This window comes from Columba livia, chromosome Z (assembly GCF_036013475.1).
Source record: "Columba livia isolate bColLiv1 breed racing homer chromosome Z, bColLiv1.pat.W.v2, whole genome shotgun sequence".
NCBI classification, from domain to species: Eukaryota; Metazoa; Chordata; class Aves; order Columbiformes; family Columbidae; genus Columba; species Columba livia.
This window is the reverse complement of record NC_088642.1, coordinates 58989383-59093008: the sequence shown is the minus strand read 5'-3', so window position 1 is coordinate 59093008 and position 103626 is coordinate 58989383. Positions and strand designations below refer to the sequence as shown.

At 40.6% G+C, this 103626-nt stretch overlaps 1 protein-coding gene across 1 annotated transcript; it reads left to right on the top strand.

Annotated features, from left to right (window-relative positions):
• The first annotated feature begins 8922 nt into the window (after positions 1 to 8922).
• TRPM6 (transient receptor potential cation channel subfamily M member 6) lies at positions 8923 to 100636 on the top strand. The gene is made up of 39 exons (XM_065046003.1): positions 8923 to 10791; positions 27338 to 27417; positions 28223 to 28261; positions 35353 to 35536; positions 35904 to 36117; positions 36962 to 37086; positions 37871 to 38042; positions 39369 to 39543; positions 40880 to 41003; positions 43279 to 43351; positions 43471 to 43571; positions 48946 to 49080; positions 49588 to 49641; positions 51771 to 51911; positions 53666 to 53800; positions 54813 to 55093; positions 56135 to 56363; positions 56966 to 57121; positions 58013 to 58147; positions 59171 to 59299; positions 61302 to 61553; positions 62515 to 62689; positions 64320 to 64434; positions 66134 to 66333; positions 68652 to 68784; positions 70500 to 71644; positions 72352 to 72464; positions 73388 to 73514; positions 74444 to 74541; positions 76910 to 76968; positions 78362 to 78387; positions 82864 to 82914; positions 85380 to 85445; positions 87761 to 88047; positions 88309 to 88391; positions 88910 to 89115; positions 91033 to 91084; positions 96385 to 96491; positions 97411 to 100636. Exons 1-39 carry the CDS (start codon positions 10609 to 10611, stop codon positions 97527 to 97529), a joined length of 6279 nt encoding a protein of 2092 aa, XP_064902075.1. The 5' UTR covers positions 8923 to 10608; the 3' UTR covers positions 97530 to 100636.
• The last annotated feature ends 2990 nt before the right edge of the window (positions 100637 to 103626 follow it).

The following is a 103626-nucleotide window of genomic DNA, read 5'->3' as shown; positions in this document are numbered from 1 at the left end:
GGTTGGCAATGGCAAAGTTGAGTGCCTCTGGGTAAGGATTAAGGGACAGACAGAGCGGATGTCGTTGTGAGTGTCTACTATAGGCCACACAGCCAGAATGATGACACTGATGAGTTATTCTTTAATGAACTAAGCGAAGCATCCAAGTCATCTGCCCTTGTCCTTATGGGGGACTTCAACTTGCTAGATGTCAACTGGGAATATCATACAGCTGACACAAACAGGTCTAAGAAGATTCCTAAAGCATCTGGATGACAACTTCTTGGTGCAGGTATTGAGGGAACTGACCAGGAAAGGTGTCTTCCTAGATTTGATTCTCACTAACAGAGAGAGTCTTGTGGGTGAAGTGGTGACAGGTGGCTCCCTTGGCCACAGCAAATGCAAAGCAGTCAGGTTCAAAATCTTTGCTAATGGGAGGAAAACTGCCAGCAAGGCCTTAACACTAGATATGAGGAGTGCAAACTTCAGGCTGCTTCAAGAAATACTCAGTAAGGTTCCCTGAGAGAAGCTTTTGAAGGCATTGGGATCCATCAGTGTTCATCCCTTTTTAACTGCCACCTACTAAAAGCACTGGATCAGGCAATTCCAAAATGCCAAAAATCTAGCAGGCAAGGTGTCACGGAGGCAACCCATAGGTTAATTTAAGGGACAACAAGGTCCAAAACAACTTTTATTAAACGGGTGAGAAACAGGGTTTTAGCACTCCAAAAGTGACTTAAATAAAGGTTCGGATATCAGTTGAGGAAAATTATTGAGGCAGCAACTAATACAACAGGCGGTCCACAGTGTGCATGCACGTGGCTTCACCCAAAACAATGCCGGAGCCGTCCCTGGGTCCCGGAGAAATACACACTTGCCTAAACACGGTGCAGGATTATTTTTAAAGAGATACACGCACTCGTAGTGAATACGGGAAGTGTACACTCGCGATTGTGCGAGGGTAAATTTATAATACACCCGCAATCCTGCGAGAGTTAATTTACTTACACGTGCAAGTGTGCACGGAATCCTACACGTGCTTATGCGGAAGCACGGGAGGAAAATACACTCGCGATTGTGCGAGGGGCTCTCGGCGGCTACTCGCGACTGTGCGAGGAAATAATTTATACACGTGCTCGTATTGGGCACGGAAAGTTATGCGTGCAAGTGTGCACGGAAGGAAAATACACTTCCGATTGTGCGAGGAAATAAAGTACTCGTGCAAATGTGCATGGAAAGTTACACGTGCATATGTGCACGGGAGGAAAATACACCCGCGATTGTGCGAGGATTAATTTTACACGCGCTCATATGGAGCACGGAAAGTTATACGTGCATATGTGCACGAAAAGTATAAATACACTCGCAATCCTGTGAGAAGTTTTACTTACACATGTGGCGGCAAGGCAAGCGGAGTCCCCATCCCGGGGAGGGGGCTCTCGGTGGCAGCATCTTGCTCGTGCTCCGAGAGACCCGCACAAAATGGGCGGAGTCTTGACAAGAATCCCATTTTTATCTGATCAGATCTGACTGTAGGCACTCTAGAAGCTTCTCTGCACCCCCACACTGAGTGTGGGTGCCCCTGAAGCCTTCAAACATCCCCCACACTGGGTGCGGCTCAGTGTGCCTTGGCACTCCCTTCTCCTAATGGCCCAGGAGCCAGGGTGCTCTGGGGCCAAACAAAAGAAGCTGTTAGCCTCAAGTAGCAGAGAGAGAGGGAGATGTGCCATACTGAAGGAGGGAGGGGGGTTTGCATTCTGCCACACAAGGCAAAAAGCCAGCTTGGTTGAGCAGGGATCTTCGTATTGAACTATGGCGAAAAAAAATTTATATGATCAGTGGAAGCAAGGTCAGGCAACATGGGGGAACTACAGGGATGCTGCTCACCACTGTATGGAGGAAATCTGTGCTGCCAAAGTATAATTAGAATTGAAGCTGGCTAGTACTGTGAAAGACAATTAAAAAGGCTTTTAAAAATATATTAATGGCAAAAGGCAAACTAGAAGTAACATTGGCCCATTATTTGATGAGCATGGTCACCTTATTAACAGGGACATAGACAAAGCTGAGGTGTTTAATGCTTTCTTCACCTCAGTCTTCAACACTGATGATGGACTTGGGGGCCCCCGTAATCCTGGGTTAGAAAAACATGGCTGCAAGAATGATAAACTCCCAATCAGTCTGGAACTGTACAGGTTTTGCTACTCCAGCTAGATCCCTACAAGTTGATGCAGCCTGATGGAATTCATCCAAGGGTACTTAAAGAACTGTCTGTGATTTTTCAACACTCTTGGGAATCTGGAGAGGTCCCAGATGACTGGAAGCTGGCAAACGTCCTAATCTATAATAAGGGCAACAGGGCTGACCCTGGCAACTACAGGCCTGTCAGCCTCACTTCTGTGCCTGGCAAAACCATAGAGAAGATTGTCCTGAGAGTTATTGAGAAACATCTGAAAGACAACACAGTCATTGGTCCCAGCCAGCACAGGTTCATGAGGGGAAAGTCTTGCCTGACCAACTGAATTTCTTTCTGTGACAAGGTTACCCACATATTTGGCCAAGGGAAGTCTGTTGATGTGATCTTTTTGGATTTCAGTAAAGCCTTTCATACTGTCTCTCACAGTATCCTCCTGGACAAAATGTCCAGCACACAGCTGGATAAACGCATGATGCAGTGAGTGAGCAATTGGCTGATGGACCGGGCTCAAAGGGTTCTAGTAAATGGGGTAATGCCGGGCTGGCAACCAGTCACTAGCAGGGTTCCATGGGGATCCATCATAGGGCCAGCACTCTTCAGTGTCTTCATAAATGGGTTAGACACAGGACTTGAGAGAATACTAAATAAATTCACCGATGACACTAAATAGGGAGGAACTGTTGAAATTTTCGAAGGCAGAGAGGCCCTGCAGAGGGATCTGGGCAAACTGGAGAACTGGGCAATCACCCATGAAGTTCAACAAGGGCAAGTGCTGGATTTTACACCTGGGACACTGCAACCCTGGCTGTACGTACAGACTGGGGGATGAGATGTTGGAAAGCAACTCTGTGGAGAGGGATCTGGGGGTTCTGGTTGACGGCAAGTTGAACATGAGCCAACAGTGTGTCCTGGCAGCCAAGAGGGCCACCTGTGTCCGGGGTGCACCAAGCCCAGCATTGCCAGCCGGGTGAGGAAGGTGATTGTCCTGCTCTGCTCTGCACTGGTGCGGCCTCACCTGGAGCACTGTGTGCAGTTCTGGGCAACACAGGATGAAAAGGATATAAAGCTACTGGAGAGTGTCCAGAAGAGGGCTATGAAGTTGTTGAAGAGTTTGGAGGGGAAGCTGTATGAGGGGTGGCGAAAGTCACTTGGTTTGTTCAGTCTGGAGGAGACTGAGAGGAGACCTCATGGTGGCTACAGCTTCCTCACAAGGGGAAAAGGAGGGGCAGGTGCCAAATTCTTCCCTCTAGTGACCCCAAGGGAATGGCAGCAAGATGTGGCAGGAGAGGTTTAGGTTGGACATTAGGAAAAGGTTCTTCCCCCAGAGGGTGCTGGAGCACTAGAACAGGCTCCCCAGGGAGATGTCACAGCCCCAAGCCTGACAGTGTTCAAGAAGAGACTGGACAACACCCTCAGACACAGGGTGTGAACTGTGGGGTTGTCATATGCAGGGACAGGAGTTGGACTCAATGATTCTTGTGGGTCCCTTCCAACTCAGGACATTCCACTATTCTCTGATCCTGTGAGTGACAGAGCAAACTGGAGAGAGGCAGTGTTCCGCAAGACTATTCTATAAAACCCATAAGGCTTTTTATTCTCAGAAGCAGGGATTGTGTTAATGTTCGAGAAAGGTCCATCAGAAACTTAGAACATACTTATGGTGTTACTGTTTAATTACACATATCATCTGAGGAGTCATCTAATACTGAAATAAGAACAGCAACTGAAGTGGTTGTCCTTCAATCCTGTATCTTCCTCATGCTTTTATCCATGATTATTACCTTATAAAAATAGATTGTGCTTCTCTGTCATTGTGACAGGTTTCTTCTCAAGAGATAGAGAGTACTACATCTTAAAGCTGCAGAACACATTCCTACACTGAGTCCTCTTAGGCCTTCTCCACTCATTTTCCCACCTCTATTAAGAAAATTGAGTAACAGAGACCAATGATGCCATCTGAAATGTTACTTCTCAATTCTGGACAGTGATGTCCTGCTGTAGGAAGCAATACACTGGTTTCCATGGGACTATGACTATAAACACAGAAACTATTTGTGATTGTAATGAGACTGAACTCTACTGTCACATTTTGGGTCTGCACTGACTTCAAAGGTATTTACAGAATGCATTTCAGAACAATTGATGGTTAGATATTTGTGACTCTGACCATCAAGCTGACAAAACCTACACTACTATATTCCTGAGTACTTTCAGACTCTAATAAAAACTTTTTTTAAAGCCATTTTTTCTCATAGAATAAGTCCTGCAGACAGTCTTCTTGACTTTAATTCCTCATGCAAATACAATGTCTGAACTATCTTGAAGGATTTTGAGCCATGTTCAGGTATTGGTAACCACTTGTTGCAACCACTGAATGATATAACTAAAAACACACCATAAGAACAAGTGGCATCCTGGCTGTGTATAATTCAGTCTCCAAGTATGTCCTCATTCTTGCCTCCTGTGAACCATGTGAACCAGAAGCTGATGGACATTTATATGACTGTCTGGGTTCTGTCATCCCTAACTTTAATTCAAAAAAACCCAGTTTATTTGTGATGAGGGAGGTAATGTTCTCCTTCTTGGAAAAGCATTTGTTGACAGATCAGTGTCTAATATCAATGTGTAATTAGCAGAAGAAGGGAAGATTCACCCCATTCAGACCGGGAATAATCACTACATAGTTGCATACCATGAGATAAGCAATAAAATGTGACTTAAGCTCACTTCAGAAGGTTGCCTCTACAAACTCTAAGTTGAAGGGAAAGATTGAGGCAGAAGGTTCTGTTCTAGTCCAGAGTCTGCATGGTAAAAAAAAGACTGAAGTTGTACTCTATAAAGAAAAATAATCTGCTACAGTGTCTTTCCACAGCATGCTAAAGCAGTAGCTGAAACAGTCAACACCTGATGTGTGTGTGTACGTGTTCAGTGTATCTGCTGCTGGCCTTTGGTGTTGGACTAACTCAAGAGAATTCTTCATTTATGTTGGAAATTAAATAAGCGTAGTGGCAGGCTGATTTGCTGCTGATGATATCGACAGAGAGAAATCTAGAAGCAGTCTTTACCAGTTTTATTCAATGCTCCTCTCTTTACTGCTTCATCAGTTCTTGAAGATCTGCTTGGGCACCAAGGCAAAGGTAAAGTTTGATCATAGTCTTATGAAACTCAGTCTCTTCAGCATGTTTGGAGATGATGAAACAAAGAAACTGGGAGTTCAATATAAAACAGATGAGCTCATAAGATGTAGATTAGTTTTGACTTTTTCATTTTAAAATCTCAACATTCCTTTAGTAGATACTGCCTGATTAAACACAGTTGATGGAAAAAACATAGAATCATAGATCATAGAATCATTTTATTTGGGAGAGACCCTCAAGATCGTCGGGTCCAACCATAAGCTAACACTAGCACTAAACCATGACCCTAAGAACCTCAGCTATACATCTTTTAAACACCTCCAGGGATGGTGACTCAATCACTTCCCTGGGAAGCTTCTTCCAGTGTTTGGCCACCATTAGGAAACTTTTCGTAATATCTAACCTGAACCTTTCCTGGTGCAACATGAGGCCATTTCCCCGTGTCCTATCACTTGCTACTGGGAAAAGAGACCAACACCCTCCATGCTACAACCTCCTTTCAGGTAGTTGTAGACAGTAATAAGGTCTCCCCTCAGCCTCCTTTTTTAGAGTCTATACAGCCCCAGTTCCCTCAGCTGCTCCTCACAGGACTTGTGCTCCAGACACCTCATCAGCTTCTTTGCCCTTCTCTGAACTCGCTCCAGCACCTCAGTGTCTTTCTAGTCATGAGGGGCCCAAAATTGAAGACAGGATTCGAGGTGGGGCCTCACCAGCACTGTGCAGTGGCACAATCACTTTTCTAGTCCTGCTGGCCACACTATTCCTGATACAAGCCGGGATGCTGTTGGCCTTTTTGGCCACCTGGGCACACTACTGGCTCATGTTCAGTCAAATGTCAGCTAACACACCCAGGTCCTTTTCGTCCAGGCGCTTTCCAGCCACTCTTCCCCGAGCCTGGGGTTGTTGTGACCCAAGTGCAGGACTCAGCACTTGGCCTTGCTGAACCTCACACGATGGGCCTCAGCCCAACGATCGAGCCGGCCCAGATTCCTCTGTATGGCCTTCCTACCCTGCAGCAGATCAACACTCCCACCTAACTTGGTGTCATCTGCAAACTTACTGAGTGTGCACTCAATCCCCTTATCCAGATCATTGATAAAGAGATTAAACAGATCTGGCCCCAATACTGAGCCCTGGGGAACACCGCTTGTGACCGGCCACCAAATGGATTTGAATCTATTTGCCACAATGCTTTCAATCTGGCCATTCAGCCAGTTTTTCACCCAGCAAAGAGTACATCCATGCAAGCCATGACCTACCAGTTTCTCCAGGAGAATGCTGTGGGATATGGTGTCAACGGCTTTAAGAAGTCTAGGTAGATAAAATCCACAGCCTTTCCCTCATCCACTAAGTGGGTCACCTTGTCATAGAAAGAGATTAAGTTGGTCAAGCAGGACCTGCCTTTCATAAACCCATGTTGACTGGGCCTGATCACGTATGGTTTTCTTGTATGTGTCATGTGATGTTACTCGAGGTGATCTGTTCCATCACCCTTCCCCAGCACCAAGGTCAGACTGACAGGCCTGTAATTCTCTGGATCCTCCTTCTGGTTCTTCTTGTTAGATGGGTGTCATATTTGTCAGCTTTCTGTCATCTGGGACCTCCCCAGTTAGCCAGGATGGCTGATAAATAACGGAAAGTGGCCTTGTGATGACCTCCACCAGCTTCCTCCGTACACTTGGATGGAGCCCATCTGGCCCCACAGACTTGTATGTGCCTAAGTGGTGTAGCAGGTCACTAACCATTTGTCCTTGGAGTACTGGGGCTTCATTCTGCCCCCCATTCCTGTCTTCCGGCTTTAGGGGCTGGCTACCTGAAACACAACTGTTCTGGGTATTGAAGTCTGAGGCAAAGAAGGCATTTAGTACCTCAGCCTTTCCCTCATCTTCTGTCACTATGTTTCCCCCCCACATCCATCAGGGGATGGAGATTCTTCTTAGCCCTCCTTTTGTTGCTCATGTATTTATGGAAACATTTCCTGTTGCCTTTTACACCGGTAGCCAGGCTTATCTCTAGTTGGGCTTTGGCCCTTCTAATTTTCTCCCTGCAAAGCTCGCAAAATCCTTGTAGTCCTTCTGAGTAGCCTGACCCTTCTTCCAAAGGTTATAAATTCTCCTTTCATCCCCAAGTTCCAGTCACAGCTCTCTATTCAGCCAGGCAGATCCTCCTCCCCACTGGCTCATCTTCCGGCACACAGGGACAGCCTGCTCCTGCACCTCTAAGATTTCCTTATTGAAGAGCGACCAGCCTTCCTGGACTCGTTTGTCTTCAGGACTGTCTCCCAAGGGACCCTGCCAATCAGCCTTCTAAACAGATCCAAGTCTGCCCTTCAGAAGTCCAAGGTAGCAGTTCTGCTGACCACCCTCTTTACTTCTCCAACAATAGAAAACTCAATCATTTCATGATCACTACGCCCAAAGCAGAGTACAACTGACAAATTACCCATGAGTCCTTCTGTATTCACAAACAATGAACTCATGGAGTGTGTGGAAGGCAATTTCCTGACACAGCTGTTTTCATGGGGGTGCAGATTGGCTTATCCTCTGCAGCACCTCCAACTTAGTTGTACCACCTTCCCCAATATTATATTGTTCGGTTCCACTTGCAGAGCCTCATACGTTTTTTGCAAGGGACCCTGGGAAGGTGAGGTAGTCACAGCAGAGACCCTCCTCCTTCTGCGCTGGGCAGGAATGTGCCGCCATTGCAACCTGTCCCGAGTCACTATGTTCTACCATGCAGAGAGAGAGTAAGCAGTCCTCTGTACCGTGAGCCCTGTCTACCTGCTGGGTCTGCCCAGGGGAAGCTAGGGTGTGACTCTGGTAGTCTATCTTCCTCTCGTACTCCCTGATACTCCTCAGCCTTCTCAGGTTCTGCCTGAGCTCCGTCACTAAGTGGAGGAGTTCCTCCACTTGGGCACACCTCCCACAGCTGTGCTTGCTGCTGCCATCCAGTATTGGTGTAAGAGCAGGGCACACCCTGCAGCCTGACACCTGGGTGGCAGTGTCCTCCTACCAGATCTCAGTCCAGACAGCTGCATCACTTGTGCTGGGGGCTGGCCTAACAGATGCCATGGCTTTCTGCTGGGTGGATACCATACCCCCTGGTGGAGCTGGCAGAGTTTCCCCGCCCTTTCTGCACGTCCTTCCATGCGAACTGCATCGTCCTGCTCTATTTGCTTGCTCTGGACAGCAGGTATGATCTACCAGAACATAGTGAACAGAGTGGGTATCTGGATGCTTGTGCGTACAGGCACCCCATGGCAACAACAGAAACAAAGCCATTCCTGTGTTGGTTAAAGTTTCTGTTAAGCGTATTATCCTCCTTTAAGATTGCTTTTGGTAGGAGATTTTTGGACTTTGAAAACAATGGGAGTTTATGCATTAATTAATGCAGTCATACTTTGACATGTCTGCATTTCATTTACTTAGGACTTGAAAACCAGGAGGTGTGAACCCTTGTTCCCAATGGGCATCCAAGAACTGAGCTGGCCACACTGCTCCTGAAGTGACGGTTAGACACTGGGAATGTAAGACTTACGAAAAAAGAAGAAGAAAGTATGGACAAGCAAGATAGCACTGATCGTAAGGTAAGTCTGCAGAAACAGGACTGATATTCTGCAGTAGGACTGCAGGAGAGAACAGCTCATCAGTTTTGATTTCTAGACCCAACAGGATAAAAAGGACATGATAGTTATGTGGACTTTGAACTACTAAAATATCTGTTATAAAACACATTACACGTGTTTTCCTATCAGTGAAGCGCTGGGGAACTGGGTGCAAGAATTTGCAAAATGAGAACTCGTTTGTACAGCTTTGCAGAACAGACTTTTAGGTCTTTGTATTAGATTACAAATGCTGAGTCTTGATTTCAGGGAAGAATGAGAATTTCTCATGTCTGACAGAAGATGCACAACTTAGAAATAAATGGCGGAAATTCAGAATTAAGAAAATGCTTGCAGTTGGAGGGATATATACACCTACCTAAGTCCCAGTCAAAGTGCTGGGATTTCCTACAGGGTTCAGGTTCATATGAAGAGTGGGCCTGGTAACAGTGACTGATATGTCTTACTAAAAGAACACTTCTTTATTTCATTTCTAGACAATGCTGAAAAAAGCAAATTGTGCTGACAATTTCTATGCTGAGGCAGGATGACTCGTGTGAGACAAATCAATCGAAAATAATTTAATGTCTTAAAAGGTGTAGCTAGGGAAAGAATGAACAGGCTGTTCATCACCTGCTAAAATTTCTAGCTGTGCATTCTGTTATTGGAAGCCATAATGCTTTTTCAAGGCGTACTATGTAAGAAAGACATTTGTCTAAAGACAAAACAGAAGCAGAGTAAGAAGCAGAAAACTTACGTCTGGCAGGGAACTGAAACAGTTTTCTCATCCTCTTTGTCTTTCAAATAATAGTTTATATAAAACCACTGCAAAATATAACAGCGAATGTTTCAAAAGGCTCTGAGGCAGACCTCAAGGGTGAGTAGGCTTTTCTGCTCTGGTTGTCAGGGTGCTGCTGAGCCTGGCTGCTTGACCTGACAGTGGGAACATCTTCTCTCTGGTGCTCTTGCAGGCTCCCTGTGCTGAGCCAGCGTGGTCTGAAGGCAGGCCTCTCCTGTAGGAGAGGAGGACGTGGTAGAGCTGGGAACCACAGAGGAACATGAGACTTGTCTGGGCAGGAAAATCAGAAATGGAGAGATCACAAAATGGAAGAAACATCTAGAAAGAGTAAGTGGGTGGGAAATACAGATAAAATCCAGAGAAAGGTGGACATTTGAGTCACAGTCAATACAATGGCACAGCTGAAATGAACAAAATGAATGAAAAATTAGGTAAAAAGAGGGTAAGAGGGCAGGCAGAGTAACTAAAGAACTGAAGTGCTTTAGAGGAACAGCTGAGATGCACACAAACTCGAGCCAAAAACCGTATGCTGAGCTTGGGATACTTTCGACCCGGTTTCTCGACGTGATGAAGAACTTGGCAGGATGGTGAAGCAAAGCGCCGCTGGGGCCGGGGGGAAGCGTGTCCGCGGGGGCTGCGGAGCCGGCACCCGGCCCGCCTGTCGGGCCGCCGGGGGAGCGGCAGCGCAGGCAGCGCCGGCGCTTGGCTGTCCCGCAGTGGAGAACCTCGCCTGCGGCAGCATGTACCCTCCGATAGCGGGGAAAAAAAAACAAACCAAGCAAACAAGCAGCCGAGAAGCCGGGGGTAAAGGACGGCGCCCCGCCACTGCCGCGCCCGGCGGACGCAACGCCCGCCCTCCGCTGCCGCGGGACAAGGATCGCCGCCGCCGCCGGGCATGGCGGCGTGGCGGGACCTGCTCTTCTCGCAGCTGGACTCGGTCTGCCGCGGCGGCCGGGACTGGCGGGGTTGCAGCTGGCGGCACCCGCCCCGCGATCGCTGCGCGGCGGCGGAGGACCGGTGGCCGTGGGCTTCCCCGCAGAGACCCCGTCGGGGCGGCCGCGAACCAGGCGCCCCGCAGGTGAGGGCGGTACAGGCGGGGACGGGGCGCGGAGGGTGGCCTGGCCGGGGTCTCGCCGACCTCCGCCCAGGGACGGGCTGCGATACCCCCGCGGAGGGCGGCTGCAGCAGGAGCGGGAGAAGTTGTTAAGGCTGATCCCCTTGGTCCTCATCGGGATCAAAGTCCCCTCGGCCTGAGGGAGAAGCAGCGGGTGATGGGGTCACCAGCTCACTGGCGCTCGGCATGGAGAGATGCTCTTCTTTCTGCAGTGGTATACACTGCACTCACTGTGTCACGAGTGGAATTTGAGCCCATCAGTAAATGGCATCAGACTTCATCTGAAAGTCCAGGCAACCTGGGGAGTCACCAGATCTGTTGGACTGATGGTAATGAGGAAAGTTCAGGCTACATGGGGCTGTTTTGCCAGTGATTTAATGCCCCGTTTTCCATGCTGATCACCACCCTGTGCTTCTGCAGGTGTGGACTCGAGTGATTTTGTACACACACCTGCTTGTATTCTAGCCGCAATGAAAGGCTTCCAGCAAAAAGAATTGCCCACGCTTCGAGCAGGATATCGCATGGTGATTTTGTGGTGGTGCCATTTGAATGCCGTGAGGTTTACAATGGTTAGATGTAACATATAAGAAAAGTGCCTCTGGCTCCAGTAAATTTTCACTTCTTTTTACCATGATGCTGACTGAAGCCTTTCTTAAAAAAAAAATAAAAAAATTAAAGATTAAATGTATGTGATTGAGACACTGGGATTTTAAGAACATATCTTTGCTACTATATATAAATCGTGAGACTGGATGCTATTTCACACAGATCATGCTGTAGCAACATATGTAATGTATCCATTTCTGATATGTTTACTGATATAAGAAGCACGTTTACAGTGGAATAATCTTTGTATTTCTGTTTATGAATATAATTTTCAGAATATGCAGTATGTGCTTGTACCCTAAGAAAAAACGAGCTAGTGTCTGAAGTCTGCAACACCTGAAGTTAAACCACAAACTCCTCTCCTTGGTACCAAAATGGACTGCTCAGGTCTTAGAGATTTAATGTATTTTGGACCTCCCAGGGGAATTGCAGTGTTACCTATAAGAATAAGCTCATACTGGTGTGAGACTATAATGAGTTTGAGGAAACAACTTTTTTTTGTTGTTTTTTTTTTGTTTTTTTAAGGAACATGTACTCTGAAGTTGTGAAATCAGTTTATAGACTTTTTTTTTTGCTATATTTAAACTAGTAGCAGGCTTATATTGTAGTATTAAAACACATGATAAGCAGCAAATAGGTTATGTTTGAACCTAAGTTTCCTTAATTGTTTTGTGGCTTGATAATGGACAAATGCCAAAGCTTTCTTGGCTGTCACAAGGTAGGAGGCACAGAAATTACTAAGTAGTCAATGTGCTGAAGTATTTTGTCCCTGAAGTAAGGAGTATCAGGTTAGAAAACATAAGATTCGTACAGAACCATACCAGAGAAAGACATTTCTCTGCCACATTCGCCTTTTTATTTATTTTTTTTTAAAGTTTGTTTATGTTACAGGAACAAGGAGCACAATATTTGTTGCCTCTTCTTCCTCCCCACCTCCTGACATTTGTGACCACCTAAGTGGAAGGCAAAAAGTCATGTAGTACTTTAAAAGAGCAGAAGGTAGATGAGTTTATAATTTCTACAGCTTGTAAAGGAAAATGAGGTCTTAGTAGATGTCTGTCTGTCCATGCATGCAGGCAATTGTGCAGTGCTCACAGTACTCAGCTCTGGGCTGCAGGTAGTGTTTTCAAAAACATCTAAACAATTTATGGGCCTAGGTCCCAGTTTCCAAAAATGTTGTTGGAACATAAGAGTGTAGGTCCCTCTGGGACCAGCGAAGCTTTGCATACGTCATGGCCGCTTTGTTTACACGGAATCTCAGGCTCCGGGCAGCTGCATCATGTCACTCCTCTGTCATTCCAGGGAGTTTGTGTTCACATAACCACAGTCACAGGTACCCAGAGATAATAGAACATGGGTTTTAATGGTTGTGGGGCCAGAGTTGTCCTCGATTTATGGTATTGTCTTTAAAGTGGGGTTGTGGTGCAGGACAGCATGGCGGGGAAGGCTGCAGCAGTAAGAACAGGACAATCCCTTTATGTTGTTAATCAGCACAACTGATGACTGATGTTACAAACAGGATGGCACAGACCAGGCTGGACTGCTGTGTCCCATCTATCGTGTCCATCAGTGTGGATCTAATCTGGTTACATTTGCTGAAGCTGAACGAAACTTTCCCAGGGGGACAATCTATGTGAACTATGTGCAATACTCTTCCTACTTTGTTTCCTAAATACATCACTCTGTCATCATGATTTTTCATGACTCAGTCAATCTTCAATTTGTTTTTCACTCGGTAGTGCCATGTCAACTGAAGAGGTGGGTCCCCCCGTGTGTCTCCCAACAAGCCAATCTATAGGCTTTTGGGTGCTACCTGGGGAGGTGGTAGGTCCAAGCTGAGTAATCCAGTTTTTGGAGAATTGCACTAATGAGTCTGAGACTCCTCAGGCTGTTCAAAGCACAATGGGAAGCTGAAGTGCCATGATTTAGCAAGTTTTTATCTTCCCTTGGTGTTGTTTTGCTCTGTCAACTATTGTGTAAAGCTTCCCGGATTCTTGTAATATGTAAACATATTGTAATACATAAACATATTTCTGTGTAACATGCATATTAGGTGAATCATTGCGATCCACTTTGTATGCTTTGATTTACTAGTTCCTTTACTTTATGTTCTCACCTCTAACATTTTACCTCAGTTTGGAGAGCTGGTCACACCTTCTGCCAGTCCTGAAAGAAAAGTAGCGCATTTAGGGAGCCATAGCTCTAGGTAAAATGCTTAAACCTCAAGAAAGGCAGGATTTATTAGGCACTTGTCTTCATTCTTTTCTTGGGTCTGGTGTTGCTTTGTGTCTCTGACATAATGCAGTTGCTGGTACCTGCTGTTCTGAGTTGTCCAGTTTTCTCTATCCATTGTATGGGAGCAGAAGGAACCATCTAAAAACTGTTTCTGGGGTTTCTTGCTGTTTTCACTAGGACAGAAGCTGTGTACTCTCATGCTGCATGCTGATAACTGAAAAACAGAAAAGGGGGTTTTTAAAATTCATTGATGATGTGACATCTTGTTGTCACTGCTTCCAAATCAAATGTTCTTGGGCTGCTAATGAAATGGGTGTTTCTGTTTTTTCCTAACTACTAAGTCTCAGGGATGAGAATTGAATTTAGCCCTTTTCAGTGTTGCCAGTAATGATGAAACTGCACAGGATCTGTGAAGGAGCAGACACTCAGCTGCCAGCCTTCGGTGGTTTCAGGTGTAATGGTCTGGAACTTGGTAAACAAGGCCATGGCTGTGCCTTGGTGCCAGGCCCTCAGGGTCAAAAAATAACACGTTTTCATTAGAAAAGTGGTTTCCTAGCTGCCATGTAGTGCTAGGGATTACTCGGAGGTGATGGTGGACTCGGTCACATCCATAAAGGGCTGGTAACCTGTTGTGACTTCAGTGTTGGGTCAGGTTGCATTGCTGAGGTCTGATTGTGGATATAATTTTTTTTTACCAGCCTGTCTGGGGTGGGACAATCCCAGGTTTGATCACAGTCCTACTGCTATGAACTGCTGCACTTGTTCACATTACATTGGTGCAATTTAAGCCCCACAGAGGGGTAGAGGAGCTTCTACTGGTACATCCCACAAGCTTACGAAATACTTTCGTCCCTCCACCTGCTGACTCACTAGCATCTTGAAAGGGCTGGGTGGTGGTGGCAGGTGACCTCAGCCCTTGCTGTGAGCTCGCCCTGTCCCTGCCCCTGGCAGTGCCCTCCTTGCCCCTGCTCTGGCTCTTGCCTCACCCCTCAGGCCAGCGTTGGAACACGGATGGAGCCAGGCAGCTTGGTGAGCAGGGCACAGTCCCGGGAGGCTGTGAGCCAGGGGAGAGATGTCTGCAGCAGGATGGAGCAGAGACATTTTGGGTTGCAGGGCAGTGTGCCTTGGAGCGCAGCCTGGTGTGGTGGGCACCAGGAGTCACAGCCCTCCTCGGTGCCAGGAGGGCAATGGTGGTGGCTGCCAGGTTGTCCTGCACAGCCCAACATAAACAGCCCTCGCAGCTGCTCCTCGCTGCCTGGCCCTGGGGAAACACACATTTTGGGGGTCCTTTTGGCATCTGTTGCAACCTCCAGTGCAACAAACCAGGTAATAAGGCTGGCATTGCAAAATGCATCTTGGCATGTGAGGCCAAAGGTGCGTAAAGACCCTGTTCAGGGTATGTTCAGGTGGCCGTGGTAGCAAAGGGGCATGAGGACACTTCCATCTCTGCGGTTCCTGATGACTGCTACCTGGCTGTGGCTGGATCTTCCTCCAGCTGGGTCAAGTCAGCTGTTTCTGGGTCTGCAGCATTCAGTGAGTTAGCAATATGACTTACATTTAAAAGCAAGACAGGAAAGCTTTTTTGCAAGGTGGTGGGTGGGCAGGGCTGAGGAGACTGATGAGCCACGGCGGTGTAGGAAATGCAGAGCTAGGAGTGTGCCTTCAGCCTCCTCAGAAATTGTCCAAACCTGCTCCGTCTCTTGGGAAAATGGGATCTTGTGACAGTCTTGTTGTATGCAGCTGTCAGGCCCATGAAGATTTCATTGCTATGTGAGACAAGTGATGGAGCAAGAAGGGCAATGCTGTCAGGAGTGAGAACGGACAGTCATGTGGCTGAAAAGGTGAGCTGTGTGGCTTGCTCACATCCTTTCAGTTTCATAGTATTACAGTTTAATACAGATTGCTATCAAGCTGTGACTTACTGGAACCTTCATGCTTACTCCAGCTGAATTTCGCAAACTGAGTTTGCTTTCCACTTTACATACTTCAGATACTCTTCAGAGTCACCTCTTTAGTCAATATTAAAACCTGTTAATATTAATCCCTGTGCTGTGAAAGTGTAAAACAAACAAAAGAAAGCTCTGAAAATTACCAGCAATTATTTTTATTCTCTTCCTCCTGGTTTAAACCAGGAAGAACTTTGTGCTGTATAATCTTGAATTCTTCACTGGAGGAATGCATTTGTAACAGCAGTGGGTGGTTGACCTCTGTGATTGCTCAGTGCCAGGTAGGTGAGACCCAGCTTTAAAAATAGCAAGTTTATTAGCTCTTTGCTAACACTAGATGTCGAACAAAGAAGCAGCGCTGGCTTCCACTGATCTCAAAGTAGGAATCTGAGCAAAGCCTGAAGCATCATATTGACCCTCTGAATAACACACCTGAAGCATCATTTTCTGCCTAAATTTTCACTGCTTTAAAATGATTGGCAACAAGATTATTTAAAAGGGACACATAACTTGCCTTGATTTTATGGAATTTTCTGATTACATTGCGTTAGTTAATAAAAGAAGACCAAATACTTAATATTCTTTGGCATATGAATGGTACTACTGACTTCCAAAATATTGTCAGTCAGGTAGGCAGGGGTGTTCATTCAGAAAACCCTGCAACTTTTGTCTCTGAAAGAGACACAGTAAAATAAAGCCGTTCCTATATCTAAGGATTTATAATGATTTGCAAGTACAGTTTGGATTAATTTGCCATTTCTCACCCTATTACTGGTGCCAGCTCTTGTTTGCCACAAGTTTTGTGTGTATTTTATAATCTATTCCGCAGTTTGGACTGTTTTCCTTGAGGTAAAATCTTGAGAAGAATCATTCTGTATCTTTATGTATGACTAGCTTGTTCAATAATCCACATTTTATGCTGGTCATTGAATTTACTTTGTAAGAGGAGATGATATGCAGTATTATATTGTATTTTATTAGTAATGCTGGCAATGTAAGATGTCAGCTTTTAGCTTAAAGCACAGATTCTTTCGTTGCCTGTATGGGCCACAGTTATGAAACTGCCAGATCCAAACTTTGTCAACAATTGCTATGCTTCTGGAGCAGTGGGTTTTGGAGTGGCCTGTTGAAGGTGGAAGGCCGAACAATGTTTCATGTCACAGAGACTTTTTGTCATTTCCAGTTGGAGAATGGACCAGGAAACCTGTTTTTAAGTAACTTGAAGATGTCTAATGCCAATGTAGGATTTTTAGCAATGTTTTGAGGGCCTGTTTTCAAGGATAGGGCTGAGGAAAATTGTGATTGGAGATTTCTTGCATTTAGCTCATCTGCAAAAGCCTGGGCTGTTGGCAGAAATGTTAAGGTGAGGGCCTGTGTGGCCTCCCCTCTCTAGTCCAGTGTCATGGGCTGTGCAGCGGGACAAGGAGGGTCTCCTTGGACCCTCCACTTGCAAACCAGGGGTCCCCCCATGAGCACCTGCACCCTGAGCTGGGCATGCCCTTGGGGCAGTGCTGTTTGGTGTCTTTTTCCAAAGTGTTACATGTTCAGGGATAGCAGAAAGGCTTAGTTGATTAGTTAATAAACTTAGAAAATAAATTTTAATGTATTAATTAAAGGCCTAGTATTTCAGACTGAGCTGTTTTCTGTCAGCTGGCTTAGGTTTGTGCTCCAGCGGTCAAGCTGGGGCTGCTTTGACAAGAGAAGAATTTTGTATTCAGTCTTTCCTGTGTTTTACTGCCATGACCCCACCTCTATTTGCATTCAGAAATATTCTTCCAATTGAGTTGTGTGGCCTGCTGTGAGATCAGAAGCAACATGTTGGAAAGCCCATTAAAGGTGAAGGGTTTTTCTTTTACTGGCTAAGTTTGTGATCAAAATATTAGAAACATTTTTATGAGCCTTCAATGTAAGGCCCTGATCCAGAAAAGCACTTAGGCATACATACTTAGCTGTTAAGTGCACTTGATTACATGTGAGAGAAAATGCCATAGCACACTGTTGGTTGAAAACTGAATTTATATCTTTCTGAGAAGCTGATACGCTCCATTTGTACTACGGAAAATAATCTAAAATCTCCTCAGTATGACTAAAGATTTTTAACAATTTCCATTATCCCTCTCTGACTTGGGTCTGCATTTACTTTGCAAGCATAGGTGACTTTGCTTCTGTTAGTGCAGGCAGTGTATCTGTGAAGATCTGAAAATGTGTTTACAGTGGATATGTTTCAATTAATTACTAGGAAACAATCGCAGCAATTCTGCTGTGATCTGAAATGGTATGCTATCTTAAAAAGGGCAAAATAGCAAAACTTTCCACTGCTATGGAATGTGCAGTCTGCCTGCAAAGGCAGTTTGGAAGTAACTGGTAGTTGTCTTATTAGTGGACACAGTGAGCAACAGTGGAAGCATTCAAATGAAATTACTTGCACAATACTTTGCAAGTCTTTTTGAAATGTAGTGATGAAATTTTTCTTGCCAATCAAGTTACTTATAATGCAGTATTCCCACAGATGTAGAGAGTCCAGAACACTTGGGCAAAGGAGCGGGTAAGAAAGAGTGGAAAAGCAAAAGATGCTAGTTACTATCAGATACGGTGATGTACTGTAGTGATGGAGGCGAGGGGAACTGCAGCATGTCTGTGTTACAAAACCAGGCTGTTGTTCTCTAATAATAGGTTCTCTAATAGGTTAGCCTGAACACAAGGAAATTCTACAAGACCTCAAAGTTTGTTGAAAACCTTACATTGGGTTCATATTTTATTGCACATGACCCTGGAGTTTTACAATGCACTTCCACCCTACATGGATCTGCAGTGGTATTCTTTATTACAATCAGTTGTTATATTACTTCATACCAAAAGCATGCATGTGATGGATGCTGAGCCAGAAAGTTCTTGCCCTGAAAAGTTTATGCAAGACAGCCTGCTAAGTTGGAAATCTCTTTAATGCTGGCAGTAATTTACCAGTTGCTGTGGGATGCAGAAATACTGCTGAAGTCCTGGTTTTACTTAAGAACTATTATGCATAAAATAGTGAGACCTGCAAGTCCACCTTGGCTTTTATAGCTCAGGATATGTTTCCAGGGGTAAGGGTTCAAGAGATACCCATGTGCTTATAGGCTGAGCTCTTGTGAAATAGTCTTGAGTGTTAGCTTACAAGAACTCTGGCTGCAATTCAGGTATTTAATGTTCTTGCAAGTGATTTGCTCTATGTGTAGTTAATTTTTAAAAGCGCTTAAGATATTTTAGGACACTGCTGAACACAGAGGCTGGATGCTTGCAGTGACTGTAATAATTGTGTATTTGAATAAGGGTTGGTCACGCTCTGCACTACGCTTACTTCTCACAGGTATGCTTCCACCAGAAAATGGTGTCTACCACCTTTCCGGGCACTGAAAATCAGTTTTGGATCTTTTGGGTGTTTCTAGTTCTGGCCATCAGCAAGTCCTGAGGCAATTCTACTAGTCTCATGGTGATCTCTTGCTCTGATCTAATAATTTTGAGGGTAACAAATAATTTTTTAACTGGAGAGTTATTTGATGCTTTTTTTTTTTTTTTTTTGGCTAAGATTCTGCTAAACCTGCTCAGCAAGGCAATAGTATTGGCTATACTAGTTCATGTCTTCAGGAAAACCCATATTCTTGAGAAGTGACGTAGAAAAGTGGTTGGTTGGTGGATTTACCACACACACACTGTGTGCAGAGCTGAGGTATGGTGCTTGGCTGCACTTTTCAGCTCTTGAAGTAGTGCTCTGGCTAAGACACAAGATAGAAATTGTTGCTCTCTGTTAGCAGTGCAAATTTGTTGCAGTTTCGGTAAGCGACTTATAACTTGATTGTTCTGGCTAGTTTCCAGCACAACTGTACTTTGCCTAAATGAACTAACCTGTTACTTGAAACAGGCTAGTCATTATACGATTTCTCATTATATGCCCCTGCCTGGATCTACAGTGTGTCATTGAGGGTAACTGCTGCTGTTTCATCCAATAAATGGTTCTATTTCAATAATGGATAAGATTATTCTGACACAGAAATATGTGCCTTTTCATTTTGTTTTGTTGGCAATTGTCTGGAGCAGCGTGCTGTTTCATTTACAAAATGTGTATATCCATGCCTTTCACCCCAAAGGGGACCTAACTACAGCTAACGACACTAAAAATTTGTTGTTTAGTATTGGCGGTGTAACCTAGTTTTCCTGAGGTTGGTACTCAATCAATGAACAGTGCTTATTGTCTAGTCTTGAAGGGGCTGAATGTTTCCTGCAGATCTTGGTTTAGTAAAGCTAATTCCGGAGCTCGACAAATGCACATTAGCCCCTACTTATCAGTGTTTAATTGGTGCAGTGCATCTAAAGGCTTTGACTCTGGCAAGTCCTTTACGAGGGGATGGGGCGGTCCCTGCGGCAGAAGAAAGCAGCGGCAAAAACTGAAGCATTCACCCGTTTGCGCTTGATGAGTGATGAAATCGGGGCAGGTGATCCCAGGGCTGTGTCTCCTGGTCCTCTGAGACTGGCACTGTATCCCTGCTTGGTGGTCCCAGCAGGAAAGGTGCGCGGTCCCTCGCCTTGCTGATGGAACCCCTGGGTTTCGGAAGGCAGATTACCTCTGTGCGAGGCTGAGGTTTTAAGTTTTGTCTGCTCTCACTCCCCATAAGTAAGAGTGGTGCAGGTGTTTCTCTGGATTTTATGCTCTGATCTCTTTCTTTAATTCTGGAAACCTTATTTTTTGAATGCTACATATGTTTAACCAATTTGACCTGACAGTGTCCCTTTAATACCATATTATGCAAGAATCTCAGACTTTAAAGATATTGGAGAAGCGATTAAAAGCAATTTCTAAAAACTACTCATGTGCCTTAATTTTCAGAGCCAGACTATTGCCACTCCATTGACTAAATCAGTCTAGAAATCTCCAAAGCCTCTTCTGTGGCAGGGAAGTATAAGCAGCAATCTTAATCCTCAGACTGGCAAGAAATGAGAAGGCAGAACTCCCAAACAAAGGTCTCAGGACTTTCTGGAAAGGAAACTGGAAGGAGAATAGCAATATAAACTTGGCTTCAGTTCTTCTACATATCAGAACAGAAGCTTGCCAGTCAGAAGGAATATGTGGGTGTATTGCTGTCTACTACAGGGTTTGGTGGTAGAAAGGATATTGGTTGATGCTCTCTGAGGTATATGTACCTCACTGTAGTGATGGAAGAAATTTTAATTTGTTGTTGATATTTAAGTAAATGATGACAGTTTTGAAATATTAGCCAGAGTTTCATGAAGGGAAATATATGTGTTACAGAGATATTTTACAAAGCTAGGAACAAAGAGAAAAAAAACAGCAGTACAGACGTTTCCTCTTTTCATTTTTACTTGCTCAGCCCTGAACTCATGGATGAGTGTAAAAAGCATAAAGGTTTAAAACACTTTTCCTGATTACATAATTAGTTTAGAAACCTAGGTAAAGCCTGAGGTTAACAAATTAATGTTATTGTTATGGTGTAAATGTTACATACCAAGTGAAGATTTCACCCTATACAAAATTAAGAATAATGGTAACTGTGTTGCATCTTGCAGTGTTTCACTTTTGAAATCTGTGCTTCATGAGATGAAATACAGTCATTTAGTCTTGTATTTTATTTTTTCCTATGGTTGATTGGAATCTTAATATATATATTTTGAAGTATTACCATCAGTACAGGAACTTAATCAAAGAAAAAAATGGTGGACTTTGCAAATAGTGTTTTTTGCTATATTCACATGTTTATCATTTGAGATGAAAATAAATGTTGAAATTCCAGGCTTCATCAGGATCATATCACAGAATCACAAAATGTTAGGGATTGGAAGGGACCTCAAAAGATCATCTAGTTCAATTCCCCTGCCGGAGCAGGAACACCTAGATGAGGTTACACAGGAATGTGTCCAGGTGGGTTTTGAATGTTTCCAGAATAGGAGACTCTATACCCACCCTGGGCAGCCTGTTCCAGTGTTGTGTCACCCTCACTGAGAAGAAGTTTCTTCTCATATTTAAGTGAAACCTCTTGTGTTCCAGTTTGAACCCATTACCCCTTGCCATACCATTGGTTGTCACTGGGAAGAGCCTGGCTCCATCCATGTGGCACTCACCCTTTATATATTTATAAACATTAATGAGGTCACCCCTCAGTCTCCTCTTCTCCAAGCTAAAGAGCCCCAGCTCCCTCAGCCTTTCCTCATAAGGGAGATGCTCCACTCCCTTAATCATCCTCATTGCTCTGCACTGGACTCTCTCCAGCAGTTCCCTGTCCTTCTTGAACTGAGGGGTCCAGAACTGGACACAATATTCCAGACGCGGTCTCACCAGGGCAGAGCAGAGGGGAAGGAGAACCTCTCTTGGCCTGCTAACCACCGCTCTTCTAATACACCCCAGGATGCCATTGGTCTTCCTGGCCACAAGGGCACAGTTCTAGCTCATGGTCATCCTGCTGTCCACCCAGACCCTCACGTCCCTTTCCCCTACACTGCTCTCTAATAGGTCATGCGCCAATTTATACTGGAACCTGGGGTTGTTGCTGCCCAGATGCAAGACTCTGCACTTGCCCTTGTATTTAATTAAATTTTTCCCCGCCCAACTCTCCAGCCTGTCCAGGTCCCACTGGATGGCAGCACAGCCTTCTGGTGTGTCAGCCACTCCTCCCAGCTTGGTGTCATCAGCAAACTTGCTGACAGTGCACTCTATTCCCTCATCCAAATCATTGATGAATATATTGAATAATACCGGCCCTGGTACCGACCCCTGAGGCACTCCACTAGATACAGGCCTCCAACTAGACTCCGCCCCATTGACCACAACTCTCTGGCTTCTTTCCTTCAGCCAGTTCACAGTCCACCTCAGTACCCGATCGTCCGGATCGCACTCCCTCAGTTTAGCTGTAAGGATGCTGTGGGAGACTGTGTCTCCCACAGACTTTACTGAAGTCAAGGTAGACCACATCCACTGCTCTGCCATAATCTCTCCACCTCATTATGTCCTCATAAAAGGCTATGAGGAAGGTCAAGCATGACTTCCCCTTGGTGAAGGCATGTTGACTGCCCCTAATGACCTTGATATATCACTAATATCCTTGATATGCCTTGAGATGACATCAAGGATAAGTTGTTCCATCACTTTCCCAGGGATGGAGGTGAGGCTTACTGGTCTATAGTTACCCAGGTCCTCCTTCTTGCCCTTTTTGAAGACTGGAGGGACGTTTGCTTTCCTCCAGCCCTCAGGCACCTCTTCCGTTTCCCAAGACTTGCCAAAGATGATGGAGAGTGGTCCAGCAATGACCTCAGCCAGCTCCCTCTGCACCCACAGGTGCATCCCATCCAGACCCATGGATTTATGGATGTCCAGATTGCCTAATTGCTCCCTAACCCAGTCCTCATCAACCAAGGCAAACTCCTTCATTGTCATGACTTCCTCTGGGGCCTCAGGGGTACAGGGTTCCTAGAACAGCCTCCAGCAGAGTAGACAGAGACAAAGAAGGCATTCAGTAACTCTGCCTTCTCTGTATCTTCTGTCACCAGGGGACCCACCTCGTTCATCGGTGGGCCTACATTGCCTCTGTTGATAGTTTTATCTGCCATGTATTTGAAGAAGTCCTTGACCCCTCTCGACAGGTTTAATTCTAAGGAGGCCTTAGCTTTCCTAGTTGCTTCCCTGCATCCTCTGGCAACAGCCTTATAATCTTCCCAAGTGGCCGGTCCCTCCTTCCATGGTCTATAAACTCTCTTCTTTCACTTGAACTTGCCCAGCAGTTCCCTGTTTAACCACGCAGGCCTCCTGGCTCCCTTCCTTGACTTCCTGCGTGTCAGGATGCTTTGATCTTGAGCTTGGTAGAAGCAGTCCCTGAACACTAAGCAAATATCTTGGGCCCCTTTACCTTCAAGCAGCCTTGCCCATGGGATTTCCCCTAGCAATTGCTTGAAAAGGCCAAAGTTCACCCTGCTGAAGTCCTGAGTTGCAATTCTGCTCAGTATTTTGTTCCTGACACACAAGATCCTGAACTCCACCATCTCATGGTCGCTGCAACCAAGGCAGCCCTCAACCTTTACTGCTTCAACCAGACCTTTCTTGTTAGTGAGGATGTGGTCCAGCAGCGCTCCTCTCCTAGTCAGCTCCTCCACCATTTGCATCAGAAAGTCATCATCAGTGCACTGGAGGAATCTCCTGGACTGTGGCTGGCTGGCTGAATGGTCCTTCCAGCAAACATCAGAGAAGTTAGAATCCTCCACAACAGCCAGGGCCTGTGACTGTGAGGCCACTCTCGGCTGCCTTTAGAACGCTTCATCAACTTCCTCAACCTGATCCGGTGGCCTGTAATAGACACCCACAATAGTATCACCCTTGCCAGCCTGCCCCTTAATTCTCACCCACAGACTCTTAACTTACTTCTCATCTGCCACTGGACAGTACTCAATACATTGTAGCTGCTCTCTCACATAGAGAGCAACTCCACCACCACGTCTGGCTGGCCTGTCTTTCCTGAGAAGGACATAGCCATCCAAGACCACATTCCAGTCATGTGAGCTGTCCCACCATGTCTCTGTAATTGCCACCAGATCATAAACACCTGACCGAACACAGGTTTCTAATTCCTCCTGCTTATTCCCCATGCTGCGCACATTGGTGTACAGACATTTCAGAGAGCAAGCTTAGCACAGATAATATGCTATTTAAGTGCTGCTTTTTAAATGTGGAAATTACAGGAAACAAGGAGGTAAAAGAGCGTGGCATAGGCAAAACTCCTGCAAACTCTTTCTGTAAATAAAGGAAAGAGTAATGTGGGAATATCTGTATGGGAAGGTATTATGTTTCTTTACATGGAGGAGTGAAAACTCCCAGTATTGTCTCAATTGCATTTTGAAATGTTTCCAGTCCTCTTTACTGAGAATCCCAAAGTGGAGTTAACTGAGATGAGTCTTGTGCCAGGGGAGTCTGTGTGCCACTGGGTGAGGTGCATCATTGGTGCTTCAAGATTCAAAGGTCAAATAAGTCTCATAGTGAGCTTGTTCATCTGAAGTAGATGGTAACTTCGTCAATGTTCTCTATAGAGACACAGTTAGATTCATGTGATGTGATACGAAGCTGTAGGTGTTTTTTTTTTCCATTGGCTTCGTTGGACCTTGAGCCAGACCCACTGTTACTTGAGTGGTGTGATAGCTGTGATGTGTGTTGGTTGCTGCCCTTACTGCCTCAGTTGCAGAAAAACACAGTTTCTTTTGGACCGAATTGAAAAAGGACACACAAAACATCCAGAATTTTAAGTGTTGATATTTTTGTATTAATGCCCAACTGCTTTCCAAAATCTAAAGGAAGAGAATTTTTTTAAAACAAGGCATGATTTGTAGGAGACAGCTTAGAAGTTCAAAAAAGTAATAGTAGAGAGGAAGCCTTTTCATCTCCCATATTAGATGGTGTAGCTTCAACTCACAGTGTATTGCCATTGCTGGGGACTGTAAGTTAAGTTTTGGATTGAACTAACCACACCAAACAGCTGTTGTCTACCAGATGACCTCTCCCCCCTTTATAATTATTAATTTGTGTTTTATCTTGTATCGTGTACTTATGAAGAGGAACACTGAGTTTTGGAGATAAAAAACTTGTCTGAAACCCCTTTTCAAGTGCATTCACATACAGATTAGCTGAGTGCCAGTGCCTTGCTCAGCTGGCAGGATGTTTTGCTGTTGGTGCCCAGGCTGATGAAGTGCTTCCCTGTTACACTGGGCTGTATATCTCTAACGCTGGCCTTCACCTCTGGAAAGATATCCAGATAATGCTTGCATTCCAGAATATGTTGTGCTGGAGGTAAAGTAGCTTGAGGGAAACTACTGGAGACTGTGCGATGCCAACAACTTGCTCAAAATTACTTTGAACTACTAGTGCTCTTACAAAATTAAAGTGACAGCAGTTGGATGTTGTTCTTTCACAAGGCTGAGCATGTCGCTTCAACAAATGCTATAAGGCTTGTCAAGGTCTTCGACATTCTGTCACACCCTTTCCTGTTAATGAAAAGTTTAGTAAAGTTCATTCCTATCCAAAGCAAGCCATAACATAAAAAGATTTTTTGTTCCCTAGTTTTGATTGAAAGCCAATTACCAGAAATAGTAATGGGTTTCAGAAAAATCAGAGTCCCAGGGCATTGTAATATTAGAAACATTTCCCTGTTTTGATTGGTAGCTCAAACAACTGGAATAAAGTGGTTTAGGAAGCACGAAACAATCCTGATTCCTAACAAAAATACTACTGAAAGGTTTCTGAGAGCAGCGTGTACCTGCCCTCAGGTACGGAAATTTGTTCACTGTTTCCAAGGTTTTTTCTCTGGATTTAATTTTTGCACTTTGTATTCAGTAGGTCTAAGATAATTAATTTTCTTGCATGCCTGTGTTCTCTCCAGCCCTGAGGATCTTCCACGTTGCTACTCCTTCATTTGAAGCTTAACCAGACACAATTCAATTAGTTGCTTCCAGAAGAATACACATGCACACCAATACCAGCAAACTGCTTTTTAATGATCTCTTTCATCTTTGTCAGTGGGGGCCTGTTTCAGAGTACATTAAAACCAAAGGTAGGACTCCCATTAGTCTTGGTGGAAGCCGGGTCCCCACCTGCAGACAAGCTGACAGTTTGTTCAGGTAGCTCCCGGCCCTCCATAACTGTGTGACTAGCTGGGAGATTATACAATGGTATTTAGGGATGTGAAACTGAAGTAAAAAAACCTCAAATGGGACTGCTTTATTAAGGATCATAATTCCATTCAAGAGATAAAAGAGAGCTATTTTCTTTCATGAGAATTATTGCTGTATTCCATCGATAAAATGCTCCCAGCAGTACTCTTAACAAGTTGAATTATTAGCATTCTCATGAATTGAATTCTTTTCTAAGGCATTGTACGAAAGCTACATTTTACAAACGAGTATGGAGACACCATAAGTATTTTTACAGGGTAGGCATTTTACAGAGGAACCGTAATTTTTAAACATGAGGAGTGAATAATGAGTCAATGTTTATTATTTGATTACTGTTTGCCTTGTATACCCAGTCACAAACTGGGACCTTATGGTATCCTGCCCTAGAGAGCTTGCTGTCTGTGTATAAGGTAGGCAACAGACAGAAGGTGAGATGAACATGAGAAATGAGATAGCAATGGTCAGTATAACTGTAATTACTCTTTATGTCTTGGGTCCCTGCTTTTGCATTTTGCTGTAGTTCTCGTTCAGCAAACATATAACCAGGATTAATCTATTCATAACTCTGTTAAAAATGATAAAATAAAGAATCAGCTGTCTCTTTCAGATAAAAAGAAAATCATGCCTTTTTTTTACATTTACAGCTTAAGTGAGATTGCCGTTTGCTAGACTTCTGGCAGAAGGGAGGTGCAGTCCTTTAAGCAGTTCTGATTCACTTTCACCACTTCCTCTATTGTGCATGTTGTACCTCTGTGATTGACAGATCCCCTAAGTAATTTTCATGTTGATTAGCAAGAGGTGGGAATAAATTTTAATGTTGTTCTTTCTGTGGATCTGTGTAAAGCTTGGGACTAGGACTCTTCAGGGTTGTAGCTTCAGTTTATAGTGTCTGGTTTCATGTAACACAGTGATGGGAATCATTGTGAGTTACGTGTAATGTGAATATAGCTATGTAGACATTCAAGTGCAATTTTTGGCATTATGTTCTTAAGTTCAGGAATACAACTATGTTTGAAATATTTTTTCAGTCCTCCAAATCTTGGATTGAAGAGGTCTTCAGTAAAAGAGAATGTGCACACATCATTCCCAGTTCAAAAGATCCTCACAGGTAAAACAATGAATTTCACTTTCTTTCTGTTAGATTTAGAAAGAATCAGAAGAATTCTTTAGATGTGTTGTGTGTAGTTTGGATGAAGTTCTTTACAGTTGTGCAATGCCCAAGTTCGTAATTGCTGGTGTTTGTGGGTTTTCACAGATACTGTCATCAGTATGTTTTAAATTAGGCTGTTCATTTGAATTAGAAATTGGCAACAACTGACCTTCCTATGCTTCTCAGATATGTTGCTCTCAGTCCAATAACCAGAACTGTGGTATGGCATCCAATTGAGGGATTGAGTTACATGGAGATACTGCTGCATGGGAATTCCTAATCCTGCGCCACCAGTTTCTGTGTTCCTCAGAATAATGCCTGCCACTGATCGCAGTCACCTGAGTTTTCTGCTCAGGCTGGTGTAGTGTGAAAAGAGTAATGAAAAGATCAAATCCTCAACCTGTGTTGTAGGACCTGAGAAAGGAGACATAATTTGGCATTCCATATTGGGTATCTAGTGCATGGTGTTGCCTAAATAAACTCAGTGAAGTCACATTCTGAGGATGTGGATGGATGGGTAGTGTAGAGTAGATAAGACAGATAAATCATCTATGAGATGCAGATTTGAGATACAGTCCGAGATGTAAAATGCCAAACAAATAACTGAAATTTCGCAGTATATCTTCCAGGATGAGTGCAGAAGAACACAGCCTTTAATGATATTGATGATAATTTTTTCACAGGTGAACTGATACTTTATGAATACCACTAAAGATGTTTTCATTTATACAAGCATGTGCTAATTATCCATCTTTTATCACAGGTGTCCTGCAGGATGCCAGGTGTGCCAGAATTTAATCAGGTAGGAGTGCATAAATATGTATCTGATTTTTATAATGACCTGAAGTTAGTGATAGACATTCCTGGTCAAGGAAGTAATGACAACAAAAATAAACTTCCTCTTATATTGTCAAAGCAGAATTTCTGGTGGTGTACTGGAGAATGTTTAGCATAAATCAGAGTAAAATAAAGTGTATTATAACCTCTAATTCATTTGTAATAGAAAATTTTATGCAAATACTTTATGTAGATCGGTTTGTCTTAATCTTCTCCTGAGGAAGGAAAGGCAGAAATATGCCTTTAATGGGAGACAGTTCCAGGTGTATCCTGGTTGATATTGTGGAGACTGAGATGAAAAAAATGTAGAACAGTAAGAATTATGGAAAGAGGAAGAAATAAACAAAGGGAAAAGAAAGATGGTAATATAAACATCCTTGATGAGAGGTTTTCTGAAGATTTTTCATCTCCATAGTGGGCATTCTGACCTTCTACTTTTGGGAAGGCAAGCAACAAAAATTACCTCCCTTTGGTGCTTTTAACTTATGTGTGGGTTTGTATTAGTTAGCTGGTGTTCCTAAACAGGTTTTGATACTGTATGTTTGTGATAATAAATTATCAGTTGTTGGAACAAAAATTTTATCTTTCCTTGACATTTCTTTTGTGTTAAAGGCCTCTGAAGGCTGAAGCAACAGCAAACAATGAGTTTCTGATAACTAATGAGCAGCAAGCTAGTGCTAACTAGTCCTGTCACCTGCATGAGTGCGATTATTTGTTTTTTCATTCTATTTCACATTGTATTTTGCTTCTAAGATTTACGTCAAACAAGAGTCTCAATTTCAAAAAGTCAAATAAGTTATTCCTTGAAATTAGATCACTGTAAAAGGCTGAAATAAAGAATGGTGTTGGCCCTGTGAGTAAGGCAAATTATGCGTGCAGCATCTGCTCAGAAAGGGACAAATCCCTCTGAGCGAATGGTCATGTGTTTGTTTTGCTTTAGAGCAGAGATTCAAAGATTTTTGCAGGTGTTCTGGAAGCAGAAATGCAGGGAGGATTTTATTGCTTCCTGTTAACCTGCAGATACACAGGTGGGTATCTAAACTGAAGTTAACTTGTGCTTAGAAATATGGTGGCTTAACCCCAACTAAATTGAGACCACAGCAGTTCTGCAGTCTTTAGCTTCCCCCATCCCCGCAGGGTGATCATGTTGTTATTTGGTCTGGAAAGCTCGTTGGTATGAAATTTAACCTGGGTGGGGTGGAAAACCAAAGCAAGATCAGCTTTCCACCAAATCAGCCTCCTACTCAAACACAGTTTAGCTGCATGAATGTGAATGCTACAGTGGGAGAGCAAGGAAGAGAAACTGGAAATGTTCAGCCCACAGGGTGGGTTATTTTTTCTTTTTTCCTTTTTCCTCTTTCTTTTATCTTTTTTCTTTTTCCTCTTTTTTTTTCCCCTCTTTTTCTTTTTTCCTTTTTTTCTTTTTTCTTTTTTGTTTTTCTTTTTTCTTTTTTTTAATTTTTCTTTTTATCTTTTTTATTTTTTCCTTTTCTCCTCTTTTCTTTCTTTTTTATATTTTCTTTTCTCCTTTTTATTTTTTATTTTGTTTTTTTTTTGTCTTTTGTAATTTTTCTCTTTTATTTTTTCTTTTCTCTTTTTCCTTTTTTTTCTTTCACCTTTCTCAATAAAGACATCCATACCTTTGTGAGGTGCTTTTGTTTGGTTTTGTTTTGTTTTGGTAAACTTGCAGTTGTTTCTTTCACTTTTTGCTGAGCATTTTCATGCTGTTCAAATTCATGTGAATCCTATTTGTTTGTCTGCCTATATATGCAGAATGTGTGTGGGTGGCTGAGGTTCATTTTAGCCATTCTCTTGCAAGTATGTTTTCCCAAATGTTAACTGTTCTTGTCTAGTACGTCTTAAGGTGTACACAGAGCTTTATTCTAGGAGAATTTTTCTGTTCCTAACAAGGGTGAAATAATTTTCAAATTAGTATTTATTGGATCTTTAATGAAGCAGATTTTGTGCCTCCTGAGATCAGTGATTTTCCGTAACATTCCAAATGTGATGTGATTGTACTTGATACCTACTATAATTTGACCTAATATTGTAGGCAAATGAGGTCTGTTAATGATTTCTTACTTGCAGAGAGCTTCCAGGGTTTGCAAACAGTTTATGAGTGGGTTATGTGATTGTTTGCTAAGACTAAGCATAACAACTGCATTTAATAGTTGCTAATCAAATTTGAGTAACTTAATGGCACCTTTGTCCATACTTCCCTGGTGTGTTGAAATAACCTTCATCTGCTCTTCAGGGCAGTGCTCACAAACACGTCCCAGGCAGCATCCGGACTGGTCTCACTACGTGAACATTCACGAATGTGGTGCTGAACTTTTGCATCCTTACACGTCTAAGATCTTCTCACATGTTGTCATTATATCTGGCCTTTTAGGAATATATTTTGTACACGGTCTCTGCAGTGCTGCCTGCTAGGGCACCAGATTTTGTAATCTGGCTACTGCAGTTATTTTTACCTCAGTGTCAACCCTCCAGGTTTCCCTTTGTCGCTCAAAGTGTGACTTCTCCAGGAGTCTGCTTTCATGTTGCTGATGTTGCTCCCTCCTTCACTTTAAGGCAAAGAAGGTAAAGTAATTGCAAAGATGCCTTGAATCAATGCATATGTTATATTTGTAGGATCATAAGGTAACTCAGGCTGGTAGAGACCTGGTGAGGTCTCCAGTCCCAGCCCAGAGCAGGCTCAGCTGGGGGGTCAGACCAGGCTGGCCAGGGTAGGTGTAAAACCCTCAAGGTCAGAGAGAGCCCACCTTCCCCAGGCCCTGCCTCTGCTGCTGGGTTGTCCTCCTGGGGAAAAGGCTTCTCCTTATCTCCAGCCTGAGCATCCCATGTTTCATCTGTGCTTCTGGCTTTACCCTCCTGCCGTGCACATGTGAAGAGCCAAACTGCATCTCCTCCACCCCCTCCCATTGGTGCTGGGTGTGCTTCTGGATGCTCCTGAAACCATTCCTCCTTCCAGCAGTCCCAGAAACCATACCCAGTCCCACAGCCTCTTCTCACCAGTCCCACCGTCCATCACTGGGATGGTCACTCTCCACTGAAGTCCTTCCAGTTTGCTGATATATCTTCTCTGTGGGCAGAACCGGAGGCAGAACCCAGACAGGATCTAACAAACACCAAGCAGAGGGAACAGTCCCTGCCCTGCCTTGGCTCTTGGGCCATGTCCTGCTCACACCATCACATGCACCAGTTGCACTCATTGCTGCCTGGGCACACAGGTGGCCCCAGCTCAGCTCCCTGCCCAGCAGTGCCCAGGTCCATGCCCCAGAGCTGCCCCACCCAGGGCTGCACGTGCCCTCCATCCCCTCCTGTGGGTCACTGGTGGAGATGCTCAACAGTTTGATACTGGCCTCCAGGCAGTATCTAGCCCATAACCAGCATCGTGTGAGCCCACCACCCAACCAGGTCCTCACCCACCAAAGCATGCTCCCTCTCAAAACAAAATGTCCCAGCCCAGGTGCAGGAATCTTGGGAGAGGCAGTGCCAAAAGCCTCGCTGGAGTGAACATAGATCACATCCACTGCTTCCCTCTTGTCCCCATGATTTTGTCACAGAAAGCAGTCAGGTAGGTCAGGCATGATTTATCCTTGGTAAAGCTCCACATTGCTGTCTTATTCTTGCTGTTAGCAGACATGGGCTCCAGGAGGTCTCACTCCCAGACTTTACGTGGGACTGACAGGACATTTGCCTTTCTTCAGTTGTTTGGGACCTCCCTGCTCTCCTTGACCTTTGAGAGCCGATTGAGAGTAGCTGCACAAGGACATCAGCCACCTCCTTCAGCACGTTCTGTCTTCCTTGAGCCCCATCACTATGGCCACAGCACAAAACTTTAGAGAAAAAAATCCAAACAGCTGTATGTGATGTTCTGCTTTGGTTTCCTTAGCTCTCCTGAGAGCCTCTTAGTCTTGGCTTTTGACCACCCAGGTAGCTCAGGAGTCCTTAGCACCTTGTCCCCTCCTGCTAGATGGCTAGAGAGAGCAAGCATGCCAGCTTGGAGCAGAGCATGAGCAACTTGGGAAATAACATTCCTCTTGAGTTGATACCTCTTGCTATGGTAGTCTCTGAGGTAAAGGCAGCTGCATGTACCCTGCACACCTGTGTGTCAGGTCTACATACAGTTCCTCTGCTGCGTGCTCAGCATAACTGAGCTGTTCTGAGTGCAGCTCACCTCTGGGTGCATTTACATGTAAATGTTAAGTGTGTAATGCAAATGATGTTAATTACTGAAATAGTTCAGTGTTTGTTTGACCTCTCAGTTTCAAGGTTACTGCACTAATTTGTCTTGTCAGATGGTTATTTCCTTTCTGTAGGATCTCAGCTTTGGAAAGACAGGTTGCTCTGGCACTTGCTGCTCTATGAGGGGCTGTTGCTGTACAGTTGTGTGTACAGAACAGTAATGTGTGAGACAGATAGTAATTCTGTGCTCATATCTTGATGATGGGCTGAAATTAATTCGGATTTTAGAAAGTGTAATCTGTGGATGATGAGCCTGATTATTTTTCAGTGCTGTGTTTCCAAGCACTGCTATTGGCTGAATCAGAAGGTGTAATGTGGCATTTAAGTGAGTAATGCAATTTAATGTAGTATTTAGTTGGGACTCTACTGGTTCTCTGTCTGTCAGAATGACCCCTGGAAGAAGGGTCTTGTTATTGTGAGACCACTCTAGGAGCAGTACAGTGACCACAAGGTATTTTCAGGACCAAAGAACAATAGGTTATCTATGTTTTTTTCTTATATTTCATCAATTTTTGCCTGAAATTTGCTGTGTCTTACCCTGGAGTTCCCCCAAGAAGCAAGCGGAAAAAAACTGAAGGAGGGAGTCTAGTATCTCAGCTGTAGAGAAATTTGTCCTCTGAAGACCAATAATAAAATCAAAACTATCTCTTTTTTTTTCTGATTCTTCCTTTGAGATGTGCAGGGAGAGTCTTAAACAGGTATAGTCAGTCATTGGCCTCATGCTCTTTGTGGGCCAATTTTATCCAAATCTGCTTGCCTTCTGCTATCTACTTTGCAGCTACATTGCTCTGAAACTTTTAGTTCAGATTTATCTCTATAGCAACTCTAACCATGGATTCTGAGTCCACATGTTTTTTGACAAGATGATGTCAGCAGTGATCTTCATCTGTGTTGATCCCTCACAGTCTTCTGAAATAGTTATGTAATTGTATAGCTGTAAGTGACTTAGTGTGTTTGATTAAGGCTTATTCTCCAATCTGTGTGTGACTTGTCTTGTGCTCTAAGTTCCAGTTTGGAAGTTTTTTGCTTTAGTTCATGGGCTTGTCTTGGTTTGCCTAAGAGAAGGCAAAATTACAATGCATTTTTCTTTTGGGTTAACCAAAATGAGGTCCCCAAATCAGTGGTTTGTTTCAGCAGCTCTTGTGCCACCTCTGCTAATCCCCGTGTCTTTTTTTCTGCCACTGTCACAAGTACAAATGGTTGTGGAGTCATGCAGAGCAGCCAGATTGAGCAATACTTCTGATGAGAGTAATTTGTCAATAAAATCCCCTCTGTGAGATTTTTCCCTCCCCTGGCTAGGTCATTTCCTTTTCATTTTTCCCGGATTCGGTTGTGAGCACATGCCTGGCTTCTTTCTTACAAATCCCTGGATTTCTGTGATATCCTACTGATTGTCTCAGCTAGGGAAAAGGTGTAGGTGGTCCAGGTTAGCTAATGCACATTGAATTAGGCTGACAAAAAAATGTGCATTTTTTGTAGTCCCTGTTGCCTTCTGACTTGTAGCTAACCATCATCACACATGTCACAATACAGCTCAAATAATTTCTGCAGTGATAGGCTTTGAAAAATCTTTAATTCTTCACTGAATAAGATTTTTAATTGAATTATTACTTCCTCAAGAGTGTGTAAGGCCTCATTCTCCAGTCTGCTTTTGCAGAGCATTGAATCAATTGAATGAATTTGCCAGTGCTGAAAAACTGGAGTGCAAACATAATTTCATGGTTTCTGGGTATCAAAAGTGCCTTTCTAAAGCAGTTTATTTCCTTAATTTGCTTAGGTTTGTTTTGAGATTTGGTTTTGTTTGTTATTTTTAATCTATTTCTCTTTCACCAGTTATTTCTCACTCATCCTCACAGAAGATCCTCTGAATGTAGCTCTTTAGGGTTTTGCAGGTGTCGTTTATATCTAACCTGCCCCTAGATCTACAAGTAGAACATCTGAGTCCTGAGGCAGTCATTGAGTTCAGGTCGTCGGAGGCTGTTTGGTATCTTAAAGACGAAAAGGGGAGAATTTATCTCTATTTCCCAGGGTGTATTAACTTCTGAGATGCCTAAAGGAAAACTGGACTGTCAGATGTCACTATAAATTAAACTGAAGTTAATCCTGTAGAAGAGACTGGAGCCTGTTGAAGCCTGTATGACAGTAATACTGATTGAGTTTGGAATCTGGGTAATTCATCCAGTTGCAAACCTTTAATGCTAACTGAGCTTCTGCTAAATTTTCCTTAACATTGCACTTCAATGTATTCACTTAACTGGCATCCAAGAGTTATTGAAAAGGTCACGTTGGAGTTCTCTCTAGGCTGAGGTTTGCACCTCTCCACATGATTAATGATGGTAACTCCTAGATCTTCCTTCATAGCTAGAATAAGCTGTGGTAATAACCATAGCAAACCTTGGTGTCCTGAGAAGCTCCTCTGTAATCTCACTTATGAGACCAGTAAATCTGAGCTGCATTGCTTGGGTCAGAATTGCTATATGGGACATTCAGACTATTACAGAGTCATACAGACTTGCAGCATGGTTTGGGTTGGAAGGGACCTTTGAAGACCATGTAGTCCAACTCCCCAGCTGTTATTAGTGTTCATCAGGTAAAGAACATGTTCAGCATCCAACATAACATATTTATGATTTAATATAATGTCATTTTTTCATTGTTGAGCTGAGTTAATTTTTATTCTATTTTGTGTCAGCAAGCTACAATATCCTTCTTTGTAGAAAAACTATTTGGGCTATTCTGATGGAGATCCTAGAGTTGCATGCAAGTGTGTTTGTTATAAAATATTTTCTTTATTTTTAATATGAGATGTTGCTGTGGACGGCTGATTGGAGATCACCCAGGAGTAGACTGTAGCTGGCCTGTTTGTCAGACTGCCCCTCAAGGAGATGAGGATGAAGAATGGTCTGTGCAAAAACACACAAAGACAAGTCCAACAGATGCATTTGGTACAATCAATTTTCAAGATGGAGATCACACATACCATGCCAAGGTAATAAATGCTGGTTTTATATGTCTGACTTCTCTTTATAATTTCAGCATTAAAATAAATAAATAAATAAATAAAAATGGTGGTTTGGGGTGGATATCAGATTCTTTGGCTTAAGAGAGCAGTGGAATCTTAAGTCAGGTTAGAGTGTATGTATGATATTTTTACTTTGAATTTCACCACGATTAAGCATAATCTGAATTGCTGATTTTATTGCTCACTGATGTATTTTTGTGCTATCATATTAGCAGTATTTTAAAAGTTCTAATTCTGCATAAAATCTTTTAGACATTAATGCTGAGAACTTTGTAAGATGTTGCAGTTAATTCTCTTGGAGGATGTTTATTTCACCCATTATTATTTCTTCCAGTATATCAGACTCTCTTATGATAGCAATTTGGATCAGCTGTTGCACTTGATGGTTAAGGAATGGCAGATGGAGTTGCCAAAGCTAGTGATCTCTGTTCATGGAGGCATTCAAAATTTCACGCTTCCCTCAAAGGTCAAGCAGGTTTTCAGCAAAGGGTTGGTGAAGGCTGCTGAGACTACAGGAGCGTGGATAATTACAGAAGGCATCAACAGCGGTAGTATAATTATTTTTGTTTGTCTCAGTCTTCCTCTGTGTTCTTTCTCTGCACGAAAGCATATACATATATATAATTAAATTATTTGATAACTTGTGATATTTTAGCACAAAATAAGGCCTTTTCTTTTTAAGGAACAATGCATAATTCCAAGAGTGACATCATGTTCCTCTGCTGTTGTCAGGTGTTCTGAATATTTTTTATATATATACACATATATTTTATTAAGGAGTAGAGTATTCTGCATGTAATAAGAAACATTGGTAGTAGATAGCCAGAACTTATTTGCAGTCAATTTTGTCTGATTCATTAAGATATTTAGGTTCTGAGGACTGTGATTGGTGGTTTTTAAATGGTTTTCAAATCTAAATTTAACTTGTGTTTTATAATTTAAAATTATTGAATCATCATAATCAACTAATTAGCCTGTTAGTATAGTATCTGAAACTTTTTGTAGGCTACTCTCAAAAACTGAGGGGGTCAGTAGGCCACAGAACTGAAAGAGTTTTACTTCTTTAGCTTTTATGCAGTCTGGTGACCTTACTGAAGAACTGTCTGTTGCATTTGTGTAAAAATAATGTTTTTATGGAGGTAGATAGCACCATTAGCAATATATAATGGGTGTTATTAATTACGAATATGTGTTGAGTTTTAAGCATTGATGCATTACATCTGAGCCTTACAATTCCTACAGTGCACATCAAATATCCAAGTGGGATGGGATGGCTTGTTTCTGGTTAAAACATGACCACAGAATAAATGAAATTATGGGAAACCCTTTCACTGGTGTCCTGTATCAGGTCTCTGAATGTAGAAATAACTGATGATTTAACTGTCTGTTTAGGAGTGTCCAGGCATGTTGGGGATGCGCTGAAAGGCTGTGCCTCACCACACCTGAGAAAGATCTGTGCTGTTGGGATTCCTCCATGGGGTATCATTGAGAACCAGAGGGATCTAATTGGGAAAGATGTGAGTTGGACACGTTTTCATAATAAAAGCCTACACGTTCAGGGGAAGTTTGAGCTTTCCTGCGTACTTGATTTTCTGCTTCCTTCATTTCACTGGCTTGATAATTTTTCTCAGTAACAGAGGCTTAGGCTTTGCTCAGTATTAGAATTCTGTGGCATGTTGAGGCATTGTATTTTGCTTTTTGTGTGTCAATGAATAGTTTAAAAATGTTTATTTTCTTACAGGAAATTGCAATTCCTTTTTGAAATGTTGTAATTAGTTAGGCAATTCTCTTGTGATGGCTAGTGATGTATTTCTATGTTCGTGTGATTCAGGATGAGCAGTCAGCTCAAAGGTATACACAAATAGGCCATTAATATGCATGATTTTTATTCATAAACCAGAACTTTATGTGAGTGCCAGTGTGAGGGCACAATCTATATAACTGTCTAAAAACACTTGACTAGTAAGGTGAAATAATTCCTGATAAGTGAATGCTGGCATGTTTTAATGGGACTACACCCAGGAAAAATATGCCATTGTGTCTCAACTGTTGCAAAAAGAGGCAAGCAGTGATTCTGACTAAGGACTGCAGGCCTAATGAGAAATGCTCTCTGTGGTATTACCTGAGGTTTTGTTGCTGTTAAGAATAAAATGAAAACCCATGTTTGAATAGACCAGCAAAAAGCATGATGGGAGCTTTCAGCAGATCACAATATGATGAAGAAATACACACAAGCAAGGCAACGTAAATCAAGGTATTTTGTTCGTTTGTTTGAAGATCTTTTTATTTTTGTTTTCTTAGGTAGTTTGCTTGTATCAGACTCTTGGTAATCCACTCAGCAAGCTGAGTACCCTCAACAGCATGCATTCTCATTTTCTAATGGCAGATGATGGGACAGTAGGCAAGTATGGGAATGAAATGATGCTCAGGAGGAATTTGGAGAAGTACATATCACTTCAAAAAATACACACAAGTGAGTAATGCTGTGGTTCAGCTTTATGGAAGAAAAACCTGTCCTTTAAGTTCTGTAGGTACTTGATGTTTCCTGTTACATGTTGTACATCTTCATTTGCCATAGATTTCACTGAGGTTGAAAGTTATTAATTGCACGTGTCTTGAACTTTGAGTGTCAGGAAAATGAAAAGGGCAATATTTTTATAAAGCGTTATGCATTCGAGCTAAGTTGCATTTTAGTTTCTTAGTTGTCTAAATTTAGTCTAAACGCTAAATTATTTAGTAGGTACTCAGCATTTGCTTACTTTGCAGTTTTGCATGGTCTCTCCATGAGCACTGAATAGTTTCCCAGCATTTTGCTAGGTGGAAAAATGGTCACATTTAGTGGAATTTGAATCCTTCTTCCCCTGTTCCTTACTTACATCCTTGTCACTCTTCTATATTGCAAGCCTGTGACCTCCTCAGGTACAGAAAAAAAGACTGGTGGAGAAAGGAATACCTTCAGCCAATGTTTGTCAGATTGCATAACTTCTATTGTTTGCTTATACAGTAACCAAGATATGGTATAAAAATAATAAATGAAATATTTATTACATACACAAGTATTTCTTTTTATGAACTAGAATGTATACATTTTTTGTGGAAGTTCACACTTACTTAGTGATTTAAATCTTGACTTATGTTAGAGAGACATTAGCAGAGTTATGATGCTGAATTCTTGTTTCCTTTATCTGCTCACATTATAGTATTTACAAACTGAGATAACTACCCAATTTTTAGTGTGTTCCTACTTAGAACTTATTACTTAGGCTCTTATATATTTTCTTACTATGAGTTTTTGCAAGTCGGAGGTTTTTTTTTGTTTGGTTGGTTTTGTCTTTAGGTTTTTTTTTTCCATTTTATTGCATCTTATTTGAAATTTATTTCTTATTGCTAAAAAAACCACCCTGCTGCTGTAAAACTTGAAAAACTCTGTAAAGAAGTGCCTGATTACTTTTCTATATGTGTAGATAAATGGATATTGGCAATATTTCAAACACCATTGACGTTCTTATGTTAGAGTTATTGAAAAGGACAGAGAGGTATTCTGAAGGATGTTTCTTCTTTCCAATGTTAGGGTCATGTACAATGTTATTAGGATGTTTTCGTGGTCTTTTTGATCTGGTTGCAGAAGTTCTGTGAAAGTCTTAAAAAGTGTTAGTCAAATTAGAAATGGTGAATGCCTGGTTTTGTCTCGATTGAACCATGTATGAGACTCCTTCATGAGTATTTATTTAACAGATGTTCTGATTTTTTTAATGTGATTGAGACCTGTTTGTAACTGGTGAGGTGTGTTTTGAAACAGGAATGGGCCAAGGTGTACCCGTGGTTGGGCTGGTGGTGGAAGGAGGCCCCAATGTGATCCTAATGGTGAGGGAGTATGTGAGGGCCAGCCCATCTGTCCCCGTGGTGGTCTACGAGGGCACTGGCAGAGCTGCAGATATCCTGGCTTTTACCCACAAACACACGGGTGATACAGGGTGAGTAGTGGCATATACTCCTCCTGCTTGGTCTGTCATATTGGGAGGGACCTGAAAACACCTGTCTCAAATCCTCTGAGATAATTCCTAGTGCTTCTAGTAATTTGCTGGCTTTTACTTCTGTGAAGTGAGAACAGAGTTTCTTCCTTCTCTGCCTCAAACTAATGCTGAAAAGAATTATTCTGCCAAGTTTACTCAGGCTTTTTTAAGAGAAAAAAGAAACTGCATCTAGCTGTTTTGGGTTACTGTAATGTTTTGCACCTTTGGCAAGGGACACTGCTGGGTGACCCCGGAGTGCCTGCTTGGGTTTTGACTCAATGCTTTCTCCTGCCATCAGTATTCTGTAAGTGGGTTTGCATCTGGGTCGCACAAAGCTGTTGAGACTAGGGCTGGGGTTAGTTGCTGTAGGAGCTTCAGCCTATGGTAGGAGAAGGACTAAGATTCCTTGGCTTTGGCTTTGGTTTACCCAGTGGTAATTCAGATCTGTCATCCTTGTGTAGCTGTAACTCTTAATGTCACCTCCAGTGCAGCCTCAGATGCAGACTTTGTTAAATCTACCTTGCTGAAATTTTTATGTCCAAAATGGAGATAAGTATATACATATTTGTAGAGATAATGATAATGATAATAATAATATTTTGAAAGTTTTTCAAAGTCAAAAGGGCTTTTAAAATAAAAAGTCCAATTTTAGAAAGGTGACCTGGGTTTGTTCCAAGTAAAATAAAGTATGAACAATTTAATAAACTTTATATCTTAATGGTTTATTTATTATATTTTCCAAGTATTATTTTAGGGGGGTGGTATTTTTCCCTAGTATGTTGTACTGAGAACTTCTTTCTTCACTTGCCTTTTATTCCGTATTTTTTTATCTTTAGAAAAAAAGTCCTAACATTTCAAAAGTAAATGAAAATATGGACAGAAAGGTTAACAGAAAGATAAAAGAGGTGGAAGGAATGGGAGAGGTATGAAGCCTAATGAACTAATAATGAGGAAATTAATTTTATCCCTGTATGATTATTGAAAGAAAAAAAAATTGCTAAACTTTTAGTGGTTTTTAGCTGTATATTCACAGACGATCCTTTGAAAATTGTTAACTTTTTCCTTTGTCCTATTTCCAATAGTATGTATCTATGATCAGAACTAATGCCTGTGTGAATAACAATTTATGTTGTGGGATACCTTTGCTTTGTTTTGTTGAAAGAAGACAGGAATAAGTCAACAGAGAAGTAGAAATGGAAGAGATTTCTCATATGTCTCTCCTTTGCACAAGTTTCATCTTTTGCTGAGGTGTCATTTGGGCTGGTAAAATATTCTTGCTTGTATATCTATTTTTCAGGGACCTGCGCCCTCAGGTGAAGAAGGAGGTCTTAGTGATGATTCAAAACACATTTAGCTTGGGACAGAAACAGTCCAGTCATCTGTTTCACATTTTGATGGAATGCATGGAGCGCAGAGAGTCTGTGAGTGGGGTTCACGATCTGAGTTTAGGGTGTCTTTGTTTGCTCTTATGTTTACTTGCTGTTTCTTTGGTGGGTTAGTATGGGGGCACAGCAGTTGTAGAAGTAATGGTATTAACTCTAGTAAAAGGTGTCTGTACTAATTTATATATTGCGTAGCTCCACAGAGCCTGTTAACTTCTAAAGTCTCAGTGGTTGCTTATGAAATGACAGTTTTTTCTGTTTTTAGTAAAAGGCCAGACATCTGCTTTTGCAGGAAAGGTCAAGCAATTCCTACTTTTTTTTTTTTTTTTTTTTCCTGTAGTAGTGTCTTATTTGTAGTTTAGAAATGTTTCTACTATCCATTCTTCTCCTCATAACAGGTGCCAGAAATTATCTCTGAGTATTGAAATGTTCTTTAGAAAGGTGCCGGCATGTTTAGTGGTTCATTTGCAAGAAGAATCATAGAACGGTTTGGATTGGAAGCAGCCTTGAAGATCATGTAGTTCCGACCCCTATGCCACGAGCAGGGACACCTTCCACTGGACCAAGTTGCTCAAAGCCCCATCCAACCTGGCCTTGAACACTTCCAGTGTTGAGGCACCCACAACTGGGCAGCCTGTTCCAGTGCCTCACCACCCTCACAGTAAAGAATTTATTCCTAACAATCTAATCTAAATCTACCCATTTTCAGTTTAAAACTATTAATCCTTGTCCTATCACTGGACTCCCTGAAAAAGAGTCTCTCCCCATATTTCCTGAAGATGTCCTTCATGTACTTGAAGGCTGCTATAAGGTCTCTCTGGAGCCTTCTCTTCTTCAGGTTGAACAATGCCAGCTCTCTCAGCCTGTCCTCACAGGGGAGGTGTTCCAGCCCTCTAACAATTTTCATGTCCCTTCTCTGGACCTACTCAAGCAGGCCCATGTTTTTCTTGTGCTGTGGGCCCCAGAGCTGAATACAGTACTCCTAGTAGGGTCTCAAGGAAGCAGAGTAGAGGGTGAGAATCACCTACTTCAACCTACTTGCCACAGTTGATGCAGACACAGGATGCAAATTGGCTTTCTGGGCTGCAAGCACCTGTTGCCGGCTTATGTCCAGTTTTTCATTCACTGGTACCCTCAAGTCCTTCTCCTCAGGGCTGCTCTCAATCCATTCATTACTCAGCCTATATCCCTATTTGGCATTGCCTAGGTCCAGGTGCAGGGCCTTACACTTGGCTGTGTTGAACTTCATGACATTCACACAGGCCCACCTCTGAACCCTGTCATGGTCCCTCCAGATGGCACCCCTTCCCTCTAGAGTATCAAACACACCACTCAGCTTGGCATAACCTGCAAACTTGCTGAGGGTGCACTCCATCCCACTCCATATTGCTGACAGAGATGTTAAACATCACCAGTCCCAATACCAACCCCTGAGGAACGCCACTCATCACTGGTCTCCACCACCCATTGCCTGTAACTCTCTGAGTGTGACCAAGTGGTCCACCTGTCAAATCCAATGTCTCTCCATTTTAGAGACAAGGATGTTGTGTGGGACCGCATTGAATGCTTTGCACACTCCTGGTCCCTGACATCAGTTGATCTTCCTTTATCCACTAACGCTGTAACCCCATCATAGAAGGCCACCAGATTTGTCAGGTACAAGTTGTCCTTAGTGAAGCCATGCTGGCTGTCACCAGTCACCTCCTTATTTTCCATGTGCCTTAGCATAGTTTCCAGGAGGATCTGCTCTATGATCTTAACAGGCACAGAGGTGAGGCTGACCAGCTTGTAGTTCCCCGGGTCTTCCTTTTCAGCATTTTAAAAATGGGGGTTGTTTCCCCTTTTGCAGACACTGAAATCTTCACTGGACTGGCACTGGACTGCCATGATGGAGTACCAAGTATTTGTTATGGGAACAGTGACAATTGTAGCAACGATCGCTAAAATAGAAACTACCAAATGTGTTTTTCTTTTCTTTTGTTTTACTTTATTTGAATGTCTGTTTTCTAGTGGAACACTGAGTAGACATCAACCATGTTGCATTTTTATGTTTCTCAGCTTTAAAGGCCACTCAAAAGGAAATAGACTCATGTTCTTATGCAGTAAGTTGATGCCAGTTTGCCTGGGATGCCATTGTATTAAAAACCAAAATGTTGTATTTTCTGTCTGAAACAAAGGAAAATCATGGCTAGACCTTTGCTGTTGTTTGTGTTGAAAACATGTATGATTTAATCTACCACAGCCCTTACCAAGAAGAAATAACTACAGACTTCTCTGCCTCACCTCAAATAGTATACTTCTGCAATTCTAACAGATAACCATATTCGATGCAGAATCAGAAGATCAGCAGGACATTGATTTGGCAATTCTGACTGCACTCTTGAAAGGTACCTATCTAAAATTATCACCTGTTTTCATCTGACATATAATCCTATTGGCTCACCTTTTCAAAGCAAAGGGTAACACCAATGTGTGAAAACCGCTGGGTCTTTTGCTTGTTTCCTAGGTACAAATATGTCTGCTGCAGATCAGCTAGATTTGGCGTTGGCCTGGAACCGCATAGATATTGCCAAGAAACACATATTGGTTTATGGACAGCACTGGAAGGTACTATTATCTTTTAATTTTCACAGTGGCTTTACACTTTATTTTGATGATTTGCATTTGTTAGGCTTTAACTGAGGAATAGTTTGGTGCTTGGAGTCAGTCTTCTGGAGTAATCATCTTTGATTTTGGAGAGGCATTATTCTTAAAGTTGTGAAGTATTCAGCTGCAGAGTGCATCAGATGAAAAATCTAAGAAATTTTATTTCCCCAGAGAAGAGGTGATATCTAAAATTCCTGTAGTTTTTTTTTCTGCTAGCTTTTCCAAATAGTTTCAGTGGCCCTTCTGGACATGTATTCCTCAAGACTGGGTTGACAATCATTGATGGCCAATGATACTCATTGTAGATCAGAGCATGCTTTTCTCCAAAGAAGTAAAGTCCAAAGGAGTCTTGCCTCTGTTTTCCTAACTCTAGTCAGAAATACAGAAATCATGGTCCTTTTATGGTGTTACCTGGAAAAAAAAAAAAAAGTAGAATTAACTGTGGTAACAAGGCGCCATGGCATTATTTCAGGTATTGTTTCTTGGGAATAGCTGCCATCAAGGCAAGACACTATTTAGACCTACATTAACTATATGCATGTGAAAGAACTTAACAGTAACAATTTAGTCAGTCCTATAAATTGTGTTTTTTAAACTTTCAGATGTAATCTGGTATTTAAGTATAATCCTTCCTGAGTGAATTTTTATGTAGATAATATGATTTTTATAGAAGATATATATAAAACTCTATGTGCCTCAACACATGCTATTCCCATTTGTAATGAAAGTAAATATTTTCTTCAAGAAAATATATCTGATGATCCCAGAAGTAGTTTTTAAGTTTTCCCTTCCAAAAATTACAAGGTTAATGTTTCCAGTCCTGAATGCCCTTCCTCTTTCCCTCTTTACAATGTAAATTTTGGAAAATCGACAGTGAGGTGTTTTTTTTTGTTTATATTTGTTTTGTTTTGTGTAAACATAGCTGGTTGTTTGATAGAACAAGAGAGCTGAACTTATTGATCACCAGTCTGTATTTTCGTGTGGTGTATAAGGCTGAATACTTGGAGGACTATGCCTGACATGTTTACAGTTGGCCACTCCTGAATTAAAGCATTTTCTGTGTTATTGTTACCTCTGTGGGCTCAGTTCACTAGCTGTGAAGTGAAGACAATCATGTCATGTTCTTGCACAAAGCCTAGTAAAAATAAATGCCCACTGAAAGGCAAAGAAGGAAATTGCTGGTTTCTTTTTCAGGATTTGAATAGTGTGTGAATAATAAGGGATGTGCCAAGCCTGGAACAATGAAATTAGAACAACATGTTGAATTGCTCCCTGCTGAGAGAGCATTGTTCATTCTGTGGACTGAATAAGACTAAGCACTCTGGTGAAACATAGTATATGATTGAGCAATGAATAATTGTACCATGGTGATGAATTATCTGATAACTTTTGAGTGTTTTGAGTGCATAATATTAACAGTGTTTTTGTCCAATGGACTTTTGTTTTTATGGATTATGGGGAAGATTTGTGTATATACAATGATGTGTGCATATTTTTACCTTTACAATTTTTTTTTTTTACAAGACACTGTTATGTTTTGACTCTATGAAGAAAATGTGTTTTTCCCCCCGTCTTCTTTCATTGTTTTATAGTGTGTACATTTTTTATTTGTATTTATTTAGGTTTTTTTCCTTCAACAGCTCTGCTGTGAACTGTTGATAAGCACATCTGTGTAAGCTGTTAAAGGAAGCAGCTGTCTTACTGCTTGAAATTCTATACTATTGGAGTAAGAGTGAAGCATTATGCTTTTGTCATTTTTATTGTTGAAGATACATGTCGTCAAGGCCTGCGGGTCTGCATCATTCCTTTGTGTTTACACGAGAAGTGTGGCAGGTGAAGCTTGCTTTGACTGGTGAATTAGTATAAATGATGTAAAAATAGAATAGAATCATAGAACCATTTAGGTTGGAAAAGACTTTTAAAATCATCAAGTCCAACCACGAACCTAACGCTGCCAAGTCTACTCCTGAACCACGTCCGTAAGTGCCAACTCTGCATGTCTTTCACATACCCTCGGGGATGGTGACTGGGCAGTCTGTTCCAATGCCTGACAACTCCTCTCATGAAGAAATTTGTCGTAATACCCTTAAGAACTTCAGTCTGTTGTCCCAAGTAACAAGTGACAGAACAAGAGGAAGTGGCCTCGAGTTGTACAAGGGGAGATTTAGATTGGATATTAGGAAAATTTTCTTCACCAAAAGATTTATCAAGCTTTTGAACAGGCTGCCCAGGGAAGTGGTTGAGTCACCATCTCTGGAGGTGTTTAAGTGTAAGTGTGGTGCTTAAGGACATGGTGTAGTGGGATTTGGCAGTGTTAGATTTACGGTTGAACTCTTGAAGGTCTTTTCCAACCTAAAGGATTCTGTGATTCTATGTATATGGGAAATGACAAATAACATTTTCCTAGTCACTGCTGCTTTATCACAGAAGGTTTTAGAGAACTATTGAAGTCTTCCCCTTCACTCCTGGCTTTCCTGAAGTGATTATCTGTTCATTTTTTTCCATATTTCTGACAATATTTTCTACTCTTCTGTGTGCTTTTTTTCAGGTCATATAGTCATCTTTTGGTATAGACATACACTGTACCAAATATTCAAGATATGGTGTTCTTCATTGAAATATTTTGTGAAATACTAATATTTAGACATTCTGTGTTCATCTAAGTATAAATCCTAATAGTCTGTATCCCTCTTTCACTTGTTTCCAACTTATATCCAGCTTACATTAATGCTCCACTAACATTTTTTCTGAGTTAATTTCAAGACTGAAGCGCAGGTAGGGTTGTTTTTCCCAGACGCACATTTTTTCTCATTTACCAATATTGAATTTCACCTGCTTTTTTGGTTGGTTGGTTCATATTACGAGATTCTTCTGTACCTCTTCCCAATCAATTTTATGATGGTGATTATTTTTTTATCATCAGCAGGTGTTGTCAAAGTGGTAATCAATATGTGGGATTTTCTTGGTCTCCCACCACTATTAATAATCATTTTCCATACAATTTTTTCAATTGTTAAACAATTGGAGGACCTTTTTCCTTGTGACAGCTTGATTTGTTTGGAATTCCTTCAAAAAAGCCATCATCAAAAGCCTTTGTGGGGATGCAAACATCCTGTGTTGATCAAACAGCCTTATCCTTGTTGTCCCTGCCAAAATTCTGTTAGAGTTCTGATTTCATTCTACAAAATAACTTCCTTGCTTCCTCTTACTCTACTGGATTTACCCATGTTGCTATTATTGCTATTCCTTATTGTAGCTTAATTTTATTTGTCCTTACAAAGTTCTAACTATATTGACATGCCATACTTTGACAAGTTGTACACTCCTTTGACTTTTTCAACAATTCACATATTTTCTACCATCTTCCATTCTGCTGTTAGGGAGGCTGATTTTTTCTGTACTTCAGTTCCCTGGTAACTCTTAAGTGAATACCACCTGGTCCTGATAATTTGCTACCACTTTGTGGATTACTTCTGTAATATTTTCTACTGACACTTCAATTTGACACAGTTCTTCAGATTTGTCTGCCATAAAGAAAAGCTTTGATGTAGGACATTTTCTCACATGTTCTGTAGTGAGCAGTGAGGCAATGAATTCATTTGCCATTTCTGCAATAGACTTATCTCCTTGCATGCTTCTTTCATAGCTTGGTCATCCTCTGGCCTGACAGATTCACTGGCAGTTCCCTTACTCCTGCTCCTCTGCTTCTGATATGTTTGAAAAAGATCTATGTGCCTGTTCATACCTATTTCAGTGCAATTGTTCAGCAACATTTTGAATGAAAAGTCTGTGTCAAATAATGACTGTGTTCTCCTCTTCAAGTAAGATGTAAAGAGCTTGTAAAAAACAAGCTTTATATCTCTTGTTGCTTCTTCAAGTGAAAAATAGAATGGCATATATTCCTGAAAGTTTTTCTTCTGACTAAGGAGGAGGAAAACGTTAACAATATTTCCTTCATGCATTGTAAAGAATTTAAAATAAAGAAGAAAAAAGAAAATGCACAAGCAGAGTTTTAAAGTTTGCTTTTGACTTAGTTGTTTTCTTAATTAAAGAGGAATACCCCTCTGGCTGTTAGGGTCTGCCAGACCTGCAGTTTCCAGGAGCTACGATTTGTATTAGATTATTGTGGTTGTGTATTCAAATTTTGAATTAGATATTTCAGGAGAAATTTTTAAGTGATTTTCCATGCAGTCTTAGTATTTTTCTGTCTGTTTAAGTGTTTTAAGGGAACATGCACAATTATGCACAGCTTTTTGCTATTTCTTTTTAGAATTTTGATCCTAAAAGTTCAGAAGGTAAAGATTGTATGTGCTGCAACTATGTTTCTACTTGAATGTCAGCTCAGTCTCAAATGGACTTTACGACAAAGAATGTCATTCCAGTAGTTAGTGGACAGCTGTCTAAACCTCTTTGGACATGTTGCCAGCATAAGGAATGACTACTGGAGGAAATTTAATACACGAATGGTCACTTTGAGGTATTTCTGTAAGAAACACCAATAATTCAGGAATAGGACACAAGTTTTCTTTTCACATGTGACAATTCTGTAATATTTATTGCTCATCTTCTAGTATTGCTTCTGCCATACTTAAAAAAGTACATGGAAAGGACTAACTTCACATGCCAAGTTAGCATTAGCACCTGCCCAATTTGTGAGCCAGAGCCCTCATTCTGCTCACCCCACTGCATTTTCTGTGCATACATGTTCTGTAAAAATTCTTTATATGGATTTATATGAACCTCATATATCCAACTCCTTTGCTGTTTTGCATGTAGAAATCCTGCTGAGCTCTGTGCATGTGCCACGAGTAGAGTGCTTTCACTACTTTGGACACTGTTGTAGGTAGACCTCTGCTTCGTGGTGTCTTTGAGAGAGATTATCCTAATGCAGATTCTCTCTCATATTTAAGAAGAAGTCTACTTTAAAGAACTTCAAGTTCTATAGATATATCTTGAAATACAGTACCTTGAAATGGCTTTTGTCATATGTTGAAGAAGAAAGGCTTTCCTCCACCCCCTGCATTATCATACATTAGCTTCTGAAGTGAATTAAAGAGTAGGGAATGTATTATCAAAGTCTGGTTGTAAGGTTAGACTTGTAAAAGTCTCTACAGACATTTGGTTTATGGAGACTCAGTTTTACTTCCCCTCTGGGTTGGAATTTTTACACAGATGCTTCCTCCAGCATGTTTTTCTTTTGTACTGTGCACTTTAAATATACATGAAGACAAATCATTGTGATAAAGGAATGTCTAGCTGTTCAGGCATGTTTTATTTATTTCCAAAAGCAGATAATAATTTTCTAAGCTTTTGCTTCATCTCTGTCCTTCTGGAGGTTGGTGCCTTGGAACAGGCAATGCTGGATGCTTTAGTGATGGATCGTGTGGATTTTGTGAAGCTGTTAATAGAGCACGGAGTGAACATGCACTGTTTTCTTACCATATCTCGTTTGGAAGAACTCTACAATACAGTGAGTATTTGAAATCCCAGTGTAGAGCTCTAGATAAGGATGCCAAGAAAGAATACTGTTTTGTTTAATTAAGTCACATTTATATGAAAGATTTTTGAAAAAAAAAATTAAAAATTAATGAGTTTTGATCACTTTTTATTGTCATTTTGATTTTTGGAATAGTGTCCAAGCTTTTTATTTTCAACTAATTGACATGAATCAGACTGAATACTTGCCCAAAGCTCATGAGAAATACATTCTGATTTTAATGTGGTATGTGATACATGCTTATCTTCCTGAAAATGATACGTTGTTTAACCTAAGGGATACCTACTTCTTTCTAGAATATGTCAAGATTTAAGATAGTAGAGGTGTTGCAGACTGGTGTTGAAGTGTTTTTGAACAGGTTTATGGGGAGAGTTTGAGTGTAGCTTATGCTGAAGATCCTTTAGCTGTTTTCTTTTACTATATTGATTTCCTAATACAGAGTGATGTGTTTGTTTACTCTCTTTTCTTTCCACACCACAGAAGCAAGGACCATCAAATCTACTTTTGCATCACCTAGTTCAAGATGTGAAACAGGTAACAGACACAGGAAAGGCTGGAGAGCAAAGATGGTAGCTTACAACTTCAGTGTCCACTGGCATGCTACTATTAGGTAATAGAGAAGAATTTTGCGAATAGAAGTGACAGGTTCATTACTGTGCTCCTATATCTACTAAACGGTTTTATCTTCATCCCACTGATCCCCTTAGGCAATTAACTAGCACACTACTACTGGATGCTCCCAAAGGTCCTGTACCTTAATTTCAAAGCCAAGGAGTTCATCTAGATCAGACGGTCTCAAGTTACTGAAGCGACATTATGAAATGATGGTAAAGAAGAATTAGCAAATTAGTGCTTTAAGGTTTTATTTTTTTTTCCCTCAAAGCTAAAAAAGTCTCCCCTTGTTGAGCAGTAACAAAAAGATACTGTGACAAGATATATTATTATAATGTGCTGGAGAGAACAGAAGGTGGCAGTGGATGACTACTGCAAGGAGCACTGGCTCTGTTAGTAGTTCAGTCTGTCAGCCTTGTGACTTAGCTACACAGTCAATTTATTTTCTGTTTCTGTTATGTATTGTACCTCACAGCACTGCTTAGCCAGGAAGGGATGAGCTGTTCTTTCTGCAGCTATTCTCCACTGCAGGAGATGCCTAGATCCAAAACTAGATCAATTGGCTAATTCTTTCCAGGGTATAAATGCTAAGGTAAAATATAATGGTAAGTCTGACTGTTTGCAGAGTTCTGTGGTCTCAAGTATTGGGACTTCTAGTATTATTTTCTTATTGTGGGTGACTTTCATGTCAATCCCATTTATGGTTCTGTAGATAGGTGTAGGGTAATCTGATCTCCAATAACAAGCTACTTTCTGTGTTTTCCCATACTGATGTAAATCTTTGAGATCTAATTTATGTGACAGATATTGAAAATCGCAGTGTTGAAAATACATTGAACATTTCCAGGCTGAAAACTCTGTCTTTCTTACTGATACTGAAGCGATTTTCTCCTTGATATGACTCGTCTCCTAAAACCCATGGCCTGGTAACATCTGAGGACACTCTGGAAAAACTTGGGGTGTGATCTAAGGGGAAGTATTTGGCACTTAAATGGAATAGGGGAATTTAGGTAGAAGATGGGTGCGCAATCTCAAAACTTCTGCACTCTTAGGTAAGCTAAAGTCACTTGAGACAGGCAAACAGATCTAAACACTGAAAAGCCTTTTTCTCCTGTACTTTTATAAGAATGCATAAGTGCTCTGTGAATGGGTTGAGCAGTTGCACTCTTATTGAATATGGTACCTCAGTAGCTAGGACAACCACCAGGGTGATGTGACCATGGATTTCACAGTATTTTCTCCATTAGTGTGACCAGCTTTACTGGTGCTGCATTTGAATGGAGATACATGGCAGTCTTCCCTGATAGTATAAAAAGTGCTTCTTAGTGCAGAATATTATCTACAAGTACAGGTAGTCAGAAATACTTGCCTAACTCTCAATGGCAGTGGTGGCAAGCTCTTTCCAGTGAGATACACTTTTGCCTCAGAGTGCTCAGCATATTGGTGCCTTCTGTTCCCCAGAACAGGCAACAGTCCTTTAAAGAGATGTTGTGAGAGACTCCAAAGCTACAGCTAATGCCCATGCAGCTGCTGTCCTAGTTGTCTTGAGAGTCTTGAACCTCTACAAGAGATTACCAGTCTCCAAGAATTACTCTACAACATTAAGTACAACATTACTCTACAATATGCTTCATCCACTTCATTTTTAATTAATGAATTGACTTAATGAGCAAATCAAACCCTGCTAGTTTTCTCTTGTTATGAGAAGATGACTTTTATCAATCTCTCTGGCTGTTGGTGACTGACCTGAAGAACCATTTCCATCACTGTTGAGTGCAGATGGTCTTGTGAACTTTGCAATATATGTCCCTATGTGTTGTGGGTGCAGTGAACTGTAGACATCACACTTTTCAGGCTGAAAATGTGGATGTGCCTGTGTTCTCCCTCCTAGGAGAATTCCATATGCCTAATGAATGTGTGCACTTCCTTGACAGATGCAGGAACTTCTAGCTCCAGCTTCTTCCAGACTCCCCTCATAGTGGTAGAGCTGTGACATGTTGAATGTTGCATATTATAGCATCATGAAATGCTTGTGACATTTGGTGTTTCAGAATACCCTGTCCTTGGATTACAAGATATCACTGATTGATATTGGGCTGGTGATAGAGTACCTCCTTGGTGGAGCTTATCGGAGCAGCTACACAAGGAAGCATTTCCGAATTCTCTACAATGATCTCTACAGAAAACACAAGGTAACTTCTGAGAAATGGCTACCACTGGTCACCAAGAAAAGCCAAACGTGATACCTGAAAGTAGCTCAGGTTGTCATTGAGGTTTGTCTGAAGAACATCACTTAAATGTAGGCCATGCTTGCCTGCTTTATGAACCTCTTTGCCAACTGTGGAGAGATTGCAAATAAAACAGACATCCCTCCTCAAACTACTTCCTGCCCCCCAAGAACACTGGTGATTGTTAAATTAACTATTTGTTCAGTGAGTTTACCTTTGTGCTCAGTAGCAGTGTTGTGTTCTTTGTCATGCATCCAACAAGGCTCTACCAACCACCATTTTCCCTTTTGCAAAGCATTTGCCTGTTTCTACTCTTGCAACTTGAACTGCCTCACAAAAATACTGAATTCAACAGGCATTGAACGAGACTTAGAGCATGTCAGCATGACATAGTGAAAGAGCAACATGGAGATCCCTGACACAGGTTTTGAGCAAATGTCTTAACCTTTTAGAAGGAGCTCAGTGCGAGTGGTGTGTCCTCCAGCCCAGGCCAGTGAGATATGTTTGCCTGGCAGAGCTTGTTCCGTGATGCACTGGTCATCACAGGGGAAGTCTCATGCTGCATGTACCAGGCTGCACCTGTGGTGCAGTGGCTTTGTTCAGGCAGAGGGTTGTGCTTGGACATGTGTGCCGTTCTGCACCTTCTAGATGCGTAAGATGTTTCACTGTATGGCGTAGCATTGTGCCATGTCTGCATATCAGTAGCATCACCTCTACAAGCAAACAAACTGCCTCAGAAAAACAGTGTGCAAACATACTGGCACTTTGATTTTCCTCATTGACTTTCCAAAATGAGTAGCCTGAAAACAGCCTAAATTTCCTCAGTAAATTAGCTGAATATCATTCTCAGCATCACAGAAAGAGCAGATTTACCACATCAGAATTCTCCCTTGTTTTTGGAGTAGAACTAGATTTTGATTAAATTACTTCCATATGTTAAAATACAAACAACAAAAACCTCTCATCCCAACATACTACTTTCATGACTAGTAGAAGTACTTCAGAGTGGTCAGGGAAAATGGGAAGAAATAATTTCTTGGAGTGAATAGAAACACATAGGCAGAGCTTTCTGGGAGTCTCTGGCTTAATACAATGCTTAAAAAGAGATGTTTGATATGTTGTAACACTTTTCTCTGTATCCTTGTGAAATATGACCTTAACAGAAATGAGAGAAACCACATAATCATGTAACTAGGAACTTCAGGGAAGACGGTTGGTGATTCAGCTGGTAACATTCTTCTCTCTCAGTCAACACTGAATAAAATGCCAAGGGATGCTAGACATGCCATACTTTGGAGGAAATGGTCAGCAAAAAGTTCTGAGAACTTCTGTCTTCTAATGTGTTTATGTCACTTTTTATAAGGGTGACACTTGCAAGAGCTTCCAGGTTGGGTGATTCCAATCTGGTGCAAGCCCTGTTGTTGTAATTGTTGGATGCTATTGGGGAAATCGATATTTTGAATTGGGAAATTCAGAAAAAAAAAAAAAATTAAATATCTATATATATATATGTATGTATGTATTAAGTTAGATGTGAAACAGGCTATTTTTCCCTTGATGGTACAAGCTCCAGTGGTAGTTCTAGTGATTTCTGATGCACTATTCTTGAGTAACAACAGTTTCTAAACACACCATTGCAATCAGAGATAAATACAGGAAAACTTCATCTCTAATTTGCATTTCTCTCCTTGTGTTTTATGGCATGCCTTTGGATCTAGAGAGTGCTCTCCAGATTTTCGCAGAGTCTGTCTCACTCCCTTCATCAGAGTAATCAGACAGGTAGCAGAATGGGATCTGCTGAAAGTACTTTGCATTCTCAGTTCTTCAGAACAGCACAGCCTTACAAATACAAGGTAATGTAATTGTTTATTCTAGGCTTTGCTTAGGACATATTTGGCTGCTAATTTTATTGAGGGATTTTAGACATATGTTGGTCAGGCTTTAGTTAACATAATTCTATTTGAATTCCAGTGGAAGCAACATTTTACTGCTTATTGTTCAGGAAGTACAGGTGTTGCAATTTTAATGTTGAAATCAATCTCAGACTCCTCCTGTGATACTTTTTAACTTCCATTCATGTGTTGCTAAGGTCTTTTGTTCACTGAATTGTAATATCGTGAAATTTCTGAACATCAAGTGTGGGTGAAAGCTCTTCTTATTTGGAAGCAACAGTACAAATTCTCTGTTTTCTCATGATTGCTTATTAAAGTAACTACGGTAAGTCTGTGAAGAAAAGATACAGTTCTGATATCTAGAAAATGATGACAGAGTATTTTCTTTCAAAGAAACAATGATAACACAGCAAAGATTGTCACATATGTAAATTTGGCAGACAAAACATAAAGTAGAATGAGTTTAAATGGATTTATTGGTATTAGGCTGAGCCAAGATGAAACCATTGTAGCCCTGGGACAACCTCACTTACACCAGTGAGAAATTGCCTTTAATGGAAAAGTATCCAGACATGAATGTAGAGCGAGTTTGCATTACCTTTGTGGCAGACAGAAAAATCATATTTTGTTAAGTACCACGAGTGCATGGTCTATGTTTCAGTCTACTGATTGCTTTTTCTTTTGTCATGATGCAAGTACAAGAAGGGAATGAAAGTAGGATCTTGGATATCACTGTGGAAAACGAGGCTATAAATGGCATAGGTACAGAGCAAGGAGTGTTTTCTCCAATAATGTTACCAGTTTCTTAGCACTGGTAATCTGAATGTGGTCCTAGCTGTGGTTTATGACTTAAATGTATATTACAATAAAATAGTTTACTAGTTGCAATTGAAGTTGCATGCAGTTTTATTTATATGAATCTGAACCTCAACCATTCATTGAGATTTTCTTTATTTGAAAAACAAATTTGTAGGAAAGATCCACTGCTTTCCATAAGTGTAAGAAGAAATCAAAAGAGGATATAAACTTTGCAGAGAACTATGAGTCATCTGGCTTTATCTACCCCTATAACGACCTTCTGGTTTGGGCAGTATTAATGAAAAGGCAGAAAATGGCAATGTTCTTCTGGCAGCTTGGAGAGGAAGCCATGGTCAAAGCTGTTGTGGCTTGTAAACTCTACAGGGCAATGGCCCGTGAAGCTAAACAGAGCAACATGGTGGATGACACTTCAGAAGAACTCAAGAAGTACTCAAAGTATGCGTTCTCCCTTCCCTTCAGTTAATAATGCTCTGCAGTGCTTAGAGTGGTTAGATATTTTCCTGATCCACTAAGAGTTTGTGCGGTTAGTGGTACAATGGAGTGTAAAATAAATACTATCAGCTTCCCACTTTTCCTATTATGTAATGGAGCTATGTATGGGAATGCAGTCTGATCAAGAGTTAAAGGAAATCTATTAGCATGTTATCTAGTTGCATATTTGAAAATTAAAATATAGGTGAGTAATGTGTGGCTTGCTGTGAATTGGTCAAGTGGAAGACTGAAATTTCCCTTACAGCTTCTCTTCCAGTTCAACTTGTTAAAAAGCCATATGGCATGTATGTATTGGGCTTTTCAAATCTGTAACATGTGGTAATGTGCAAACGAAAATCAGTGCTTAAATCCTGCTCTGTGTAAGACCTAAAGAAAAACTGCATGCTGAGATAACCAAGTGAATAAAAAAATGAAGTCAACCAAGAATTTTCTTCATGTTTGTAGTTTCATGTTAGTGTTTTCTGGTAGTTTTAATTTGTAGACATCATGCTTCAGGTTTAGTGTACAATAGGATGTGCAGTCTTGTTTTGCATGCGGTTCCTCACCTTAATTTAAAGGAAGGTGTATCTTCCTTGAGGGATCTTCCCTGTGGAGATGCTTAAGAGCCAGTGTAAAAGAAGACACTTTTGCAGCTGCCTGCTATACTTGCCCACAGTGGCAATGAATCTGTTGTTGAAGGATATACATACAACTTCATAGGGTCCATTTTGATTGCTGAGTGAGATTAAGAACCAAAAAAATAAAAAATTAAAAATCTAGATGACTCTAAATCTTGTGATTAGGACAAAATAGTTAGATTTGCTCCCCAAATTATTATTCACTAGATATATTGATAAAGCAATGGGAAAAATGAGAGAAGGCATACTTACTGAGATTGTTAGCTGAACTTTTGATAGTGGAGTTTTCAAACCGACCTCTTTGCAGCAGTGATTCTGAGTTTGACTGATCACTGTTGTGTTAACTGTTAATTCTTTTCTGCTTTAGGGAATTTGGACAGCTTGCCTTAGATGTCCTGGAGAAGGCATTCAAACAAAATGAGCAGATGGCCATGAAGTTGCTGACCTATGAACTGAAAAACTGGAGCAACTCGACTTGCTTAAAACTAGCAGTGTCTGTGGGGCTGCGGCCTTTCATATCCCATACGTGCACACAGATGTTGCTGACCGATATGTGGATGGGACGCCTGAAGATGCGGAAGAACTCCTGGTTTAAGGCAACATCACTCTAGCATTTTCTGAGAATTTAGATGCTTTTTACATGCTTTGTACATGTCTTTGTGGTTATGAACGTGTCTAATGCAGCCTCAAACAGAAGTACTTAGGCATGGATTGAAGTGTGCGCATGTGGGACAGAAAAGAAAGGCAGGGAGGAAAGACAGCACTTGCTTCTATTTTACTTCTTTGCAAAAGCAGTTGTGGGGTGACCTTAGGGGAATGCACTTTGTGAGGGTTTTGTTTTGTTTTGTTTTTTGCTGTTCCCATTCTCTCAGCACTCTTCAGTCCCTCCCCACCTGCTCTCTCTGCCCTGCATTGCTGGTTCTCCAGCAGAGCTGCTGATGGGAGGGGTGCTCTCCAGACATGGGGTGCAGTATTTAAAGTATCACCAGATACCACGACACTCTCAAAAGCCACAAAATAGTCAAGAGCAACACATTTATTTGGAGGCTGCAGGAGGGTGATACAGAGATCCCCTGCACCAGTGGCTCCCTCCAAGGCCAGTGGAATTGTAGTGGGTTTGTGCTGTCACCGTGCATACCTGACTATGGCCTCAGGTCTGTGTTATTACTGCTGAATTTAGTTCATGTCTTTCTTTTAGGTCATTATGAGTATTCTTCTGCCTCCCACCATCTTGATGCTGGAGTTTAAAAGCAAGGCAGAAATGTCTCATGTACCTCAGTCTCAAGACTTCCACCAGTTCACATGGTATCATGGGGATCAGAGCCCAACCAGCTCTAAAGATGCCTTGTCTCTGGTTAGTGTCTGATGATCAGTCATTTGTGTGTTGGGGTCTGTCTGTTTACCGCAGTATGATCCTGAGGAGTTAGGAAAAGGTGATCAGTTGGAAGTGTTGGGGCTGAACTCTCAAGAAGCAGGGGTTTGATCCCTGGTTTGGATACGAACTGAAGTGACCCTCGAAAAGGCACTTCATCTGTCCTGGGTGTTATTTCTGTTCCAGTCATAATGAGAAAATCCTTCCCAACCTCACAAAATTATGAGAACAGTATAATTACCTGTCAGTCACACAGGTATTTTAGGGCACAAAGTCTACTCAAGCTGCAGATAAACACCTATGTAATCTTGTATACCAAATAATCTGAGAATGGTTTCGTATCATATACAAAACCACAACTGTAAAACTCCATTCAGGTTGCCCAGTCGAGCTGACCAAAGCAGGAAGACAGCAGAACTGAGGCAGTCCGGGTCTCGTCCTCTCCAATTCACTCCTTGGTCCCAGTCTTCCTGACCAGCAGCCTCTGCCCTGCATTTCAGCCACAGCCTCTCCCCCTCTTCATGGCCACCCTTCACTCTTAGTGTCTCCGTGACATTTTGTTTTTTGAATTACATCATAGCCCTTCCAGAGGTCTAGCCTCCGCCCTTCTTGTTGAAAAACAAGGTGTGTCTACTTCTGCATCATTTGAGCCTGGCAGAGATGCCATGTAAAGCAAACCTTAAATCCCTATTTGTAGTGGAAAAGTGTTTGCAGTTTCCATGGTTGTAAACAGTCAAAATCAAGCTACATTAATGGTTTGTATATCCAGAAAAAAGCCCAAACATCTCTGCCTATCTTCCCTCTAAGGTAACATAACCTTTGCAATCATAACCCATGGTTTCTTACTTTTAAAAATGCTCTTTTCTTTTAAAGAAGGATTATGATGTGGAGAAGGTTGCTCAAAAGTCTGATGAAAGCCAAGCAGACAATGGACAAGGAAACCTTCCTGGAACTCGAAAAATCTATGAATTCTACAACGCACCAATTGTCAAGTTCTGGTTTCACACGGTTGGTCATCATGCTAGAACCTGGATTGCCAAAATCCTCTTTTGATTTTCCAAATACCACTTGATGTTGCTTTTACTTTGCAGCCTGCATGGATTTACAGCCAGTTAATGGTGGGGGTGGATGGGAAGACGGTTGAATATTTCTCTCACAATTAAGTAGAAAGTTTTACAGCTAAAATAATGCAGCTGTGTTAAAAAACCAAACAAAAAACCACAATAAGGAACTAAAGAAAACCCCAAGCACAGCTTTTTAAAGTGTTTAATTGCAGGTGTAGAGAGAGAGATTTGAAGCTGGCCTTAAATACCTTAGAGATATTCATGTCACTTTCTTTAGGAACTGTTTCAGAATTAGTGAATATTAATCTATGGGAGATCATTTGTTATAGAGAAATATGCATTTATTAATTCAATTTTAGTAACTGACACTGTGTCAGTGTAGCTTAAGGTGTTTAAGATCAGGCTGCCTGTTGGATCAGCCCGCCCTGTATATAAACTATTACTTCTTTAGCAGGGTGTGGCTAACTGCTTTATAGGTCATTAATCTATTATCTCAGATACATTTCTAATGCGTTCTGGTATCTTAAAAATATATGCTTTACACCTGATATTGTTCTTCCTGTGTTTTGGGAGGCACTGATTAACCAGCAGGGTTTCATATAGCTTTGAGAGCGCTTACTTCCTCCAGCAGAAGGTTAGGATAAAAGCGTAGCACTACCTTTACGTTCAAGTAATGATGGCAGATATAATAGCCTGTCTTATACATGGATTTGGAGTCTAGGTGAGCTTGCATTGCAATAGTTCATCTTCCCATTTATTCAGTACTAAAGCACCAATTTCCAGATGATATTTAAGGATATTCCTACAAAAAATATTTGGAGAACTGGAGGGAAGTTTTTGGGCTCAAAATTCTGACCGTGCCCCTGTACTTTGATTATATATAGTCAGGCTAATCACCTGTTAATATGTTTGCAGAAATTTGCTGGAGATTTTTGTGCCTATGGGTTATATACTGTGTGTTTTGCAGATGGCCTACATGGTGTTTCTCATGCTCTTCACTTACACTGTGTTGGTGAAGATGGAACCAAGACCAAGTGTGCAAGAGTGGCTTGTTATCATTTATATTTTCAGCACTGCTATTGAAAAAGTCAGGGAGGTAAGCTTTTCCATTCACACTTCTTATCTATAGAGGATATATTATAAACCAGAGAATAACATAAACTGAAGAATCCAAATCCTGCATTTTTTGTAGAGAATTTAACACAGGAAAGAGTTATACAAGGCATTTATTTCTGAAAAGTCTTTTATTTGAAGACCAGTATTTGGGCTTCAAAAATGCATCTGAAAGTTTGTTCTTAAAGCTATTTTTCTGTGTAATGCCAGTGGTAATGTGCATGTCACTTGAAAGGGATTGTGCTGTATTGAGATTTGGAGCGACAGTGTATGCACCTGTCTTTTTTTTTTTTTATTTTTTGAGTGGACCACTTCTCATAATGAGTATGGAATTTGTCTTTAGATATTTACTTCGAGTGTGGACATTGTTGTCACTTAATAGGTGTTATGTATAGAATAATCTATGGCTCTCCATCAAGTCTAACTGAACCTCTACAAACAAAACTGAAAAAAAGCCACCATCAACTTCTGAACACAACTTGCAATCCAAACCTAAGGGTGGGGACAAATCCAGCTATGGATTGCCCAAATTATTGTGTCTGATCAGGCATATCTTCATTGTAGGTTCAGCATATAATAAACAATATTGGTGTGATTTATCTATTGTATGACAGTAGAAATGCTGTGGTTCTTGGGGAATAAAACTACAAAAAAACAATTGCAGTTCTGAGTGAAGGATTTTGTTACAACAGATCACTTAGGAGACTGCAACATCAGTACAAGGGAGGTGAAGGATTTCAAGGGGTAGCAGAGATGCTGGGAATATATTGAAGCTTGGATAAATACACAAGTTCTTGGGCTGCACAAGATAAAGTTGAAAAAAATCTACACAAGGATTGTCTAATTGAGAAACAAATTGAATGGGAAATAGCAAGAACTTTTAAAATGGCTGTTGTGCTGTTGCGTTGTGTTGATGGTGGGACAGTGGAAACATCAGTTATTTCTAGTATTAGCATTCATTGGAGACTTCTAAATTCATGTCTTCTGCTTGATTTTCTTTGTCTATGTAGTAGTTCTGATCTGCTGGCAAAGACTTTGTAGGACACTGTGTCTTACACGTGCAGCTACTTAACTGCTGAAGGCCTTGTTATATATAACTTTATTTCTCTAGATTGTATCAACTAATTGTTAAAGCCTTAGGCCCTGACCCTGCAACTAGTTCCTCATGTGAGTTAGTCCAGCTGAATTGAGTAGGATCAGTTGTTTACATTAATGTGTTCGTGTGCGTAAATTCTCGCAGGATCAAGGCTAACATTTGAAAATCTCTCCTTTGCTTGCTACTTATCAGTGTGATCTTACATAGCACTGCGTAATTGGCCTCACTTGTGCAATGTGCAAAGGTTTTATTTACAGCCTCCCAAAGATTCCACTTCACACATTTGCTCAGTGAAGCTTAAAATCCCTTTGGGGCACCTCACAGTTCAAGGAGTGAACATTTCATTCTTTACTTTGCAAGTAGCCAGTGCTTCTTTTTTTAGTGTGTCCTTGGTGGATGAAATACAAGGATCTTTCTTTGTATTTTCTGTCTGAAATAAAAAGCATTGGTTATTTTCCCATCAGCAAGGTTAAGTTGGTACTTTCCATGGCCAAGGGGCTTTTTAAAGCGCTCTTGCAGGTCATGGCCATTCCTCTAGAAAATGCTCATTAATTTATATTTATACATATGCTTAAGAGCTCTAATCTGGCTGCTCTTATTTTTGCTGAGGAATATGCTCTTCAGTGAATGGGTTTGGGCTCAGAATCTGTTTTTCCATAGGCAAAGCTATCCTATGGTGTGCTTTAGCAATACAACACTGTAGGTTAAGTACTAACCTCAATTAACAGTGAATGGAAATATGCAGTACATGGGCCTACAAAAAAAAAAAAAAGGGAAATAAAATTATTCATTCCAAAATATCATGACACAGTTCAGACAGAAAGGGTTAAAGAATGTGTCTTCGATTTTAACAGAGTTTTGTTGGGTTTTTTTTCCACATTCTACTCAGGTATTTATTTCAGAACCTGGAAAATTCCACCAAAAAGTGAAGGTGTGGATTTATGAATACTGGAATTTTACTGATTCTATAGCTATCATCCTGTTTATGGTTGGTTTTGGTTTGCGCTGGTCCAACCCTCCTGTTCAAACTGCAGGGAGGCTACTTTACTGCTTGGATATAATATTTTGGTATGCTCGGCTCCTTGATCTTTTCGCTGTGAATCAGCATGCTGGCCCATACCTGACAATGATTGGGAAAATGGTAAGTATTATGCTTTGGAGCAATATTTTTGTAGTTAAGGCAGATGTTGAGGAACATGTGAAGGTCAGAAGTGACAGAAAAGAATTATGGTCAAAAGAGAGGTCACCTAGTAATTTGTAGTGAATGTATTGCTTGAAAATTTAATGTCTTTTTCTGTTTGTGAGTTGACCATAATCAGGTTTCAGTTCTCTCTAATTTATTCATTATTTGAATTTATTCACAAAAGACATTTTTGCTGCATTCCTTAGAGAAGGGTTGCATTTGAGTTGAGTTTCTGATATGGCTTGATAATAGGAGAAATAAAAATCACTGTCTCTTGCAGATGGGCTCACTACTATGGAGCATTCCCCTAGCTCTTGGAAACTGTCTCATTATTATTTTATGTTTTGATTCAAATAATTATATCCCATTTTTAGCAGGCAAAATTTCTCTGAGATCAAAGTTAATTTTTTTCTCTTTTGCTATAAGAACTGCTGCTGAACTGCTGCCTGGTCTTGAGGGACATCTGCAGATTCCTGCTGTAATTTCCCTTGGTTATTGGGAACTATCTTATTAATACTTTTATATTCTGTCTTGCATAGTAATTCTGATGCAGTGTTAGAAGGCAAAGTAATTTTCACTGTTATTCCTTGCTCTCAGTTTGGAAGAAATACCACTGAAGAAAAGCACCATCATAGAGTCTCTGCATTTTTCAAAGCTTGCTTAAGATCTTAAGAGGGACTTGAGAGGCAAGTAGATCTTGCAGCCTTTTTGGTTCAGGATGACTTTAACCTCTATAAAATACCTGGGTAGTCCAGGTCATAGAAATAAAATATTTTCATTTTCTCTATCATATTGAATTATTAGCTATGTTTTTGTATTCTGCTTTGTAAAAGCGGTTATTGACACTCTTCCCTAAAATGTATGTCTCCTTTACATATAATTAACACAGCTAATTCATTTATGCAAAAATGTCTTCCAGACAGCAAACATGTTCTATATTGTGGTCATGATGGCCATAGTCCTGTTGAGCTTTGGAGTGTCACGAAAGGCAATCCTTTCTCCAGAGGAACCTCCTTCTTGGACTCTGGCACGAGATATTGTATTTCAACCCTACTGGATGATGTTTGGTGAGGTCTATGCTGGAGAAATAGATGGTAGGTAATTTTCACATTACAGCTCAACAGTTTAAATTTAATACGTGCAGAAACATGTCCACTTTGGGCTACTAGATTTTTGACCACATACTGAGTCTATTCTTTCTCAAATAGTTTTGGTTCAAATATATATGTATATATATGTCCTTAATTAGTAGTGCTGCATGAATAAAGGTGAGTTTCTTTGTTTAAAATAAAGATTAAGCTTTGAAACCTTCAATGTTATCTTTTCAAGTGAAGTGTAATGCAAAGCTCAGATGAAAACACACAGAAACTAACACTGAGCTAGTTCATGGTCAGGGTATCTGGCAGTGAAATTAATTTCCAGTTAGGTGAATCCAAAGCTGCTGATCTCTTGGAGAAATGACTACAAAGTTGCCTTAAAGGGAGAAAGAATAAAAACAAAAATGAAAAGTAAAAAAAGGAAAATTGTTTTTCACCATATTAAGAGTTAACCACCTGGCATTATTCTTAAACACATAAACCTGTTGAACACAGGAAAAATAGAACTAAAGAACGTAAGTAGGAAAAATGTTATATCCTTATCATGGCTTTGACCGTGGCTCAGTAAAAGAGAAGAACCAGACACTCCAGAAGGCATTTCAGCATTACAGATGGAAGGCTCTTTCTTGCTGGTTAGTGATGGGCACAAGTAAAACAGTCCCTAAAATAGAAAAGTAGGTTTGCAAATAGATAAAAATATTTAATATACATAGTTCAGCATAGCTATGGTTCATGAAAATAATGTAAGGTGTTGCATCCCTTATTATTGCTGAAACAGTCACATGATGGCTATGTGTTTCAGTTGCATAAGTCAAAATTCTTTTAAAGAAAAGCACACTGTTAAGTTTCAAGGTTTAATCCATTTAATCACTTATTAATCCTAAGCCTTTAGAAATTTGACACTTCCCAAATAAAGCTATGATTTCTCTAATGACTCTTTATGCTGTGGAACATGTCCTGAATTTAGGACTGCTGCCTTATAAATGTGTTTAAAAATTTCCTCAAAAGTGCAAAATTTGTTTAAAACTTATAAAGATTGAAAAGTATTTATTTTGACATTGACAATTTAAAAACATTAAGAAGGATTCCTTAGTTTCAATGATTCATTTCTTCATCTCACAGACATTTGTAGCCATATATTCTTTTGCACCTGAGTCAAAGTGACCTTACTGAAGCTCTGAAGGAATAACACTCCGGTACTGACAAAACAGACTTTGGGCTGTATCCTTTCCACAGTGGAGCCAGTGAAAGCTTTGCCACTTGCTTTAAGGATCAAATATTTCAGTTTCAGTTTACTTGAGCATGCGCCATCTCCCAAGTACATTTCTGCTGCATCATTTTTCCCCTTAACAAAAGGTGGGGTGACTGGCATAAGAACTGACATGTATGAAAAGGTGTCTCCAGCTTCCAAATTGCAATGGAAACTTTGGAGCAGTAGTATCATCAAGAGGTCTCACATTCCCTTTACGCTGAGGCAGACTTTTTAGTTGGAAATTTAGTAACGTACCTCTGTGAAAGTAATGAGGACTGTCCTGTTTCTTGCTGGGGCAAATGACGAGCACATACCACTGCTGTGCTCTGATCTGATTTCCAAGCTAACCATGCTCTGTATGTCCTTCACTTTCAGTCTGTGAAACCAATGAAGACTGTCCTCCTGGCTCCTTCCTCACACCGTTCCTCCAAGCTGTCTACCTCTTTGTGCAGTACATCATCATGGTCAACTTGCTTATTGCTTTCTTTAAGTAGGTACCATGGTATGTTGCTGCAAAGGCAAAAGCAACTAGTAGATGTTCTGCCAACACTTCTGCAAAAGTCTTCTACCAAAAATGTCCCAGCAGAGACATGTTGATGGTGACTGTTATCCCATTTTCCATGGGGGTTCAGTGAATAAAAAACATATAGTGGAAGCAATTGCATGGGAGGAAAGGGCTTGTGAGCAGACGCCTGAAGTGTTTTGTCATTTAAACAGAATCTGACTTTGTGAAAGTGGGCAACTCTAGTTGGCAAACAAGACATTAATTCAGCTGTGAAGTACTTTGTACTTTGTTCCTAAAAGTTGTATTTGTTGTGTTGAGTGCCTACATAATGTTCATCATAGAGCAGCTCAAGATTTAGTTTGGCAGATAAGTAAAGAAGCTATTCAGGGGAACAGGGTAATGACTTCGTATGACCATGCTCTTCCTTTAGGAAAATATTTGAAAATTCCTGTTGTTTGGTGCAATTTGGTATGTTCTAGACTGAAATATTACTGTAGTGTTTTTAACTATATGCTATTTAATGTCTCCTACCAGAGTAGGAAGGGTCTTTATAATAATTCTATAGTAATTGATCAGTGTCTTTATAGTAATTCTAACCTTGCAAGTTTTAACAGGGGAACCTTTGTAGTGATCAAGTTCTGTAAAATATTAGTAAAGACCAATCTAACTCAAGTAGTTAATTATTTTTTCCTAGAGTTCTGGTATTTCTGGGGAAGAAAAAATCAGATGTAGATTAAAAAAAGTTACAAATGAAGAAATGTAGTGATTAATATTCAAGAAAACTGAAAGATCAAAATTCTATTCCCATTTCCAATTAGAAATCCCTTTCCTGAAGTTGTGGCAAGGCATCATTTTTTTTTTTTTTTTTTTAATACACAGCTGTGATATTGTAATTTGAATTATTTCTAGATTTAAACCTTCAGCAATGATGATATGTTAATGCTTCTGCCTAGTGGTTTGATTGTTCCAGAAGTGGGACTGAAAATGAGTATGAGCAATATATTTAATTATGCTCCCAGAAGCAAAGCTGATGTTTTTGTGATTATATTCTGGGTGTGTAGTAGGATGGTGCAACTGAAATTACAGTGCCAGAAGCTATGAAGTTATTTTCACATACTTTGAGCCTATGATAGTAGATAAGGGAAATTATTCAGTGCAACAACAGTCACATTTAGTAATATCATAGCTCCAAAGAGTACCCTGCAGAAGAATTGCTCGTGTAGCTGTGTCTTGCAGCATGTATTTTGTTTAGATGCAGTGCACTGAAGAGCAGTGGAACCATTTTGTTAACACTCTTCCCTTAGCCTGACTCTTACACTTAATTCAGTCCAAAGAGGCAGACAATGTTGAACTCCCAGTTAGACTATGTATTAAAGTTTAAATAATCTGGCTGAGATTTCAAAGCTACTTCAGGGATATTTTTTGCCCAGCTCCTATTAATGTGGATGGGAATTGGATCTCCAAATCCGTTAGGCAGCTTTAAAGATCTCATTCTCAGTGCACTAGCTGCAGGCACATGCTGCTGCTTTGTTAAATGAAAGTTGCTAAGCTGATTTACCTCACTGGAGGGATGGGACTTTACTTCAGTGTCAAATTAGATCTGTAGACAAGCATCTTGTGCTGTATTGAGAGTATTCCTCACAGGAGTGTTTTGCTCTCCTTCCCCTTCTATCTCTCTTCTCAGTAATGTTTATTATGATTTGAAATCCATATCGAACAAGCTCTGGAAGTACAACCGGTACCGCTACATTATGACCTACCATGAGAAGCCGTGGCTGCCCCCACCTTTCATTCTTCTGAGCCACATTGGACTTCTCATAAACTGCATCTTCCACCATCGACCCCCAAATGAACTGGATCAAGAAGAAGGCGACGTTGGACTAAGTAAGCAGAGCTAAGCTGGGGACCTTACAAAATAGCTGATGAGGAATATTTTGACAGCCTCCCATAATTTTATAGCTCAGTTCTTAAAAAAAAAAAATATTCTCTGGGTAGGAGGCTATTTTTATTTGCAAAGCTGAATTTAAATTGACTGAGAACTCTTGTAGGAAACCATGTCTAGAGGAATGCTTTTCTATGTATTTGGCTTTTGCTCTGCTGCACACTGTGCATCAGTCAAGACACATCAAAACCCTGAGCTGAAATAAAGTGACGGCAGCTTTTTCTGTATAATGGAATAACCTTATTTTGAAATAAATTAAACAACACTAGAGGTATACATTTCTGTACATTTGTCTTGAAAAGACCAGTAACTCCTTTTTAATTGCCCAGAGAAAGTAGTTGCAGAGCCTAAGGCCAGAGGAGGTGCTGTGATGGCAGACACAGGGAGAGAGCACAGTGACCTCCCACCTGCTCACCACATCTTTCCTTTCTGCATTACCTCATCACTGCACCTTAACCCCACCACCTTCACCCTTCCCAACCTGGACTTCTCCATCCCAGAGTCCTTCCTAATGCCTCTTTGAAGCGATGCCAGTTCCCTGTCCCACTGTCACCAGCTCCTGGATCTCTGGCAGGAGATTGTGGGGTGGGGACCACAAGATGTTTGGGTGGGAATGAATGTTCAACAGTGTGGCTAGGTGGTTCATAGGGTGAGGCAAGGGAATGGGGAGGAGCTGATGGCTGTAGCCTTATCTTAAAAAACCCTGGGAGACATTGGCACATAGTATTATGCAGCCTCATCCTTTTCGATGCAACGTACATCATTGATACCTAATAACAGAGGTGAGCAGACCCTGCTTGGGTTATGCCTTGCCTAGGATTTTCTCTGCTGAACATGAATCCCTGAAGATATCTGGCGTGCCTACAGGTGGTTACAGAGTTCAAAAATGGGCTTAACTAATCAATGCTGAGCTGCTTTACTGCTGCTCCCAGGCTCAGCTCTTCCATCATGGTTGGATACATCAGCCTGCCTTTGAAGTGCTTTGAAGTACCACTGCTCATTTCATATGCATGCATAGTATAAGTCACTGACGTAGCATAGTGAGTGTCCTACTTGTAAGGTGCATTAGGCACAAGGAAAACTGAAACACTGCTTAGCACATCTAAAAGCACTTGGATAGAAGAGGGCTCATGTTGCCTACACTCCTTTCAGAAAGAGGCTTTTTTCCTGTTTATGTACCTTTGCATACCTTTTCTCTATACCTATGCATTACTTGGTAAGTTTCTTCAACTTACATTTGGTGTGATTATAACTAACTGGTTTTAGCAATAAGGATCCAGTGCCACCCTGTGGAAAATCGGTGAAAGTGCCAAGGTACAGAGTAAAATCTTGGAGGCAAGAAAACAGAGGGGTTAAGAGGGAAAAGAGCCTAGGAGGTGATTCAGTCTTATTTGGAGTGAGAGGGGGACGCCAGAACACTACGGGGGGCTTCCCTGCTGACCTGTCTGCTGCAGCTAAATACTACACACATGGAGCAAACACTGTGGTGACACTTGGCACAGATTCCCCCCCTAATGGGTACAGTGAGGACCCTGGAATGTAAAAAAAGGAAAGAAAAAGGAGCTTGGAAGATGTAAATTTGGATCAGAGAAGCAGCTTTCCAATGTGTGCATTTCTTCATACTGACTTATAATCAATCTGTTCTCTGAGAAGTCTTAGTGTGCTAAAGAGTAGCATCAGTAGCAGCCCAAGCTGTGAAGTTCTAAACTTCTGAATGTGTACTTTTTCACCCAGTAATTTTGCTTGATGCTTCATACACATGAACATGTGAAGCAAGTAGGTGAAAAAAAATCTTAGTAGCTTTGAGTGCCTGAAAGGATTGTAATTGCTATAGGTGACTAGCCTTCAATGAATGCCCGGATCAAATTATAGTGAAATCTTTGTAAGTCTTGCATATGTGTATGTAAGTTTTGTGAGTCACACATGTATAACAAAATGAAGGAAAAAGTTTAGGAGAAAATATGTTGTTGTGAGCTGCCATTTGGGTATTTACTTTTGAGGCTTTAAAAGGGAATGCACTGGAATTTTTGTCAGTGTGGTTTTGCTCTCTTCCTAAGGAAAGATAAAAACCACATGTACATGTATTTGTCGTATTGAGTCTTTATACATAAGCCCAAATTCATGGAGTTAAATCTGTTTCATTCTTGTAAAGAGACTGAGAGAAAATCTGTTCTGACAGTTTTCTTTTTTTCTCCTGGATGCTTACAAATAATTGCATTTGTCAGCATGCTTCACACCAACTCCTCCCTCCTTTGTCCAGAGCTGTACCTGAGTGATGAAGAGTTAAAGAAACTCCATGACTTTGAGGAACAGTGTGTGGAAGAATATTTTCATGAGAAGAACGAAAGCCTGAGTTCCAGTGACAGTGAAAGGATCCGTCTGACAACAGAAAGGTGTGTTTTGCTGCAGAGTTGTGCTTTTTGTGTAGATTTCTCATATAAAAAGACATTGAGAAGCTAATGCATTTGGAACAGACTACTGCTACTGTGAACACGAGGAGCAGTAGACTATACAGGCCTTCCAAATATGATGGAAATTTAATGCATGTGTTCGAACTGCATGGCAGGCCTGGCTGAGAAGCCTTGCTAGCAGAATTACATCCCCAGATGTATACAGTGTGCAGGTGGCTAAAGGGGTACAGTAAGGTATTGCTCAGTTTCACTTTTGCATATGAGCAAAGATTTGTGATTTATAGCACCACAAAGACATGCCACAGTATGGCATAAAATACAGATTTTTATTTAGAGGGTCAGCAGGGTAGGAACGCTGTGAGAGTATTGCTTGTGATTAAATGTAACTGCTGTTTACAGAAATAACCATATAACCATCTGTAAATAGTGTCTGAGTTTGCAAAATGTCAATACACAACTGTCGATGGGGTTTCAAAACTCAATATTAGCCTAATTTAGCTTTCTATTGAAATCAATAGCAAAGCTGCCATTACATTTAATGAAAAGAGTTAAAGAAAGTGAGCAGTATAAAAAATCTTCCTGAATGTCAATACTGGTCTCATCTAATAAATCTGTTTTGCCTAGAGAAAGGTAGCCTCTTAATCTTTGCCTGTTCATAGTCTTATTTTCTGTGTACTAAACCAAAACACGCAAGCAAAATGAATGTCCCCGTAAAAGAAATACAGAAAGAATAAATACAGATCTGGAAAGGAATTTTTTTCTGGGTGCAACCGTAAAACACACTTCACAACATTGCATAACATTAATACAATGAATTAATTTAGAGGAATAAAATATTTTGGAACACTGGTATTTAATTTTATTTAGCTGTTGGTTAAATACTACATCTTTTAGTTACGCAGTGACAAAGGAAAGGAGCAACTTTTGCATACTGCCTGCAGCTAGTTTATCATTGTCTTAGTAATAAAGCACTAAGGAGACTACCTTCAGGAACTGCGAAGATAATGATTTGGTTAAAATTATGTCATTTCAGGCCAAGAAACTCTTGCACTGTTCACTGGGGATTTGAAAACCATAAAAAGGGCTTTGCTTTTTGGGCAGTTGAGTTTTACCTGATGGGAACTGATGGCAACAGACCTATAGAATCTGTTCCCAGAGGCCAAATAGGTTACTGAGAGGACCCTTTTCCCAGTAGTCTGCAGTATTGGAGAAATGGAAGAGTATCCTTAGGTTTGTCTGAGCATTGATTGTCCTTCTCATGCTCGCACAAGTAATGTAGAGAAGCCAGAGAACTGGCTGACAAGAAGTATACTTAACAGCATTTTACATTTACAGCAATGGCCAATGCAGCATTTCCAAAGCTGTGTGCTGTTGTGTCCATAGTTTAGTAGTTCTATGGCAAGGAATGGACATTAGTAGGAAAACAGTAATTTAAAAAATAGATACTCATCGAGGAAAAAGCCTGTTTCTTTAAGAGTTACTGGCTGTTTGCCCCGTAATCTGAATAATATGTCGTAAGTCTGGATGGGTTTTGTCAAATATAAGTATTAATGGGAAGTCAGCATTAGAAAATAATAAAGGGCTCTTTGAAACACTGATTTTTTAAAATGTGATAATGACTTCTTTCATGGTCTGGCAAACAGAAGTAAAGATCTGGGTTTTGGTAATCTAATTATGTTTTTTTTTTTTCTACCTAGAGTGGAGGAGATGTTTCTGCAGCTTAAAGAAGTGCATGAGAAAGTATTTTATATCAAGGAGTCTTTAGTGTCCCTGGACAGCCAGCTAGGACATTTGCAAGACCTATCTGCCCTGACAGTGGACATCCTGAAAGTACTTTCAGCTGCGGACACTTTGCAGGTGGAGGAAGCTTTCCTGGCTGACGCAAAACGACAAACCCGTAGGAAGCTGCCGCATAGCTGGAGCAATGCACTCTTCTCCAAGACCTTGAGCAGCCTGGAGTGTTTGTATGACAAGAAGAACCACTACTACAGCATGCCACCCTCCCTCCTACGGAGCTTGGTAAGGAGTCAGTGGCCATCAGAGTGCAAAGACCACATACTGAGGACAGAGAATAACAAGGTGGTAGAATACAGCTCTCGAAAGACAGAAACAGAAAGTGACACACTTACTTCAGGAGTATCATCTGAGACTAAGTCAACTCCTAGATATGGACAATTTTTGCTGGTGCCACCTGACCATCAGGGAGTGGCTTTCTCTGAGGATATGACCTTCAACTTGTCATTTTTGAGCACTCCTTCCAAGTACAGGGAAGATGCATTCAGAGCTGAACTGCGAAATAGAAATGTGAGGCAGCAAAACTTGCCAAGTGTCAGCCACACTGGAAAAGAGCCAGAAGATTATCAGTGGAGCCAGAGAGACACTGTTATTTGTTTGCCATCAGAACAGACTAATGTTGTAGAGGCTGATCATCCTCTTGGTCTCCAGCCATCCCTGAATATTGAAGAGAGTGCAGCACCTTCCTCTCAGGACAGGGAAGAAACTGAAGGTGGTTATGTGAACTGGGGATTCTCTGAAGGTGATGAAAAAGGTGTTTTCAGCTCAGGGAAGAAACAAAAGAAGTCCCTTTGCATACATGCCACTTATAACAGTGACTGCAATTGCACGGGTAGTCCTCCCAGGCATGTCCAGATAAGAGAATCTAAGTCCTTCTCCTACAACTCTGACAGGTCATGTCACAGCAGCATCATCTCTCAGAACAAGCTGAAACGCAGCATATCCTTCTGCATCAGCCCACCCTGGAGAGACTGGAGTTTCTGCAGGAGCAGCAGCTTACAGTCCTTTAAGAAAGAGAAAAGAGGGAAAACCTGCAAGGCCATGGGTGGTAATTATAAAACACTGAACCTGTACAGTATCTTTTACTGGGGAACTCAAGACATTATAAAAATATTTCCTTTGCACCCAGGAGGTATTAGCTGCAGTTGAAGGTAGTAACAAGAGAGTCCAGAGCTATTTTTTCACTTTCTTTCTGCTGGGTCTGACAGCTGTAGGGAATTTCTGAAGTGTGCCTGGTATCCAAACTGTACCACTCCTGTGCATCAGTCACCCTGGTTCTCCCTATCTCATGGGAGGCCTGTGGCTGTGGCTACAGAGCCAGAGTGACAGAGAGACTGTGCTCGCTCCAAGGAAGTCTCCTGCCCTGGGGAAGCAATGCAAGAGTTGCAGGAGTCAAAATAAATTACATAATCCCTAAGAAATATGTTAGCAGTCAGACAGATGCATGGAGAGTGAAGAGGTATACATTTTTATAGCCAGTTTCAGACTCTCCACCACTGAGTTTGCTTACTAACAGCTAAAATATAGCAGATTCCAGTTCTAAGTATGAATAGTGTGAGATGATGGATAACATTTGTTGTTTTATGTCTTGTGATGGTGTACATCTTTGCACCGAACTGTATGAATATAAGCTTTGGGTGTCACAAGTCTTCCTCAGGTTGCTTTGGAGACCTGCCAACTCTCAGTCTTATCAGATCTTCTCTTAGTAAACAAAAACTCTGCAGCTTAACGGTGTTTTTTGAGTCTTTCCCACAGAGTCTTTACCATCCAGTGAGCTACACCACAGTGAGGCAAGGAAAGCAAAGCAACAAAACAGAGACAGAAAGTCTTTGAGAGGAAAGAAGAATAAAAAACCCCTTCAGGTGCCGGTATGTGCAAATGCAAGAGAATCACATATCACATAGCTGTCTTTTTCATTCATTAAGAGCAGTTGTGCAGTGTGGCTTAGTTGAAAATGCTGTACAGAAATTGGTGTGGTTATTTTGTGTGTCTGGCTTTGGTTTAATTTCCCTTTTGTTTGAATGTGTGGAATTTCAGTTTTGGATGTGTTCGACTCTATGGACTTTGCTAGATAGTATACCAAGGTGTTATTGATTTACACAGAAAGGAATCAGTCCTTGCACTGTAGCTGACAGGTGGACTTGTGGAGACTTCATATGATCTAGGATAGACTGAAGGAGTGATGACCTGTACCCAGGTGGTGTGCAACTGTAAACAAGCAAACCAGGACTCCTAATGTTATCTTCTGCCTACAAGAGTCCCACAGTCTTGTCTCTGAATCCATAAAACATTTATTACACTACAGACAATACATTGATTGTGTCATATGTATAGAGCAGCTTTTGTAACGATATGTGTATGTAGATATATCAAAATCTATTTATAAAGTTACAAAGAGATTCCTAGGATGTTTGTCAGCTGGAAAGAGTTATCTCTGTTTAACGCAATGAAAGCTGAAGACTTACATGTTTACATAAAATGTTCAGGTCAGCAACAGATCTAGGACTTGAACTTTGAGACCTAATACCTCTGAAGGTATCTTGAGGGACTTCAGACTTCGTTTTAAAAAGCTGTAGTGCTAGGTCTTTCATCAGTAGTATTTACTAGACAAAAACAATGTGTCTTCTGCAACTTGTAACAAAAATGAGAAAATCTGTCTCTCAGCTGGGAGCAAGTTCAGTCATTGGCATTTCAGTGATGCTCTGAAAGGCCATGTCACAGGCTGTCAGAGGAACTGCAGAGGTGCTAGTCATCCTATAAATTGAGTGTCATTTTGTCTGTGTTTTGCCAGGTGATTAGAGTGGATGGTTGTCCCCAGAACACCCAAGTGAGCTCAGAGCCTGCAGAGATCAATGTCTGGGATGAACAAGAGAAACACAACAAGAACTGGCTCACTGTGTCTAATTTCAGTCAGCTAAGTATGTGATATTTTGCAGATGGTGAAATTCAGAACAGCTTTTAAAAAGCAGCAGTAAATAAGAATTCACAAATTCAAAGTGTTATCCACCACTTTCACTTTGTGGCTTAATTTTTGCAGAATGAGAATTAGATTGTGGGCACACATAACTTGATTATTTGCTGTGTCATTGCAGAGGTAAAAGAGACATAGGCTGGGTGGAAGGTCAGTTAAATCTTTCTGGGAGTGCTGCCTGAAGTAGATAATCCACAGGAATATATATAATCCACAGTATAATCCACAGGAATAAGTGGGAAGCAAGGAGGATGACATTCTTGTCTCCTCTCCTGAGGTGTCTTCTAAAGTGGCATCCTGGCTAATTACAAAATTAAACTATCTCTTGAATTTCTCAAGGCATTTACACTCCCAGGCAGTGCTGCAATACTGTATCTGATGGCAGATCCTCTGCATGCATTATTTATTACTCATTGCTCATTGCTCAGAAGCACATCCTCCAAAGGGTGGAAATGAATTCTATGTCATCTCTGTTGGAATGAAAAGGGAATGGCATTCTTACTCTTCTTTTAGCAATTCTCCAGCTTTTTCATTCTAAGGAATCCTTTGTACAGCTCTTCTTACCTTCCAGCTTTTCTGTGATGTGGTTTCCTGGCTTCATCCTGAGAGCTGCTGGGAGAAGCTTCAGGGAATGCTGTGACTCAGAACAGTGTGGTCTGAGAAGGGCTGCACTCCTCTGAAATCTGCTGACAGAATGGAAACAGTCTGTTTAAATCCTATGGAATTCTGTTTCTGCTTTTATAGCCCGTTACGTGTTTGCTGGGGCAATATGGTATATAGGTGTTTATTTTATAGCACTGCGTAGGTGTTTAATTTGTAGCAGTAGAGCTGTTCATTTACACTCTGGAAATAGCTGACACATGCCCTTTTGGCTAGGTTTGGAACGTCTCAGTTACATGCACCAGAAAATGAAAAATCAAGACATCGGTAGACATAGCATACCATTCAGTGATTACCTGAGGCATTCCCGAGAGGTAAGAACAAAGATTACATCTCCTAGTACATCATTTTGGCTGAGATAAGCCCAGGGAAGCTCTACTGAGGTCCCTGGACTTGCTACTATAGGTTCTTTGTTACGAAATGCCTCTTGAGAAATGAGGAACTTTGTTGTCTGCTGGCACAGCCCATGTGTGCAAGTAAATGAATAATTTAACAGCTGTTAACACTCTATTAATATTATTGAAGTAGGATATTAAATTATTGAATCATAGAGTGGTTCTGAGTATGAAGCAGTTGGTCAGAAATGATGCATGAGTTGATGTTTCATTAGGCAGTGAGTGAACACACAGGTTGATCTTGAACCCGTAAGTAGAACTGATGAGCAGAGTGAAGCAAATTTTTGGAAAGTTAGCTATATAGCTCCTAGTCTATCACTCAGAGATAGGGGGTTTGTTTGTTTGTTTGTTTGTTTTGCAAAGTGAGAGTTAAATATTGATAATAATTGCAACATTTGGATTTCTTAACCACTGACTTGTAAACATGGCATCTTATTATTTATCAGAATTAATTCACAGCTCCATAATGTAGTGGTCCTCTGCCTATGTAAATCAACATAGGCTCATTGACTTTGATGGAGCTAGACTAATACGTCCTGAAGACTGGGGACTGGAATCTGGATTATAGAAACTTCCATCTGTTTTAAAGTGGTGTAGCTAATCAAAGAAAATGTATCTTTCATGATATTACACAGGGATATCACAGAGGTATGAAAGGAAATTAAGAAAGAGTATATTAAGAGAGAGAACTGTGAAATAATCTTTTCATCTTCCTTTTTAAACAGCACACTTGCTTGCCTGTTTTACTTATAGTAGTCTCAGTTATTAAAATGGTGATCTTTAAAAGCCTAGCTTATTTTTCACTGTAAATGCTTTGAGTTGCCTTTTTTTTTTTTTTTTTTTAAGGAATACAAATAAACCAGATATTTTCAGATCTGCTGTTCTGTGTACTGTAGAACTTCAATCCCAAATAGCAGGGAAGACAGCCTGAATCTAAATTTTAAAATTGGCAGGTTTTTGTATGAATGAGTGGAAAGAGAGAGAAAGAGAGAAATATAAATAATTTTCCTGATTTTCTATTCTGTAAAACCTTAGCCTAGAGTTTAAAGCAATGAATCTTTGAAATGTTAACGCAGGGTCAGACAAGCAAAATAAAGGCACAGTCAGGAAAACTGTGTGAAGGGACCAGGTAATCCAGTCCTTCAAGATTCGTGTTGGGATATGTCAGGTAAAACTCAAGGGTGGGATTTTTAAAGTTCTTAGAGAAATTCCACTGATTACAGCAGGATTGGAGTTAGACTGAAACTAGTCACTTCCAGAACACCACCTTCAAATTAATAATTCTTTCGCGATACAGTCTCCAATACCCACTGAGTTGCTCTGCCTCTCTTAAAGTCCTGTGTGGGTTATGAGATTTTATATATATCACTGATAACAATGTTGCTGCATCCAACTGTTTCATTTGGAGCATGATATATTTTAGAGAAATATGTTTTTCCTAAAGTGATGCTTTTCAGATTTACCCATTGAACACCAGTGGTTCAGAAATCCCTCCTGATGGGTAGCAGGGAGCAAAGAAAAGGTGTGTGTAGGAAGGTTTTTTGTCAAAGATTTTTTTCATCTGCAAAGTGAGCTACAAGTCAAAAATACGAGTGAAATAAAAAAAATGTGAGTTAAGTTTCAGGTAATATTCAAAGCTGAATTTTAGCTAAATTATCTTTAAACTGCATCATCTTTGAACTTTTCTGGGGACCTCTGTTGCTTTTGAGGGTTGAAATCTGCCTGACCTCAAAAGAATAAACTCATTTCTGACTAGCACATTAGGAGGACCAGGCTAGCCCAGTTGTCCTTAATATGGCTGGAAGTCTAAAAGACTATTTGCATACTTCTTTAACTATAAGACCTGGAAAATACGTAATCCAAATACCCCTGGAGAGCTGCTCAATGTATTACCTTCTTCTGTTAGAGGGGTTTAGGGTGCATATTTTTAACAACTGTAAAGCCTATCCCTAAACTGGAATTTGCAATATGAAGAGAGTTCTCTGATACTGTCCATATTAGCAGACCCTTAACACACTTTTGTGAGGGTATTGAGATATAGGTGGGTACCTGCGTATTTTGTTCAAATGTGTGGAGACAGCATGGCAAACTGTAATGTGAACAAATCGGTTCCATATTAGTGTAGGTATGGCAATGTTGTGATTCACCAGCCTGTCAGTGTCATTATTCATGCTAACAATAAGTATATCAATAAATACTTTCAAGATTGTACCTTTTCGAGTTGTGCAGTGTGTATATGACAGTGGTGTGCAGATTTTACCAGTAAAAGCATCTCTCTTTTTTACAGGATTTGAGTAATAGCATATTTGGAACCACCAAGAAAAGTGATCTGAACAGGAACTGCTTGTATGTATTAAGATATTCACATGCTTTTAGAAAGAGTCTTCTATATATTCTGCAGGCTTCAACTCCAGTTCTGCACTGTCCTTAGGATGAGAAATTTATGTGAAATGAAGAGTTTAGGCAATTCAGTCTGTTTACATTTCTCTAAAGGAAGCCTTATTAATTGAGACAAAGGAGATCCATTTACACAAAGTGTATAATTTTAGGTGGACACCTCTTTTTATTCCAACAATGATCCAATTTTCTAATTCAATCACTAAGATCACCGTAGCATCTTTAATTAACCATTATTCCAATCTAGTGAGCATAAAAAGTTATATTTGCTTTTGCTGTGCAAATTGCATATTTCCTTTTTTAATAATTTAAATACTAGCAGATTGTGAAAGCTTCTCTCATTCTCTGATTAATCTATTTTTTACTGACTCTGTACATTTACAAAGTATTTAGCCTGGTTTTCTTAATGGATTTTCAACAGTTATTAAGCTTTGATTATATTTAGTGAAAGTATACTGCTTTCAAAAGTGTTTTCAATTCTGTTGTTGCTTTTTTTGTTCGTTCCACCTTGATTGATCTTAATAATGGGGATATTTTTCCTACATGCAGTGCTATCTCTATTTTCCTTTTATTTTTCTTTCTTGTTTTGATCAACTTCTTTAATATCTCTCTTATTTAGTAACAGTGGATATAATAAACAAAAGACACTAGAAAGCTGTCACATCCCATGTGGTTTCACCATGGAAAGAGGAAAAAAAAGAGAAAGACTGTGTTTTTTACCCATCCTGTGTCATTTATAGGCAGTATGCAAACTGCATACTTACCATCAGGACTTACAGGCCATTGAGTGGCCTGATTCTGTCACTTAATCTGTTGTCTTCAGTGGGATCTCTCTGGTCTGTGAGGTGAATCGTATCCGCTGTCTTCTGTAACAAAGAGTGCTTTAATGTTGATGCTGATGCTGTAGTCTTTCTGCAGCCTTGCTAATCCAAAGGACCATCAGTTTAAAAAGTCTGGTTTTGTGCAAACAATATTAATGGCGTAGGCAGCTTTGAATACCTCTCAGCATTGACTGAAAAATGAACAGTTGTGTATGTGATTGAAGTGGTCTTTAACCGACACTGTTATTGCAGTGTAAACGGCATGAACAGTGGTGCAAAATCATAAGAGCAGCTGAACATAAGCAGAGAAAGAAATATGCAGAAATTTGTGGCTGTTTTTCAGTAACTGAATATTATTTGCTGATTGTTGAAATGAACAAAGTTGCACTGAGGGTTGTTAGGTTTTGTGATTGCTGAACAAACCTTTGTGAGTTTTGCCTTCACATGGATCACAGATATGCTAATGTTAGCTTAAAGACAGAAATTTTGAAATAAAATATTGAACTTTTGCTTTTAAACAGGTTAAGAACTTCAGAGAAAACTGACAGTAAGTTTTTGGTTGCTTATCACTCATTTTATTTCCTCTCTGCAAATCGCACTCTGGCAATTTTGGAGTACAAAATCCAAAAGGAAGTTATTTTACTCTAGTTGAAGGGTTATATGAAAACCTTCAGCTATTGTTTCATATGTTAGTAATTTGTACTTTAAAGTGAAAGGGGCTTTGTTTGTTTATTTGTTTATATGAGGGCATGTTTTCTTCATGGTACCTGCAAAATCTTAAAATAATTTAGTTTTACTCTAGTCTGCCAAGTTAAGTTATCCTGTTCAACAGGAAGAAAATCTTCAAGATGATAGTAATGCTTTCATCCCTGGCAGTCTAAGAGACCTCCAGAGTTAAAACAGGCTGTATACCTGAAAATAAATTTTTAATGTACACTTAATTTTTCAAGTCGCACTTTGGTGTGATTCCTCTGTTTGTGTGATTTCCCTGAAATTATGAAATCAGTGAAGGATAACTGGCCATTATGAAATGGCCAATTAAGAAATTCAAGGTTCACAGAATCATAGAAACACAGAATGTTAGGGGTTGGAAGGGACCTTGAAAGATCATCTAGTCCAATCCCCCTGCCGGAGCAGGAACACCTAGATGAGGTTACACAGGAACATGTCCAGGCGGGTTTTGAATGTCTCCAGAGAAGGAGACTCCACAACCCCCCTGGGCAGCCTGTTCCAGTGCTCTGCCACCCTCACTGAGAAGAAATTTCTTCTCATATTTAAGTGGAACCTCCTGTGCTACAGTTGCCTTTTGTCCTGTCATTGGTTGTCACTGAGAAGAGCCTGGCTCCATCCTCATAACACTCACCCTTTATATATTTGTAAACATTAATCAGGTCACTCCTCAGTCTCCTCTTCTCCAAACTAAAGAGCCCCAGCTCCCTCAGCCTTTCCTCATAAGGGAGATGCTCCACTCCCTTGATCAACTTCGTTGCCCTGCGCTGGACTCTCTCCAGCAGTTCCCTGTCCTTCTTGAACTGAGGGGCCCAGAACTGGACACAATATTCCAGACGCGGTATCACCAGGGCAGAGCAGAGGGGAAGGAGAACCTCTCTTGACCTGCTAACCACTCCCCTTCTAATACACCCCAGGATGCCATTGGCTTCCTGGCCACAAGGGCACAGTTCTGGCTCATGGTCATCCTGCGGTCCACCAGTACCCCCAGGTCCCTTTCTCCTACACTGCTCTCTAATAGGTCATGCCCCAATTTATACTGGAACCTGGGGTTGTTCCTACCCAGATGCAAGACGCTACAATTTCCCTTGTTCATTGATGAATATATTGAATAATACCGGTCCCAATACTGACCCTTGAGGCACTGCACTAGATACAGGCCTCCAACTAGACTCTGCCCCATTGACTACAACTCTCTGGCTTCTTTCCTTCAGCCAGTTTGCAGTCCACCTCACTACCCGACTGGCCAGACCACACTTCCTCAGTTTAGCTGTAAGGATGCTGTGGGAGACTGTGTCAAATGCTTTACTGAAATCAAGGTAGACCACCACATCCACTGCTTTACCATCATCTATCCACCTTGTTATGTCCTTATAAATGGCTATGAGGTTGGTCAAGCATGACTTCCCCTTGGTGAAGCCATGTTGACTGCCCCTAATGATATGCCTTGAGATGGCACCAAGGATAAGTCATTCCATCACCTTTCCAGGGATGGAGGTGAGGCTGACTGGTCTATAGTTACCCGGGTCCTCCTTCTTGCCCATTTTGAAGACTGGAGGGACATTTACTTTCCTCCAGTCCTCAAGCACCTCTCCTGTTTCCCATGACTTAGCAAAGAAGATAGAGAGTGGTCTAGCAATGACCTCGGCCAGCTCCCTCAGCACCATCAGGTCAATCCCATCTGGACCCATGGATTTATGGATGTCCAGATTGCCTAATTACTCCTTAACCCAGTCCTCATCAACCAAGGCAAACTCCTCCATTGTCCTGACTTCCTCTGGGGCCTCAGCAGTACAGGGCTCCTCAGGACAGCTTCCGGCAGATTAGACAGAGACAAAGAAGGCATTCAGTAACTCTGCCCTCTCTGTATCTTCTGTCACCATGGCACCCACCTTGTTCATCAGTGGGCCTACATTGCCTCTGGTGTTAGTTTTATCTGCCCTGTATTTGAAGCTTTCTGTTGTCCTTTTTCAAGGTTTAATTCTAAGGAGGCCTTAGCTTTCCTAGTTGCCTCTCTACATCCTCTGACAAGAGCCTTATAATCTTCCCAAGTGGCCAGCCCCTGCTTCCATGATCTGTAAACTCTCCTCTTCCACTTGAGCTTGCCCAGCAGTTCCCTGTTTAACCACACAGTTCTCCTGGCTCCCTTCCTTGACTTTCTGCATGTGGGGATGCACTGATCTTGAGCCTGGTAGAAGCAGTCCCTGAACACTAACCAGCTATCTTGGGCCCCCTTACCTTGCCCATGGGATTTCCCCTAGCAATTGCTTGAAAAACCCAAAGTTTGCCCTGCTGAAGTCCAGGATTGTGATTCTGCTTGCTATCCTGTTCCTGCCACATGAGATCCTGAACTTCACCATTTCATGGTTGCTGCAACCAAGGCAGCCCTCAACCTTTACCGCTTTGACCAGACCCTCCTTGTTAGTGAGGATGAGGTCCAGCAGTGCTCCTCTTTTAATTGGCTCCTCCACCATTTGCATCAGAAAGTCATCATCAATGCACTGGAGGAACCTCCTGGACTGTGGCTGGCTGGCTGAATGGTCCTTCCAGCAAACATCAGGGAAGTTAAAATCCCCCACAACAACCAGGGCCTGTGACTGTGAGGCCACTCTCAGCTGCCTTTAGAACGCCTCGTCAACTTCCTCAGCCTGATCCGGTGGCCTGTAATAGACACCCACAATAGTATCACCCCTGCCAGCGTGCCACTTAATTCTTACCCTTAGACTCTCAACTCATTCCCCATCTGTGCCTGGACAACACTCAATACATTGTAGTTGCTCTGTCACATAGAGAGCAACTCCACCACCACGTCTGGCTGGCCTGTCTTTCCTGAGAAGGACATAGCCATCCATGACCACATTCCAGTCGTGTGAACTGTCCCACCATGTCTCTGTAATTGCCACCTGATCATGAACTCCTGACCGAACACAGGTTTCTAACTCCTCCTGCTTATTCCCCATGCTGCGTGCATTGGTATACACACATTATAGTACGGGTTATAGTGGGGAATTACTTTGTTCCACAAAAAGTGGAGTGCTAGTTAACTTCACCTGTATTTGTTGCCTTTCAGTCTGTCTTCCAGTTTTCCTGACATGCTACTTAGCTGTGAGGTCTGAGCAGCTGGGCATCTACCTCTTTTTGAGGCTAGCTGTGATGCAGAAGTGAGTTGCTCTTAGGGTTATCTCCCCTTTGAGCACTGCACTTTCTGAGCCTGGCTGTACACAAAACGCTGGGGTGCCGAAGTGCCCTGCTGCAAGCGTAGTGAGTTGTGGTGCAACTCTGTGGAGCGCACCATTGCTTTGATTAAAATTCAGTTTTCCCGTTCTCAAAAGGAAGGACTTCTTATCCCCCATTTGCCTTTTCATGTTTGTTGTTTTACTACCTACAAAATGCAACAAAACTAGTTGGGTCCAGCAAGGAAGAGACCAAAAGGGACCTTAAATCACCAAAGGCACTCAGTGGAAATACTGGCCCTTCCCCCAACATCTATTAATGTTTCTTATTCAAGATTTTTTTTTTTTTTTTTTGGCTAGGAAAGGGAAAATAAGCAAATAAAATAGAACAAGAAGTGTAATGTTCAAGTATTTTGATGAAGATTTGGTTTTCATTATTTCATTTTTCAGAGTTAAAACTATACCTATTTTCTGAAATCTGACATTTTGAAATGTCATTTTCTGATAGAACAAAGTGATTTCATCTAATTAATGGAAATGTACTTATTAATCTTGGTTTTATTAAAACTATATTTTTTTAAAAACAAAGATTTTTGGACAAAATTTGATCTGGCTGTGCCTGTTAAATATATAACCACAGGAATTGTTTCTCTGTTTATATTTTAACAGCATTTTAGACACTGTGAGTTAATGGAACTGTATTATAATAGCTTTGGTGTAATTGTATAGTTAATGGAATGTTTAATGACTGAGGATGAAGTTGGAAAATCATGCCTTTGGGAGGCTGTGAAGCATGATGGACAGCAACGTGCTTTTAATATCCCAGAGGTGTAATTGGCTTAGAGAAGATACATGTCCTTGAGGTTAATATCACAAGTTTCCCACCATTTCCTTGAATAAATAAGTCATCTGGCTATATTACATTGATGACTGAAATCTGCCAATATACTCTACATTATAACATACTTAAAGCCTAGTAGTAATTCTCATCCTTAGAATGCTGAGACAGTAATTCTGATTAATCTGTTTCATGACAAACTCTGGGATGGAAGGAATTAAAAAATCATACATTTATTTCTGCTATAATAATTAACGTAATGATCCTTTAAACATTATTTCAGATATCTTTGCCTGCTTGAAAACATCTCAAGATCTGCATCATCACTACTCAGGTAAGCAGGAGGCACCACAATGATAGCTGAGTAATTTAACAAATTAAAAAGAACATTCGTTCTTCCATTGTCATCCTCTGTGATTTTCATTTTGAAGAGCTGCACAATTGCCCATTGCTAAGAAGGTTCTGTGTTAATTCATGTCTAACACTCCAGTGAGGAAATTATGAATTATTTTCTTGCTGCTAATTGCTGCATTCTGAGTATTTCAGGCAAATCCAGAGCAGAATGTAGACAGTCACTTTCAAAATATTAGTGGAAATGAATAGTGCTCCGATTCCTGGGGAGGCAGAAGAGGCATTTATTTGTTTATAGCTGTCACTTCCCATCACACCTCCCACATCCTCCTTTGTACTTTCTGGAATTGATTTCTTCAGTTAACTTGTCCTGTACTAGTTAATCTGTGTTTATATACCTGTGGACTCCTGGAAATCTGGCAGGGAATAAATCATTTGGATGCTAATTGCCTGCAGTCCTGTCTTTTCCTGGGCTGAGTATGCACAGATTTTCCCACAACGCGTGGATTTCAGTTTTTCCCGGAGGAGAGCTGAGCAGAGCATGTCAGTAGATGTCTCTGTTGCCTACAGGACTCAGCTACCTCTAAAGGGAGGCTGAGGGTAAACCAGAAGCATTAGCAGCTTCCTGAAGTTAAAAAAGCTGTGTGATTTTCACTGGGAACAACACCTCCTGGTTTGTAATCAGTGTACAGGAGTAATTTCTCTGACACCTTGGCATTGTTGCAGTGATTAATTTGTCTCTTGTCAGGCATGCTATTTGAGATTAAGTAGGACTTTTTAGCACTGATGAGGGTGGTTTCCACTATGAGTTAACAAATGCCTCAAGAGGTTTCCAGTGTAGATTTTTTTCCTTTGGAAATTCAGGGTGGAATTTAGCCAACTAAGCCCAGAAGTTTTGTACTGCAATCCTGCACCATATACTGCTTATGCATTATTTTTGCTATCACATTGTACAGGCAAATACAGTTCTGCCTCTCTACACACCCAAAAGAACTTGAATTTTGACTCAAGCTCAGCAGCTGCTCCAAGTCCACTTCACATCGGTTCTGGAGTCTCTAGACCAGGGATGTCAAACTCATTTTCACCGGAGGCCTTGTCAGCCTTGTGGATGCCTTCAAAGGGCCATATGTAATTTTAGGACCGTATAAATGTAGCTATTACAACATATGGTCCTAAAATTACATTTGGCCCTTTGAAGGCAACTGCGAGGCTGATGTGCCCCCCCCCCCCAATGAAAATGAGTTTGACACCCCTGCTCTAGAGTGAGTGCTGGCATGGTCTTACCAGGACAGGTCTGGCAGCTCCTCTATTCGCATCCTTGTCCCTGCTATGCACTGGTTTTGTGACTAGAACATGTTCCTAGTGAGGCATCAAGGTAGGACCCTGAACTACACTCCGTGTTCCAAAACTATTCAGGCATGTTAACCAATACCTGTTGAATTCAGAAAAGATAAACAAGAAATGCAGTCTGAAATGCAGATCTAAAATGAGGACCTTAATTCGTGGGTTGCCATGTCATGAGTCCCCTTTGCTCTCTCCTTCTGGGCTAAATAATCACTAATTAATATCTGCTCAGAAGAGTCATCTTAAAAGGATGGACAGATGGTGTCCAGGCTCTGGAAGAGTCTGCTGTTAGGGCTTTTAGGTTGCTCTGCAGAGAAACACAGCTCTGCTGTGGTTCACTCTCTGCTTTGGATGCTAGTTTTGTCTTCAGCCATTGAATAGGGAAATTAAGTAGTGAGCACTGTAGCATCCAAATTGCCTTGTTCCCTGGTTACCCTCTTTGTGGCTTACTTCATACCTCATTCCCCCTTCCTGATAGCTGAGTCATTGTGAAGACAAATCCATAAATATCTAGTTGTTGCTCTGAAGTTTTGAAAGTGTTTGCCTGAGAAGCAATCTGCCAATTAGGGAGATATAATAATGTTACTGATGTTGTTTGGTGAGAAGCCCAGATGAAGAAACAGTACTCTGTGCAGGGCAAGCTTGGATTTTCCTGCAATGCCTTGCTAAATCCCCAGGTGCTTCTAAGCCTGACAGAGACAGGCAGGGAGGGCAGCTGCGACCAATGTATCTCTTTGGCACAGTGTGAATGTCACCACCATGGAGCTGGCAGGAGGAGGAATTAGCAGCAGCCCTTGCTGGAAGGAGGAGGATGAAGAGTTAGCAGAATCTAGCCGGAGTGCAAGGGGCTTGTCCCAAAGAGCCTGTTTCCTTGGAAGAAGGGAATCAATGAATGGGAGAGAGAGTGGCAGCTGATGCTTATGAGATGCCACAGGTGTGCAAAGGGCATTTGCTAGCTGGGTAGAATGGTGCTCAGATCTGACACAGGATCACACTGCAGCCTCCTTGGCTTTGCACAATACAATAAAGCATGGCCAGATATTTCTGAAAAGCAGCCAGCTTATTCTTTATTCAGTATAGTAGTGAAATCTATGTTGTTTGCAGCTGTTGAAAGAAACAACTTAATGAGACTTGCTCAGACCATACCGTTTACACCAGTCCAGTTCTTCGGTGAGTACCAACTTCCTGGTTATGTTTTTTTGCCTTATAAATTGTCAGTGCATTATGTCTTTAAAGACTATGTTTGAGAAATTTCCTTAGATTAATTTCAGCAATTCTTTTCTAAAAGAGGCGAACCAGGAGAGAATTGTAATCATGCAATAATTTGGGAACATTTGGAGGTTATCTGGTTCAACTCACTCTACAGCAAATTCTGATCAGGTTGCTGAGGGCCTGACCAATTGCCTTTTGAATATATCTATAAATGGAGAGTCCTCAGCTTCTCTGGACAACCTCTTCCAGTGTTTGACTGGCTTAATTGTGAACCTAGTATTTTTCCCAGTATTTGTTGGGGTTTCCCTTGCTGTATCTTGTATGTGTGTGCACTCAAGTGATTACTGTCATCCTCAGAGATGAGGCTAACTTCATCTTCTCTATGCCTAACGTTACAATAGCAACGAAGACAGTTACAATAGCTGAAGACAGCAAAAAGGTTCCCCTTAACCTTAATACCTGCATTCTCACTCTCTCTCTCTTTGTTTCTCACAGATACAACCATGTAAATATATATGTAGGGTATCCCATCAAGTAGAAAACCAGGTTTCGGTTGAAAGGGCACTATTCTATGCAGTAGAAAGAACTGTAGTGTACCAAGGAAAAAAGAACTATGCTATAATAGAAGAGTGGTAGAGAATAAATCATTTAGAAGGGTTCTGAAATTAATGTGCAGTATTGGTTTACAGCAGCAGAAGCTCTGCCTCTAGACACTTGATATCTGGATGCATTATTTTCAGTGGGTAGAATATTTTGTCTCACAGCAACTGATTGCTGATACTTGCAGCAGCATAGGATTTCTTGGGACCAGATTGCTGCAGATAATTAATATAGCTATGAGCATATTGAACATTCTAAACTTTGAAGCTCCTAAGAGACACCTTTCTAGGTATTAAATTGTCAAAAGATAATAAAATGAATAATTAATGTAAGATTAAAAAAATGTGTCTAGTTATAGTGTCTTTATTCAAGTGTCTGTCTTTTATGTAAGACACTGGCTTTTCTGTTGCTTTATTTTAAATTATAATATGCACAAATTGTGGCATTCGACAATATCTACCTTTGTGCTAACTGGTGAAGGCAGGCTTGGGAGCAGGGAGGAAATCTGCTAATCTGAATGCAGTTCATCTTTCCTAATGCCATTCTTTGCCATTTTACAGATGTAGTTATCTCATCACACTTGCAAGTGAAAACCTGTTTTTTACAAATTAACATTGCAAATAATGTGAGTTGCAAGAAGGAAAGCCAGATTTTAAAAATCGGTCCACTTTTCTGTTAGTTTGCAAATTACGGTGACAGAAAGGTGTCTCACTTATGCTGGAAGAGAGGAATGCTATATGGGGCAGCAGTGTGACTGAGTTAAAGCTCACCAGGTTTGTTCTGCTTTCAGAAGTATGTTATTAGCAGGAGCAAAACACCTGAAATTTTGTGCAGTACAAATAACATTATAATTTATAGAAAAAAGCACAGATCTTAGTTTAAAACTCCCAAACTCTAAACCTCTTGTTAATTTGCTTTAGCATGTTCTTCTAGGATGCCTTTCTTCAAGGAAAGTCATGTCCTTTTCAATTTAATTTCCCTGGCTCATAGTGTTCAAGTCACCAAGTTTGAAACAATTCAGCTGTCTGTTAGCATGAAGAGGTGGCGTTCTCTGGCCCTTAAATTTTGTAGTCAATAACTATCACAAGCTGTGAGTGTTTGGTTGCCTTGTGTAGGGGGGGGGGTGTTTGTTTGTTTCTTAAGCACAATTACAAGGGAAATACTGTGTTCCATAATCTTGATTAACTTGAAACAAGTCTTACTACAAATTCCCCTTCCTCGTAAGAGGAAGCCACACTCAGGGTATTTGAAGTTCATACACTGGAGATAAGATGCTAAACCTTTAAAAATAAGTACTTTTAAAGCTCAGGCTTCTTTAGGTACTTAAAATCTGTGGCAAATGAGATTGATTTATGTAGACCAGAGTATCAACGAGCTTTGTTTGTGTAGAAGTGTGCAGGAGGTCTTAAATTCATTTTTGTTTAGAGGCTTAATACAACCTCTTTGGACTGCTTATCACAGTAGATCTTAAGCAGAATGTATGTAGTAAGTAGCATAAATTTAGGCTGGGTAAGTTTTCACAGAGATTATCAGTATGATAAAAAGGCTCTCCTTTAAAATGTGGCTTACAAAGGTGTCTAAAGTGGTATCTGATAAGATACCAGATGAAAATGCACTTCTCTCCTGTTTCTGCAACATGTGACTTCTGCTAACAAAACTTCCTTTTATTTAAGCTGGAGAGGAAGTGACGATCTATCGGCTAGAAGAAAGTTCACCTATGAACCTTGGTAAAAGCATGTCTTCCTGGTCCCAGCATGGCATGGCTGCAATGATCCAGGTCTTGTCACAGGAGGAGATGGATGGGGGTCTGCGCAGAGCCATGAAGGTCATTTGTACTTGGTCAGAGAATGACATTTTAAAGTTGGGACAAGTATTTATTGTGAAGTCTTTTCTGCCAGAAGTGGTTCAAACTTGGCAAAAGATCTTTCATGATGGCACAGTGTTACATCTCTGCCTGAGGGTGAGTTTGGACTTGAAGGCACACTGACTGGTCTAGCCTGATGTGCCTGAAATGCTATACTGCTTATGTGTGAATGTCATCAGCATGGTTGACATGTGGTTTGATGTTAACTTTTGGAAAGGAAAAAGGTTTTGAGGAAGATATATCTCCCATTTGTAAACATATACAATCAGATGTTTGTTTGGTTTGTTTGTTTTGATCAATTCATGGCACGTTTCTTCATGAAAATGAAAGTAGCGCTGATAACATTATTTTCTTCAGGAAATCCAACAGCAAAGGGCTGCCCAGAAGTTAATCTATACCTTCAATCAAATGAAGCCTCATACTATTCCCTATACTCCAAGGTAAAATCACTGTCTTTATGTACTAGGTGCCATAGGTCTCTCTGCTTCGCTGTGTCCCAGGCATTCTTCTCCATAGTGGATTGAAATAGCTGCTGCTTAGATAGTCTGATGATTTTAACAGGAAAGACAAGCAGCTTTGAACTTAGTCTTTATAGCTACATGTGATGGCAAAGTAAGCTGCTTCGCAATGCTGTTCCTGAGACTTAAGCAAGAATTGCCTTTTATACTGTTAATATAATACAATTTGATATAACTCATTTACAGAGGGCTGAAGTAAACCAGATTATGTTGTTTGTCCATAAACTATGTTTTCTAATCAAGTGCCTTCTTTTGAGAGTTATCAAAATGAGAAAACCTCTGTGCTGTCTGCCATTTGCTACCTCCTATTGTTCAAAACATTCCAGCTAGGGAAGATGTGTCCTCCTTTTTGGTATATTTGCTTTGCATCACACTGTGTGCTGACTGTGAGGATGTTCATTATCCTGCCAGCTCCTGATAGACAGCATTTATATCTACAGGTTCCTGGAAGTTTTCCTCATCTACTGCCATTCAGCGAACCAGTGGCTAACCATTGAGAAGTACATGACGGGCGAGTTTCGGAAATACAACAACAACAATGGAGATGAGATCACGCCCAGCAGCTTGCTGGAAGAGCTGATGCTTGCTTTCTCTCACTGGACCTACGTGTACACACGTGGGGAGCTTCTTGTTCTGGATTTGCAAGGTGACTGCTAGCATGGGATCACCATTTGAAAACCGATGAAAAGCAATTTTATCAAAAGAGAATTTCATATTGAGGAATGGGCCAAATTCTGGTCTCAATTGACATACTGGCAAAGCTCAAAACCCCCTGGATGTCTGTGCACTGGTATATGAGAATCCACAGAAACACTCTGGATTAATGTATGTGTAAGGGGAAAATAATTTGGCTTCAAATGCATCTAGGCTGAATGGGCAAAAGACTAGGTAGATGAAGTGTTCAGGACCATTTCACCCAGCTCCAGAAAAACACTCTACAGTTAAGGTATTTTTGTCAAGATATATAAATAATAGAAACTTAAGCATACCTATGTATCTATGCACACTTAGTATATACGTATACCTGTCAGAAGAGTGCGAAGTGCTATCTGTATTTTTTTTTTCATATTAATAAATCTGTAAGCAGTTTACATAAGCTGGAAGCCTGAATGCTATTCACAAAGTCTGGTGACTCCTTCAAAGAACATGTGATCACTTTACATATGTAAGTGGGAACATGGCATATTTTAAGGAGGTAAAAGTTGACAATGTTCAGAAGATGAACAGCACCCATCAAACAGTATAAACACAATTGTTTGTCATTTCTGTCAAGAGAAATGTGTATGGGTAGACAGGGACTTAACATATTTACATTTTACAGCATTCAGAATCTGTGAATTACAAAAAGACATGCTTATTATGCAAAATAAACCTATAATTCCATCCATGCCTTCATTTGGTTTTAGCTGCAGATGAAAAAAAAAACCAAACATGAAGAGTGTGTCTTCACTCTAGCCTGCTAGAATTTGTCTGAAGTTTGCTTGGGTTTTTTATACAACTCTCGACAGTTCCAGACCAATTGTCTTGGCTCAGACACAGACAATTTAAACATCTATGTAAATCTCATCAAGACTGGAGCTTCAGTTTCCATCCCAAGCAAACTGAAATCTGGTCTAATTTTGGCCTTATGCTTATCTTCTCTAATCTGGAGGAAAAGTGCAAGGGCTGCTCCCCTTGAATTTCTAATAGGATTAATTTCTATCGCTGTTTACTGTATAATACCAGTGCCATCTCCACATACACATATACCACATCTTGTCCAATCTACATCAATTAAAATGATTTTCATTGAAGAGTACTGCAATTTCAGGGTTTTTCAGTCATAATATGCTATTTCCATAGACTTTATTGTTGTTTGTTGCAGAATATAAACTTACCATTAGTCACCTATTGAAATAAAAATAATTGCGTATCATATGATCATGGACTTATTTTGTTAGTGTAAAAGCACACCAATTTCCTGAGATATATGAAAAAAGCTTTCTGTTAAAATGGTAGTGTGTCACCAGTTTGGGGAAAATGGCAAAGGAGGTATCAGCATTCAATATCATAATTAAATTGTTTGTTTAATATGCTCCAATGGCCACCAGAAGAAAAAAGGGATAACAGACCTAAGCATTTGCACATCACCAAGCTGTGGCTTGTTGTTGTTGTTTTTTTTTTTACTTTGAAGAGAATCTGTATCTGAGAATAGATCTGTTGGTATAAGGAATGTCCACATATGATATAATACCTATAGTCCAACTTCAATAGCAGTGTTACAGTGGCTACATTTTACTTAGTTGAGCTTCATCGTAATATTTAGTGCATTTGCATAAGCCCTCCATCTACATATAAATAAATCCCAAAGCAGCTGAAGTCAGGACTGTAATTAGAACTCTATATTTTTGCCAACACTCAACAGATTTTTATACACGTAATGATTTCTTTTTAAGTCAGGATCACTTTAACTAAAACACTTTATGACCTACAAAGAACATGGATAATTACAATTTAGTTAAGTGACAGATTATGAAATCATGTCTACCTTCTTTTGTAACATATTCTGTTGACTTTGTTGTAGGTGTTGGGGAAAACCTTACAGATCCATCTGTGATTAAACCTGAAGACAAAAAGTAGGTTATTTCTGATGACATTATCATTCACTTCAGAAATTCTGCTAACAGTCTGTATACTTTGGGTATCTTATTTGTTATGGTTTCTGTGAGAGATTTAATTATTTTTTGCATGGTGTTTGGGCTGTGGACCTGCAGGCCTGTAAGTGTCCTAACTCCCAACATGTGGTGCGTGATGTATGAAAGGTGGGGAAACTCTGTGTTGCTGTGCTGGCAGCATGGGAGTTTTCCGGGGCTATGCAGGGAGAGCAGGAAAGGGAGACAGAAGACCCTGTAAGTCTTTTCACAAATTTGCGCCAAAGAGGATCATCGGTAACTTGAATGTAGCAGTCTGGTTTCCCCTGCCTGGTGGGGCACTGTGTTATTGATTATATGGGGCCACAATGGCTTGAGAAGATGAGGAGAGGGCCTCTGGATCTCCAGCCTTTCTGATAGATTCTAGTGGTGCATTTAAGCATGCTGCACGTTACAGTCCCACGGCTGTGATACAGGGATCGTAAATCTTACATGGAAAGTTACAAAAACTAGAGAGACTAAATGAAGCAGCAGTCAGCCTTTATGCATCAAATTTCAGAATCAGAATTATGGCCATTCTCCCATCCTGGGACCATGCTCCTTACTAGCATTTGCTGTAGTGAGAGAAGAAGCGGTGGTGTTGATGGTTGATCTACTGCAGGGTCCTCTTCTCTGCAGAGTCTTCCTAAACACACACATCTCTTCAGCTGTGCCCTCCTGTCCCTGCCCCTCCATTGCCTTGTGCTCAGCTCGGTTGCCTCTTGCTCAGCTCATGTCATCTGATTGAAGGTGTGTCTCATGTTTGTAAGGAAGGAAGATATAAATATGAATAGTCTGATTTAATACAAAGACCAATTAACTATAGAAATATCAGATGACATGCCCAGAATTCAGAACAAGTTAATAATGGCAGAAGGTTCTTAGTTCTGGGACCATTATTAGTATTTAATTAATAAGATCAGTAATAAATAACCGCATTAGTGTTGTCTGAATGTTTAATTATCAAAGTAGGCATATTGGCCATCTAATATTTATTTCAGAAGCAACATCAGAAATATGCTGAGCACCTCACAGTGACAAAGTCTTTGCCCTAAGTAGGTCATGGAACTGTGACAAAAGCGTAAGCATAAGTAGCACAGGGTAGAAAGGCGGAGAGATCAGTCATGTACTTGTTCACGAGATTTTAGCAAACATTTTTAAGGTATTGCTACAGATATAAAAGTCTGGTTTCCTACTGTTCAAGTGCATATTTTATATTAACGGTAGCATAAACTGTAATTGGTATTACTGAAGACTGCAGCTAGTCATTGATCACAGTACTTCACATGACAACTTAGCTTATCCTGTTAAAAACAGGAATAATATTTATCTACATTAACTTGTTCATTAGTGTCCTTCTGGGTTATTTTTGTTATAAACAATTTTGTCATGCTTAGTAAAATTTGATCACACAGATCTTATTTTCAGAACTTTTTGCTGTTTTGTTTTTTACCATCTGCAAAACAGTCAAGTTCTAGTTAAAGAACGAGTGTTGATTAATTAATCAAAACCAGCTTGATTTTCTTATTTTCAGAGAAATCTTCAGAACAGCAAATTGTGAAACTACATAGTTTTGATTCGGGGATCTGAGGGAATAAGGCAGTGAAACCATGGATAGATTCTGTAAGCAGCTAGCAGATACCAAATTCTAAGAAACACTTTCTAAAATAGTCATACAATAACAATGTAAAAGCACTCTCTTTGCTCTAACCTTCGTTTGCTCATAACACTTCTGGCAGTAGCAAGATCTGTTTTAAGTTTTTGTTTGTAGGTAAGATGCTTAATCAAAACCTGTGCACTGCCTCAAAAGTTGCTTTGAGCTCACATTCTCTCAGAAGCCTAGGAGAAAATAGATGACATCTGACTGACAGGGCTGATTCAGATTTTAGCACTAGTTACAGTTAAATTATTTATGCTTTGCTTCTTTAATTCCATTGACTTAGTGGCTCATGTCATTGTCTTGTAATGAGTCTTCTCCTTCATGCATCCTGCATGCTGTATTGAAATGGACTTTGTAATGGCAAAATGTGACCTCTAGCTCTGTGACAGTACATTGCGTCTTGGTTTTATATACGGTACCAGAACAAAAATTACAGACCTGTTTGGAAAGTATGCCTGATACGATGACATCTGAGACAGTTCCTGAGCTGATGTAAATTGGTGTTAGTTGATGGGTATTTAACATCAATTGAAGATCTGTCCGTGTGCACTGCATAGGATGTATGAAGTGATAAAATGATGCAGGCATAGTGTTCACAAAAAGGTTTCCTTTAACAGCAGAAATATTAATAATTGAGCCACATCAGTAAGGTCGTGACACAGTGCAGTCCCTGTAGACAGCTGTACCGCTCAAACGTTGAAAAGAATTGCCCCCATAGGCCAAACTCTGGATGCTCTTCTTAGCATATACTTCTTGCCAAATCCACTGTAAAGTCCACACAGAGCTTTCACAAATGCTGTAGAGCAGATTCAGAGATGAGAAGAATAGTGGACTGAGCTTCAATTTGGAAAGAATGAATGCATTAGGCCTGATGAGGGAGGTGAGAAAAAGCATGCTGGCTATCAAAAATCTCACTACAAACATGAAAAGGCAGAGTCAGTGGTTATAGGTCTCTTGCTCTCCCCTGTGAAAGCTCTTGAGCAGACAGTGATAGGTTGAAGGGTTTAGTAAAGAGTGGAGACTATGTTCTCCGAAGCTACTTGTTAGCATGCATTTGAAGAACAAATATATTGAATATTTTCCAAGCTGTGCACTCCAACCAAACAATTTACATCTGAATTGCTGCCAGTAGACAAAACTTTGCTGTAGAAACCTACACAACTGAAACTGGTGGACTGGAAGCTAAATCCACAAAAGCATACTGAATAAATGACTTGGGCGCCTCCCTGGAAGGGTGCTGTTTGCTATGAAGCCCTCCACAGCTGTTTACCTTCCATTAGTAAAGCCCTGTAGATCTCTTTTTGTCTGCTTTGAGCATTTGTAGCTCTGGACTACAAGGAGCACTTTTCGCATCAGCACAGTCTGGCCAGGATGAGCCTGATACAACGTGGTAGGCATTTATGGAGCATAACTGTTAGGTAAGATTTTGCACAAAAGGAAGAACATGTTTTGTTTAGGGTTTTTTTTAAGTCCATTAGCTTACATGAACACATGCTAGGGGTACAGGAAAGCTGGGATCAATATTTGTCCCTCCTCAGGAGACAAAATCGGACCTTTAATAACCTGGACAGTGACCTTGTTTATAAATTGTTTGTAGGGTTAGAAGCCACCCAGAGAGTTTGGGTGGTTTCTCTTCTATATCAGGTAGTTCCTGGCTTTACAGGTCCTGTACAGACAAGTCTTAAGGTCTTCCAGGGGTGACCTTAAAAATTCCAAGAGCCTCTGTTTTCAATAGTTTGCTGTCATTAGTGTCTGAATGATCTTTTCCTTCTTGAAACATTTCTTTCTGGTCCTGTGCACTGTAGACAAAGAGAAAAAAAAATGCAACAAGCTCATAGATAGTTACTATTATCTTCAATTTATTTTTCATTATTATTTTTTTTAGGCCAGCCCCTAATCTTGTAGTGTATGCCATGATTTCTAAACTATTGGTAATTTTTTAAATTTTCCTAATTTGTCCCGATATATCTTGAAATAGTTTTCCAAATTTAAGTACAATATTCTTCTTGAACCATTGCCAGTGCTGACTAGAGAGAACAGATAGTTCACATACATTGCAGGCAGTATCCCTGTTTATCTCACAACAGCATGAGAAAATTAAGTCTGTCTTGTGCTACTTGCTGCCCCTCATGTGGAATAACAGATCAAAGGAAGTATCAGAGTGGTTCTTTAGCCTTGGAATTAGTGAAGTCTTCTCAATGTCCTATAAATGCCCAAGAAATTACTTAACTGTGTTCTGTTCTTACTGGCATTTTACCAGATTATACCAAAGGATAGAAATGGCCACATAGTACTGTGTCATTTAAAGTATGTGTATGGAACTTAAATAGTATTTCCCTTTTTGCCTCATTTGATGTACTAATTTGCAGTAAAGGCTGATTAGACAAGTCCTTCAGATAATCCAAGAGATAGATTGTCTTTAGTGTCTAGCAGAAATTAGAGATATACTACGCTTTCTATAGCAGTTTTGGCTGATCACTGCTTTTCTCCTTTGTAAAAGGGGAGAGCGTTGTACTTGAAAACTTCCTTGTTTGGAGAGAATATATTTTGTTAGTGTGGATTAAAGATAGATTTGAGAGTGTTAAAATATTTTTCTGTAGCTTCTCAGAGCTATAATTGATTTCAGATTTTAAAATGTGTTGTTTCCACTCTGCATATCATTAAAACAAAATGCTAGCATTCATAAAGTTTCTTTGGAAGTATTTCTTGTGTGCAGTGCTCTGTGATGTCTAGGATGTCCATTAAATTATTGAGAATAATGTTGGAGCAATATGAAAATTAATGAACACTGATCTTTCAGACTACATTAATAATCTGTTATAATTACGTGATACTTCTAATACATGTGTATATAACTTGCTTCTGTTTGTGTCAGCTTCATTCAGAATATAAATACTCTTCCACAAATGGATCTCCTAGTAATGTTGCTGAATTGGCCTGCATGCAGACACACAGAAATTAGCATAGGAAGAAGCCAATAAATTTTAAAGTGTTGCTTGTCAGCAGCATACTGTGGGGTTTTTTTAATTTATTTTCTTCTTTTTTTTTTTCTTTTCCTTTTTTTTTTTTTTTTTTTTTGTGTGTGCTGCTTGTTGGTGTGACTATGGCTCTGCTTGCTTTTGGCTTTCTGTTCTTAAATAAGGTAAAAGTCAGTCCTTGATAGGTCTGGTTTGTTCCCAGATGCCTACTGTCAAAACCAGAACCAAACCATTTGCTTGATGAGAACGAGTGGTGGCTGCAACAGAGTCACTCAGATTCTGGTGTATGTTGTCTAAATGTCACTGTGCCCAAAATTTTTTTGAACGTTTTAGTGGGAACTGCTGGGTTTGTCCTGTCTTGTGCTAGAGCATCTCTGAGATGCAGCAGCAAGGAAAAGTGGTATGAGGTATATGTAGGATAATACTTTGCCAGAACTGGCAGTTTTCTTGTCAGAAAGCTAAGAAACTTGTGGTACATGCTAAGCTTTGATTGTCTTTATAGAAAGGGCTAATATCTCTGATTTAAGAAAGGGAAAACATCATAATTTCACTCCCCTGCAATTGCTTTTTTTTTCCCAAGTTCCTCGATTTAATACTATTTCTTTTAGGTCTGGAAAGATGGCGTTTGGACCAGCAAACCTAGGAGAAGGTGCAATAAGAAATTTCATCACAAAGCATCGTTGTAACTCATGCTGCAGGAAGCTGAAACTTCCAGGTATGCAAAGTAAAGATTGATTTTTTTATCGATGTATTACTTTTTTAAAGTGCAATGAAGTAAAGGCCTAGGCATGCTATAAAGACAAGAACCAAAATCGTGTTGAGCTGAAAGATTATAGCAGGCACACTCTCTGTGCAAAAGCAGATGTGAGAATATTGCTCTTTGGCTTTGCTCTTGCCCAGAACCTGCGTAAAGGTTGGACTCTTTCAACCTGATGTTTGCATGCAGCACAAAAACTTCTACCCATTGAATTCTTTCCACTGCTTTGCAATATGACAGCTCATTTTCCCAGGGTCGTCACTACAGGTAACATCAGCAATAACTTTGAGAATGAGTATTTATCTAAAAATTGGCAATGCATTAGCCAGGGAAAAACTCACTGAAGGTTTCCTGGCCCTGGGACAGGGTGCTGTACACTGTAGGCTTAACTTCTGCTTAGTTGGATTGCCTGTTATTTATGTTGGGTTTGATAGAATGTGCTTCCGTTTGATGTGGGGCAAATTTAAAAGATTCAAAGCCAAAACATTGCTATTCTGGATGAATTTCCATGCACCTATTTTTTTCAAGGAAAAAGCTCCTTACTTTCAGTGCCTACATGGAGTAATAATTGCTGTTTGATTCTGAAACAGAAACTGAAGTGTTACTGTTTTTCATCATTTGTGTCTGTGGCACCTAGAGATAATGGAGGGAAAAATAATCTGAATTAGTATAGTCAGGGAAAGTTTGTTCATTTCAGCTCAGACCATTTTGGGTCCCCCCAGGGCTTTCATGCCCCTGGCTCCGATTTGCCCCACTGCAGATTTTCTTCCTCCTGGAAAGAAGCTGCCACCAGTCACTGGGTTGGACACTGCCTGGGGTGTACATGCTTTTCAAACATTTTCTTTGCTGCATCATTGAATTTATTTGCTTGCCATAGATTTGAGAAGTGACTACATACTGGAAAGGATTGGTCCAGCCTTTGAAACAGAAATGGAGACAAGCACCAGAGAAGCTGAGGATGCGGACGAGCCTTTAGAGTATGACACGCGGCTGTGAAGCGGTGGCTGTGAGCTGACCCTGTGTGCTGGCGTGCTCAAAAACCTGCCCCTTTTCACTGCTGTAGGCCAGTCCAAAAGAAGAAAATTCAGGTGTCTGAGTGCAGCATCTGTCTGCCCTCAACAGACCCTGTAGGCAAGGAATTAAAAAAAAACCCTCTTTATTTACTCCCCTTTCATGCTCTTGTGCTGATCTTTCTGGTACAGTTCAGTGAATTGCCAGGAGCAGGTCATCCCTTAGCTGGATGAACTGTCTCATCATTAATTTTCAGAGGAAGAGACCACTCTGCCCCATGCTCAGTTTTCCATGGGCATAGGAGGCTCTCCAGGAAACTGCAGAAATATTACTTTATTGTTGATTTTGATGCAGAGACAAACCAAGAATGTATGAGTAATGAATTAATGGTTTAAACAATAGTCACTGATATAGCAGGTAGACTGAAAAAATTCATGGGAATTTCACCTTGAATTCTTTTCACGTACCAAGAACAAGTCAAACAATGAAGGACTAGATAGTGGACCCACATTTTCAGTTGATGAAATCAATAAATATATGATCTTTAGTACAAACATAAAGAGTAACCTTGAATGTGATTCAACTTCTAACCAGGACCTGCCTTTGTTTGTAATATTGTATCTTCAGCATGTTTTAAAGTTGTAATTGTCAAAAAAGATTTTGTAAGTCACAAATAATAATGTTTTCCAGTAAGCATTAGCTTCTTGTTTTCAAAGTCAGGCTGTATGTAGGACTTTTGTCTAACAGTGGTCGGATTCTATGTTTGTGTTTGCAGCATCTGTTTTTATTGATATAATCTGATTTCAGTAGAAGTTCACAAACCACAAAAAGCAATTATGTGCAATATGATTTTTCTAGAATAAAGATTGTAATGAAGTGCTCAGCAGAAGTATCTCTCATACAGGTAGTATTGTATTACAGATCACATCTATCATTAAATAACTTTGTACTTTCTTACTGAGTAGAAATACCTGATGTTAAAAAGTTAAGTCAAGAGAAACCTATACTTGAATAAGAAACAAAATAATATTTCTACCACGGCTGATAATTTTTAATGCGTAAGGGGATATTTGTTATGATTTATCATTCATTTGGTATATTTAGAAAGTGTCTGTGTACACACAGAGTTAACAGTTACGTGTTCCCAGTCTTTATATTGTTTATGATATGATGATGGCATTGAAGTAATCACCTATGCTATGTTCAGCTGAGATGCCTTCAGTTCCTGAGAGCATCCTGAAGACATTTTTCTTGCTTTTTATCTTTTTAAAAATAGTTTTATAAGATTTTTGATGGAGAATCCTGACCTTCCTCCATATTAGATTATATTATTCATGTTGCAAAAAATGTACTTCCCTTTAGATTCTTTGGAAGCAATCAAATGTATCAGAAGGTTTAGCTTGTCTGTGAAAAAGATTATTTAGTTGCATCTCAACAGAATGATGGTGGATTTTGAGCCCTTGCTGTAAGGTAGTAGTTCTTCTTCCTGCTATTATCATCTCAAAATTTGGCTTTAGGGAGAAATATGCTTACATCCATATATATATATACTTACATACTTTAAGGAAGTAATTTTCTATAAAGGATCTCTAACTGATAGTATGCCTTTAAATTCAGTTGAGTTAAATGACACATAAACATATCTTTAAAGCCAAGGACAATTTTAAGTCCTGTGCTGATAATGTTATTTTCCTCAATCATTGCCATAAATTCTAAGTGCATATGAATTAGACACAAAAAATAAACCTCACATCAGGCTGGGCCTGAGTATCTTTTGTTCCTTTTGAAGTTTTGAAGGTGTGCACAAGTCATACTTCAGATGATCTTTTCTTGACAACCCTTCTGGTCCCTTCAAGCATGAGTGGCTTCTGCATTCACAGCAATACTTGTGAGAATTCTTAAACTATATAGCTCAGTGTAGATTCATCTTGCTCCTTCTTTTTATGTACCTGTCAAGGTATGTACTACCATTCTGTCAATTTGGGGATAATCTGTGTTAAAATATGGTTGATATAAACATGTTTGGTATTTAATTTTGCTCAGTGTGAAGTACTAATGTGATGAAACATGGAGGCATTTGAAACTGTCTCATCATACACTTGTATCTTAGCACTAATTTTTCCATGCATAGAGATGTTGACTTAAAAATTCTAGTGATTCTGCTGGTTAATTAACTTTGCCTCATCTTTCTTTTTGCACTTTTTTTGGAAGGGCTGATTTACATTTCAATAAACTCTAAAATTGGGTATTTGGGTTAAGACCTTCCCCCCCCCCAGTTTTGACATAGTTCAGTAATAAATTATAATGAAAACAATCTGAAAAGGTTATTTTAATGTCTTTTGAGTCCTTGATGTTTTTCTTACTACACACTCTAGACATTCTTTAAATTGTCTTTTTATGTCTAAATACTGACCTCAGATTGAAGCCTATGTCCACTGAAAACATGAAAAAAAACCAGCAGCCTTTAACAGAAACAGCAATAAGCTGCATACTAAAACTGTGGTGCATGTGGAATTAAAGATGTTCAGAACTGGGTTCTTCTCTAGCTGCTTGACAATTAGTGCAGAAGAGGAAATCTTGCATGGCAAACCATAGGGTTTTCTGATTATTAGTTTAAATGTTTGTTTTTACTTAAAAGCATATTCAGGAATTAATTTTATTCTTCTGGTGGGTTCAAGAAAAAAAATGTCCTGTTTACTTTGCTTAAATAAGTAGGCAGTAAAGTTCTGAAAAAAAATTGAAACTGAAGTATTTATAAACTCCCATTTTAATATGAGCTTAAAAGAAGCTTATTTAGGAATTCTGTTGAGATTACTCAAAGCAAAATGTGTTTCTGGCAGCTGCTGCATTGGGGATGTAACTTAAACATTTGAAAAATATGCAGAAACTGCGAACCTCGTTCTTAGGAAGGCTTTTTTTATTTTCTTCTTTTTCATAGTTGTGGTGTATTCACGGTTATTCATTTATTGTTAGTGCAACAGAGACAGAAGGGATATTACATTTGTATTTTCTAGAAATGGATTTATATGTTTTGTCATTTTGTCAATCTATTTCATACCATTTCAAAAGAATAAAAATACATTTTCAAAATGTTTCTGTTCTTTATGGGTGTGGAATGAAATATTGTACTCCCCAGTACTAAGTGAAACAAGTAAAAGTAACATACAGATAATAATGCAGCTATTTTTGGTTTTAATCCCAAGGTAATAAACAGGTATTAATTCTATATTTATCATGTGGTTTCCAGCTAGCCTTTTGTTTTAGTGATGTAGTAGCATTAGTTTCTATTCTTGTAGTCAATATTCTTGCATCAAGAATATTTCTACACCTGCCCCATAAGTAAAAATTTATTTTTACAGAAGCAGAAAGTAGATACTCTGTGAGATATTTTATGTGTTTACTAGGTCATATTTTATTAGATGTTCAATAAACTTAGTAATTTTTTTTTTAGTTGAGATCCATGCTCAATTCTTTGGCAACTTGGTTGTTAGTAAACAAAATCACTGTTGCAGATTATAGAAAAAGAAATAGAGTCACTTTGACAGTCTTATTTTCTACTCCAGTTCTAGATCTGTGATGTAAAGAGCCTGTGTAGCCACTCTTGTAAACCAGGGGCTGATACAATGAATGGCATTTCATTGACTTCATTGTCAAATGTGTTCTTTTGTATCAGCTATCTTTTATACCTGATCTCCTTTCTTAGGATGTTGATGCCAGTTGCTTTCTGCTTGAAGAGTGATCCCAGAAATAAGGAGTGAACCAGGCTTTCTGTGCTGGTTTGACTCTGGCTGGTTGCCAAGTGTCCAACAAAGCTGCTCTATCAGTCCCTTCCTTGGCTGAACAAGGGAGAGAAACACTCATGGGCTGATATAAGCACAGGGAGAGATCACTCAGCAGTCACAATCTGTCCTGGCTTCAGCTTAAATGGAGGTAGTTTTCTTCCTATTAGCTGGTACACTCTCTGTTTGGGATTTAAAATGAGAATAACGTTGATAATGTCGATAATACACAGATGTTTTAGTTGTTGCTAAGTAGTCCAGGACTTTTCAGTTTCTCATGTCATGCCAAGCATACAAGAAGCTGGAAAGGAGAACAGCCAGGACAGCTGATCCAAATTGGTCAAAGGATATTCCATACCATATGATGTCATGCTCAGTATATATTTTGGGGGAAGCTAGCTAGAAGAATCAATGCTTGGGGATGGGCTAGGCATCAATTAGCGGGTCATGAGCGATTGCGTTGTTCATAATTCATTTTATATATTCTATTATTACTAATGTTGTTAATTTCTGTTCCTTTTCTGTCCTACTGAAATATCTTTATCTCAACCCACGAGTTTTGCTTTTATTTTTTTTTTTTAAATAATCTTCCTCATCCCACTGCTGTGGGGAGGTTGAGTGAGCTGCTGCGTGGTGTTGAGTTACCAGCCGGAGTTAATGCATGACACCATCACGGGCAAAACAGACTCAACTTGGCAAAATTAGTTTAATTTATCACAAATCAAATCAGAGTAGGATAGTGGGAAATAAGACATTAAATCTTGAAACACCTTCTCCTTATCCCTCCATTCTTCCCAAGCTCAACCTCACTCCTGATTTTCCCTACTTCCTCATCTCCAGCAGTGCATGGGGACAGGGAATGGGGTTTGCGGTCATTTCGTCACATGTTGTCCCTGCTACTCCTTCCTCATCACACTCTTCCCTGCTCCAGCCTTGGGTCCCTCCCACCGGAGACAGTCCTCCATTAACTTCTCCAAGCTGGGTCCTTCCCACAGGCTGCAGTTCTTCGTGAACTGCTCCAGCAAGGTCCCCTTCCACAGGGTTCCATCCTTCAGGAACAGACTGCTCCAGTGTGAATCCTCCATAGAGTCTCAAGTCCTGACAGCAAACGTGCTCTCTCCAAAGGGTCATAGTCTCCTTCAGGCACATCTACCTGCTCTGGCATTGGGTTCTCCCCAGGCTGCAAGTGGATCTCTGCTTTACCATGGACTTCCATGGGCTGCAGAGGACAATTGGATTCACCATGGTCTGCACCACAGGCTGCAGGGGAATCTCTTCTCTGGTGCCAGGAGCACCTCCTGCCCCTTCTACCTCACTGACCTCAGTGTCTGTAGAGTTGTTTCTCTCACATGTTCTCACTCTTCTCTCTGACTGCAACCGCTGTTGTGCAGCAACTTTTTGCCCTTCTTAAATACATTATCTCAGAGGTGCTATCACTATCACTAATTGGCTCAGCCCTGGCCAGAAGTGGGTCCATCTTGGAGCCAGATGGCATTGGCTCTGTCAGACATAGGGAGAGCTTCTGGCACCTCCTCACAGAAGCCACCTCTATAGCACCCCTAGGCTACCAAAACCTTGCCATGCAAACCCAATACACCTTCACAGCAGCTGTCATCACACAGAGCCGTCAAGCCTTTCCTTATTACTACACCTTTTGCAAGATCTGCTATAGCTTTTCAGGTTTTCTTTACTGTATTTGTTATTCTGGAAGACAGTTTGATCCCATAATTTATGGTAACTGTTCCTGGGGAGAAAAAAGTTCAAACTAAAACAAAACAAAAACTATTTTCCTCTTTGATATTGAAGAGTGTGTAAAGAGCTGCAATGCTCTGTTCATTTGCCTACCTGGCATTAGTTTTGTCTGCAGGGACACAGCAAGTAAACCAGTGTTTTAAAATAACCTGGGTTCATTTAGATGTTGGTGTTCAGTTGTGTTAAAGTGCTGACGATTAAAGAAGAAAAATCAGAGGAAAGTCCTGCAGAAAAGCAGTGACTTTGTTGCCTAAAGAAAGTCTGGCTGTGTTCTTTATTTCAGGGATTTAGGTAGATGGCTGAAACCTTTCATTCCTCAGGTTGTCGTTGAACAAAACTGATTTGGGTTTTGACACTGTGCAGGCAGTCCATAGCTGGCAGAACCAAGGAGGAGATGAGAGAGAAGGGGAAGTTGAGGTGCAGAGAACAGTGACTTCTGAGCCTTTCTTCTGCTGTTTTTCCTGACTGAACACTCATCCCACATTGCCAATGTCACCTTGTTTCTGTAGCCTGTTGCTCTACTAAGCACAGAACATTTGTGTGTACCATTC

Coding starts and splice junctions, on each gene's coding strand:
- TRPM6 (XM_065046003.1), top strand. CDS start 10,609: ATGGCGGCGTGGCGGGACCTGCTCTTCTCGCAGCTGGACTCGGTCTGC. Junction 73,515..74,443: donor GTCTAATTTCAGTCAGCTAA/GTATGTGATATT, acceptor CCTTTTGGCTAG/GTTTGGAACGTCTCAGTTAC. Junction 82,915..85,379: donor TCTGCATCATCACTACTCAG/GTAAGCAGGAGG, acceptor TGTTGTTTGCAG/CTGTTGAAAGAAACAACTTA.